Here is a 144,179-nt window from a genome sequence, read left to right as displayed (position 1 = left end):
AAAATTATCAAAATATTTTCAACTTATAAAACAGGTGATGATTTCGTCCTGACCAATCGGCGGTCAACCTCGAGGAGACCGATCCAACAATACAGGACATGTTATGGTAAATAAGTTTTTTCGCAAACACATCCTCTCATAACCCGATAGGAACTGCAAATCCGACACGACCGGAAAGAATTCAGGCGCAGGACCAACGGCTTTACGTGCTTTCCGAGGCATGGAAGTGTACATAGTTCCAACTTCCAGAATCTCAGCTGTTACCGAGAATTTTTCAATAGAAAAATCCAATAACTTTTTATCAGCCCAAACAAGGGCGGTGGTCCTGGGGATAGATATGGCCTCGTTGGTCTAATGGTGGGACAGTTATCTAGAACCAAAAAGAAGGGAGACAACCTCTAACATTTTTTTATGAATTAGTATAAAAAGCATCAACATCAAAGAATCAACTGATCATCTCATTATTCTAACGATTAGCTTATTAGGCTGAAGTTCGCGGGATCATGGGGTCAAACTATGGATGATGATCAATAATAAAAAATATATCAGATATTAATCCCGAAGCCAATAAGTTATATAGTAGTATTAGGTATATTTCCATGCCTCGGAAAGCACTTAAACATACCCTCCTCCATTCCACTGTCCATTGTAAAAAAAGGATTTGACATCATCCATGTTATTTCAACGACCTCCGGTATGTCTCAAGTCGGTAGCGGTATGCCGCAGCGCTTCCTGCATTACTGAAACTCACCAAATTTCTACACCTGCGCTAGATTTGCAATTGGATTTATGAATGTTATTCTTTTCATTTACTTTCGTTTTAATAGTTTATGTGCAGATTATTATTTATTTATTGTTTAACACTTATCTATGCATCCTATAAATGTACTCATATTCTAGGTAAAGTGGTAGTGCTGTTTGTTTTATAGACAATATGCTGTTTCAAGGTCACCTGGATAAGTCTGTTAATCTTTGAAATAAAGTACCAATAGGATTTTGTGTTAAATTGTATATTCGTTAAACATAGAAAATCACATTAAACAGCATGAAGTATTATAAAGAGGCAAAACCGCCTCAACCAATTACCTCACAGATTTACTGTTCTTATATTATCATACATCAAGTTTTGAAAGTAAGTAAACCGACTGTTGTAAGAGCTCATCAGTTACCAATGCTTCCTGTATTGCCGCACGCTCCGCCCAATTTCTTCAACGACCGACACTTCCTACATAAAATTTATATTATAAGCCTTACACCATCTTACCAACATCATCTAGCGGCTACATTTCTAACAGAAATAAATATTTGATATTCATCAGAACTACACGAATCGTTTTCTTGCAGATATAGAAATATTTTAATGACAGTTATTTTCTGTACCAAATGAAACAAGTAAAAGGGACATAGTTACGTAAACAATTAGTTTCGGCGCATCTTTGTGACCCAGTTTACGGCTTATTATACAGCATATGGAACGGATTGGGTCAGCGGCGCCTGAGCGCCTACGCAACTTATGTCATACGCACACGTAACGTACGTGCCGTGTGAGCCCTCTCAATAGCAGGCAATACTGCTAACATGTAATTACTTAACAGAATAGGGCTTCGTTTCAATCGGTTACATGTGAGAATGAACACGCAACAAAGCGATACCTAGAGATAGACTACAAAAGTAATAAATTGTATCAATTGGTTGACTATGTGTATTACAATATCAGTTCAATGAAAAAACATACATCATAACTTCAAGAAAGTTATTATAACTAAATTAAAATAAGTAATTTAAGCAAATTAAATTAAGCTATTTACGCAATAAGTATCTACTTATTTGGTTAACGTTAAAAATAACGAAGCGCAACTGAACTCCTTAAAATTAAATACCTAATTTGTTACGAATTTAAATTTTCTGTACATTGTATACAATATGTGTTCCTTGATTGGACTAAAATGTAATTTTTCATGTCCTGCGAGCGGACAGACACAGGTGCTCGCAGCCTATTTATACGCAGACATCAGTATGCAGGCGCGTTGCCAATTACAGTGGAGACCTACTTTCTTACCTTCGAACTTTTACTTCCTGCGGGCCAGGCAAGGCGGCCGGTCGCACCACGCAACGAATTACGAAAGTGGCGCGAAATGCTCGGCGGCCGACATTCGCAGGCTTGCGCCACCTTCAGGAAGTGCTGAGTGCCGTTGCGAAGGGGTTACGTAGCTGTTGCCTGCGCCTGCTGCGCTCCCGCCTTCGCTTTACGAGCCCTACTATATTCAAAGTATCATCTCTAACTTTTAATAAGTACTCAATCAAAAGACAAACAAAGTAATTTGTCTAAACGATTTTTGCTTCAATTCTCAAATATATAGTAAGTAGTAGTAAGTAATTGTTTTCTCAAGTTTCATAAATGTGACTGATTAGTGAAAATAATGAACGTGCTTTAAAAAAAATCTAATTTTAATTTGAACTAAATTATCAAATTTTGCAATAGTTCCGTACTTCGTACTTCATATTTCGAATTATTATGCATTTAATTTAATCGGAAGTATTGGCTTACTAAGTCTAAATTTACATTCGTATCAACTTACATCCTTTAGGAATCTTCATATTTAGTAAGACAACATATAAACATTTAGTATGTTTATTAACAATTAAAAAACATATTAAACGTAATGTCAGTTATATCAAATGTGCCACTGCAACCGTTACACAAGCATAGTCGTGAGCATTGCTGACAAAATCGGGAGAATCGTGCAAAAAAGTTCTAGGGCGAGAAAATTCACATCGATATATTCCGTTAATCGAGTTCATTCGTTGAGTATATAACCTCATCTTCTAACACGTAATATGCTCAACGGTGCGCACCCGATCTCGCACGACCGGTCCAAAATGTAGGTCATCTCTTTTTGTTCCACTACATATTCCGTAATTAGAGAGAGAGGGTGAGGGTACCTATACAGTTCACATAGATATTGCATTAAGTATTATGCTACATGTAAATTAGTCTATCTATTGCACAAAGCGATTGGAATTAATTGGAATTTGATAATTGGTGCTAAAGTAGTATTACGATGATTTACAGCACCTAGTTGATTAGTGGTGTTCAAAAAAGTATTTATAACATAGAATGCTTATTACTCTATCCACAATCACGTGCATTGAATAAATGCAGTATATGCATAATCAAATATTGACATAGTGGAAAAGAGACCCACAACATTAAATCTTTATTAACACATACATATATATACTGTGATATTATGTCTGTTTTTTTTTAATTGTCACAAAATTGTTGTTTATGTTTATGATTAAAATAAATTAAGTTTACATTATATAACCCGTTACACCTAATTTATATTTTTCCGACATTGTAATATTAGCACGTAGGTACAGTTAAATACGTCGATAGGACATTCAATAGCAAGATCAGACGGGCGAATCTCGCGAGTCGCCAAGATGGCGGCACGCGGAAGTGTGTGCGACTTCCGCGTCGCCCTGCGCCCGCGCTCGTGCACACCGATCGTGACTACTATATGCATTATTAACTAACTCTTACACATTATAAAACCTACACTACGACAGGACTTCATTTAATGGTATCGAATAAAAACCATACAAACACGACGGACATTATTAGATTGGATCTTTTTTGCAAGGAATTAATAAGTTTGATATTTAAATGTTAACACCTTTTTTTCGTTGGATTCATAGTAAGAAATATTCGAAATATCATTTATAAAACCTCTTTTTAAAAACTTAGCTCATTGATGATATTTGAAATAAAATATTAAAAGAGACGTAATAAAGCTGTTATATTAGAGAAAGATAAAGCAATGATAAAAACTTTTACATTGTGACCAAATTTTGAAAATTACCTCTGTAATATATACACCCAGACACTGTCTTAGTACTGATACTTTTTAACAAAACAAAATCTTAACGTTTATAATATGTACATCGAATGTATCTACGACATAACAAGGTGCATATGCTGAATCGCGCCGGCTAAATCGGTTAATAGTGCTTTCATGACTGGAAATTACTCAAAATAATGCGGGCAACATCCTTATTATGCTTCTTGAGAGCTAGGTACAATATGTGAGGTGTACAGGAATAGGTTTTACAGGGAGCAACACTCTGCAAGAATACTTACATGTAGGTACAGGTAAGGTAAAAGATATTTAGTAATAGAATTTTCTTATGAATGGCCACATTAAATAACTTACAAATTATCTAATAGTAAATGAACAAAAAATGAAGAATATACGGTTATATAATTAGACAGAAACCGACTTGTCTTTTATAGTTTTTATAACGCATAATAACTTTGGCTGAAAAAGTTAATAAAGGCATACTCTTGTACCAATATTGTGTCACATCTATAATCTTTGCTTCACAAACGGTTGCTTTCCCAAACCTTTTAAACAGGCTATTGTAACACCAATATATAAGGGTGGGGATGGGGACGATGTCGATAACTACAGGCCGATCTCTGTAATTTCCGTACTAGCTAAAATTTTTGAAAAACTCATTAACAATCGCTTAAAACAATATCTCACTAATAATAATCTGTTGTCTTCAAACCAATATGGCTTTAGAAATAGCATTTCCACTGAAGACGCAGTTCTAGCATTAACGAATGAAATAAGCAATCAATTGGATTCTGGTAACAAATGCGCTGGAGTGTTCCTTGACTTGGCTAAAGCTTTCGACACCGTGTCCATTCCCATCCTTCTTGAAAAGTTATATAATTTTGGTATAAGAGGATTGCCCCACGCACTACTCTCGGATTACTTAACCGACCGTCAGCAACTACTAAAGTTGAATGAGTATGTGAGCCAACCCTCAAGTGTCAGTTATGGTGTCCCACAGGGAAGCGTATTAGGACCTACCCTGTTCCTAATTTATGTAAACGATCTCTGTAATTATAACGTTGAAAACTGCAAAATTTACACGTACGCTGATGATACAGCCCTCATCTTTAATGCTAAATCTTGGGACGAGTTACATTCTATAGCTGAGTCGGGAATTCATCGAATTTCTTGCTGGTTAAGGTCTAATCTGTTAACATTAAATATAAATAAAACTAAATATGTAACCTTTTCCATCCGCAAAACTACACAACCTGACTCCCACTTTAATCTAAAAGTTCATAACTGTAATTATCCTGATTTAAACACTTGCTTTTGTGATAACATATCGAAAACAGATAAGATAAAATATCTTGGTGTAATTATTGACCAGCATCTCACCTGGAGACCTCATATTGAGAGCGTCGTTGACAAGATAAGAAAAATTACTTGGGTTTTCAAAAAACTTAGACACGTTGCGAGCGAGGCCACTCTTATTACCACCTACAAAGCACTAGCCCAATCTATATTGAGCTACTGTATCCCTGTATGGGGAGGTGCGGCTAAAACGCATTTAATAATTTTAGAAAGAGCGCAGAGGTCTCTCATAAAAGTAATGTTTTTCAAACCGTACCTTTTTCCAACTTTTGATTTACACAATCAGTACAAATTACTGACTACTCGTCAAATATATATTTTAAATTGTATACTTAAAATTCATCATCATTTACCTTTTGTTCCCTCTCAAACCCAAAACCGTAGGCGTAAATCTGTTTGTCCTATCCCAACTAGTAAAACCAAATTTAAGAAAATGCAATACAATTATCAATCGTCATATCTTTATAATAAACTAAACAGTAGACTTGACTTCTACAGACTGACAAAGACCAAAGTAAAGCGTGTTCTAACTGAAACATTACTCACGTATAATTATGATGAAACTGAAAAATTGATAATCAATCTAAACCTTTCGCAATTATAATAAAATTTATACATGTTTAAGCGCACGCACGCACACACACACAGACACACACACACACACATACACATACACACACACACACACACTTTTCTAGTTGTAACAAAGTCATTGTTGACTTTCTAGTTGTCCTGGTGGATGAGCGGGGCACCCAGTAATACGGGTTTGCACCTAGTACAGGGGCCCTTGCAACTTGTTTGTAATGTAATCCTTAAGTCAATAAAGTTTATTTTATTTATTTATTTTATAATAATATTCGATTTACAAATATAGTGTAAGCTCATTGTGTCATTGTAGCATACCTTACCTTGACCGAAATTTGATTTGTGATTTATAATTTGACGCACAACGGATTCCAATGTTGTTTAATCTACCTTAATAGCGCCAAGCGACGATTGCTAAGATTGCTTTAGTTATTTATTACATTACATTGACTAAAGTTGGCACGGAATTGAAATAGCTATAAAATACCGATTTCCTCTTCGTTGTATCCTTAATTAATTAAATACAATCGAATTCTAATAAGTTAACCTTCATAATATTTATACTAAAGACATCGTGGTTAGGGTATTGACACAAAGAAAACTAAGTAGTCGTAATAACTTTATCGAACGAAACGACTATATTTTGTATTTGCAAATATTGAAGCGAAATATTATATCCGAGTAGAAGGATAAAGATAACGATTATCTTTATTTTAATAACTAAAACCCAGACTATCATAAAAGCAAATCAAACCGACTTTTATCAATGTCTCTCACACTCTTACATTCAGCACACAGACAGTAGAAATGTATTTGATACGTTTTTGTGATATACATGGTGTGCGTTAGAGCAGACGGGTGTCAGTTAGGGTTGACATACTCTACCAACAACTATCGTTTGGTAATATTTTATCTTTGAAAACATTAGCATAAGAATGGTAAAAATTGTATAGACGTATTTAATTGTTCCCTCAATATATAATCTGAAACCTAACAACATCCTTATTCATAAAATAACGTTCATAAGTTTCAGTTTCAAAATACAACATGAGTATTCCGAATGATGTCGACTAAAACCGTATTATTTTTATTTTCCTTCAATAATCAAATATACATCCCTAGCATCGACAAGTCGCGACGCGCCCGGACATTCCGCCCACAATTACTGACAATTGTGCCAATTGAACACACCGCCACCCTTCCGCTTTCGAACTATCGTCATCATCCACTAACATCTGTCGTTCAACAACAAACTCAACAAGTACTGTCATTTTAGTTTCATTTCTTTAATTAAACACCTAATTAGAGTTGTCTCACTTACTAGAGACATTTCTAATCATTAGTTACAATTTGAACTTGTATTGGGAATAAAATTAAATTCTAAAAAAACTTCATATTAAATAGTACTTAAATTTAAACATTTAATAATTAACTATAATAATAGTAATCCTAGATTGGCGTAGTACATACTAAACCATTTATAGCTTAGAAATCAGTCTTACACCATAATTTGGAACCCTGGCCCTTAAATTAAAAGAAATGTACAAAATAAATTATAATACATTCAAATTCAACACATTAGACGTAGGCATATACCAAAAAAGTTAATCAAAAATATAGATTTATACAATCAAACCATTGCGTAACAAATACTAATAAAGCACAAACAACATTGTTAAAATTATTCGAACTGTCCATCACAAATTAAGCTCATCTAGCACACGCACGCGCACGAAGAGCCGCACACAAGTAAAACTTGATTTCTTTTCGCAATTGAAACAATTGGTCGCGGTCACCGTCTCGTCACCCTTCCGCTTTGGACATGTCATCTCATCGTATCACATATATATATTCCTATATATATACTCTCTTTATTACAAGAATTTAAATTGACGTACTTAACCAATTTTATCGGAACGTCTTTCATATTTACTCTTTAAGGTTAACGTTAACGTAAAAATGTATCAATTTTAGCTAGCACTAGATAATATTCAACTTTATTTTAGTTGAATATCAAGAGGTTATATGCAAGACCGTCTATGTATGTAACACCGACATTAATTTTATGCTACTTCACACAGCTGTGTCCAAGTTTGAAAGGTAAAATAGCTAGCCAGAGCCAGTTGAAAGCCCATTAACAATGTAATATTCATAAAAAAATGCTGCAAAGCTAATCTTGAGCAGATATTTTGGAGTTTCTTCTACCGCAATGATCCAATAGTTTATGTGACAAATTTGATCAGACACATAAATGATGTTTTTGGTCACAGCCGAATACGAGATAAATTATTAATTTTATCACAAATTTGGCCCATGTAAACTCAGTGCTTGGCCAATACTGGACATATTTTTCTAGGGCGTATGCTATATATACTCTTCTAAAGAGAATAAGGTCATATGTATATGTTAACATAAATGAAATAAATACTATATAAAATATATTATGTTTACAAATGTACAATAGCTAAATATTAACATTATCAAATGTATTATAATTTTCGTAGTTACTACAATAATCCATCTAAAGTGATAAATTAAATTTACAAAAATATATAAATTACTCTAATGTACAAAGCAATATGTTGCATATTCTTGTTTATAAGTTTGCTTTACTGTAAAAAGTATTTCAGATTTTAATACGTTACAGTATGTATTTCGTCATGACGATATTTTATGCAACACGAAACGTGAGTAAAAATTGTCCATAAACTCTTAAATATTAATTATCCGCTTTCGCATACATCATTCAACATTATGTTATGACTTATAGGTATTTATTCTGCACGTGTATCGCAATAATCGTTCACACGATTATAAACAACTTATATATATAATACAAAGGTGCACACTAAAAATCATCAATACATTAAAATTATTAAACTGAATTTTATTTTATTTCGCGAATCTAATAAATTACATCATCTTAATAGTAGGACATTTTGCAAACCCGTCGGGGTACATACCACCCACTCATCAATTACTGTGCCGACAAACAAAAAGACTGCATTGTTGTGTGATAGTTTGAAGTCTGAGTGCACTAGTGTTATTACAGGCACAAGGGACACGAAGGACCCGTGGTTAGTAACGCATTGACGTGGCAAGTAATGAAATATTTCTTAGTGTCGATTTCTATGAGTAGATATGTGGCCTTACCAACTAGTCCATTTGCTTGTCTGCCTTTGATTTATTTATAAATATTTTATAAAATATCAGCTGATGATAGAATATACAGGTTATTATTAAAAATCCTTTATAAATATTCTTGATAAAATATTGTGTTGAACTGTTCTTAAATAAATTACTAACATTACTGTATTATTTCCTTGAAACATAAAGTTCTATTTATGTTTCATCACCCATACGTAGACAGGTCAGAGGGTATTTAAAATAATCTAGCTAATAATCTAAGCTATAGAATTTAACATGATTTTCAATATGGCAAATTAAAGTTACACTATACAAGATTTATATTACTCATTCACAGGGCATTAATCTTCTAATGAGCTAATGGGAAAAGCTATAATTCCTATATCACAGCATTTAAATCGCAAAGTGCAGTGACGTCAAGCACTCGCAACAATTTCCGGGACAGCTGGTCGCGTACGAAGATAACGCTTATCAGCGCTGACAGCGGCCTGGATGATCGACATATCGTCCTGTTTGTGGAAGTGCTCATTATCAGTTTTATTATTAATACACATAAATCATTTATTTTACTCACGGGGAAATTTTGTACCGATAACTTATTGATATACAAAATATTAATAAGGCAATATAATTTATAGTACATATATAATTAACATACGAATGTTTTGTCATGACTCGTAATTCACGTTTGATTGTAATTGGATAAGAATTCCAGATAATAATTTAAATAAATTAAAACATCCTAAAAATAGACAATATGACCTGCTACAATAGACAAACTGACTTGAAATAAATGTGTTTTGAAAAACTAATGTCAAGAGTTCATAATTAAAATGTAGAGCTACTCCTCATGTACATTAAAAGGTATTATGGTTAAATTACACATATGATATTTCTTATTTATTTTGTAATGGTTGCAAATAACAAAAGTAAATATATAAAAATATTACATTATTTAAAACATTATGTTTATATGTATACGGTAAAAATTGACAATATCAATTGCTGAATCTGAATCACTTGAGCATCTGCGAAATCTTTTACATATTAATATTTGACATAGTACCTAATATTGTCTTTTTTAACTACAACACAAGACAGTGGGGTTTCCAGAATTTTCATATGGGAGGACATGACACCATTGTTTAAGCAAAGTAAACTATAAAACCTCACACAATTTCATTTTGCTTTAGGTAATGTAATGTTTGCTAAACATTTCTTTACAATAATAATTATCAAGTTCACGTCAAGATTTGTCACGGAAGAGCTCGAATACTTTTTGAGGTACGGTGTTCAACTCCCCTGAATCCGCTACTGTCACTAGAAATCCTCCAACTAAAAGAGATTGCTTAAGGATTTATAAAATGCGTATGATAAACATTCGTTAGCACGATCACAGTTTTTTTCTTTCTTTATTAGCAACGTAGAAATCACATTGTTTTAGTCTCAGGGCAGAAGAGAGCGACATTAGTATCGCGTGTTGCAGTCGACGCCCCTGATTTCTATATTCAAAGCGCGTGACCAATTTCATAAGGACCAATAATGTAATATCTTTAGTCTTAAGATATCAAATTATTGACGACTTCCGTTTACGTATACAGGATATCGATAATCTTGAAGTTTAAGATAATTCTTATCGTATTAAAAGATTATTTTATTCAAATATTTTTCGATACAATACCAATTTAAATTATTTTAGTAGGTATTGTTTTTTTATTATAGCATCTTAATAAATTGGTTCCGTATATAGCAGTACGATAATTTTGATTTTTTGACAGAAAGTATCGAATATGAGATTCACCGTCAGAAAATAATTTAAAATTACAAACCATACAAAGTTGACAAGAGATAATTTTTTATTTGGGAATAATTTTTGTGCATTCTCATATTAGTTAACATCAACTCATCTATTATATACTACCACGAAACATACAAAGCTTTACTCTGTATTGTTGTGTTTTAGTTCGAAGTGTGAGTGAGCCTGTGTATTTACAGACACGATATAGAATATATTATAATCTTAGTTCCCATGATTGCCGACGCATTGACCCATCAGATGGCCTATTTACACGTCGGCCATTGTAAGGCAGTTTTAAATTTAAAAAAATGTAAACAAAAATAAAATTAAAAGATTTATACACACTTCTAGAGTATTTTTTATGCTTGTGATAGCGTATCAAAAATTTTATTGATATCGTATATTCCATTTCCTTGATTGTTTTATCTTTAGATTACAAAGAAATAGAGGATGAAAAAGTAACTAATAAGCAAGCATTACTTGACATAATTTCACACTCGCTGATTTACATCCGCTAGGCAAATACGGAAAGAGCCTAAATTATGTTTTCCTTGTATATGTGAACTGGGAAACCTTCGGTAAGGATATTTCTGTTCTTCTTCCTAAAACATAACATAATCTTTTGAACATTTAACAAATTTAAATTTCAATATACTTAGTTATTGATATTCGAATATGTATGGTTTAATAATTTGAAGTTCAGAGTTTAAAATATAAAAGTCACGTCTAGTCATACGCGATAACACGATATTACTATAACGAAGCCTATTTATTAATAATGCATTATTGTTAGTTGACATAGAATAAATAGAAAGACTACACAGGTGTAGCCGTAGTTTAACAGGTGATTCCGAGTCGGAGTCACTTTCGCTTAGCATCCAATTTGAGGACGTGTTCGATCCTTAATATGTTTACAAAGCGAATAACATAAAACATAAGTAAAAATTCAATTTTATATTATCATACACACACTAACATTATAATTAAATATATAATTAATAGATCATACATCTATAAATTAAATTGATAGAATTGTGATAGAAAACAGACAGAGATTCGGTGAGTTATTATCAATGCTGGTTAGGTACGATTAACAGATTCGGGTAATACTGATTCTACCGTGACTATTTGTGTATTAATTATATTTTATTTATCATTAGATGTAAATAAAACTAAATTAAGTATTAATAACAACGGGCAGTTCTATTAAAAAGACCACGAGTGAAAATAAAACAACCATACTAAATTAAAAAATAAGGTATTTCCATAAAATAAGGGGAAAAGTTGGCTAGATACAGATGGAAAAAAGGTGATAAAGACACAATAAACCTTGTACCGCTCATATGTGTTGTTTAAATAACTTCACATCACACCAATTTCTGAGTCACAGGTTCATTTTACGTGGCTGTTGCGAAATTAATGACACTTAACCCAACTGATCATACATTACACCTTGTTATAGCATACGAAAGTTTATCTTACGAATACATGTATTTGCGCTAATTTGTTGTTTTTATTCTTCGATCGTACTGATAAAAACACATTTCAGTATTGTGATAAAAAAAATGAAACTGCCTTTCATTTATTAAGGATAAAAACAATTAAATAAAAAAATACTATTATTGATATTGTCATTATCGAATTTTCAATGTTCATCAAATCAGTAATGATATTATATAATTTTTAAGGTATCAGTTACACTTAATGTATACTGTAAATATGTAAGTATAAAAAATATGACGCACAAAACTAACAACACTAGCAATAAAAAGTTGATACTGTATCTGTGCAAGCTAAGTCCGGGAAATAAACAGGTTTTTGTTATTGAGACACAGTTTGTATCCTGTCTCTTAAGGAAGCTTAAGATGAGTCGTAACAAATAACTCGTAATAATAAAATAGGTTCGAAGTGCTGTTAATTGTGTGAACCACTATGTCCGGCTTGATTCCATTCATATAATCGGCTTGCAGTTTTTTCTAATCTTCATGATGCAATCACAGATTAACTCAAATCGAATTTTGTCCGTACTTTTCCTTATGCCAAAGGATTTAAATGATTTTTAATTACAAAATATTATTCAAAATAATGGTTTGAAGAAAGTTTTAGTCCTACATCATTATTTTCGAATATAAAATTTTGTAATGTTGAGTTAAAATTGATAAGAAATTTTCTTTCGTAAGTGAACAAAATTTAATGTATATATATATATTCCTTTTTCTATGGTAGAAAATCGATGTATAATACGATAAACTGATGACGCACACCAGTTCCGAGTATTTATAATATTATATAACACGTTGTGTTATCTTTACCTATTACATAAGGAGATTTATCGGTATATTTAAGTTCGGTCTATGGTGAAAAAATATTACAATTTAGGTCTAACATGATTCTTGATTGCGTAATAACGTAAAACGTAGTTGTTAAGATTCTTATTATGTTCAACATTTAAGCCCGTCCCCGTTTCTAGAAAGCAGAAACCTTGGCATAGGCCTTGTCTATGGAAACTAAGTAACGATAAGGAAATGTTTGGCATTGTTTCAGTGGATTGTTACCGGTGCGTGGAGACTTAAAATCGAGGAAACGGATGCTCCAACGTATATATTTTTAAACATTACTCATGCTAAATGTATGCCGTCTATTGTGTATATTGTAATATTATATGTATTCGCGTAGGTATGTTCTTTTCTATATTTTTCCAAATATAATAAAATACTTAATAACTTTAACTTCTGTTAACTTATTTATATTTTTCATAAAACCAAAAGTACAAGTGAAAAACAAGGAAAAGTTTGTTTTTTGATTTTTTGCTATGTCAATGTTATAAAGAAAAATAAATTTTCGTTTACTATAGAGTCAAATTTGTTGTGTCAAATTTACATGTGTTTATCTTAACAAAAATTTATACTCTTAGTATTAAATGACACTAACACAACAATTTGCCTGAGAAGATTTTACAACATTTGCAAAAATGCAATACACGTGCAACAAGAACAAGTTGGGATTACAAAATAAATAAATTATAATTTATTATGAAACAATTATTGCTGTAACTGAGTTAATCTTTATTTATTTACAAATTCCTTCCATATTATCAACAATGGCGTCTGCATTCTGCGAACACGTAATACTGTTATCGCAAGGAGGTTCGAGCTTCATATTCGTCTTAATTTTATATAAAGGAAGTACATATTTTTTGTGTTTTAATGCTGGTAATAAAAAAATATGAGTTGTATATTATCCATAAATTAATCTATCATTAATAACATATAATTAGTCGCTATGCGGATCTTAAACAAGATCGCGATTTCAAACCATTGCATTTTAAGTGTAATGTTTATAATTAATCTTATGTTCGGCAGGGAAGGAAAACATCCTGAGGAAATCTGCATGTTGGCTAAATTCCGCTATATCACCCGCCTCATTTCTCAAGTATAAGCTAGTGAATGTCTTACTTCCATAATTGTCAGTGCTGTACTGAATGTTTATTTATTAATTAATAAAAAACTACTGCTTAAATTTCTTGTAGCCTTTGTTGTCCAATTTTAAATTATATGCGTGCTGGCTTGTGTTTCTCTGTCGACAAAAAAGTCTCTAAATTTGCTAACCCTCAAACCTTCCACCATAGGCTCAAGTCTACTCAGCGTGATGTAAATCCACTACTGCGCAGCATAGAGAAATAATCTCCTAACCTTTTTAGAAGTGGTGCAATAAATTGGCATATTTGTATAACGATCTGATCGAATTTAAGTGATAAGAAATATAATAAGTTAGGTCAAATGGCATAATTTCGTTGTGAAACCAACAACAAGTTTGGTTTAGTTTAGTTTATTCCTGTTAATTAACGATTAAAAATACTTCTAAAGATCTTTTGCAGAAAGTTTAATATTATTTAGTTTTTAAACAATTTATTTACAATTTAAATATTGTTATAATTAGAGTTTCTTGAAGGTACGTGTTAATTTTGCCTTCGTATTAGCATTTGATAATGTATTATTATAAAAAACATACAATTTTGCTATATTCTACAAACGTAACCTACAGTAACTCTTTTCCTGTAACAACTGGTAAGCTTTTATTTTTACATACTCTACCTAAGATTTGATCTATTATTTACATAATTTGCAGTAAAATATAAATAAATAAAATATTCATATAGCAACGAATTACAATAATGAAGTATCGAGTTAAGATATCACAGTAGAGTAATTCACTATATACCAGATAATCCCGGAGACAGCTCTGGTGTTATATTACAGTGACCACAGCGCAATAAAAACAAAGAGACTGTCCTCAATCGTGCGTGTCCTGCCTCTGAGGTTCAGGGCTGCCAAAAGTATATCAAAATCTCAGTTTAACTTATACCTTATAAATCATTAAGATGTATTTATTTATAGAGTGTAGTAATTAGAATATGACGTATAATGGATATTTCGTAAATTGTATGATAGTACTAAATTATTACTATCAATCTCAATTACAAAAGGTTAAAATCGAGATTGCAATAACGGAATAAGTTATGGCAACTTAATGTCTTGAAAACGATTGGTTTTATCATTGACTAAAGTTTGACTGATTACGTTTCAGTGTTAATTCTGCAGAAAAGCAACCATTATTGATATAAAATTACGTAGGGTACACTGCAGTACTGACCAATAGTTCTCGAGATATAAAATAATATTATAATAATAATATATGAAACTGGAATGGTAACAAAATGTTTCCTCATTTCTGAGGTCTTAACAACTAGTCTCATTAACCTAATACATAACATTAAGGTAACCTACACCTTTAATGTTTTTTAAATGGGTATAAATGTTGATTGAATTTCTTTACATTCTTTTTCTTAATTAATAATATCTATATTTATAAGTAGATACAGAAATAGGAATTAAGTACGGAAAAGGATTATTTCTAACATTTTATTAATTCATGACCTTAATCAGTACACTTGCTATGCTACAAGCTTCCATATTTTATTATCCGTGTTGTTTCTTATTATTGTGAATACGAATGATTTCACTAGCAAATACGCCTGCCATCCTACAAACGAGATCATAGAGATCGGTATAAAATGTATTTTTTGTACCGAGCATATGATAACATATAACATAAACAATATGTAATAAATAACAGATAAAAATTATCTTACAATAATATCTCTGAAATAACAAGACTATATAGTTTGCAGCCCTGCAGTTTCTTAACCCGTTGCGTGGCTGGCGGTGGGCGGGGTAAGGGCAGGAAGCCGCAGGACATCCGACACGTACAGGAAGCGAAACCAGTTCCAGAGCCTTTGTCCCTCAACCTCCCGCCCCATCCCGCTCCAGTCAGACCACATTCCTTCACAACCTCCGTGCGCTCGCGCACCGCGTCCCACTCAAACGTTAATCATATCATGTATAAAATGACATATCGAATCTCAAAACTAAACTGTAATATTTTTTAGATGCCGAACATAAGCTTAAAATAAATTAAACTCAGAAAAATTAACAGCCTGTTAATTAATGTCCCACAATTGAACAAAGGTCTCGCTTTTTTTGGGAAGAAGATACAACCACCAAACGATTCAAATTTCAATTGATTCAGGCAGGTTTTTCAACCATGTTTTCTTTCATTGAGCTGAAGATCAATTATACATATAAATTATGCACATGAAAAAACACAGTGCTTGCCCGAATATGAACCTACGACCTTTGTTTTATGATTCACATTTTTGAACCACTGAACTAACTCAGTATTATAACTTATTTAAATATGCTTCATCTGTCTGCTTAAAGTTGTCTCTATATAAACGTTATATAACTATCAATACACTGTCAAAAATGTAATTAACATCGATCTATGGCGCGACACATTCGTCCTCACTGTTATTGTTTGATACCAGCACACGTATTCAATACAGTCGTGTTAACACAATCGGAAGTTGTTACCTTATCGGTATTGAATGCAAAGTTTGTAAATAAAAAGAGTGTAGCTATTAATTTTTGCCATAATATAGATGTTGTCTCGTTGATTGACTCAGTGTTTTCGGATAATTCTACAATTACAATAATAAGCATGATAATTATGTATTTTTTTACAGAATACTTAATCGGATTAACGTAATATGGATGTTAAGTTAATAGTGGAATGTTATATGGATTTAGCCTTAGGTTACTTACTTGTTTTTTTACATTAAAATATATGATGCAGTAATTCTCGGGATTTTATTTCGTAAAAAAATAACTTAACATTTTTACTCTATAAACTGTGTTCTAACTAAATTAGTCTGTGAGATAAATTCAATTTTTATTAAACTTCTAATGATACCAATTTATGTATCGGAAAACAGAATTATTCACGCTCAAGACTTACGCATATACTGCCACCAACAACTGCTCAGACAAAATAACGTGTTTCTAAATATATTCGGAGCAGTTTTCTCTATAAATAAAATGGATACCGTCGTCAAATATATGATTAACTCCGCCGATGTCTACACGATGCGGAAAAACGTCGGTACCCAAAATACCCGCTGTATATTTCCGACTCGTGTCCCGCTTGACTTGTGGAAATGATGTCTAAAGACGGTCGGCGCGCGCGCAACTTCCGGAACGCGATAAACATGGCGGCGGTGAGCCAACATGGCGAAGTTTCCGGTCATGCTGATTCACATATGATGGCAGTAGATTCTGGCTTGCTCATAACATTTCTGTTCCGTGATTCAGCTTTTTACGCAATACGTAGTTATCCACGAATCGAAACGGTTTGGAATTCACTGTCTGGCATAAACTCAAGGTTTCGTTGTTGATTTGAAATATCCAAGTCTGTGAGTTTCATAGACACACAGTACCGATTTGTTACCTTCTATTAATTACTAAGGAAAAACAAGATTGTAAAATAAATCTTGTTATGTTATAGGTTGTAATAAACATGTCTTCGAAAAGAACAGATTAAAGAAAGACGTAAATAAAAAATCTTGTATAAGGATTATATATTCAACACACAAAAAATATTAATTTATTATTTCTAATATGCTTTACTTTAATAATAACTGTATATAAATAATATACATCGTACTTGTCCAAACAAAATTATTGATAATTTGAGTAGGTATTTATACTTATTTGAATAAATTTTACACTATTAAAAAGGAAACATGACATTTCTAAAAGTGTTATTCTCATATTTATTATGTTTTTATTTGAACTATGGAATTAAATAAGAATTAGCAACAAAAATAATACATTTGAAATTAATTCGAAAAACAGTATTTAAAAAATATATAGTATAATAGACGATACTAAATACAATACGATATTAAGATTCTTTCACATGATTATGCGGTGATCTCACTTTGACTTCAAACTCACTAATACGTGCTGATCGTATTCTCGACCTACCAGATTCATATATTTTTAGATAAAACAACTTTTTACCTTTTATCACGTGTCTAGTCAACGCGCATGACGCAGGATAGGCGGGGCAAAGTTTAGAATTATACAGTACTAGATTTACTATCTTTGTACGATAACACATTCAAATTACTTACCCGTTGCCAAGCTAGAGAATCTAATGTAAAAATAATTCTGGACTCTGGTAACACACAATATAAACTACAGAAATGTATCCCAATTTAATTTAATTTCCGATTTGATCAAATCTCGATCCTATACAAATATAATTTAACCAATTAAATAATTGATTTAAGGACTACATTTAATAGATTAATATTTCTAGCGTATTGTAATTCGACTCTTCAATTTATACAAAATATAATTCAAATCTCTTTCCGAGAGTCCTACGCATGCATAAGTATGAATGTCATTTGGCACTAGATTAATGTTAATAGTGATAGAGGCGAAGGTAGCGGCAAGGTTGTCGCACCGGCCGTGGCAGTGAACTTGCTTTCTTTAGCCCGTCGCGTCGCGCCAGCGCCTCACCTCGCCACCTCGCCTCACAGCTACTATAAACCGTTTCATTATGACCATTTAAATAGCAGGTCTAAACTCTTAACTCAAATTCTGTTTTAATCGTTGAAAATATTTTTATTTTAAGATTCTGTTTTTATGGTACGGTATACAAATATGGATATTCATAATTTTTTCTATAATTCTAATTTTAAAAAAAAAGTATAAAAAAATATGGAAAATGTTTTTTGGGTTAGGTGTTTGTTTCTTTTCTTTTTTTATTTCGATACAATTTAAAATATTGTTTTTCTTTAATAATATTAATCTTAAATAAATTTATGTGATTTATTGATATTTATATGTTGTTTAACCTGATTCAACAGTTTCAGTTTCATATTATGTACGTATAATTTAACACAAAAACAACTTCAGTGGTTAAATTATTTCACCCATCAACAAATATAGAGATTATTAAGATACTTACTTTACTTAAATAGAGAAACCTAAACACCGATTTGTATGTTTCTAGCATATAAAATTATCTTCCCCAATTTTTTTTTTCCCGAATGAATTTTCGAAAGCGCTTTACCGTTTAACCTATATCAATAAACGTAAACCTAAACGCTACGTTTCATATTTCATCCCAACTTCACTCTCTTGGGTAATTAATTTTCAAAAATGCTTTGCCAGCCATCTTATAATCATAAACAGAAGTCTTAATACCGATTTTCATATTACTAACTAATTAATCAACTCACATACAAACTTTTAACCTAAGTTTCACCCTCATAGGTGATGAATTTTCAATAACCTGTCTTAAACTCATTAACGTAAACTTAAATACCAATTCTATAATAATTTTAACATCAGAAACTTCTATACAAAACTTCAGCTACCCATTTATTCCCCTTAGAAGATGGATTTTGAAAAATCCTCTCTCAATAGCTCTTAATCCGATCGAAGCTATCGGTCTAGACTGTATCGTCAGTAATTTTATAATTTTATTTAGAATATAAAAGTAGCTGCGCTTTGCTAATTCACCTGCATTAAATTTAGACCATTGACATGACCAAAATTCATGTTCTTGTATAAATTATATTGTTGCATATAAATGTGATTTACATTTCTTTTAAATAACTTCAAGAAATGTCTTTAGAAAAGTCAGACAATCTATTACGGTATAGTCACAGCAACTGTGAGAAAAATTAACGGCAGCTTAGTAATTCATAATGCACTATTAATTATATTTAAGTCTCATAATAGTAATGTTTAAAAGTAAACCTTTGCAAAATTTAATCTGACGAGATAAAATTTCGCACAATACAAATATTCTGATACTGAGATAAAAAATTGGAAATTCATAACTGGATTGGTTGTAGTGTTTAAGTAACAAAATATTTGTAATACAATTGTTATCGTGTTTTTGAATATTGATTGTCGTTGAAATTATTTAAATGGATTCGTAATTTCTTACCGACAACTCTTATACTTAAGAAAAATCTGGGTTTTTCTATATACTTACCTAATATTTTGGTTGGTATATCCCTCCGAGTACAGGCTTGGATTTACATTTGAGCCTAAAACCTTCACCGAAATGATAAGCTCTAAAATAAATATAAAAATTTGATAATCATCGCGATGAATAATTGAAGACAGATAAACAGGCTTATTCATACTCGTATTTTATTATTATTATTACTGGTGTAATTGAGTTCCCACTCTATTCTCTAATTTAGCTATAAATTTATGTCAATTTAAACAGTCTTAAACGTTTGATACTCTAATTAAATACTTGATTTACTCACTCTTTATTTATTACAATGGCAATCAGGGTCATATCATAGCATTTGCATTTATCAATAAATAGTAAACAACAACTTTCCTCTTAAATAATATCAATAACATAAGCAACGGCACTTCAGTCGCAACTAAGTAAGCTCACGATTCCGAGAATTAATCAACGATTAGTCTTAAGAAATGTCGGCGAACAGCTTTGAGGGCCAAGCTTTAGTCGTCCGCAATCCCACTTCCGCGTAGCTCATCCCGCTACGACCTAGGCCTCCCGTTATCAGCGAGCCCGTTACGTGACGCGCTGACCCGGATCCGATGCAACGTACTAAACGCTGAGAAAAACGCTAACTGTCACTCAAGTCGTGTTTCACACCGTGCTATATGAAATGGTGGCAGGGGGAAGACATTAAATGTCTGCTTATTATATTTTGCTTACTTTACTTCTAACATAATACCACCTAATCTTCGAAGTTATAGTTCTATACAACATAAATTAAAAATAACATTTTTTTACAAGTCACTCTTCAAATTTAATAATTTAATAGCAATTATAAGTCATCCGAAGCAAAAGTGTAAAACATATTGATTTGCCGTTGATATGTCTTACGGTCAAAATGCTTAAAGACATATTTGATACGTTCCTGCTAAGAGCAAACATCAATATATGCTAGAAATGTAGAGAACTACATTAATAAACGGTATAATTTATAACAATACTGGGTACAGTAATTAAAAGTACAAGTAGAGTGCAAGTCGGCCCGTTAAGGCGTGGTGACACTTATCTATCGGGCTGGAAGACGGGCAGCATTCCGTGAAGTCGCGGTCATGCACAGTCCCTGATCTATCTGGGTGAGTGGAACGGGTAATTACATACATTCATTGTAGGAAATATACTGTAATCACATAATGGTAAGACGGCAAAAAATAAAATGTTAAATGTAAAATAAAATGATATGTCCTGAGAATAACTATTTGTGATAAACTCTTATCTGACTATTGAGACTGTTATAATAAGGATAAAGAATTCTTTATTTTTGAATTATGAAATAAAGACGTATAATTTGCCATCTAATGATTAGTCACCCACAGATATATCCAATGGCAAATATATTAACTAATATCAACTACGACATTGTATCCCTTATGCCTATCACTACACTGGCTAACTCACCTTGCAAGCTGTAACACGGTGTCGGTGGAATAATTAATTAATTAGCGAGCTCGCACAAAGTCAACAACAAACAACACGAAATGCAAAAATAAAGATTTATTACAATGACGTCAGTAGATATAAAATAATTACATATGAATACAGTACATTATAATAAAGCTGTCTTTGATTTAAAAATGTGAACGTTCTTTTTATACTAGAATATACATATGTATATAGCAATGTTACAACATTCCAACTAAACTCGAATAAGATGTAATACAACGTATAACTATAACTTGTGTGTAAAAAAAATAAATAAATAAATAAAAATATCTAAAGTTGTCTTCATCGTGATACCTACATTTTATATTATTTTTAACAAAACGATATCATGCAGTAAAAATCATAATCCATAATACACGTTTCTCAGTAGTCACTAGATAACAACTAATTTTGTCTGCACTGAAGAACGGGATATTGTTCACGTGATTACGCGGATTACATAAAATGTTTATACACTCTCATATCATAATGACTTTAGGAAATTGAAACGGAAGAGATATCGTTTTATCTGTGAATTATTTAAATAAATTGGTAATTGCAATTAATACTTGATAATCGCGACTTTATGCTTTATAACATAAACCTTCAATTCTGTTTTACTGACAAATAATTCACTAATACACATATTTTTATATTATTACCTACAATAATTTAGGAAAACCATTAGTAATTATGTTTTGATATTTATTTTAAAGAAGTATATAATATACCGTACAAGTGCATTCGGTGTCGCCGAAATGCGATAACAAAGTGAAAAAAACGTACCCCTTTTTTTATATGTTTATAAGCGATATTTTAAACTTAAGCCACTTAAGTTAGGAATAAAAAAAAATATTTCATATTTATAATAAAATATGAAACAGAGTTTTCATGCGCTTAATTTGTGTTTATAATACATCTTGTGCTTGGCGGTGAAGGAAAACATCGTGAGGAAACCTGCATGTATCTAATTTCAACGATATTCTCCCATGTGTATCCACCAACCCGCATTGGAGTAGCGTGGTGGAATATGACTCCAAACCTTCTCCTCGAAGAGATAGGAGGCTTTATCCCAGTAGTTGGAAATTCACAGGCTGTTACTGTTGTTCTATAAGACAATCAATAAGACATCAACATTAATAGTTTATCAGATCAGTCTTTAGCTATTTGCTTTCTTCTATGTCTCCTGTAAGATGACACAGTTTTCTTTTTTTTTTCGTATCTAGGGACTAATATTTTACTAACACCGTATTTATTACATCCTTCCTATTTAATAAAGATATACATGGCAATATTCTATTTTACTATAACCTCCTACCGTAGAATACAATATTATTCAACAATCCTTAATTAAAAATACATAACTATACCTAATGGACCGTGCCAACACTTGCATTACTATTTTCAAAATTAATCGTCATTACATAGTATAAAACAAAGTCGCTTACCGCTATCTGTCCCTATGTATGCTTAGGTCTTTAAAATTACACAACGGATTTTGATGCGGTTTTTTTTAATAGATAGATTGATTCAAGAGGAAGGTTTTATGTTTAATACATGCACAATATAGTAGAGAAACACTGATAATAATGTTTGTCGTAAATAAACACATTTATTGCGCTACCATTGCAAATTCTGGTTCAACCCTACGAGATAGATCAAAATAATGTACTACAGTATTGTACACCTTAAAAAGGTCCGCTATAGTATATGTCTATCTCTTAAAGATAACCCACAATAACTATTATCCTTTACTTTTTACGAAAAATAATGACTTATTTTCAAAGCGATTTTAAGCAATACAGCATTAATCCTTATCCAATCAAGTACCTTATACATTGTGCATTTAATATAGATCAATATGGCTCTTTACAGCATGTAATTTAAATGAATATTTTCGAATATATTACATATTTAAAACGCAGAGACAGTGGTTCGTATTGTCTTACGACTGAAAAACTGTGACCGTTGTAAGATATTCTGTAGTATATTTAGTGGGAGCATTGCACCCGTGCTAAGCTGGGGCGGGACGCTAGTATTACATAATTGGGAACTAAATATTGAATATTCTACGGAAGCGTTAATGCGAATTGTTACTACCGCATTATCAGATTACTTTCGGAACACCAGAACAAGTCGCCATCGGGCGTCGGCGTATTGTCGCGCCAGGAAGTTCGCCCACGCTTTTATATCTACTGTGTGGAACAGCAGTCCACGCGGATATTTGGCAGACTTTTACATACCAATGTGTCTCGTGTACTCTTTTATGTTTGTATTTGTATAGTGACGTCTTCGCCTGTCTGGCTCTTTATGAGTATACACATGATCTGTTCAACAAAATTAAATATGTAGTATTAAGACGAATATATAATCTAGTATTGGTATTATTATTTTAATTGTCATCTTTTAAATGGCAGTTTTGTTAAATATTATTAATAGCCAGAAAACCTGTATGTTTACACACACGTTTTACCGAGCCGACATTCTCTTGGTCGTAAACTGGTCGACAAAAAGTATGCATATATTTGAATTTAATTTTGCGAACAGGAAATACCGAGACGCCTCAACACGCGGACAATCAGATGAACAAAAAAGACAAAAGATGCTATTAGTATATAAATATTTATACATTTGTGAACGTACATACATAAGTATTAAGTTTTTCTTACTTTATCCTTAACGAGGAAATCGTTAATATGTTTCAATAGAAAAAAGGGCGCAAAAAATATAAATAACAAAAGAATATCAACTGACTTTACACAAGCAAAGGCCCGTAATTAAATAGACTTATTATTAAGAGTACAGGTAATCAATAAACTTGCACGTCATTCAAAAATAAAGCGAAAAGGAGTCCATAAAAATGAACAATCGTTAGAGTCAATCGTCACAGACAGCATGGAACGAAGAGCCGGGGAGGTGACGTGACAATGACTTCGGTCAGCTAGGGAAATTATTAATTGGTTACAGACATGACAAAGAAGCGGAAATATAAAACTTCTGCAACGGACTCCCGCGGCGTGAGGCGCTTTACCTGACTCTTGCCCTGCCATTGTGTCTTGTTTCAAAAGAAGGTATTTACTTTTGATACCCTATGGGAAATTGCACAAAGATGACAGTAAACCTTTGAAGCGCCATGAACCATCACATTATCAAAGCCTTCATCAAACTAATACACAGCATAAGCAGACTCAAAGCAAAGGCTCTACTTAAAATCCTTTTATTAATTTCATGATAAAATTGTGAAAGAAATAATCCAAGATAAAGAACAGTTACGTACGGGATACTAAATACTATTGTTGTCAACATAATACTCTTTAATATGAACGATAATACTAGTAGTATAAAGATAATGGGACAGCTATGTATTATAAAAGAGAATACACTTTAGATAAGGTTTTAACATTCTTATTTTACGAAATGGTAATAAATATTAAAAAATAAATTTGATTTTAATTATGAAGACAATTTATCTAAATATAAATGATTTTTATCTATTACTGGTATCTTATTTGCAACAGATTTAAAGAAATGTTTCTAACGCTATCAGTTCGCACAATGTTGCTTAGCGCCAGTTGTGATAACTTTATGAATAATCAATGATATTGTGAATTTACACGTCTTTGTTCCCGGATTGGTGCAAACTAAAGTGGACGTCCGGATTCGTCGAAATACGTTGTCAACTAGCCGCTCTATATCTCACGGACGATTGTCAAACAAATCCGAAGAATATTCTTAGAAAGGACTACGCGGCGTTTTAAACCCTCGTTTTTTTGTACCTTTAAAGATAATAAATGATGCACTTGGAAAAAAAAGAATCCGACCTGTTCACAAGATAACGATCGAGAATGATTTTTATGGAAATGTTCTCCGGAATTATAACGATCACGAATCCTTTGGGATGAGGTGAAGCGAGCAGACAATATGTCGGCAAAAGCAGACCCATAAAGATTTGAAATAAGCGTGGATCTGATTGGGTAACTGTTATTATTAACTCTTAGAATATTTTTAACGAAATGTATTACATGTAAAGTAACATCTTTTTCAAGTAAAAATAATAATACTGTAACAACCTTAAAACACTGAATCCTACTGAATTAAAAAATACATATCATGATAAAAATGAAATATATACAATAACATGACTTCGTTAACTGTAAAATACGTTATTTTCTAATAATACATAGCGATAACTAAATGTTTTTTCAATAAAATAAGCCTAAGAAACAGAATAATGTCTAGGATTTCGCTTTTGAAAAGGTTATTTTAAGCCTCTTTATATTTCACATAAAAGTAGCGCCGGCGCGAAGCACATAGATGACAATGTGCGCAAGAACTACGAGGCACCATTTCATTGGTAAGCTTTTGTGTTACAAAATAATGAAGTACTCAAAGCACTTGAACCTTTTATTTCCTCTTTTCGTGGTTCTTAAATGTAAATGCTTATATCCTATTAAATCTTATTTAGTGGTTTTCTCCGAAGATTTTATAATGAAGAAACATAAATAAAATTAAGCCTTCTTATTATTTTTTATTTTATTTATTTATTTTCGGGAAACAAACAGTACAATAGAACAGTAATATGAAAAACCAATAAAATAATACATAAACCAATCAAGTTTCCACTAATATCTATTACAAATTAGAAGCAGAAAGTAATAAGGACTAGAATAGTTATTTAAAGATATAAAAAAATAATTACAAAAACAAAAATCAATTAATATTAGTAATTAAAACATTCAAAAAAATAAATATTAATTACATAAGACAAAATTAACATTCATTGATTTAACAATTCATTAATGTTCTTTTTATAACTTAAAAGGGGACATGAAAATATATATATAGTACTAATTTTTTTTGTTATACATGTTACATGACCGATGGATAAAGCTATTTTGGGCATATTTCGTTTTAGTACAGGGCAAATCGAAATGAGCCTATTTTCGCTTACAAAATTTAGGTAAAAAACTAATAATATGATATATTTACGAAGATTATTGAATAATAATACAAGTATGTAATATTTTCTTCTATTAATAAATAAACTTAATATTTATTTTCGTAAATATCATTTAATATCTTTATTATTTTTCAGATGATAAAATTTTAAAAATTAGCAGTAATATTAATACTTAATTTATTACGTTTGCTAATATAACCATTAAAAGTTTGATTTACGGTATTATAAACAAAAACAAATTGTAGGTATATTCGTATAAACTTCAAGTAGTTACTTAGATTGTTTAAAAGGTGTTTCAAACTTAACTTATTTATAGTTTTCTGATTTTTAGATATGATAATGTTTTTCACTAAATCAAACAAAATATAAAAAGTGCATATATTCTTTATAAAAAGTGCATTCCCTCCACAAATAGATAGGAGCTCAAAAAGTGAGTCTCGTAGCGCTACGGGTACAAAGCACAATGGCCACCTCGCACCGAGGCTGAATCTGTAAAGGAACCACTGTTTACCACTTCGTTTCCCATTCAATCTATTGTTCGGAAGTGAAGAACTCCATACTGGATATATAATGTTTCCCTTTGTGTGAAAGTTAATATTTTAGCCCGAATGAAATTCATTCTATTGTACTCCACAAACGTTACCTGCACTCAATAGAATCAGTGTGCGGATTGCACACTTATTATGAGAAGAGCTTTATCAATAGTCGAAATATCCATGAAAGATCAGTGTACCCAATGCAAAGTAGGTATGCATTGCAGAAGTTTATAAGTGGGCTGGCCGTTGTAATTGATTAAAGCAAAAAATACACCCACTACTACGAGACTTATACAAAGCGAATGCTTCTTGGAACTGACTCATCAAATAATAGATAAAGAAAAAGATCAATATTCACTAACTGTTTTGTGGTAACATATTCAAATAACTACCTTTACATAATTATATTTATAAAAAGAGTTCTTAAGTAATATAGAATCAATGAAAAGACACGAAGTAATTATTAGTGTATATTAATATTTTACTTATAACGAGTTAGCTAGGCGCACCGTGTAATGACATACGAAGTGGATGGATGGAGCTCGTCGTCGACCTTGAATGACGCTAGAGCGTTTTCCTACTTTACTTCCTGCTCGATGCCGTCTTACCATGTCTTGACTCAAGCGCCAGTGCTTAGGCAAAGATCACACTTTGTACCTATATATTAAACATAACTCGTATATACTTATTATCGTTTCATTAACCAGATATTGTATGTAGACAAATACGTCACATTCTTAAGAATTTAAAGTGTACTTTAATTTAATACAAACAGATTACAACAATAATATTGAAACATTTACATATTTGCAAATAACTTAAGAATATTTAATCATCATAATTTAAGACCTTAGTAAACGTTATAAAAATTAGATAAACTTTAATCATATTAATTGCAAAAAATAATAATTAAAATAATAAAACCATGTGCTTCAAGCTCAGTGTCACAAAATTTTACGTAATGAGGAACACGACAAAAACCACGGAAATTGTCACGCAATTTGTCATTATTCTTGTGTAGGTACGCCAAATATTAAACGCAAGGTGAACGAAGACTTGCAACTAGTGTTGCATATCGACAAACAATCGATAGTCTATCGATTGTTAGTCAAACGATAGTCGGTATTGTCACGTGTCAATAATATCGATAGCCCCCCATAAGCATTACTATCGCTACTATCGATAATATTGCAAAAATCAATACTTTTAACCTAAACTATCGATAGTATTGATCAAAACTATACTCTCGATAGTACTATCGATATGCTGAATAATTTCCTATGTCAACTATCGATAGTTCTGCAACACAGCTTCCGCTATATATTAACAACGCTATATATTTTTGATGAGTTGCATATTTTTTATATATCAGTACACATATACACAGAATGTAAAGTAAAAATAAAAATCATAAACGTAAATCTTTCTAATTTTAAACTAAATTTGTTTATACAATCACTGTATAATTTAAACAACTAAACGGGTCTGAATAAAATTGCGGAATTCTCTGTTGATAGGTACATTTCACGGAATAAAACACTTAGGTACTATTTTTATCTAGGGATCTGTATAAAAGGTCAACATAGCGAAGGCGATCTATCTGCACTTAGGAGGTATTTGTTTATATAATTTGCTTATTTCGTTACGAGCAATGGAATAGCATACTTTATTATATAAACCATTCATGTATGTAATATATTTTAATGTATTGGAAGCGAGGGGCAAAGAAGGTTCAATTTTAAGATGATATCTTTACAACTTTATTTCGAATTAAACAATTGTTATTCAGATCGAAGTGAATATTTGACTTTTATATATTATTGAAGTTTCATAAAATGGATATAAATAAGCACATGTGAATAATCATGCAAAAAAATACGCTAAACAGTTATAGACGCTAAAGATATGAATATAATATGGTGTAATCTCAGTAATGGCCGCGTTTATCCTCCATTTCCCGGTTAGACTCTTATTTAACCCGAATGCATTTGCTTTGTGCCGACTCTCATATCTTTGCTGGAAAAATGTATACTTCCTGAGTATAAGCAACGTATAATGTATACTAGCAACATTGAGGTGGCAGGCAGGAACAATGTATCAACGTTGGTATAGCAATAGACAATGTTCGAATCGCTCCGCGCCCTCGCAATCTTCCTAATGAGTGAACCCTTTCACACTTAGGACAAAGCTGGGGTTTTACGGGTGATGTGACATGTATTCACGATGTCACTCTTTGTCATATCTGGACAAAATGTGTTTCACTCTTTATAGAAGCAAAAGTTTTTAAGTAATTACTTTACTACTTTTCTAAGTTTTTTTTAATGTCATGTAATATTTTAAAATTTCCATCTTTTACGAAATTGTTTTAGTAAGTACAGTCTCTCTCTATCACTTCCGGTGTTGGAGCTGTATAGTAATAAACTAAGTGATTAAGACAGATATATTTTATCGCAAAACAGCAGTACTTAGTATTGGTGTATTTCGGTTTAAAAGATAAGTGAGCCGATGTAGTTACAGACACAAGGAATATAACAATTTAGTTCCCTTGTTTGGTGGAGCATTCATGTTGTGAGGAATCATTAATGTTTTTACAGTACAAATGTCTCTGGAGAGTAATGGCATCGGGTGGCCCATTTGCTAGTCAGTCTACAATCTAATTAATTATAATTTATTATACATCCATTACCATCGAATTTTAAAACGAATAAGCCAATACCTTCAGAAGCAACTTTAGAATGTAATTATTGGTATAAATAATTAGATCGATAACATTATAAATAAACCAACCAACCTTATTTTTCTTTTTTCAATCCAAACTAATCAAACCTAAATTATTAATTTTGCTTAGTAAACAATAAGACCACATTTCGTTTTGCATCACTTTTATATTTATATTTTGTCATAACTTTAACGTACGTAAAGTGTGAAATAGGTATAAATAACCTTTGTCACTCTCAATGAGTATATTAATTGTTAATAAATTGTAGTGATTATAAAGTAGGTAGGTTTAGATAAAATAACCAAATTTTGAGACCAACCGGAAATAACACTTAAAATATTAAAAAAACACATGTTGTTGGCTTGCATCACGTTACTCGTAATGAGTAGTCTCGTCTAATCATTCCTAATTTACATTTAGTTGCTTTGTCTATTACCGCGTAACTTGAACAGTATTAATGACGAAAAAGAAAAAATGAAACGAGTTACTTTTTTATGACTGAAATGGACAAAACAAAGATCTTGAACTACTATACTTATAGAATATAAAGATTTTTTTTTAAATAATCATTAAATAATATATGATGGAATGGATATAATGAGTTTACATTTAGATATTCTTATTAAGGTTACCATTATTTCCCTACGGGATTCGATTCGGTGTTTATATATGTATGTCTGTATGTTTTTATATACTCGCGTCTATATGCGCAAATTACATATTTTGTGTTCCTAAAATATAGAAACATATTTTACGAACTCGCCTCGCATAATTGAGGACAAGAATGATATCGACTACAAATTTCATCTAAAGGAATACCTCATTTGGTGTCCCTGTGGTTTTTTGATAGACGTTTTACCTTTAAAATGTTTTTCTCACAAATAACAAAATAATATATAAAAATACCTACATCTAATATCCGTATGAAAATGTCTATTACTATTTTTGACTCAATATGTAACAAACATTATTCAATGTAATGAATTAAACAAAAGAAATAAGTTAAACTCACGGTTCAATATAATTGTAAAATTAACCGAATAAATCAGCCTGACATAATAGTTGCATCACTACCAATATTGCTGTAATAATAAGGATGTTAATATTGCGTGTGCGCAATGCGCGGGGTGTGTTGAATAGGAAGCCGCGATAGAATAAAAGAGATAGCTATACATTTTTTACGTTTGTTGAAGAGAGAGAGTGCGATGTCATAGGGTTAATCGACAAGACGAGACCAAATAACTGCCCCCGGCCCCGCAAGTTTATACAACATTGCGAGCATTGATTCTGACATAATAAATGTTGATATGCTTTCTTTCTTTCTTATAACAGGCATTTAACAGAGTAACTGCGTTACAAAATACACTTACAATTTACTTCAATTTACGGAATTGAATTGTTATGCTAGCAACGATTTTTTTTGCATCAGTATTGTTAATAGTCCGAATAATTTTATTACAAAAGTACAAAAATAAATATGTATTTAGTATGTATAAAAAATGTAAATAATATTTTATTGATATAAATATTAAACGATTGTTTATTTAATCAATGTATAAAAAACATTAAATACATTTAATACAACTTTGTTTTAGATAAAATCTAATTATATCGTTCGAGAAAGAAATAAAAACCCTGCTCTTGCAAGGGTAAGGCGTGGTTCGAAATGATTTTACACCTGTGTAACTTATAATGTAGGGTTGATCTGTCTCTCACGGCTTTCTATAGACAGGTGTAAAAAAATTAATACCTGGACTTATTTAAGTATATAACATTAAAACTTTAGACTAAAATTTTACAATGCTAACATCTAGACACGCGGAAGCGTGTCAGCCAAGTTCAAGAAACAGAACTGGCGAGCAGCACCGTGTGTAATATTACACGAACCATTTGGAGCCACTTTTGACCTCCTCATAACTCAAAAACTATTTGACATAAACGTGTCAAATTTGGCTCATATATTGAGACTCGCGAGATACATATGTGTTCCAAGTACATATGAGAACTAGCCAAGACAGACCTTAGGCTACAATATATTATCCTAAGTTATAAGAAGAAATGATGTTTTATGTAGTTATAAATAAATTTCAGGAAGGACCATTGAACTTGGCACCCATTTAGATCTCACTACTTTTGTCGTTGAATTCAACAACCAAGGTATATATCATAATATTGGACTTGGCTCTCATTTTTACATTTATGTTTTTGATGGGATTAACCTATCATTACAAAGAAAATATGAACTGCTATTTTATGTATACTTAATTTTATTATTAGATATGAATAGGTTTTTTTTAAATGGTTCTTCTGTGTCTAATTTAAATAAAATTATTTAAATTACTAGCAGTGTAACCTATGAGTTATTCCATCGGAAAAGCCTGACAAATTCTTTTCTTACTGCTCGCCTAGGTCCTATAAGGTATTTTTGTCCAAAATTTCATCCCGTAGGATCTACCGATTTAGGCGTTGTATTGGCAGTCATATTAAAATTTTACTAAGTAGAACTTAAATTGGTATAATAAATAAACTATACTATTAGGTACTAAAATTAAAGAATAAATAAAAAAATATACATATGTATATTTTGTATTTGAAACTTATAATAATTGAATATATAAATTAAAAAAAATATGTATGTACTGTAATATTATCAATGATATCGTTTATAAAATTAGCAAATATTTATAATTTCTTTGAACTAAAAATGTTCCCATTTTGTAAGACAAATAATAAGTATGTATTACTTATTTGTAGTATTTTCTGTTTATACATGTATCCCTTTAACACGATTGATAAATAATGAAACAATTATGTACTAGTTTAGCAATCAGAACGCGTGTTACACAATTTACTGGTATCGAGGAAGTTTACTGAATCAGCTTCAAAATCCATACAAGTGCAACTCTCGCTGTCACTTCGAGAACACAAACATGCGTAACTGCATTAATTGCATTATACAAGTGCTGACGTCGTGGCTTACGACGGCCTTTGCAATATATTCTTATATTACTGCATTCGAAAACACGTAATAGTTAAACAATAGATTAAGATTTATTTTCTCTATATCGATGTAAGAAAAGATTAATAACTTGTCTCTAATGCGACATGTGTATCGGATTTAAAAGTGTCCCTAACCCTTTCATAAAAATCAATTAGTGACGTTTGTATCTAATCCACAGTTGATAGCGACAGATGTGTACGACGGAGGGTATAGCAGTGAAAATTCATAGGTCTCCCTCAGAGAGTGCAATTGGACCCTTCCAAATTGTGCAAACTGCTGGCTTTGAGTCGCATCTGTCCACTTGCTTCCTACAAATAGTGCTGAATTATAACATCGATATCGACTAATGGGTAGGATTGAAATAAAAAAAGCATTCTTGTTAAACGAATCGTTTAAAAATTGTAACGAAACAATACATAATGTTAATAGTACTATTGATAAGTATTTCTTGAATCCAATAAACTTTTTATGCGAACATGTATGACATTTTTATTCAACGATAAAAAGAATCGATCAAAGTGCGATCACTTCCTGAAATCAGCCGTTTTGCAAACACCAGCGGAACTGGCATTGTTTCATACCAAGAACAGTATGCGTTGGATACATTACAACAGAGTTTATACTTCCTGTTGCCAATGAAAATGTAAACAAGCTGATAGAATTGTATGTTTAAATTACTGAGGATAACCGTGTTACTCTTCTCCTACTAAGCAAACAATTAGGAAAATAATACAAATAAAGTTTTGTAATCAATGACTTATTTCCACATTATTACAATACATGAAATATCGATATTATAAACAAAAACAAAACAGTCCTATCCGACTAATAATGTAATCGGACGCTGCACTATGTCCCTCGCCGAGATAAGTCGCCCCAACATTCAAACAAGTGGCTTACTCACACAGACGCATAATAAGGAAGTACAATGGAGATTAAAAAGACTTGACGCACACACGGCGTTAATGTAATAATATTCGTGTAGAGGTAGATGAATATAAATAATAAACTGTACGCACACAAAGATAGAATTTAAATAAAGCATCTCGCGCATTGTACCAGGAAGTAGCAGCTCCGTTACTCACACATAGATATAGAAGCGTACATTACGCTGTGGCGCTGGCGCACACTCATGTGTCAGCTACGCGTGGGAGCGCGCGCACATGGCCCGATTGGGACATACCAAGCGAGCCCCTTGACGATACACTTTTTACGAGGCGCATATAATGTCACAAAGTCACCAATGATTTATTTAAAACAATTTACTTTCTTAATATATGAAATAAATTGAAAATCAGAACTATTTTATTTACAGGTTAAATATTTAGTTCTTTTATTGAGGTCATTTCATTGTCAGTTACATGACAAAGAAAGGAGAATAATATAGATGATTGATATTTACTTATTATTATGTTAATTTAGATAGCTATTCGCCAGCGTTTTTGATTTAATATAATATATATACCTTCGTATGTAAAATCCAACCAACATCCTGATAGTTTAAAATTTTGAGTTACCTAATACGATGAATAAGCATGTGCCCTCTCCCAGTGTGGGTGCATTCCCGACACGATTTTTTTTATCATGTTGATCCCAAATCACCGAAGGGGTCGCTTTGTCATGTGACACTCGAACGCACAGAAACTCGGCTGGGGGTTACTCGTCAGAATCGAGGAATAATTGTTCATTCTCGTTTTGCTTTAGAAATAAGGTGAAAATAATGGAACTAGCTCAGAACTTAGACTTTTGTTTAATCACAGATTGTATTACCTATATTCTTGCTTGATCTTCTTTGAATACCTACAGTGTAGTATATAAGGTGCAAAACAAAGCTTTAGAGGTCAGACAACGCCAGCTAGTTACGACGAAAGTAGTGACTATACAATTTGTCAAAGGTGTAATAAACAGTACCACTGAATAAAGATCACCTAGTAAAAACTAGCTAATCACTATTCAATTCACAATAAATTACTTAGTTCTTAATCAACATTTCGCAACTACAGCAACGTAGTATTGCTTACCAAGCTGCTAGTTCGCAGGCAGAAAGTGGCGCAACTTTTCGGTGTGACATCATTGCCTAGTTTTGAGTGGCGCTAAATTATGTAACGGCAGAACAACAGCTAAATCGGGGTCGCGGTCTACTAGCAATCATTCGGAAGTGCGTCTTAAAAGAACAGGCTTGTGTTGCCAATCTTTAAAAAAATAATTTAACCTTTTTCTGTTTGTAGTTTTTGTGTCCATAGTCAAGAAACAATTTATATTGCACACATTTAAAAAAATAATCATTTTTTTCGATAACATTAAACTTGAAAATTAAAATTATTTAACTTTATCTATTCTTATTCATTAAATGAAAATAAACAAATTAACAAAACAAGGAATGTAAAGTCACAAATATCTAATATTATGCTCTGTAGAAACCCTCGTGATTCGGGTCAGCACACAGGAAATACTGGCATTACCATACGACTGCAATTTCAAATGTCGGGCATCCGGTCTAGACTTCCGCTAAGTTTATGTAGATTTCCTAGTTTTTCATTATACGGGTGGATACATTTTCATTAATTGAGTCATCTATAAATATTTATAGCCGGATTTCTATATCAATATTCCTAACATACTTTAAGTTGACTTTGCGGTTAAGGAATGCATAATTTGATAATGTTTAGTGGCAGTATCTTACCAGAAAATAATATAGAAGGTTACGAGCCGTATTGACTCCGTACGGGTTCGAAACAATGGCCTTAGATATGACTTAATTTTGATGGTAACCATAATCTTACACCATCCAAATCAATGTTATTGTGATTGGTAGTAGTTCGTTATCAATAAGCGCGCCTTTTCAGTCATGAGTGACGTCTAGGCAGTAAACGTCTCGAGTTTTTTTAATGCTTTATTTAGGTCCCATTTTTATTATTCAGAATATTTTTACTGCATAATCTTAACTATTGCAAGACGCAATTAATGCAACATAAAACTTATTAAATCTTACTTTAAAAATATCCTATAATAAATTCTATTTACATTTTAGAGAATTATATATGTAATATGACAAGAATCCATTAAAATTCGACAAACATTAATTATAATGATAATTGCTCTTGGACAAGAACAGATAGACAGTCACTTCCGGGAATCTTTATTTTATACTCACAAATCTATGTTATTTCAATTAAAATTCTCATGTCACAAAAAAAAACAGGTTTACCCCTTACAAAGTGAAATAGTAATCGATTTATTTTCTTACTACCTACTAGTCCGTTAATACCAATGATCTATTTATTGACTTAAATTCTAACAGACTAAATAGATACCTGTAGATTAGTAACAAATTGCAGAAATTAAATATATACAAACGACAGTAAAAGCAGCTATCCGAAGAGGGTCCAACTTCCGCAATGTCGGTTCCTTTTCCGTGACGTGGACATTACCGGAAGTTAAACAGAGATTAGTTCTGCGACCCTCCTGGTTCCGGTAACCCAGCCTCCCGTTAATTTCCTTTACTCGCTTGTACTTATTTCCGCGTTATTCTATTTACATTTTTTACTTATTACTTTTATAAATAAAATTAATTACTATTTTTTTGCTATATATATAACTTAGATTAATTTTTAGGTTCACGAATTTTATTACGTTATTCGCAATGTCCGAATTGTTTTGTTTGCTACTTATAATAAAATTATGAATTACTAATATTTAAAAAATGGAAACATTATAAATAAATGTACTATAGCTGTTAGCCAAACCTAAATGCTCACGCAATGAACTTATTTCGGGCACTTCCGCATGTGTTGAGATCTGGCCCCAACCGCTCGTCGCATTCCAAACGAGGCACCTTATACTACTCCTAACAAATTAATACTATATTATTGACAATATTAAAAATGTGTTTATAGTACAGTCGCTCAAAACATTATATGTATATGTTTTATATATATATTTTTTTAACTTATGCCTAGATAATTTTCTAAATGTATTTTTTTTTATTTTGATGTAATATTGTATCTACCGTTGGTTGTCCTAATGAAAATAAATAAACATAATCCGTGATATTTTTAGTGTTTAGGCACTATTAAATCATAACACTAATAAAAACCTAATATTTACACTGAAATCTTGCATTTATTGAAAATGATGTAACTAAACTTCGGAAGTTAATGTTTACGTAAGTGTCAATTCGTTATCGCAACAAAGTTCGACAAAGAAAGTACCCGCGAGATCTACGGTCACGGTCACGATGAGAGCACACTAACGGCCAAACATCCTTATGTTTTATTCTCCATATTACTCCACATGAACTTACTCGACACGAGAAAGCCTATCCACTTTTACCTATAGGAATAGTGTACGTACGAAAGAGATGAAAAACTGGGCGCTCGGTGGGCGAAGGGAGCAACAGGTAAAGATACCGAGGCCACTTCCGCCTTGACTGCCGAATATTTTTGTACGAACCGGTAGTAAGAAGGCAGGCAGGGCATACATATTAATAAAGTATTATATACTATGCAAGATATATTCTACATAAACATCAAATCATCTTTGTTTTTAAAAATCTAAATTTTTAACAAAGAACAATTCTTAACTTTGTCTAAATATAACTTACTTGTCTTAATTTCTTGGTGTCGTCCCGGCATAATAACATAAGTCATAAACATATCGTAATTTAATAGTGTTTAAATATATTATTTTGTGTTCATCACCATGTATTACGTCTATACTCACGGAAAGTAAGTAATATCCAATTTTCGGTCAACAATTTGTGTCGTTTCTAAGGTACTGCACAAACAAGGAAATATTACAATATTATTAAAAACTAGCACGCTGACGTAATCTTACCACACAACTAGCACTTCCGCATGCCCTAGGTATACAGTTTCCCCGTAAATTACAATTAAAACATACTGTTTAAAGGAGTTATCTGCAACTATTTATCATATAAGATCAACCTTATGAACTAGGTTCGCATAAACTTAGTTGCATTTTATACGCAGTTAAAAATGGGACTCTATGCTCAAACAAGTTTCCGAAGTTTTATCTCATTCTCCACTATATTATATGAGTCGAGGCGGTGTGGGGACGGAGGGGAGCGGCGGACGCGCGTCCGTCCGCCCGCGCCGCCACCGCATCGTCAGTCCGCGTCGAAGAGTTGCCCGCGACGCTTGTCTGCGAGCTTGATCCCTCAGATACGCTGCTGGTTTACGGCGTGCCGTAACACGACACGTTTGGAGGGACCGCCGCTGCTACGCGTGTGCCTGATGCTCTGTGAACACTGGATACTGTGCTTCTAGTGCTGTGACAATGCGAATGTGCTGATTTTACAAGTTTACGTCTTCGCCTAAAAGGATTTTTGACGACACCGCCAGTTCCGGATCAGCTCAGCCGGTGAGTAGCGGTGCTTATCGCGAGCGGCAAGCCGCGCTATCTCGAACTCACGCATTTCCGACCCCGCCCGATAAAACCAACTGTGACTACTATAGATACAGAATTCAACAGGTCTTTAAAAAAGTTATTCTTAAAAAAAACTTATTAAGAAGTTTACACCACAAAATTGAACATTATACCTACAAAACTATGCTACTATAAACATATCTTATTTCTCATTGAGTAAGAAGTTTCTTATACAATAATGCAATCATCAATGGTTGGGTGATAGTTCCTTATCATTATGTAACAATAGTATCCCCTTTTAGTTTAGAAAAAATACCACAAACAGGTGTCAACCCTAATGATTCAGTAATAGGGTTGACACAAACCAAATATTATAATTATACATAGTAAATATAATTTTCTTTTATGTTATAAACTAATTGAGACTTGTTAACAATGGCCATTTGCACTTCCTTAATGTTTACAATTTGTACAGTCGTACAAGCACGCACATTCACAATTTTATAAATACAGTGATACTTGTTCTTATTCATAGATTAATTTCAGAGATTCAGTAGTAGGAGTAAGATGTTTTCGTATCAGATATATTTTCAAAATTATAAAAATGTAATAATTATCATCTATTTATTTTTCCACTGTAATGAAGGATTTCATTGAAAGAGATTTTAAGTTAATTTAACTTTTTCTAGTTATAACTTATATTTTACGAAACTATTAATATATACCGAGAATATTATATCGGTATGAGCTATGTATAAATATACCGTTTACTTAATTTTTAAGAAGCAGAAGTATAAAAATGAGTTTTGGTTAAATATATAATACTAAGCAGCGCCCCCTGTCGTTGAGTAGTCATTTACTTATAATTACACAATATCGAAAAAACATCTCGTAAGCAAATCGACATTTTGAATATCAGTATTGATTATGGATTTTTGTCGTTACAGAACATCGTGATGAAAGTAGTTAGCCTTCAACTGCCGTCAGGGCCCAGCATGGAGCGGTTACCGCTACCATTTAGCCCGACGGAACTTCTTTGGCGTTACCCATTACCTTGGGCGCCACCTCCACCTTCACCGCTCGGTGATACAAAGGCTCAACTACCAGCCGGTCTTCCTCCAGAACCAAGATTATGGACCCGTGAAGATGTAGCCGTTTTTTTAAAATGGTGCGAAAGGGAGTTCGATCTGCCTAATTTCGATATGGATCTTTTCCAGATGAATGGTAAATAAAAGAAATTACATAAATGTTATAAAAAAAGCTTTTGACTAAGTTTCAATTATTAATCAATATAAATTTTTCTTTTACAGGCAAAGCTCTTTGTCTTCTAACTAAAACAGACCTGGGAGAACGTTGTCCAGGTGCTGGAGATGTATTACACAATGTACTTCAAATGTTGGTACGCGACGCAGCTCTGCTCGGTAGAGTACCATCCTCGCCAGTGACACCAACTGCGCGCGCTGCGCCATACCCACCATCACCACATTCACACCCTCCAACCCCTACTTGGGCAGTTGACGGATTCCACCATTTTCATAGCGCCGCTGCTGCAGCAGCACAGCCAAACTCTGTGACATTAAGTCCAGCACCCTCAGTTGACAGTTCTGGTAGCCCCCAAAGAGGAGAGGCTATGAACTACGCCCCTGCATATGCTCAACCAGTATCTGTAACAGCTCAAGCTGTGAGTTCTGGAAGTAATCACTCCGATTCCGACGAAGAAGCCCAGTTTTCTGCACCACGGTCACCAAAAGAAACTGCTCTAACAAGCCCTGCACCACAAACCCATGTGGTGCCACAACATTCACACTACAGAACTCAGCATAGGGAATTCTTTCCAAATGATATGCCTGAATCTAATACAAGTAAGTAATTAAAACTTAAACTTTAAAATTTTTTAAACCATATTTATAGAATTTTGTAATTAATTTTTATTCACCTTTCAGATGGAAGATTACTGTGGGATTTCTTACAACAACTTTTAAATGACCCAACACAAAGATACACAAATTATATTGCGTGGAAAAACAGAGAAACAGGCGTTTTTAAAATTGTTGATCCTGCTGGATTGGCTAAGCTTTGGGGTATTCAGAAAAATCATTTGTCAATGAATTATGACAAAATGTCTCGTGCACTGCGATATTATTATCGTGTGAATATTTTACGAAAAGTACAAGGCGAACGACATTGTTACCAGTAAGTTTCTTATTGATACAATTAAATTGTACAATAAATTCTAATAAAATAAAAAAAAACATTTGTTGGTTTTAATATTTATAGTATTAAAATTACTTCTTAATTTCCACAGATTTCTAAGGAACCCAACTGAATTGAAAAATATTAAAAATATTTCTCTTCTAAGACAACAAATGAGTCCAACTCGGGTTCCACAACAACCTCCCGTAAAAACAGAAATGAAAGAGGAACGCTGTGAAGAGGACAATGTTGATGAAGATATGCCGACTGACTTAAGTATGACGGCATCCGAGCCCTGGCGGAAGCGAGCGCGTTCCGACCCCGCCCCCGCACCTCACGATAAACATCGTATCAGTGCACTCATCGGCGATAATATGATGTTGAAGCGAGAATCAGAGTATAACACTGAACATTATGCTCTTAATTTAAAAAGTGAAAAATGTGAACAATGATTTTCAAGGACATGTGACGCAGAACACTAATAGTGTGATTTATATTTTAATTGTGAAAATTACTCCAGCAGTTATATATCAAGTCATGTAATTCTCAGATATATCGGTCTTCCTTTAAAGAATATAAGTGGAATTATCAAAATAAAAATATATTTAAACACTGAAAGTGCTTTGATCAATTGATATGATTGCTGGAGTTTAGACAGGGTATGGACCTAAAACGATGCCTTTGTGCCAAGTGATTTTTATCTAATAGTGTCAATTACATAACTAGTTAGAAAAAAGGGACAAGAGTTTATTTGTGTTGAAGTCATAGAGACTATATTAATGTTTTGTGCAATGGACAATTTGTAACAGCTGACTGAATCTTGCAGTTATAAAAAAAAGTTGCCAAAATCTGCAGCAGCTCTGCGCCTAACCTGCGGCTCGCAGTGAATTTGCATTTTTGTAAATTTAATTAGTTACATGTATGTTTATTTTTGTTTTTTTTTTTTTGCTAGATTGCTGAAAATTTAAGAGTCAACATAGAATATCACACGAAATATTATTGTCTTCCATTGTTTTACTTTTTTGGCAAAAATCAATTGTAGCATGTGAAACATATTATTAAAGCTACCACACCTTTATACCTGTATTAAAATTGGTAACTTTTATTTACATAGATTTTTTCATGTACACTTGTTCTATAAATTATGTTAATAATATAAATGTTGAAAAGACAATAATTTAACTAACCTACCTAAACAATGCCTTGAAAAATCAATCTAAAATTCCACTGTGATAAAAAGTATGAAGTGGTAGTCTTATAGAATATGCTAGGGCTTTTACTCAATGATTTCCAGCTACAATTTTCTGTGATCTCTTATAACAATATAGGTAAATAATGTAATAGAGCGTAAAAAATATCGTGTTTGTAAATATTAGTTTAAATAAGTTAGATTTTAAGTGAACCAAAAGAGTGTATGTATGGTTTGTCAAACAAAATGTGGAGCTTTATCAAAGTACCTAGGTATCAGTAAGAATAGTTATGATCGAGTTTGTATTTTTACAATAATTTCTATTTGGCGTTAGCCGCAATTTCCAACTTGTACACAATACAAATAAATATAATCTAAAATATTGTGTCAGATTATAACTTAAAATAAATGGAAGTAATGTTATTGTAATTTGTTTTCTTTTTTTTTTTACATTCTACCTTTCAATATTCAAATGCACATGGTCCTGTTGACGTACTAAAATGTTCATCTAACAATACTTAATATTCAAATAATAATAGATTATATTTATAATAACAGTAACATCACGTGAATGCCCAACTACTGGACATAGACCAACATAAAAATAATTATCGTGTATTAGTGATCAAACTAAAACACTTGAACCCTGTCATTATTGCTGTAAGCTACAAGAAACCTATCCTATCTCTATAAAGTGAGTTTGTTTAACTTTCTCGAGTTACTCCACCGACCATCACATTTTGTAAACGTGTTGTTAGAAAAGGACATAAGCTCCCTGGCACGTACTGGCGCGGGCGGAAACTAGTAAATAATTAACATTACAATTAAAGGAAAAGCGTGCAAAATTCATTATTTTTTATTATAAGATTATAAAAAAGCGACCAATATATTACATATGCACACATACATCCTTATGGAATAAAAAGGAAATCGGAACTATGTGGTATTTTAATTTAACACCTACATCTGCTAAATAAGGAATTATTGGAATATATAAGAAAACTGGGTTTACGTTCTATCGCAATTCGAATCTTTGAATTTTTTAGAAGAAACAAAGAAAATGTGCGTGATCGAATTAGATGCGTTGTATTTTATAACCAATAACGATGAGGCAACGTCACACGTCTCTCAAATCTTTTGTGAGACGTGTCTCGCTTTCATAAATACGCTTCTAGAAGTATAGTCTGTACCACTGCTTGGCTAAGGTGTAGGTGCAGGTACATGGTCCCCATTGAGAGTTTGAAGCTTAATAAATAAAAAAGCAATAGGCACGATGAATTATCAAGACAAATTATGCACAATTGCACATCATCATCTCGGCTCTATAACAACAGCACCTACTAAGTAATAGATTTTAATTCATAAAATAAATACATGGTATTATCTTTAAGGTATTCTTAAAGTGTATTCATATTTTAACTATAATTTAACACCCTTGTTTCTGAAATAAATATAATAATGATTACGTTTTTAAATATCCTAACGCACTTTCTTCGCTCGCCCGCCAAGGAACACGCAGCACTGCAACATCATGCGATATTGCTTTTTTTTCACCTTTACTAATCTCTTTACTAGTTACGATTAACGGCACAATAATCCCACTCCTCTGCAGTACTCTCATGGTAATATGAAGATATGCAGTTTATTTCAAGTTTCCTCACAAATTTTTCCTTCATCTTCGGGCATGATAATAATATTAGGTCCTTACATTTGAAATTAGCGTTTTGTCGTACTACGTCATTGATCTGAAATATCTCCCCTTTGGTTAAGAATTCCAAATTCAAATTTATAAATTTATTTAGCTGGTTTATTTGAGTTTTGAAAACAGTTATTCATTTGTTTTTTCCTTTTCTTTGGCATCGTTTATTACCGCACAATGGAAAACATGAAATATCGATATATTTACGAGTTCTACCGTGGCACCAGTGCTGCAGAAACAGGTCGAAGGATTAATGATGTGTACGGCGCTGGTGAAAACACGGTACGACTTTGCTTTCAACGTTTTCGTTCTGGAAATTTCGACCTTCAGAACCAACCCTGTGGACGGCCGGAGACCAAAGTGGAAAATGAAGAATATAAAGGCTATTGTGGTAGCGAACCCATCACAAAGCACTTCAGAGATAGCTGTAGGTTTCGGGGTAAGTGATAAAAAAAAAACTTGAACGATAAGTACCTCATGAATTGAGTGAATCGAACTTGCAAACACGCGTCAAATGCTCTATTACTTTGCTCAACCGACACAATAATGAAAGGATTTGGAAAAGTGGATATTGTACGATAATTGGAAGCGCTCGTCGCAATGGCTGAACTCTGGAGACCCAGCCAAATCCTGACCTAAACGAAAATTAACTTAGAAAAAGTTACTTGTGAGTGTTTAGTGTACTAGCACCGGTGTCGTTCACTACAGCTTTCTAAAATCTGGTCATACGATTACGGCAGATATCTATTGTCAGCAACTGCAAACCATGAAGGAAGAACTAGCTGCTAAACAACCAAGATTTTATTTTATTTTATTAGGAAAGCAAACAGTGACATTAAAAAATATTAAATGACAAATATATATAACAAATCACCATTTAGATGCTCTCGCATATAAACATGATGTTAAATTATAAAAAATATATGCCACGCTGGTTTATTTACTAGGTCGATAGATACAAAATAATCAAGATAAAAAAAGATACATTATGAGGAAAAAAGAAAAACGAAAATTAGAGCTGCTCATCAAACCAGTTCATGGTCATGGCGCTTAAGTGCTGGTACAGTCATTTTGAACAAGTCAAAATCGGGGATTTCATTCAATGTATTTATAAAATTGGTTGAACGAATACTGAATGAGTTTTGTCTATATTTAGTCAAAGAATGAGGCGGGTAAAGATAGCTATAAGGATGTCTTACACATGATCTTGTTGGTACTTTCAAATTTATTGTATGTAGCAAGTAAGAGGAGTCTAGTTGACCCTGCGCAATCTTCAATAAGAGACCCACATCTGCGATTTTACGTCTTACATATAAAGGTAGGATATGATGTCTCTTACAACTTAATTGATACGAAGGGTCGTTAATATTACATTTTATATTGATGTGCTTCAAAAACTTGCGTTGAATAGACTCTAACCTGTTTTCATGCACATGATATTGCGGGTTCCATATTTGAGAACAATACTCGAGGGTACTGCGCACGTATGAACAGTATAGGATCTTAAGAACTCTCACTTCTCTAAACAGCGAGCTTTGCCGAAGAATAAAACCCATTGCCTTGTTGGCTTTTTTGGCTATTTCATCAACGTGTTTTGCGTATGTCAATTTTTTGTCATGTATAACACCTAGGTCACGTATCTCTTCGACAGACTTAAGATGTTGTCCTTTTAATAAATAGTGTATTCTATATTTATCGTTTTGCGAGAGAAAGTAATTGCATAACATTTTTCCACATTAATTTCGAGTTTGTTTAAGTGACAATATTGCTGGAATCTATCAAGGTCCTCCCGTAGAGAACGACAGTCGTTGATATTACTAATATTTTTAAAAAAAATCATGTCGTCAGCGTAAAGAAGAAATTTTAGAGTTTTGGAAACAAGTATAAAAGTCATTGATAAAAATGTTAAACAGCAAAGGGCCGAGAAGGGATCCCTGAGGAACTCCAGATGGTACCAAGTGCCGGCATATAAGAGCTTTTGTAATAATAGGTGGTCAATACGGTCAAAAAATTTGCTAAAATCGGTGAATATAGCGTCGACTTGCTCACCAGTCCATGCTTTTTGTAGTGAAATCAACGAAAGTTAATAAATTGGATGTCGTAAAACGCTTTTTGAGGAATCCATGCTGTTCTTGAATAAATGCATGTGCAATACGACTGCAGACTTGAGTATAAACAATTTTTTCCAGAATCTTTGCAAAGATGCATAGTTTCGATATGGGCCTGTAGTTTCTAATATCGTTTTTACTCCCACGTTTGAAGATAGGCGAAATATGAGCCGATTTCCAAGCTGCAGGAATTGTACCCTCCGTAACGGAACACGAATATAATATTGTAAGTGGAATAGTAATGACCCTAGAACAGTTAATCAAGAAAACTGGAGGAAGTCCATCCGGGCCAACTCCTTTTTTTAAATCCAATAATTCAAGCATTTTAGCTATTGTGTCTGGAACTATTTCTATGTCAGAAATTACGGTATTGGCAAATTCGTTTTGGGATAATAAAATACTATTGGAAGCATTCGAATTTGTGGAAGGAAGAAACGTGGTTTGAAAATAGTTAGCAAATAAGCGACAGATATCATCACCCGTACTAGCTTTTTCCGTAAGATAAAACATGGATGAAGGGGTGCAGTTAGATCCTGTTTTATTAGATTTGATAAGAGACCAAAATAAATTAGGGTTTTTTGTTATTGACTCTTCGCAATTTTTGTTATATGCAGTATAGCACGTCTCTTGCAGTAATTTAGCTCTGTGGCGAAGTATTGAGAACGACTCATAATCAGTTAAATTACCGTATATGCGAAATTTATTCATAAATTTAAATTTCTCCCTAAGAAGCTTCTTTAGAGAAATACTGAACCACGGTGGGAAATTAGTAGATAGCACTTTTTTTTTGGTGTGTGTAGGTCAATAGCAACGTTAACGTAGGAGTAGAAATTCTGAACAGCTTCGTCCAGTGTACCACCAAGCAAACATGTTTCCCAGTCCACGTTATTTAAATAAGATCTTATTTTCTCAGTCTCCTGATTCAAAGAAATACTTTTACATTTACACTCTAGGTTTAGGTTTAAGTGGGTAAAACGCTGCACTTTTTAAAGTGACGATTAGAGATTTGTGATGTGCATCCTCCGGACTAGCGGTTCAGTACAGGCATCGATAACCAAGTCCTTGTTACTCAGTACCAAGTCAAGGATCTTATTGTTCCGGTTATGGTGAAGGTTTAACTGTTGAAGGTTACATTCCGAGAGTGTATCAAAGTAATAAAATTGAGATGGACCAAACAATCCCGAGTACTCCAAACGATCATTAGATCCTGATCTCCAATGCACGTTGCCGAAGTTAAAATCTCCCAGGATCAAGAACAAGTCATCAGGGTGTGAGTTTACTATTTGAGAAAGCTTGTCAGTAAAGTTAGTTACTTGTGAGTTAAAAGAGAAGCCGAGGTTTTCTGTGCAGAGATATACAGTACAAACGTGAAGGTTGAGACGATATTAAGTCTGTCCCTGAAAGTTACTGAGACCCATATATCCTCAGCGGATGAACACCAATCTGTATGAGACACCGCACTAAGCTCACGGCGCAAAGCCAACAGCACACCACCCCCATATCTTTCCCGCGTAGACTCATCATACCTATCCCTTCGTCACACCACATAACGGCTATCGAAAAGCTCCGCATCATGCATACCATCGAGTAGCCAGCATAAGAATTTAATAATAAGTTTCTTTTAAAAAGATGTGTTTTAGTGCGCAGTCCTCTAGTATTTTGGTAGTATATATTAAAATTATGGTACGCCATTATAAATATAAAAAAGTACACAACTAATACGAACCCGAATAACGATGAAGTGATAAAGTTTTAAATATGAACATTTTAAGTATTTGTGCATTACAAATAAACGTTTTAATAATATAAGATAAATAATATTCTTAAAAATGTAGTTATATAAAAACTTAAAATCAAGAATAAATGTTTGCAAATATGAATTCAGACGCTCAATCATGCAGACAAATATGACATTCATAGATAGAATAGCATGGAGATGTTTTTGATATTAGTTGAGATCAACAACAGTGAATTTCAGATGTCATGTTTACTATTTATCTCGTTGGAAAAAAAAGAATTTACGCATTGTTACATGGGACTCGCCGACGCTGAGTGAGACGGAATACCAGCGGCATCTACACTGTCTCGTTGGAGGCAACACGGGACCGCTTACACATGTAACCGTAACGCTCCAACGGTTGGGTACCTATGTGGACCTCCAAGCTAGAGGAGTTCCCGACCGAGAGACCCGAGGTCTTCCTCCCACCTGCGAATTAGAGGTTGTGGTTGGTGCCCTGATTCGCCCCAACTCCGTGATTCCTGGAAGGACTCCTCTTGACCTGGCTTCAACCTGGTACCAGTACACTTCTAATTAATCCTTACCAGTATATATGCCGGTATTGTACATGTGTAGTGATTCGAGCCCTCTTAACTTGAATAGAAGGCAATCCAAGGCAGCAGCATTTAAATATATGTAACTATTAACAAATTCAAAAACAAATAATTAATTATAGATTTTACAAATACATTTACAAATGTACTAATGATTAATAATTAAAGTAAAAAATGTGTATTAAGTTACAAGATTGTTTATAAATTTAAAAAAATTGTCTATACTAAACAATTATCCATTATTTTATTATTGTAATATTAAAATGAAACTAAATTGGTGTAAGCTGTTCTTATACAGATTTTTCTGCATGAAACACATAAATAAACTTTAAAATCAGAATTTATCATATTCAATTTTGTATTATTTATTTGCATATCAATAGTCCACTATTGATAGACTATCAATAGACTATTGATAGTTAAGGTGTTAGAGATAGTATTGATAGTCTATCAATAGTATTGTAACATTGACACGTGACATACTATAGATATACTATCGATAGTACCAATAGGTTCAATAGCTCCCCATGAGCAATACTATCCATAGTATTATTTTTAACCTAAACAATCGATAGTCCAACACTCAATACTATCAATAGTATCAATAGTATCACTGCTACCAATAATATTGCTTACAGAGAACTAGCGATACTATCAATAGTATTGCCGTAATCAATAGTATTGCTCATGCAGAGCTATCGATAGTATCTATAGTATTGATCAAAATAATACTATCGATATCCTGAACAGTTTTCGAGGCCAACTATCGATAGTTCTGCAACGCTGATTTATTTGGTTGCACCAATAAAGACAATGTATAAGCAATGCATACACAGTAGCACTGGACACCAGTTTTATGATATATTGTTAAATACTGTACCATTCCACACTTTTATGTCTGGCTATGTAGCACTAAATATAACCAAAATCATTTTCTATGTTTGTAACTTTGTTTTGCTGCTATTTGTAGATAAGATATTTTAACACTTTTCAATATAATATTATGTTACATAATTATGACAGATTAAATCATTTAAGTTCTATTAAATGTTCATAGTAATATAATCTTTTTAATTTTAAATTTGGTTAAATAAAAATCATGACAATCTAAATATGTGTAATTAATCACATTTACTCATGCTTAAATACTAATAACAGCTATGATTTATATGGATGTTATTTATAAGGATTTCAACTATTTTGAGGTTGACTCTGAAAAAATATTATATCATCTGCAATTACTGTTGATGCTGTTCTTACTTGTCCATCGTCTAATTTTATTTCGCCATACGATAATTTACCAGTGACATAAACCCTCTGACCTTTTTTTAAATACTTGTAAACAGTGTCACGAAGCCCAGGCCGGAAAACACTCACTCTGTGCCAGTCTGTTCGTTGTAATATATCACCTGACTCATATTTATAGCTGAAATGAGTTGCGAGTGGAAAATTTATGACTGGATGTTCTTCAGATCCACGTTTCTGAGGATCAGCTCCAACTCTCCCCAATAATGTGACTTGATTGATAGCTAAAAAATTTATTTTAGTGAATATAACAAATATATATTATGAAATTTACATAGATTATACATTCATAAGCAATTTGAAAAACTCACTCTTTTCCGTATTCTGAGCTTCACATTGTGCTGTTGTCGTATGTAATTGTTGGGTTAAAACTATTCGACGAGCAGACGATGACACCTTTAAGAAAATGTCTAATATGAACTAAATAAAACAGGTTGGAAGACAACAAATAACGACATACGATAAATATTTTTTTAGCCGGCGTCATTATAGGTTATACGAATGCCACTTACTCTAAGAAGACACTGCATTTTAGATTTCTTTTAATTGTTGTTTTATATCTAAAAACAAGTAAATAATAATATCTACTGTTATTTATATAATGCTTAAATACTCAGTGGTTTTTATGTCACAAGTCATAAACAAAATTATACAGGTATGTAAAAAAAGCCGCGTAAATTGCAAAATTGCAAATTAAAGGCTGTCTTCTACAGAGTACAGACTAATCAGAAATTACCATAGAGTATATCAGTATACTAAAACACAGTACACAGTAACGATATGAACACAAAGCAATACTGCCACATGGAAATAGAGTATATCCCCAGATTGCTATACGAAATCGGTAAGTCCCCAATTTGGTATAGTTTGATGACAAAATGTCCTAATAAAAAAAAGACCTAACATAAACTAATATGATCGATAGTCTAGATTTGTCTAGGAATAAGCCATACAATAAAAAAATAAATAAAAATAGAAATCATAACATTTCTCCCTGAAGGCATTAAAAGTGTCAAAATCCATGACTACTACTGCTATAAAGACAGCTAACAGAAATGCTTAATCTGATATATGTTACGTTTAGAAGTTGCAATTTGAAGTATTAAAGTCAATCACTGTAGTTTCTTGAATGAATTCTAGGCATACGATAAGATAAATGTTCAACAAATTATTTTTGAATATGGAAGGCTGTCTTAACAAACACATTATTATATCGAAAAAATAAAATGAGTATGTGTTATAATTGTTAATTTATTTACCTTTACCTCACGTCTAATTATTAAACCGACAAGAAGGTATTCCGCAGCATTACTTACTTTTGTAAAGGATATAGTAAGATCTAACTATATAATTTGCAAAAGTAAACACACAATAAACATATTTTTGTTGTAAAGATTCCTTTAAATTCGTATTGTAATATATATTTTTAAAAGAAACAACACATTACAAAATATCATTTTATTTAGGATTTTATGATAGAGTTGCCATAAGCTTAACAAATTAAATACATACAGGAGTACCAACATGCAGAATAATGTAGCGGTTTCGTTCGTTCGTTGACAGATGCTGTTAAATAAAATTGAAATAGGTACATAAGTAGATATATATACATATATAGATTTCGTCTTTATTTCAACTACCACCATACCCAATCCAGAAGAAGTTGTTGCCTGTGAAGGATGCCTTCAGCTGCGAATGCAAAGTCTGAAAAACCAGCTTCTTCGGAAGCTGCGGATAATTCACCAATACGACAGATTATGACTATTCTTGAACATAAAATTCGCAACTTGGAAAAAAGAAAGGTGAGTACATTGTACAATGCTCTCGGCATCAACAAACGCTTTGTATGTTATTTTTATCTGTTAGTCTTGTTTGTATCAAATAATTAATAGCAATTTACAATACCACCGAAAATGTATTTCAAATAAATATATGTCGTAAATCATATGCTAGTGAAATTAAATTGTATGTAAATACTGATGCGGTATTATTCCGTTGACGCCATTTTTACACATGTGCTCTGTTAATTTTGCTTCTGCCATGACGCTCATAAAACTTTAGCATAAATAAAAGAGTTTCTCTGGATTTACAAATATATTATTAGATTTCGTAATAAGTTGATGTCTATTCTATTCGTCTAATTTTATTATTTATGCAGTTACACCTTACTCCTATAAATGACAATATTTTTCTCGTCGTAGTAAATATCAATAATAAGTTATGTTTTACTTATAAATTAATCTTTTTTTTTTATACTTGATAGACATAAATTTAGTATAGAAATATGAAATAATTATTTTATTAAACCTTATATATGGCTACTATAAGCCATGTTTAGTGTAAATTTTTGCAAAATAGATTTTAGATTTATTTTAGTTGTATCAGTTATATATTCCTGTTTAATTGTGCTGCCATGTAAAATTATGTTACAGCGGTATATAATATATAAAAAGTATATCAAAATACTTCTTTTCTTTACAGAGCAAGCTGACATCATACCGTGACTTGCAAAAGGCTGGTAAAGAGCTTAATGGTGATCAAAAAGTTGCCGTTGCTAAGTATGATGAAGTCATTCAGACATTGGAATTTGCTCGTGATCTTTCAAAGCAGGTGACTTCGATTGCTCTTTCTGCTGAGCGTGAAGCGAAGAAGCAGGCAAAAAAGGTAAGATAAAAGAAACTAACTGAAGAATATGCAATAATAAACAAATACTATAAGGATACTCAAAAAATATTTATACTATGAAAAGTATTAGTGATACTACTTTAGTAATATACTAACTACACAGCTATTAAAAGTATTAGTAATGTTAACATATTTTTTTATAGAATTTTATAATTTAAAATAGTAATAAAGACAAGTAAATATTAATATATAATAGACGCTTTATTGTATCTTTCTAGGATGCATGGGTACGTTATACTGCAGACACTAATAAGATACGTGAAGTCCTACTGATTCTAGACTGTCTCATGCAAATGGGTAATGGTGAAGCAAGAGATGACTTTTTAAATGGTACTAATGGTGCTGCAAAGCTCACAGAAGAAGATTTAAAAATTTTAGATGATCTGTAAGTAACATTCCTATTACTAGATATTATATTTAAAAGACATGGGTTTTAGAAGGAAAAAAAATTATTTAGAACTGATATAAAGTTTATTTTAATATATTAAAAAGTAACCTATTCATATTATATATTTTAGGTATCCAGAAATAACTCCTAAGCATGAATTGAATGAAGAAGGACAACCAGGCTTTCATGCTTACACAATTAAAGCCGCTGAGCATTTGTATGCTATTATTGATGGTAAACCAAAAGAAATTTTAGGAACAACATACACCCATATCAAGGAAATCATAAATACTGTTCACGACTGTGGTTACTTTGATAAATCTGGAGAAATCATAGTTCCTGAGGCTGAAGATTGCCAAAATGTAATTTCAGAAGAAATTAATGATCATTCCCCTGAGTTAGAAGAGACTGAAACTACTGTTCCAGTTTATGGTCCACCAGTTGCCATTCCTGCTCCACCAGCTCCTGCTGTTGTGCCTGCACCTGGTTACCCTCTTCGGCCTCTGCCTCCAATTACATTGCAAGAAGTTGAACATGCATACTTTTCTCAGCAATATCCTCAACAAAGACCTATCTCTGAAGTTATAGGATCTCAAAACTTTTTCTTTCTCCAGGAATCTGAAATTGATAGCCCTGTAGGAACCCCACAGCCACCTATCTTGAATCAACCTTCTCCTCCCGCACCAATCCCAACCCAGACATTTACTAATCAACACTATGTCCAAATACCAGGTGGGCGTGTCCCTGAGCCAGGATCAATCCCTATGCCACCTCAGCCACATTTTCTTCCACACCCAGATCATACTGCTTATCAAGGAGTGCCACTTCCTGCACCAATGGGGCATACACAACCCCCTCATGTGCCTCCTCAAAATGCCCTACCACAGCCTATGCAGCATAATCCACAACCTGTCCCACAAGCTGTTCATATTGAGCAACAATCTCCAGTTCTTGTTGAAGAACAAAAAATGATGATTCCCAGTGAAGATAAAATTGAAGAAGAATCAAAAGAATGTAGAAGCCCTGAGCGAGAAGAGGGTGATCGCAAAACTCAAGGTCAAGGCGATGGACAAAACAGATTTAGAAGATACCGTGGAAGTGGAAGGGGATCATCAAATGGTTTTCGCGGGCGTGGATCTTTCCAGAACAGACAGAACAATGATGGCTATCATGGAAGACATGGAAATGATTACCCTAACAGATTGAATAAAGAAGGATACCAAAACCGACAGTATAATGATGGTTATCAAAACAGGCACGGAAAAGAGGGTTATCAAAACAGAAATTCAAATGATGGCTATTATGGTAATGGCGATACTGGTGATGGCCTTCAAAACGAAAATGGCGGACGCGATAGATACAATGATAACTCTCAGAACTATCAAGGTGGGTTTAAAAGTCGCGGCAGAGGAGGCCCTCGCGGCGGAACACGTGGTGCCCCCCGTGCCCCGCGACCCCACCAATACAATCGTAAACCAGAAAATGTGGAATAGCAGAAATAATATATCAAATAAATAACGGACTAAATCATTCGTGGAAGGCAAATTTCACCGGCAACAACGCGCTGTGGTAACAACAAACAAGAAATTATGGTAAAAAAATAAATAAAAAAAATAATAAAAAAAAAAAGTAAAATAATAAAACTTGAAACTGAATAAAAAATAAGTTACTTGAATTTAGATGTATGATATATGCGATTATTGTAAGTTACGTTAATTCTAGATTCTTGTATAGATTGTGTCACGCAAGTGACTAAAGTGACGCGACGGAGAGCCCGTGCTACTCTGCCGTCGTTGTTCAGTACCTCGTCCTCGTGATAAATTATGTACTGGAGATGTGCACACAATGACAAATAGCCATTTAATTGGGATCTTTTCCAAATCTCATTGACCTTTATATTTTAAATATGGTTCATTAAAATTTGGTAATTATATATGTTAAAGATAAAATATTGTTTTTTTCGTTTAACTTAACTATATATAATTATTTATTTATTTTTAAAATCAATATGCAAAAAACAACATACAGCTATGTTGATTTTTGCTCTTGGCTCTTAAAATACTGAGCAGATGTCTATTTTATCAAACAGTCATGAGCTTTTATATTTTTTTGTGTAATTTTGCTACATCCAATATGCAATTTTTTTTAAATTGTTTTTAATCTATTTAAATGACTACTATAATATATAAACGGCGACAAATTAAAATGGAAATCGTACAAATTTCAATAAATGTCGCTGTCATGTGATTGTTTTCCAGATTCCTTCCTATTATTTAACATTGTTCTCAATAGAGGCTGTGTGCAAGCAAATTAAAAGTATTCTATGATTACTACTTGTTTAATTTTATTATAAATTCTCTGTAATTACATCTATAACTAATCCTAAGCGTAGTCCAACCATTGAAGGCTTTATTTGCGAATTCGCACTTCGTAGTCACTAACAGCAGTGCTATATTATGGTTTTATAAGTAGTTAGCTGTAGTACAAATCATTCGATCGAATTAGAATTCCTTATTTCGTTTGTCCACCCTTAAAAACTTTCTATTTTTTTTCCCGCATTAGTACAATAATTTATAGAAAAACATGAACATCGATTATTAGTGAACATGGTTATTATATTAGTAAAAGACTAGTAAAATTGACTGATTAAATCTCATTGAATTAGATTAGATGTAGTATAATATTTGACAGTAGGTCAGTAGGTTGTTAGAGTAAGGGCTAAGCCGGACAGTTGTAATAATAAGTATATAGTGTCAGTATTACCTAAACCAGCCTCAAAAACTGTGATATTAGAACACCTACCTAAAATAAGAGGATAAAATGACATAAAATTATAAAAATACTATGTGCCCCGCCCTGGCCTTACACCAGGTGTACTCTTTTTTTTAAATATTTCTTAGTCAGTAGAGTATTTAACTATAATTTTTTACCGACTTCAAAAAAGGAGGTTATTGGTTTTGTGTAATTAATTGTTTTCGACGTACTTGGGGTAAGAAATCGGAAAAACAATCAAAAGTGAATTCCGATTATCCAATACGTTAAGGGTGGATAGATGAAACGTGAATAAAGCAATTTGAATAGCTGTCAGCTGTCTGTAAATTAACGCAACCCAATTGTTTAATCGACACGACAAGTGCGAGAAAGTGGCCACACTTCGTATTCTATAAATATCAATAAATCATAGTCATAGTAAAATTTTGACAGACCTCTTAACAGTAGCGATTTTCGTCTTTTTATCATAATTATTAAGTGCCAGTGGAGAAGATAGAAAATAAATTATTTTTGTATTAAGCTTATATCATTGCAGATTATTCCGTTAGCGCTGTTTATCGGCGTCAGTTGCATTTTATATTCATTTGATAATCGTTTGGATAGCGGCTTCAATCTATCGCTAACGTTCAGTTTATGAAGGGACTTTGTGTATGCGCATCACTTCATGCGCAGTTCATAAAATGTCGGAAGAACATTGATGAATGTGTCCAATCTTTTGTCGTGTATAACGCATTATCATTTTTCGTTTTTCACGATGTCATATTGAACAGACCTTCTGGTCTGCGGAGAAGTCAATCGGCGCAGATACACATCATCGAGCACACACGACATCGAGCCGTCTGATATAACTTTGTAAATTCGACTCGCTATAATATATCGTTATATTATATAATACAATATAATTAAAATAATAATAAGTGTACAGAAATAAGAATAACAATATCTAAAATATATGCGTTGTGAATACGTGTATATGGGTTTAATTATGTACACACGCCGCTACGAGTCACCTGTCTGGTACAACACATCACGATCATATCGTCGGTCAGACGTCGGTGACGCAACTTCCAATAATTTTTCCCTATCAAAATACGCTAAACATAGCTAAAGAAATTACCACTTAAAAAACATTGGATAGGAAGGGGAAAGGGTTTATGTATCCAAAAGTGTGCTAGGAAACTGAGCATTTTAAGTATTCTGTACATAAACAGTAGGCATATACATGTTTAGTGTCTATGTCATTAGGCTCTCGAGTGTTAGTTTATTGTATGTATAGGTCTACTCACTCACGAAGACGCGCTCCTCTACCTTTAATCATCGGAGTGACCAAAGATTATGTTAAATCTGTGTATTTTGTCCACTGCAGGTAATATTGCTAATCAATATATAATAATAACTCTGTAATGCGATTACTTATTTGCGATATTTTTATATCAAATTAAATAATAGATATAATAGAAAAGGATATAAGTATATGATGCAAAATAAAAAACTTGAATCGATAAAATTGCCATTTATTATGTTGTTGTGTAATAAGAAAGTGTTTAAATAAAACAAAATAAATAAAGTTTTTCTTAACTTTACTATCAGAACCTAATTTTTTTACAATATTATCCATGTGTAAAATTACGCATTTTTATCGGCGCTTTATTTATTAAACCTTTACAACCCAATGCAATTAAACAAAATATTATCTAATAATGTACTTATTTCAAATATAGAAAGTATAATATCGTCAGTTTTGTTCATATATAAATTAGGGCAATTAAAACTTAAAATTAAAGATCACTTTTAAATCAGTATTTTTTTTAAAACATTCAAGGCCGCTTTAGGAATGTGGTATTTTAATGACCTCCTTGAATAAATGTTATATATACAAAAAGTTTGTATATGGAAGAAGTTTGTAGTTCAATGATTGAAATGATATTCTAGTTTCAATTGAGAAAAACAAATAACCATACAACTTACTGTTTGTGAACGGCTAAGGGATACATGTGGCGTAACCAGTTATCTTAGTCACCAAAAAGGATATAAATTCGTTAATATCGATAAAAAGCGTATTGTATAGGTATTTTATAATTGGCTAAATTTAATAGAAAATTAAGAAAGAAAATTACTTAGGAAATTAATAATCCTTCAATTTCCAAAAACAAAAGACAGTTTTGATCCATTACAAAAAACATTTGTTCCCGATCGGCATTGCACATAATGACAATTTATCTAATTTATTTACATAAAAATATTTATGGGACTTTCTAATAATATCGTCACTTCTTTACATTTTTCGAAATACGTATTTTAAGAAGGCCTTTCTGTTTTCAAGACTGAAGATGACCTTTGAATTGTAACTTATCCTCACCTTCTTTATCACTTCCTTTAAGTATATTTAATATATTTATGACAAATTTTATTTTCATTTATTACATTATTTAAGTTTATTACATTTTAAGAAAAATACTATAATGGGCGTTTATAAGTTATGGTCACCTTTGCTTATAAAATAAAATTAACTTAAATTACAAAAAATAATTTTTGTTTCTAAAAATATTACTCATAAATGTATTTATAACCTCTGCTGTCCCAAGCTGAGACAAGACATACAATTTATATGTATGTATAATCTAGATTCTAGAATTAAAATAAATGAAAAAATCACAAACCATACAGAAACCCGACGGCACTACATTGGTATACTATTTTTGCATCATATTTATAAGCAAAAATGGCACCACACCTAACTATTAAAAACTGATACTAAGTAACAGCCAATCAAAATTAGTCGATAGTTTGGAATTTAAAAAACAAATTATTATTAATACGTGATGTTTATTTGCTAAAAGATACGTTATTTGAACAAAGATTATTAAATGCTTAAATGTAAAGAGTAATAAAAAAATATAAAAAAATTACATACATACAGCACATATTTCACAGGTATAAAAAGTAAATAAGAATTGTCCTTGTGGCGTGTTTTGTACACTTTTGGCGCATGTTATGAACGTTAAATCATTTGTCTTGACATTGCGTGTCGCATCTTGCGCTCCCAAGACTCCGCTTCGGCCCAAGAGTGCCGAACGTCCCGGAACAACTGAAAAGTTTTATTTCAACATTATCAAATCTAAAATTGCCTAAAAGTAAAATTAAAATGACTTTGACTACAATATTACAATTAACTTCCTGCTCAAACGAAAATCACTCATTTGAGCATTTTTACTCGACATCGTTATAAATTACCAATTTCTATGATTGATTATTTGTTATTATTATTTTATATGTTAAACACAAGAGACTTATTATATCTTTACTATTACCTGTATTTAATTTTTTTATTGCACAGAAACACCTGAAAAAAATCCTTTTTTTGAATATAAGTAACCTACCTGTGATAGCCACACTTCGTCGGCTAGTAATTCATTTAGAATAACCGTAGTATCTTTGCTGGGGTTCTGCATCCTTTTTTCTGCTACTCGCTTACTACATTCGGCATACATTAAATACTTTTGATGTGATATTCTTGAATACAATTGCACACGCCCGCAACAAGGCGTACATACAAGGAATTCCTGAAAAATTGGAATATTGTTATAAACTATATGTCTCTAATTAGTTTTATACTTTTTGCCTAATATAAATACATATATTTTAAATAAAGTGTGTACAGAATTTATGTATGCCGCCGATTTTTTTTGGAAAATCTTACAAAGTTTTAGTGTATGATAAAACTCCTCCAAATTAAATTATGTTGTGTTTGAATCCCGAAAGTTTATCACATGACCGCAGACAAAATATATCTAGCAAACATTTTCGACATTTTTCATATATTTTTTTCTGTAATGTAGTACGCGGATACATCTTCCTAATCTAAATTTAGCAATTTAGAAAGCGACCGTAAAGGGGCCATTCCTTTATTACGTAAGACGATTTAGGGGGGAGGGGGGTCGACCATGTCTTATGTTTTCTTACAAGGAAGGGAAGGAGTTTCGATAGTTCTTACGTAAGATAAAAAAAATTAAAATTATTACGCGGGAAATCGCGCGATTGCTGAGGTTCGCTCGGATGCGTACCTTTAGAATATTTGAAATTACAAATAAACACATTTCAAAAAGTTGTTACTTTGAAAAATAAACAGTAAAATTAAACAAACCTGTATTCATTTTTTTCTTTAGATTCTTACGTAATAAATATTAAACAAGGAGAGAGGAGGTCGGCCGGTTCTTAGTTATTTGTATATTAGAGAGGGAGGGAGTCAAAAACTAGTGAAAATAGTCTTACGTAATAAATGAATGGTCCCAAAGAGTTAAAGTATCATCCTCTTATGTCTACTGGATTTTTCTCGGTGGACATTTGTTTCAAACTCAGATATTTTCAAAATATTATGAAATCAAGTAGCACTGCATAAATTGTGCGATTAGCGCTCTTATCATATTCCTATTAACATTTATTTCCTATGGACATAGGCTAAATGAAAAATTTAAGAAATATATTATAATGAAATATGCTACAGTGAAAGTTTAAGCCCCAATTTTTATGAAAAAGTAGAGGAACCGGGAAAAAGCGCGACATACCTTTTCGTAGGCGAGTCTCGCGTCGGGCTGCACGGGCTCGAGCGTGGCGGGGTTGTAGGGCTGGCCGTAGAGCAGCAGGCGCGCCACGGCGGGGCGCGCGCAGGCGCGACACACGCCCGAGCCGGCCGCCACGCTGAGGCCGGGCCACGTGGCCACGGCCGCGTCCAGCGCGCGCGCGCCGCTCGAGCCCGCGCCGCCGCCCGCCGCGCCCGACACGCGCGTGCGCATCGTCTCCGTCACCTCGTCCACGGTCTTCACGTTCGATAGGAAGTATTCGTCTGGAAAAGTTGCGATCCCATTCGCTATCAAGAGCACATCGATACTAAGCTTTACGTCTTATCGAATGTCATGGATTTACAACGTTCACTAGAAGGTAGCCTAGCACGTAGCTAGTAACTAAATTGACTCATTTTCTTATGTATAACATGTAGCTAAAAATTCTATTGTGGTAATTTATTTTTCATGTAGACGCCGATTCTTTTCTATTGCAAAAGTATGACTGGGGTAATGATGTTCAAATTACCTTGTTCTTGAAATATTTCCGTTAAGAAGTTGGGATCCAATGCGTGCGATATTAATGTCTGTATATAAACTTCAAAATTCTCTTGATACATTTGAGTTTCTAACATCCTCTTTTCTATAAAATTACAATCGTCAAGCGGAAGCTCACTTCTTACTAATTCGACTATTGTTTCTAAATGAGATTGTGATCGAACTTTAACAGGAACTTGGGTGTAAAGTTTTTTATTTTCAGGATTCCATGCAGCATACTGAAACATTATTTAAAAAAAAAGATAAATATTTCAAACATATATATCATATTGCTTTACCTTGACATTAAAAATACAAAGGATAAAATGTATGTCCTATCGGATATTGAGACTGCACTATATACATACTAAATAACGTCCTACTTGGTCGTGGTGACTATATTCGGTCAGGACATATAGATTATAGAACCATATTGCTTACCACGAAAATACACACTCTAAATTATCATATACACAATCGATTCAGTCATGATCAATGTCTAAAACAGAAACAAAAACTATATAAAATTAGTAACGTTCACTGCACTACTGCTAGAAATAGTTTATATTAAGTGTCATTGATGCTGACTATGTTGGTTATATAAAATATCATCCTGTTAAATTTTTAACGAAAGAAAGAAAAACTAACAAAAACTTAACAAACCCCGTATTTTTTAATTGTTTTGCGAGCTGAAGAAACTTTTTATTAGGTTATGGTAATGTCTTATGCAACAGGATGGTACAGACAATTATAATCCAATACACTACTATATTACACACACATTTAATTTTAGATTGTGAAAGGATTTCTAAAATAAAATAACTTTTTTTGCATTCCACCCGCAATGGCCCAGTGGATAATCGATGTTATAATGCAACTTATTCTTTTAAAAGCTCACTATTTTTTCATGCAGAAACAAGGCACTACAAATTATTGGAATGATACAGGTTTTGTCTACTTAATATGCAAGACCGATACACAAAAAAAAGCTTTAGGGATTTTTATTTGGAAATATATATTTTTTCAAGTAGAATATATAAAAACTATCGTCGTTCTTACCGTTGATATATTTCGGTATAACACTTTTCCGTTTTCTTCAAAAGGCTCGTACTTTTGCAGTAGAGTTTTTCCGTCCACTCTCCATATTGCCGGCCACATCTCGTTTAATTCACTCTTTATCGCAACAAATTCTCCAGACTGTTAAATTTAAAGAATTCTTAATAAGGCAGAAAAATCATGAGAAATCATTAGTACTAATACAATTACTAACACTTTTTATGAATGAAATTGGATTTGAATAATATTCTTACCAAGAGTTTACTATCAAATATTAATTGAAAGAAATCGCAATCGCAATACTCTTCGACATACTAACATGCATAAAAATCTAGATCTAGGTGCATATAAATTGAACCTCGAAACCTTTTAAAATAGACGACATAAATAGCTGTTTTCGGCGAACAATATTAGCGTACATATAAAATGAATATAAAACATTACTGCATCTAAGTGATATTTGTATTTTAAAAATAGATTATATTTTAACAAAAAAAAAAGAAAAGAATTATATAGACAAAAAAATTGGTGCCTAAAACATTCATACTGATATTTAAATATCAAATTAAAAATGTTTTGAGTGTGTACACTAGTATACAAAAACTTAACACCTATTAAAACGGTACAAAAACCTGATAGGGCATTTCTTCAATGGGTCTATTATTATCTATTTGTCCTGAGCTCGATATTTGCTGATGCGATTTTATATGGTGTAATTTCCTGTTTGAGTTAGCGTCATTGTCTGCTGGCCCGTATGTACCATAAGCCAATCCCGTTGTGTGCGCAGTAACTAAAACATTAAAAACGATTAACAGGGTTTCATTGAAACAAATCAACAAAACATATATATGCAGTTCACATTACCTTTTGTTCAGAAGATAAATTATAATTATTTAAAAAATGAGTACACTTTTTAAAAAAGTTGGAAATGAAAATAAAAGGATTGGAACGGTTGGGAAAAGGATAGCCAAATGATATTCACCAACGCGATAACATGTACACGTAATACGTCTATATATATAAGATGCAAACCATCCTAAAAAACTGATTGCAATGAAGAAATGTTACAATATGTAAATATGAACATGTTATCCCTATTTGGCGAAGTGAGGGGTGCTACCAGGAATAATTACAAACTAAAATTATTTAACACATATCAGTAATATACTCGCGTTTATTTTATGTCTTCTATTATACAAAAGTATTTACATAAAATATTGAGAATTGTGCATAAACAAATAACAATTAAATAGAAATACAAAAACTTATGTTCAGGGCATGGCCTCCTAATACATTCCTCGCACTAACTTATAGCTGTCAATGTATTATTATTATGCATTTCATCATCTTATAATATAAAATCACTTTCGGCTAACATCAAAGTATATGAATACACTATCATAAGTACCAACTAAAATCAAATACTGTAAAATACAATACATCATTAGGTATATACAACAGACACCACTGGTATCAATCCCATAAAAAAATATACCACAATTTTGGAATTATTAATGGTAGCACCCCTTCAATAGCGAGTATGACAAGAGTCACAAATTCTACAATTTACAATAAAATGGCACTAATAATGTGTCATCAACAATAAAGTCGGTGAAATCTTGTTACAGACTAACCCTAAAATATTGACCTCTACTAGATAGGTACATCACATTTTCATCATAGAAATTATTTACAGTAAATAATAATAGATTTCATCTAATAAAAATTTACATATCACAGTTAAAATGTAACAAGTTTTCACTGTACACTGCCTCAGGGGCAGCTAGCTTGCTCCTGTCATACAAGCTTCAGGGCTAGCTCTTCACCATCGCGCTCTACTTCTCAAGTGGAAATCTAATAAATTGAACGCACCTTCGTCGGGCTGGTGTTGGTAATAATATTGCTGCTGCGGCGCGGGCTGCAGCGACGCCACGGGCGGCGGCGCAGGCGCTCGTGGCTTCTTGGGCGCGGCCGGCTGAGGCGCCACGACCGCCGACGGCGTGGGCTTGCTCATCGTCGTCGTCGTGCGACCTTTCTTGCCCTTGTCGTTCAGAGGCGTACTGGGCACGTTCAGCACCGGCTTGTTCAGCCTTCGGGCTTCCTCGTCCGCGTCGTAGGTGGCCTCCTCCGACCCGTCGTATTTTCTTTTTCTTTCTTTGTTGAGATTATAATAGCGGGGATCGTCTAACTCTACATTTTTCGCTTGCGAGCCGAGAATATTCGAGGGCACACCGTGTAATTGGTTAGCGCCTAACAAACCTGTCGTGCTCATATTCGCCGCGGAACTCATGACGGGGTTGCTCAGTGACATACCTGTGTTTAGTGCATTATTGGAAGCCATTGCGCCGTTGGCGCTTTGTTGAGTAGTGTTCGCCTCACACTGACTCTTATTATGGTCGTTAGTATACGATTTGTTCGTGTTACTGTTCGTCGTTCGCGACCAAGTCGATTTCCTGGCGCCTCTGCCGGCCGGCGGGGGAGATGTATCCCGCTCTCCTTGTAAAAATTTCAAATAAGAAGCCATGAAACCTGAACCGGGGCCCGTGACTGGAACATTGAACTTTTTTTCCATTATTTTTGAAGTAGCGTCTTGGGAAGTGCTGTTAATGTTCTGCTGCTGTGAAGAGGGTGCTACCGACGATGCAGTATTTGCCCGTTGTTCTGCAAGGAAACCAAGTTCTTCTTCTATATTAGGTACTACCACCTTAGGCTGTTCCTCCTCACGAGTTTCTGGTGTCGAAAAAGATGATGAGGAAGCCGAAGGTGGAGTCTCGCTAAACGATGATAATGGTGTTAACTCCACCGAGGATTGGAAATCAGGATGAGGACCTAGATGGAAAGGGGGAAAATAAGTAAGTGCATGTCCATGTTGCATCGCTAGAGCTTGATGTTGGTTTGCAAAATTTGAAGCATGCAGTGGAGCTTGAGATCCAAATGCAGACGTGCCAGGGAACATTTTAGGGGGTGGTGGTGGGAGATTCCATCTTTCAAAATCAAAATAACCATTTTGTTGTTGGTTACTAGTAGAACTATGTGCCGGGGGTGGAATCCTATTTGCTAAATAATCAGCCATTACAACATTTGAGATTTCATTCATATTTGTTTGAGGAGCTTTTTCTACACTTTTTCGCCGAGTAACAACTTTACTAGTCACTGGTACACTTGATAGTGGTGTTTGACTTTTGGAAGCTTTAACTTCTTGTAATTGACAACTCTGTTGTAAAGTTTGTAAGTTTTTAACTATACTCATAGGGTCACCACGACAGCTGGAAAGATCTTGCAAAGCTACATTACTACCATCAATATAGGGGTGTTGGTGTTTATCAGATAAACTTCTATCTGAGGAACTTTGAGATTGAGACGTTGACTTTTCACTGTGAGTATTGCTTTCAGATAAACTATTATTGTAATTACTAGAACTGGTATTACTACTATTACCATTACTATTGTATTTTCTGTTTGTTTGTCTTTCATTGTCCCAACAACTTTGGCTGGAATTTTGATTTTGATTACGCTCATATCTATTTTCACTATAAGATTTACTTTGTTCTATACCTAATGCTCTGGTAATAACAGAAGGGTAGGCCACTTGACTATTTTGTGAAGGGGGTCGGGAAGAAACAGAGGCATCAAGTGGTGACCTTGGTGCAGTATTAACTTTACTATAATGATCTCCATGTTGCTGTGGCGAATTTATAGAATTCATAGGACTATGATACATAGGATATGCAGGACTAGAACCATGCCCCAATGGAGACGTTTGAGGGGCTGTTTGTAAAGGACTTTGCCTTCTAGTAACTACAACACTACAATCTGGACCATTTTGGGAACTGCTGCTTGAATAGCCAGTATCTGTACTAGAGCTACTCTTTGCTCGAACATGATACTCTGACTCAACATTGTTACCACTTTGATAATGCCTAAAACTTGAACTCTGTGTGGATGAATACTGAGTAGAACCAATTCTATTAGGCTTGGAAGAGCTTCCACTACTTCCACTATAGTTCATTCTCCCAGGAGCATCCATTATAGAGTAACTTATAGGGCTGGATTGGGGTTGAAGTTTATCACTTGAATCACAATTTTTTCTTTGTTCACTACCTAGTTCTGGATATATTTTACTTTGTGCTTTTGTTTGTATTAATGGTGGCTTAGATGTGGGAGAAACAAAACCACTACTATTACCAGTGGAGCTACGAGGATTCTTTTCATTAGTAGCACCTTTAGGAGATTGGGAACTATATATCGAGGCAGAGGGTCTTGAGGGTGCTGTGGAGGAAGGACGGTAATCTTTACTAGGTGTGGAGGCAGAGGTTACTGATGGAGTTGACACAATACACGATTGCTGAGAGTGAGAAGAGTTACTTGCAGAACTTGAATAGGACTTACTTCCAGCATAATCCTGCTGTGATGATAGTTGACCACTTTTTGCACCACTTGTACTGTATGAATTATCAGTCTGATTTCCAAAAGATGAAGGTGATTGAAAAAATGTTGATGATGATGAGGAAGATGCTGGTTGTTTAGATGCAGTAGCAGGTGAACCAGACCTATTGGTTTGTTTACCAGTACTAGAAATTTGAGAGTTGAGGTGATTGTTAAGAGTTTGCGCAGCAGCAAAGTGAGCATTAAAATTTTCATATGTCGCTGATGCCTTTGTAGTTGCAGGACTTGGAGATGAAGGCACAACACTTTCATGAGGTAGAATTCCAAATGGACTGGGAAGTTGATTTGTTCCTTGCCAACTTAATCCTGTTGCTGTTGTACTACCAGGAGTTGACGGTTGATCAAAAAACGTAGAACCTTGTGCAGCTAAAGTTTGATGTGAATAATTTTCTCTTAATGAAGATATTTCAGTTTCCACTGAAGACTGTTTTGATGCTACTGCTGCTTGAGCTTGTGCAATCACTTGACGATGTTGAGCCTGAAGTGATGAACTATAATGTGCTGGTTTTGGATTTGCATGATGAAACAAAGGTGAGAATACTGCATCATATCCCACAGCAGGCGGTGAGAGAAATCCACCAGGATTAAAGGGAGAAGCAGTTGATGACCCTAGTTGGCCTGCTAATGATGCCGTTGTGTGAGCTGCTTGAAGAAGTAACTGGCTTGTTGTAGAAGGCACAGACTGACTGCCCAATCCAGTACCACCACTTGCTAGATGATGATGAAAGTCCCCACTTGCAGCACCAGCTTGTACTCCTGCTAGCCGATTGTACGAAGCATATGCTGACCATGGTCCTACTGGATCCATTACCACCTTCGTGTTGCTTTGTGTTGTGTTAATTTATGTAATTTATTAATAAAAGTCCACACTTTCATCCATAATTTGATGTACACATAAACATATATTATTTATAACCACTAAATTGGAGCACTTGAAGTCATACTGAGTAAGTTAAATATTCTTCATATGCAGATAACACTCCTGAAAAGAAAAAAAAAAAACATTAACATTTGACTAAGTCTTTATTAAATAGTGTCTTATTAGACGTATTTATACTAATGAGAACCAGTAAATTACACGATAAACCTTTTGAATAAGTATTATATTGCATTTATTGGCAAACGAAAACTATTAAAACTATTTTTTATATAAACATTTAACGAAATAAAAATAATACGCCGCTCCATAGACATGATAGCGTCAATGTGTTTGAAGAATACAGAAAGTTTACACTTAGATCTGTAAATGAATACAAGGTGTATTGGAAACTAACATACCATCGCATTAGTTTGGAATAACCATTTATCAATGTGGTTTCAAAGGACGCTCACACGACAGATAACATCATAAATATGGCCTCGACTCTTCGAGTGCTCGTTGAGACGGGTTTTGTCTATTGTGAAATTAAAGACTACTTAAACTGTATTATGTATTACACCCAACTGATCACTGAATAATATACACTTTGTAACGAGTCTTCTTTTCTTTGTTTAAGAGTAATATTGTTTCAACGAAGCTACTACTTTATTTACAAGTACAAATACGACAACGTTTCGCCTTTCACATTAATCGCCGCCATTTTACTTGTCGAATGTCGAACGAACGATCGCACAACAAGCGACCTAGCGCCATCTACATGATATTGTATAAATTGAATTATAATAAAAAATAATTATGTTTTTTAAATTAGTAAATAAATCTCATTTTTATTAATTTTTTATTTTTAAAAAATATAAAATAATTAAGTTTTATTTTTAAAATAATAAGTTAAAAAATATATTTAACCCATTAATTAATAAATTTATGGCAAGGAAAACTGACTTAGGTCTCGGGTATGTACTATGTAATAAAATTTGGATATTGAGAATATGGAATTCTATTTCATTGAATTAGACGTCTTCATATTTAAATAAATAATACAAAACATTTATTGTTAAAATAATATTCAGTTTGTGTTGCCTGCAAAGGAGTTGCCGGTTTCCCCTAATATAAAGTGTAATTAATTTATAAGACTGTAACAAGTATAATAATATAAAATAATAAATTTATAATAAGACAATCTAATGTCTAATATGTGTGGCAATATCTCTTTAAATTATTTAGTAAAAAAATATTTAGTTTTAGGTACTTTTTGCATGCCACCTATTATACATTGATGATACTAAAGATAAATATAGATATTTTCTCCCACGACGGCGCACTCTGCACGTTAAATTTTGTTATTGACGAGCATTAGTAATTTTAAATTCTGTATGAATGACATGAGAGCGAGACGCTCGTAGTTCGTACTTATAGTTGTGTTAGATTAGACGACACGCCAATAAATAAGACGACGAGAGACCAATAAAAAGCTTTATAAAATAGGTTTTTCTAAATCCTTTGCCTTTTTCAGTGAATAGATCTATACAAACTTTTGTTCAATTTGTTCCTACTTAATGAAATGAATTGAATAAAAACGTTTATTTAGATTGTTATGTGGTTATAAAAATATTAATATTTATGAATTGCCGGCATTTATTGTCTATTAGTGATAGATGGCAAGAGAGCGCATAAAATTCCACAAGGTCCAAAATACAGTAGCTCAATGTTCATAATGAACTCAACTTTTTCAGGACATAAAGACTGAATTTGAAGACAAAAGGAGGGTTATGATTTCAGCAAGCTACGTATCTGTTCCCACTTACCTGCTAATACTTAATATGTATTATAATAAACGTTTCGATTATTCGCTATTTATAATATGAAATGAGAGGGCAAAAATGGGCTTTTTTTAATTTGTATAAACAACAAATGTGTTTATTTGTATAAACTCGTGCACGTATTCTCTATCTATTAACTATTCATATAAATGTATATATAAATATCACCTATTAAGTTAGATAACTTATATATTTCAATTTAAAACAAATATATAGTTACGTGAATAGCCGTGGTGTTGTAAGAATTTCGGAGTTCTAATATATTCTTAGTTCATACTTTTCAGAGAGCGATTTTATCAATAGTAGTATTTTTTTACAAACTTTGAAGTAAGTTTTCGTGGATATATAAAATGTACCTAATCTTGGTTAGGAGTTTTTTATTCCAATAAGTATATACTTTTACATGCAATAATCAAATTTGCAGTAAGATTATTATTTGATTATTCTAATAGAAATAAAAATCCAAAATAAAGTTTTAAATTATCGTAAAAGTTCATCAGGATATGTATGATAAGTTTTGGGAGTTGATAAAAACAAAAACCAGATTTATATGTTTATTATGTTTATGTTACCTAATACGGGCAATGTTATATTCTTTGGTACTGATGCAAATTGCAAATAAAATGAATATCACAACGAACAATTAATTAAGCTAAAAACTTTAAGATTCCACTACATCATAAACGATTCCTTTATAATTCCAGAAGTAGGTTCATAAAATATGGATCATTAAACATCGAATTATGTGAAAGATAAAGCAATAGGCAAGTATCTCTAGATTGTATATGTAAGGTTTTGACATAGAAACATTATTCATATGTCCGTGGCAAGGTCTTTAAAGTTGGTTCTATTTGAATATAGGTAATTTCATAGCAAGTTTTTCCTTATTTTGTTCGATAAAACAAAATATAATTTAAGGCAATAATTTATCCTTATTTTATGGAACAGGTGGCAAATCAAAGTAGTTGTTTATAAATATTTCGGTGTTTTTTGTTTTGACATTACCCCTTTAAGTGCTTTAATACAACCTTTACAGTGCATACTTGTAGATATATTATTTTTAAATTGGTATATTGTATACATGGCCGCCACATAATTCGATATCTATGATTCAAATGTAACATGCAGACAATTTTATCAATTCTAAGAAATTTTAAAACTAAGGCTTACGATTTTGGTTCTTTTATGGTAGGCAGACATTAATATCATACATACTATACGTACTCATAATAAATTAATATCTACATTATACATATATTGTGTAGCCCTATGTCTATATGCTTGCGAAAGTAAAGAGGCAATTATGATCTTGTTTAATGGTTTTTGAAGCTGTTGTATTTCTTAAAATGTTTAGAAATGTAACATCAAAGTCACATATTAGTTGTTTTCTGTTGCTTTCTTTTATTTAATTGAACAGTTCCTGTTTTTTACCCAGAATAAATGCAGGTCATAGTGATTGTTTTTTTTATCTAACAATATAAAGATGGTTGCTCATTCCTAAAGAATTTGTAAAACACGAATAAACACGAAAGAGGCGAATACTTGTTCATACTATATGAGAATACTAAAACGAAAAATAAGAAGGGCTAATAAGGGGCTTTACACATACTTTACACAATATAAATAAAATTATAGTTATATTAGTGTTTCCTACAATAGCACAATTGGTACTAATCGATATGATTTTCACATTTCGTGTGACTACATTAATGGAATATAATTTTATTGTTGTCATAATTTGGCACAAAATGAACGTATTGAAACGCAAAAAGACGGCATATTATACAACGCACATGTTTACAACCGTGCTGGACGGCTTTATAAATAACAATAAAATACAGCTAGTAAGAATAAATTTAAGATGATATCGGTTTAATTTTTTATGTTTTAATCTATAAAATAAAACAGGTTTATAGTTCAGTTACACTTTTAACTAAAACGCATGTTAATAAAATAAATAAACGGTAATTTTGTTCATGTTACTACAAATACATAATCGTACTTTAATTTCAAGTCTCATAAAACACATTATTAATTATTTATTTTATTTACTATGTTATTTTATTTTCTAACAGTTATGGTACAAAAGTCTGGATGTTATTAATTTTACTAAGATCGTGTTATTGCAAGGAATTTATTAGTTATATAATAAATAAAATTTAAAGAAATATCTCAAGTAATTGAACGCTTCTATATATTTTTTATATGGAAATATTTTAACATGTTTTATTTATTAATTTAACTGGTTTTAATTTGAAAATAATGAAGTACATATTATATTATTATTACTTATAAATGTTGTAATGACATCTGTAATGACAAAGAAATATTACATTAAACGGCAAAGGTACCAATTTATTAAAATAAATCGAGATATTGATAATACGGTAAAATTTCACTCAGTCTAATCTATTATTATAATAAAACATAAAACAAACGTTGAACAATTTTATAAAGAAACTGAGAATATGTTGTGTACATTAATATTTTCTTTATAAAATTGTATTCGTTTGTTACAAATGGATAATTTTTAATCACCATTTTGGACAGTTTATGTTGAAATACAGCTCTAAGTACTACATTATGACACTTAATTTGGTGAAACTTTTAATTTTTTTTACAAATATGTTGCAGATTTTTTTCCATTTTGCGGTGTCGAGTATTTTCAACTTACTGAGTCCTGCACTATAGTCTTAAATCTCTATCGATAACAAAGTAACCTTGGCTATCCATTTATGGAAAGTTCATTTTTCGGCAAATTTGTCGAATACTTAGTAAATGCTTCTAAATTTTTCTTATATCTTGAACAAATTATGTTCTGTGTAACTTTGTGCGGATACATTATAGAGTGCTTCGTCTATTAAATATATTTTTTCATAATGTAAGTACAAATAACAACAAGAAATGAGAAAAATATAACGAACTGTAAATATTAAAAATAAAAAGACTAAGATAAAAAATGAGATTCTAAATTTTTTTTTATAAAAGCCTCCTTTAGCTAAAAACTTCATTCTAATAATAATCTTTAACATTAATAATCTCAAATAAACGAAGATATTCAGTTAAATTGGGAGTAAAATCTTAAAAGTGAATTTGAGATTGATTGTTATGATACAACTAAATATATTTATTAATATCGATTTTTTGCATCATACTGATAAAAATATATATATGAAAACATTTTTAAATAAAAGCTTTTATTTATTCTGTGTACTAATACCAATACTAGATTGCATTGTTACTAGCACCAAATATGTAAGTAAAAAAACTGTAGAATCACTTAGGGAGCGTAAAAGTTTCATGGATAAACTATCAAGGTTAGCCTTGTAATATTAAAAAGTTAATTTGAAATAAGATAAATTATTTTTGTAGCTGGCGTTAAAACAATTATCACACGGTTCATAGTTTTTAGTTTCAAAATAAGATTACACTTTTGCGATAATATGCGCTTGTTAATTAGTATTACGATATTCAAACGTTTTTATTTTTATATTGAGATAGACATGATAAATCACTACAAAAACAAAATATATTCATGAATGGTTTATAGGTATATCCTAATTTGGCGGTATAATGTTATATGATTTTTTTATTGACTTAATAATTGCACTGTACGTTACTCATTAGTAAGTTTTGTCCAGTAATCTGTAACTTTATTGATTTTATATTTAATTTGTAAGTTGTTTGATGGCATTATGAATTATGAAAACGTTTTATATATATGTCAACCATTTTCGTATGTTTATTATATTTTAACGAATAAGGACTAGCTATTAATATAAAGTAAAGTTATTATATAGTCGGTAGTTTAGAGTTTTTATTTTTAACATCATGGCTAGGTGAAGATATTATTTATCTAAAATGTCATGAGATCAGATAATTTCTGTGTCTTTGAAGAATGTTTTATCACAGTAAACTATTTTTCGAGATTGTTGATTTCAATCTAGCACGTCTAAATTGCTAATCATGGCAGTTCATTTTTGTAGTAGCACTACATAAAATAAAATTCGTTTTGGAAAAAAGAAAACCAAATCGAATGATAAAAACAAAACAGGACTTACTATATCCTTGATTCAAATCTTAAAATTTAAAACTAAATATAAAGAGACGTTTGCGTCGTCAATCTTTGGATTCACTGGCAAGTAAAAACTTAACAATAATAAAATATAATAAAAAATGTATATAAAAACGACCCAAATAACTAAAATAAATTCATAAGATTAGAGTGTCTTACAACAAATTATTCAAATTAATCCTATGAGTATTTTATTCCGCTTATGCACTATATATTTTTATAATATATTTTCTCATCTCTACCATTCCCAAAAATATTGAAATAATGATCTCTTTACTACTAACATTGAAAATATTAATGTTTACGTTATACTTTGACAAAATCACAAATATAATCTTTATCTGAAATACGAAAATATAATAAATCTGAAAGGAATTAAATGCCTTGAGTGAGAGAATTTTCTAGAACTATATCGAATTCATCCAAAGGTTCGAGTATTTGTCTGAGAAACGTAAGTAGACCGCGCTTACGCAAGAAACTCTGTTCTTCGTACATTTCTGCAGTGACGCGCGTCATAGACATTGGCACTAACATCCTGTGGAGCCAGTGTTCTCTGTGAAGAATTTTTTTTTTTTGAATAAAGCAGTATTTAAAGACATTATTATACCAAAATATATTAACAAATATGAAAAAAGATATTTTGTATAATGTATATTCATGTTATTTAAGAAAATACGATAATTCATAATAGTACTACCTAACTATGCATTTTACCTCAAACTAAGGCAAATAAACAGTTGGAATTTTCCATCTTTGCCGAGTGATCGTCCCACAGAGTTTATTTCATCCATGAGATGGCAGTAGCATCTCCATATAGCTCTATGTTCCTGATCTTGTCTGCAATTGTAGGCCACGCCGCAACCCTTATTAGATTGTACGTTTGATTCGTCACAGAGGCTCATCTTGAATTCGTCTTTTACCCTTGCTGTAACAAAATGTTTATAACAAATTACCTATCGCATATATAGTTTCGATAGTCAAGTTTTAAATCATCAAAAACCATTATAATAAAAGATAAACAACAGATTTTTATGATATGTAAAGTTAATTTATAAATATACGATAAAGACATTCTTACTAAAGTAGTCCCAAATAAAAAGGTTTTTGCCAAAAAGCCGAGCAGACTTGAAGCCGCATAAGAAGGCCTGCTCCAAGCATTTAACTAAGCCATTTTCTCCGCATAGTAGCACACTCAGTGAATTCGCGTCTTTTTCGCGCTTAGATTGATAGTGCCATTTTACAATTGCATTCACACAATCGCCTGTAAGAAAAACGTTTATTTATTATTGTACAAGTGCCTTCAAAGTTAGTTTTAGCTAAGTTTTTTTCGCCACAAAATCGTTGTGGTTAACCCAACACAAAAATCAAGAGTCATAAAAATAATGGCGACGGTATTACGAGGTTCAACTCTGCTTTTGTGATTGCTAAACAGTTAACATTAATAAAATCTGTTAGCTATGTTTAAGAGAAGCACTATATTTAAAGTACGTATAAGCTGGTAAAACAATAAGCTAGTGTATTGATATTTAATATTAAAATAAAAAATAATAATAATTTGATGTCGAATTTACATAAAAAAGTCCGATAGCAACAAGTTTCTTGTGTTATTGAGAAGTGTTTTAGGGGAAAGTGCGATGGATAGGCACAGTGTACGCGGGGAGGTCATCTATCATGTGCTGTATGGTGGAGGTGGAGAGGTGCGTGGTGGGCGACAGAGCGTGCGGCGCGGGCGCGGGTGTGCGCGGGGAGCGCTCACCTATCATGTGCTGTATGGTGGAGGTGGAGAGGTGCGTGGTGGGCGACAGAGCGTGCGGCGCGGGCGCGGGTGTGCGCGGGGAGCGCTCTCGCGTGCGCGCCGCCACCAACACGCGCTCCGTCGAGCCGTCGTCCACGCCTGTACCCAGCCAGCGATTACACGGGAACCTGAATAACAAGGCAATAAAGGTTTTGACAGATTTTACAAAATAATAGCAGAAGATTGTTTTATTAAAATATACCATGATTAATTATGCATTTTGATTCCGGAAGAGAAAATTAAAGCCATCCCATCATATGACGTCGGTGTTGTGCACCTCGAGAAAATTTGTTAAGCATAACACTCGAGCTCTAAAGCATGTTAGCACTTCACCACCAAGAAAAAGCATTCCTGAAGAGGGTGTCGGGCGGACGTAAAGCAATAAAGGTCTACTGAATCATTTATTGAGCGGTTGTACAATGGCTAAACCAAAATCAAATGTAATTAATCATATAAACATAATCTTCACCTAGTTTAACTTAACGTGACTTGCCACTTGACTGAAAAGCCACTTTTATAGGATTCTTTCACTTACGTGTATGTATGACCTGTAACTTCATTCCTCACATATATTTGATCCAGAAGCCATCTTGGAGATAAACCAGAATTATCGTGACCAATGCGTAAAGTTGAGAGTATACCTAAATTTTTGTGCTGCAAATAAAATATTTTTAAACTTAATTTGTCCCACAAGAAATATAGACTAGTTCACAATCTATGCGCCACGCACAAGTACATTTTCTAAGACATGTCCTTAGAGTCTTTTATAAAATTGGCTTACTCATGCCTCAAACTAGTAAACCTCACTGCGAAGAATTGCTGTTTGGTGGTAAAATGAGTGACAACTCGGTGGTACCCGGAACGGACCTACAAAGCTCTAGCTGGCACTGGTATATATTCTTTAGGTGAACCGTCGTAAGTTTGTCACTCTTCACATTCCCGCAGACATCAGGAGGACATATTAAATAATTTAATACATGATTGATATTCATGTAATCTGATACCTTTTTTTTAATCACAAAGTACAGAGTGTCGGAAAGCTCAATCAATCAAATAAATATAATTTAAACTTACATGAAATACGAACTCATTGGTATTTCTTGGTATAGGGATTTTAGGCGTCGATTCACCATTAGCACCGGATATAGAGAGCCAGCAATTAGCAGTAGTTTGACTTGCTTTACGAGACGGTACAATCAGCACTCGATATGGCAACTCTGTACGTAAAACAAATACAATTTCATTAAAAATAATATTTTTAATAAAACACCAATTAATATAAACTAGTATGTGTATTAATTGGATTCATTAAATTGTTGTTGGAAGTTGGAATTTGTAAAATTATATTGCAAAGTATTGGAGATCAAAATACTTACTAGTAGTAGGATAAGTGTTGGTAAAGCAATGGTAATCGACAGCGTTAAGCGTCAGTAGGTGGTATAAAAATTGTTCCCTTTCTTCTTCACATCGCAAAAATGCTGTTCTTTTGTACTGCGACCGCAGTAAAGTAGTATCAGATAACAGTTCTCGGAGATGCTTCGATAACAATTTCTTCTCAAGCGAAAGTCTTACCCAGGCTCGTGCGTAGCCTATTTCTGTTTTTATGTCTGTCATTGCTTGTACATTCCTATAATAAAAAATTAGAGATGAAACACCTAAATTGAAAACACATCTATTTTTATAAACGTTCCTGGGCCATTTTTAAACATAAAGTTAAGACAAAGGAGTACAGATCTATTCACATACCAAGGCTCCCTTCTCCACGTTAAATGATGATTGGAGTGCATTAGTATGACTGAGTGACGTTCGTGCTTACAATATGTCTTAAACTGTTTGAGACGACTAAGTGTAAAGAGAGCAAAAAAATAATTTATTTAAAAAAGTTTATTTTATTAATAATAAACAATTTAACCTGGAGGAGCGCGCCTCAGCTAGTGAATAGAGCTAAGGTAAATTTGTATATATTTATCATTTCGTTTGACTAACGAATTCAATTATCACTTATTTAAATTGGTCTATTTTATTGTTATTACACTATATTATTTTCTGAAATGGATAAGGTAGATTAAGTTTTATATTTTCTAATAAAAAATATTTAATATCAGTTAAATATGTGGGTAGAGAGCTAAGGTTGTATCGTTAGTTATTTTTATCATAACATTTGTATTTCGGGATCTTCTGACTGGCCCTAAAGTATCTAAATTTTTCTATGACATACTATTTTGTGAATGAACCATAAATATAAGTCGATGTTATAGTAAAAAATATGCAAAAATAGATTAATAAACCTCATATCAAAGGTGAGATTTTCTGGAAGTGGTCTCAGAGGGTTCGGTACTTGAGAAGACTTTCTCTCCAAAGTGCCGGAGTTACTGAGCCGATCGCGAGAGCTATCTCTCGACCCACCGCGAGAGCTGTCCCGCGATCTACTGCCACTTGTGCTTTGCTGAGCTTCTACTTCTGCACCCACAGATGATAAATCTGGAATATTTTTAAATATAACATTTATTTATATTTTTTCATAATTTTTCAGTTCTTTGTTTTGGTTTGAATTTTTCATTTGCTTAATTTATGTTTATCGGGTTGTGCTCGGCAGTGATGGAAAATATTGTGAGGAATCCAGTGCAAGATCGGATGAATAAACCTTCACTTTGGCCTCTTCACTTCACTTCCCTTTGAAGTGGAGGTCTATACCAAAAAGTGGGCTGTTACTAAATTTAGTTTAAATATTAATTGAAAGTCAGTACATATATACTCACAATCCAGTCGCTTCCGTAACACACACCAGGCCAAAGCTGCATGTTTTAAATTAAAAAAATATAGTAAATAACGATGATTCACTGTCGTATATATAACGAAGGCGTATCATTATATTTGTTTATTGTAGTTTTTTTATACGTTTTTATATGATTAACTTTATAAAATTTAATATTTCTTACTCTATTGTGTGTATGTTTATGAAATACAATTCAAATTGCATATTCCTGCATGAAAACCAGTGAACACTATTTTTAGTCATGGACTAAATTAATGCACTCCTGGCAGATTACGGCATAGGTGCCCAATCTCAAGGGAAACTAGTCAATTGCGGAGGACATATTGTATTGCACATGTGTCATGTGGGCACTCTCATAATCCGATGGACTGTTATATACAACACGACTGAAAATAGTCTGGTTTCTACAAAGGTCTTACATACTTCCTTAAAAACTTTAAACATTGCCAGCTATCAAGCTCCGGGTTACCAATACTCAGAACTTCTCGACAAAAAAAACCCGTAAATTTATATAAGGCAATTCGAGCAACGATTCTCCTGAATTGTGTGGATTTATACTATATGATATAAAATTCTGCTTAAGAAAAATATTTTGAAGAGAAATAAAAGTAAGAATACTTTAGACATACCGGGAGTAAGATAGTTCGGGTCAATAGGTTTAGTTGAATTGCTGCATTGCTCCAACTCTTGGTAGTTAGTGAGATGCATCCACAATGCCGATTTTCCCATCTTATGTTGTAGACCATGCGACCACAATCTCTCCAGAAGGTCACACAGGGACGCTATCATCGTACTTTCTTCTACTCCTGTTATAGAAACTTCGCAACCCAAGCCTAAATCGCTTTCTTCGGTACCCATCTTTTCGAGAAGCATCCTTTTAGTTTTACTTTTGCATTCCTGAAAAATAAACGTCTTATCTACTAAAAATTATCTCTGCTTGCGATTTATATTTATGTATTAAATGAGGAGTCTCAAACTAGTATCGTTTTATGTTTTGCCATAAATAATCCTCTAGGTTCTATTCGATGTAATTTACCTAAAACTACAAATCCGTAAACAGCAGAGATTTATTGTAGAAATTATAATATAATATTCACACGTAACATATTCATATTTATTTCAATTTCTGCGTTTAATTATTTTATATATAGTTGACTTTTTATTTCACGAAAATTAACTTGGAGTATCAATTTTTAAAATATGCATACAGACATGCCCTTATATTGATTAAACAATAATAGCACAACCTTTACTTATAGTTTTTAACGTTTAGAAGTATTTCTTTGATCTTATTAATTTTAACAATAGTTGAACTTTCGGTTTTACCCGCGCGAAATTTATATAACTTTATCTATAGCACACAAACCATCACGCCCCATTTAACCCACTCTAGAGGTGACTTTAAAAAAATAGCCTATGTCCGTCCCCGGGACTCAAAATATCTCCATACTATTTCATATATGTATTTCAGTTCAGCGGTGAAAGTGTGAAGAGGTAACAGACTGAGTTACTTTCATATTTATAATATTAGTATAGATGTTTTTATACCTTTAGTAGTTTCTCGACGAAAGTTCTATTATTTTGTGCTATAGCAGCTGGGGTAACCTCAGTCGATAATCGTCTACCAATATCCCCAAGCAATAATTCCGGTGGACAGTCTTTCACCTGCCATTTCGCATTCTTAATACGCTTCAAACTATTAGTTCTGCAACATAAAAGTATTTATCAGATCATTTAAAAAAGTAATAAAAATACATGTCAATTTTAAATTCCGATTCTATATTTACAGAAGCTAATAAAGCTTGAAGCAAAGTATTTAATTTTACGATACACAACCAACAAACAAATAGTATTTGTCAGTGTGTGCAAGTCTAATATTGAGTTAATAGTAAAGGAAATATTTTGATATTTTTTTACTATCTTTATGCTGTTCTTTACAAGACATAAGTCAAATAAAAAAAAGATAGTTAATGGAAAACTTGTATGAGTTATTTAAAATACAAACATATTGATTTTAATAACTTTATTTTTATATATTAATGATTTTCTACATAAATATTTATAACTCTATTTGAGTTTACATTTTTAACAGCTGCCTATTGTGTGAGATTTTTAAATATGAGAACCGATTATTATAAATTAATATTAATTTTAACTGACAGGAAAAAACAAAAAATAAATCATTAAAATTACTTATAATAATAATTGCACAGATAAATAAGTACCAATTGCTATCGTTTTATAAACATCGTATTATTAACAAAGCATGCTCAAATACAAAACAATCAAATAAATTCAATCTTTTTATATACCTAAGATAATACAATAATTCGTTTTATTACATGTATACATTTCATAATATTTACAAAATATGAGCTACCATAACAGAATGAGCAAAACATTCACAAGTACAATAACATAACATGCAAATGAAATCGCACAGAAGATTTACAAAAATATGCATTTATATAAAACCTCTAACTAAAACAACCATGCATAATGTATCACAACACTTGGGAGCAATTTTATAATATATTATCTGTAGAAGACCAACTAATTACTTTTTGGTCATAAGGTAATCAAATGATTTGATTTTTCTACATAAAGTGACTGTATAAGTTCTGCTTGGATTTCTGGCGAGATTAATAAAAATTGTACAGATATTACTTATACCGTTTTTCATAGATTTTTATCTTTAGTCATCCTTTGTAGAAAAATGTGTCTTGGTATTGGTACCTTTAAAGTATTAACCTGGAATTTATAAATTATAATGATATACTTATAGTTATTAAAATACCAACATCCTCTTCGAGCTTCCGAATAAAACACAATATAAAGAGAACTAAAGCAAACGATACCACTTAGTGATTTTTTATTGGGAATGGCATAATAATATCACACATACTAAAAATGGAGTATTTTATAGATGATATATTAGGTTAAAAGAATAGCCTGTTTTATGAATTTCTTCGCGTCAAATATTGAACGATGATGGTACTTTACCAAAACTTTCACGAAAGTCCCACAACAAATATATAAAATAATCCCATACACGTAAGACAAACGCACGTACTAACAAAAAACAAACATTTATTTATTTGTTGTTCTCTTCGTCACGCATGTTTTATCTACTCTATGATTACAAAATTCTTCTAATTATTTTTTAAAATTGAGTAACGACTACAAAACATGCCACATTCTTCATGTACTACACACGTTGTTTCAAACTTAAGAGGGTGCCGGTACTTTTAATAATTCTGTAGAATAAATAATTTTATTGAATTGTATTAAATATAAAATAAACCTGTTTTAACATGCGTAAAATTTTAATACAATAACACGTAATAGTTAAACAATTTAAGACTGACAGAACTTAACTAAGATAATTAATAATTAAACGAACTTACCTGTAAGTGAAGTTCTATCATAATTATACTCGTGCTTCGTCCTCGAGATTAGTAACGTGTGCGTATTATTGAACAAAATGTAGTAACGCGTAGGTGACACCACTTCATCACTATAGTTTAGAAAAAAACAATGCCACTACCAAAGTGGCAACACTAAAACAAAAAAGTAAATAAAGTATGTCCCTACCCCACTCAAGTCAGCCCACCTGCGTTGAGCTTTTAGTAGGCAGCCTCAATTAGTTTAAAGCTTATTGGATATTTCCTCCATCAATTATTGCGGGCTATTTAGGGAGGGTGGGTGTTACTAATCTCTTCGGACGAAGCACTTCGTATAATTATGATAGAACTTTACTTACAGGTAAGTTCATTTAATCATTAATTATACTCGAGCTTCGTCCTCGAGATTAGTAACGTGTGAGTATTTTTGAACAAAATGTAGATGTTGAGAGTAAGTGGAGGGAATATCTTAAATAATAAGGATAATGTCATAGATCATTAATATTTATTTCACCTCAAGAAAAAATAATACATAAACTTAAGAAAATCACAAAAGAAAAAACAACATTGTAATTTTGGATTCATATACCTAGCATACTTAATCAAACAGAACACAATGTTCGTGCTAGTGCCATGTTATCTTCATTTTGAATAACAGGTCCATTATAAAATCGGGCAAAGGTAGTGGAATTGCCGCTCCATCCAGCAGTTTGCCTAATAACACCTAGACTGATTCCTAATTTATGGGCAATGGATGTCGAAGCATGCCTTGTGCTATGAGAAGAAAATACAGACACGTCAATTCCACTAACTTTTAAAGTATAGGGCTTACGAACTCTCATAAAAAGTTGTGTTGATTGCCGCAGGTCTTTAGTTTTATTTACATATGCTACAAGGGTCTTTGCTGGACATCTCTCTGGTCGCTCGCCAAAGAAAGGTAAATATAGAATCGGATGCTTTCCGCTTACTTTGAATGTTTTAATTAGTTCCGTGATCTTAATAATTATTTGATCTTTTAAGATAATGACTTGATCGGTTTTGGATAGCGTTTGCACCCTGTGAGCGGTTACAAGAGCAAGCAGAACAAGCAACATTTTTTTGAAAGTTGTTCAAGTGTTAAGCTTTCATTAGGAAACAAGATGATTTATAACCAGGCTTGCATCCCATGTAGCCCTATACCGTGGTAGCGGTGGTCTTAGCTTATATACGCCCTTACAATATCTTACAAGTCTATCATCATTGGATATATTACCAACAATCAAGGAAAGCGCAGCCCTATGGCTATTAATTGTCCCATACTGACCGCCTTCGTTAAATATATTTGTAAGGAATTCTATAACAATCGGAATTGATGGGTCATACATGTTAATTGAGTTTTTAAAACAAAAATTATACCAAGGATTAAGGCAGACATCATACTACTTTACAGTGTTTCCCGACAAGGAGGCGAGAACGATGTCTAAGGCGGATTCTGGGACGCATCGCTGTAGCAGCGCCGCCCGGATAATATTCCGACCGCCAGGGGTAGTGTCCTTGAATGTTCTGGTTGCTAGAATTAGGAATGATAACATAATTAGTTCTTAGTTTTATTACATCCGAAGAGAGAAGTTGCGTAAATAGAGGGTACCAAGGTTGAGTAGGCCAATCAGGCACCACTACAATTCTTTTAGCTTTATCTGATATTATTTTCCTTAGTGTTTTAAGAATAACTGCTACTTGTGAAAAAGCATAAAATAGGTATTTGGACCAGTCTAACGTGAAATGCAAAGGCTTCAGGATCTCTGTGCCAAGAAGCATAAATATTACATTTCTTTTTAAAACTACTGGCAAATAAATCAATTTCGGGGACTTGAAAGTTATCTTACTTTTTGAAAGCCTGTGGCAGATCATTCCCATTCAACATCAGGGTGTGTTCGTCTGGAGTCCCTATCAGCAACTACATTGTCTGATGATCTTATATATGACGCTACGATAAATATTTTGCGAGCTTCGAACCACTGCCATATATCTTTTGCGATTATGTTCAGGTGGGGATATTGAACACCATCCATGCGATTTATATAACTTACAGCAGTGGTGTTGTCAATAGGCATTAAAATTTGACAGTTACAATATTTTTTTGCAAATATTTTTAGAGCGAAATAAGCAGCTAAAAGTTTTAGTTCATTAATATGCAATAGTAACTCTCTTTTCAGACGTTGAGGCGTCAGAGAATATCTCTAAGACATAGTTATCATTCCTAATTCTATGTACAGAATCATCGATAATCGCTAAAAATAAATCATGACCGTAACAAGCTCATGACAGGTTTAATCAGTTTTGTAAAAATGAATGGCGCTGTAGATACCGAAGGGCAGAACGTTAAATTCGTACAATTTATCATCTATAATAAAGCGGAGATATTTTCGTGAACCTGGGTGTATATTAACAAGAAAATATGCATCTTTCAAATCCAGCGTCGCGATATAACACTCATTAGAAATGAGTTTTAGGATAGTACGTATGTCCTCCAATTTAAAATGTTCCGTATTGATAATTTTTTCAAATATAGGACAAATCTCATTTTGCCATTCGGTTTCGGTACCAAGAATACACGTGATACGAACTGATCAGAACAAGGTTCACACTGAGATATTGCTCCAATAGATAAAAGGTTACGTAAGGTATCAACCAAGTGGGCATCTTTCAGAATCTGTAAATGTGTTTGGCTTTGGCAAACATGGTTGATGGACTGGTTGATTAAACTTTATTTGGTAACCGTTTATCCATGATAAGATAGACTGATCACGTGTTACTATAGGGACCACTGTTTACAAAAATGTTAAAGTCTGCCAGCGTAACGTACCGGATCTACGGGCGGCGGGACAAGGGCGCGTTGTGCATGGCATGCAGCTGGTGACGCGGCGGTGGACCCGTCGATTGCCTGCTAGCCGGGGTCTACACCATCCAGTTTAAATTTTTTGTAGATGAAGCTGCAAGTTTCAGTTTCTTGGGTGCATTCGGCTTAAGATCCGAAATAGATTTTGAAACAGCCTTTGCTGTTTTAAGAGTCTCTGCTAAGTCGTTACCAAATAGGTATTTGTCAATTTTTGTTAATGATAATTGGTCTTTGAGTTCTTTTTTAACAGAATAAAGTGCAAAGTTACGCCTTGCCTCCGATTCGGTATGTTGGATGTCGCAGAATATTCTACCAACGTCCATGAGATCCTTTATCAAGGCGTTATTTATGTCTTTGGCACTCAATTGATCCAAAATATTTTGCCCAAGGATGAAATGGCAGCCGCCATTTGTTTTTGTCTTGATTCAATGGCTCTGTCTCTTTTGACCACCTGTTCCGTTAGAGCCGCCTTAATTTCAGCATTTAGCTGTGGTGCCGCTATATTTTTACAATTTTCAGGTACTAGATACTTCTTAAGAAGATCTTTATAAGTCTCTCTGCTTAACCCAGACGTAGCAATGTGTGTAAATCTGGATGCTACGTCCTTGTTAATGTCTGGGCCATATCCAATTGTAACGGACGAATCCGCTCCCAATATGTCCAGTATTTCGGTGTTAACGACGCCACTTGGTTGTGTCATTTTCTGAATTGTCGTTTATCTCAATGAGCGGAATTTCGCTATTTTGGGCCATATGCTGTTCTATGTCAATATTTGCAATTGTCTCCTGGCCTGTAAGGAGACGACGGTGGTTAATCTAATGTCGTAAAAACATTATATTACATTGTTATATTTAGAGTAAAAAATCATCTAAACATTTTTATTATTACGTGGAGGGTAGGTGTAGAATTGCAGCGAAATGTTCCCACAGAACACTGACGTAAATTGAGATTAAGCTTAGATACGATTTACATTTGGTAAGATAGTTCCTCAGACTACTCTGATGCATAATTACAAGCTTGGCGTTTATCGCCATTGCAATGTAAATGCGACGAATTAGTCCCTCAGACTACTCTGATGCTTATTAACAAATTTAGCGCTTATGGCCGTTACAATACAAATGCGATGAGCTAGTCCCACAGACTACTCTGATGCTTATTTACAAATTTGGCCGTTGCGTGGACAATTCTAATACATTCAAACCGATTATTATAAAATAGTTAAAGTACTTACCCAGACAGGGTTTGGCCAGGATACTCTCGATGAACAAGAAGATGGACTTGCAGCTGGACACGACGACGATGATGACGAACTTAATGAAACATTATTGTTTTTAACGACGTGAGCGTTTCACTTCCTTTTCCAGTTTTCGCATTTTTTTTGCTAATAGTATAGAATTTACTATACTATTATGGCTTACACGTTTCGGCATGATTTTTGCCTAATTTGTGTGCGAATAAGCGAAGTGGTTGAGCACTAAAATGCGAATGAAGCTGCCTACTAAAAGCTCAGCGGGCTGACTTGAGTGGGGTAGGAACATACTTTATTTACTTTTTTGTTTTAGTGTTGCCACTTTGGTAGTGGCATTGTTTTTTTTCTAAACTATAGTGATGAAGTGGTGTCACCTATGCGTTACTACATTTTGTTCAATAATACACACACGTTACTAATCTCGAGGACGAAGCACGAGTATAATTAAATTTAACAATAAATTAATATGCTCTGAGCAAACTTACTGAGATGAGATTCATAATTTGCGTGAATTTATTTATTTAACCACCATCAAATTAACTACTTAATTTAGAAATATTTATCACTTAAGAATATTAGTTTACATCTATTATGTAATTATTAATGCTTAAAACGAGTATTAAACAAAATTGTACTAGAAGGCAAGGAAGACATATTTTTTTAAAATATTTAATGAGGATTTATAAAATAAAAAAATATTATATTACTTTTCTCGCCTTTTATACATAAAAATTCCACGATATTTAAAAATACATATACAAGAAGTATGCAAGTATTTCGCCTACCGCGAGTCTACGACTATAAAAGTAGCATCAATGTTAAATTAAAAAATAATGAGACAAAAATACATATACTATCACAAAACACAATCGCATGCTTCCCAAAGTAAGCAGGCATTTATCAAAAAAAATACAGATTTTCTGTAAGTTCTGTGGTTTTCGTTTTTTTCGCCGATCACGATACTGTTGTACGCATTATACACTAAAACATTAATCTTTCAAGGCTACCAAGTCTTTTAAGTCTTGCTAAATCAGAGACGGTGAAGCACAAAATCATCAATGTGCCAAACTGATTATTTAGATTTTTTACATACATCAATAATATTTGAGTGTGCGCGAGATACTTAGTATTGATGTATTCCAGTTTGAGCCAGTTTAACTGTAGACATAACATCATAGCTTAAACGCGCTGTTAGTGATATAAGGAATCGTTAATATATCTATGGGCTGTGACCACTAACCACGAGGTAGCCAATTTGCGTGTAAGCCTACCAATATGTATTAAAAAGGGTACTAGTTCGCTTCCTAGCTTCAACGTGTGCATAATGTGTTGTGTACGTCTTCAGTGTTGGCACAGTGCACGTTGGCGAATTCGTACGCGTAAGCAAACGAATTCAGACATGCTGTACTTATCATATTTAATATTTGTTTTATTAATGTAATTTTCTAATAATATATACCTATACTAAAGTATAATATAATTTTTAGAATGAAAAAAATTGAATAACTAAATTTTATCTATGGCAAGAAGATGTATTTTTAATATTCGTTAGAAATCTATTGATCTGAAACTTATTTTAAACGCACTCTTAGACCACCCGCCAGTTAAAAGGAAAAGACGCGCAAAGACGAGCGGATCCGCCAGCACGTGCCGGTTGTGTGCGCCCCGCTCGCAGTCCAAACGGGTACCAACATATCGTGTATTTCTAACGTGCACGAACCGTGCCGGCACTGACGCACACTTACGATTGAGATATATGTTACTATACGGTTTTAAGAAGAATATTAAGAGAGGTTAAAAGTATTTCTTTTTATGGAAATAATATCCAAAATATAAAAAATAACCGATTTTAAATAATTAATCAGTATATACCTATTCTATTTGTATTAGTAAAATTATAGTGTAAATAATATGTTCTTGTTTTACATGCATTAAATAGTGCTACATTGCTATTCACGATAATATCACTATAGCCATAAATAAAATAAACGATGCTCATCTACATCTATAACGACTCAGTCGAGCATTTTAAAAGCGTCTTCACGATCAACCCATACACGGGCCTCCAGGGATCGGACAAGAAACTTAAAATTAGGCACACAAAAATAGAAGCGGCTCGACATCAACAGCACCGTCACAAAACGTTCGCAACAATACCGTAAAAACGTTGTCATCTCTAACGGTGTCCTCGCTACGCGGAGTATATAATTTATGGTAAAATATTTATTCAATCCATAGTTCTGGCTCATATAGTATTATTATTTTATAAATTCAGTTCAGGCTCAACCCGCACTCATCGCTCTATAGAACGGTGGCCGAGGAGGAGCGTCGGCCCGTTAGAGACGGCCACGTCTCGGCGGCGGTCGGCGGGCGGCTAGCGCGCGCACCTGCGGTCGGCCGGCGGCGGCGGCGCCAGCGCGGCGGCGTCGAGGCGCGCGGGGAAGGCGCGGTAGTAGGCGGCGCGGTGCGGCAGGCGCTCGCCCGGCGCGCCCACCTCCACGTCGCACGCGTCCGCGCCGCCCGCCGCGCCGCTGCCCGCCCACACGCTGTAGCCGCGCGTCGCCAGCCCGCCCTCGCCCAGTCGCTCCCTGCAACAGTGTGATGCCAACTTGGGGGGTGTTCCCCTCTAATTTAGGGGGGATCATGATTAAGAAAAGTATAAAAACTAAAAATTTTGTATTAAAATGATATGAGGAAGTAGCATGAAAAATATATGCAAGTAAACGTTAAGAAAAACTAAATTTGAGGAAAGAAAAGTTAAGAAATAAGAAGTAAGATTTTTTGTAATTTCCTGTTTTTGCAATTTTATTTGAAATTTACTCCCAAACAGGATTTAAAATAAAAACATTAGCGGTTTTTAATCGATATTTAAACTTATTTAGAGAAATTTGAAGTTGGTCCTAGGGGGACAATCCGTAGAGTTGGCATCACTGCTGCAACAGTGTGCGGCGCCCTCTCGCCGACTGCTCCTCGGTATCTCGCGAGTTGATCGCGACGCGAGGTAGTCGTTTGGTATTCGTAGTGAATAAAGACTAAAACTTCCCCTTCTCTAGTAGTCTACGTCGTTATCCATTTGCATACAACTTATTTGAATATTATTCCTTAAATAAAATTGATCGGTATCCCAAAATGACCATATCACAGAGTAATTGTTACTTTTTAATGTTAACCTTTGAAATCCAGCGTTAGTAATAACATTTTCGAACTCCTCTTTAAAACTCAAAAATGCAATCATACCACATCCACAGTATCGTACTCACCTCACTGCGCGAATCCTATGTTCGAAGACCTGCAAGTTAGCGTCATACTCGCCCCAATTTGCCATGATTTTATTATCTATGAGTGTAGCAAACATTTGTGTTTCAAGAAAACGCGATAAAAACGGCCTGTGCCGTTGCGGTTGATCAGAGAGGAAGGACGCTTTGTCGAAGTTAACCATTGACTCACGGGAAGACAGCCATGAATCACGATCCTGTCATAACAGAAAAATATGTATTTTTAAAATAAGAATTGCTTTATACGGAAATAAGATAGCTTCGATCTACTGAACCTACTAGATTAGGAATAAAAAATAAATAAAAACATATATATGGATGTATAAAAACCTCAGAAATTTATACGATTTTAAATTAATTTGATTGTATTAGTAAAACATTATTAATTTTGCAATACTTGTAAATATATACCATGTGTTATTATTTGCTAAATAGTAAGTTTACGTAAGATGCGCCATAACACCTACTTACATTTTATGTTTAATTATCTCTTTGATTGATTTTTCTGGAAGAGATTCCGAATTAGACATAAAACCAAACGTCGCACTCCAGTCTATATGTTTAATTTGTAACCGTATTTCCATAAGTTCCATATTTAAAAAATAATATAGGATTTATCATATCTAATAATAATATATAAGAAAGAAGTCAAATGAAACTTACCTGATCAGGCATAATTACAAAATTTTCATACATCAGGAATATGTGAACAAATCTGTTCAGAAATGTTTCTCTGATGGCAATATTAAACCGAATATCTTCATTATACTGTTCTTCGTCATTCAGTATTTTCTTCTTAGTTGTAGGCATAACCGTATCAGCGTCCACGTCATCTATAAACAATCCTGTAAATTAATTTGGTATATTTCATTATAAGTCCGATTTTTTCAATGAAACACTGCTTACAGTTTACAACAATACTAGAACATACATTGATACTCTTTTTGGAAAATAATTATAATTTATAAATATTATCAATTCGGGTTTTCTTAATAATTCGAATGGATTTACTTGACCAAACCAGTCTTCTTGATGAATAGATATGAAAACGCAAATGTATTTAACTGAGGCGAGAATGCTATGATAGATATTGTGTAACGTTTGATGAATATAAATGAGTAAGTTAAAATGGCTCCCCTTCAGAAAATCTATCTAGTGGAATAGTGTTGTATTTTAAATAAAGTCAATAATACCGGCACGTTTGACGATGATGTCGACCATGCGCTGCAGCCGGTAGAGCGGGCGCGGCGCGCGGCGCGGGGACGCGGGCGGCGACGCGTTGAGCGGCCGGCTCTCCTCCCACTCCAGCACGTCGTGGAACGAATGCTTGCGCCGCAGCCCGTCTGCGCAGCGACACGCGCGATTACAGACCCTCTCACTCGCTCACTCAGAATTTTGCTTATCGGTAGTCATTGGTGAATGAGTGGTACCCACCCAGGTGAGAAATTAACAGAAATTATATGATATATACCAATGTCCTAGGGATGTTTTCGTGAGAATTTAATCACGGCGTTTTTGTACAGCTACATTTAAAAAAATATTATACTCTTATTGTTTATAAAAAATGTATGTAATTAACCTGAGGGTAATGTACAACTACTGCTCATTCCGTCATTCATATGCTTGTATGACGTCCCATTTAATGGTACTCCTAGTTTTGTCGGTTCAGTTTCTGGTCTAATTATCTGGAAAAACAACATGGTACATTTTTATATTAAAATTTAATTTATTTTTTACTCACTAAACGTTATTGCAAATCAAATATGACAATGTGAAATAGGGATTCCGAAGTAATTCTGATAACAATTTCGCTGCCATTCGAAATGTAATTTTTAGCGAAATATTCAATATTCAAGATTTCGATCTTGCTTGCTTGAATGATATCGCGTCAATTCAATGTCAAACTTTTTTATGTTGCTTTACTGGTCTTGAGTCTCTAATAATAATTTACGCAACAAGATTTTTGTTTATAGCTTTCTATAAAATAAATAAAATATTGTTTATTATATACCTGATGTTTATCAAGAACATGATTTAGTTCCTCAATGAAAGGTGTCCTGTGAGGGAATATGGGGAGTTCCTCAGGTAGTTGTATATCAGGCTTGTCAATGTCAACAAGACAAAGTGCCGCTTCTGACCCAATTGCAATATTTCTTGGACCATTACTTCCAATGGTGATAGCTGAGCTGTCTGCATGGAGACCTGTGCATAGAAATTAAGTGTTTTTAAGGTATTAGATCTCTTACATTTTAGAATATATTTAATAAAGCTAATCGCTTTAGTGACACAAAAATTAAAAATATGAACAACAAAACGAACTATCTTATAGATAACATTATTAAAAGAAAGAGAAATTGCCTTTGAGTTGGATCCAGTGCGGTATTTAACCTGAATGAAAGAGATAATTTGGTATATTTTTAAAGCCTATCTGACCAAACCTTAAAATTACTTTTACCAGTTTACTTTTCTACCACCACAGGGGACATTGGGGTGCTTGTACCTACCTATGGTGCCATTATACCATTGGTAGAAAATATTTGCTGGCTTTTACGAAATCCAGTGTTTGGGAACGAGTGGCTTTCAAAAGTCTATTATAGTAGCAGCCTGAAAATATTCTGCGGCTGGGCTACAGCCTCCTGTGCATTTGAACAGAAGATTTTCGAGCTTTTCCTCTACGTTACTCCAAAGCGGTGGATACATGTGTGATGGATTACCATCCGATACATGCTGATTTATTCACGATGTTTTGTATTAATACCAAGCACGAAGTGAATTATAAACACAAATTAAGACTTGAAAATTCACTAGTTCTTGCTTGCCTCTTGCATCTCGCGTTGGTTTAACACCATACTGCATATTAAATTAAATATATATTTACAATAAATAATATTCTTTTACGTACCCATTACGAAAGGGACGGGCGCATCAAGGAAATGATAAAGAGGAGATGGCAGTATCGGCACGTAGACGTGCGCCCACGAGAACGGAACCAACAGAGACACAATGCACTCTGCAACTAGCATGAGTTTGTTGAAATCTAAAAACAAAATTAAGAATTTTACACATTATAAAATTATGTTTCTATAACTTTAGTAACATATTAAAAAAAGGGGCAGGGTTAAAAATGTGCTTAACCATTTATCTTAGGGTTTTATGGACCATGTTTAATAATAAATAATTGGCTCATGGCTCATACTCTTATTAGATTAAATCTTAATTATTAATTGGATGTATATAGTTATAGGTGACTCACCTCAAGTTACTACAATAAACTTAGTATGATCTTAAAATAAACTATTAATATTTACACAATATTTTGATCAAAATCGTATTTTCTTGTCTAAAATATTCTATGATTTTAATGTTTTGTTTTATTATTGTTATATATGTAACTCCAAAGACTTGTTGTCTGTGTCTTTCTATTATATTCTATTTATAAAGTAAATTGTAATTTTAAAGAATGTTGAATTACTTACCACTAGATCTTAACAGAACTTGATGTTCTAATAGCACACATGTAAATAACTGGACAACACATTCAACACCCAAAGTGGAAAACATTACACGTAGAGGATAATCTAACAGGGGTAACTCCTCGGGTGGGTTTGGCATTCTTATCACCTGAAAATATACAACAGTTATAAATAACAGTCTCCTTGTCTTCGTTTTGGTGATTTATTTCTAACATTTTACTGTTCCTTAATGTTTCAGTTAAATTGTCTAATAATTTTAGAAAAAAATTTACACCTGTCTATTCATTTTCAATCTTAAATATTTGCTATATCTTAAAAATAATGATGAGATATAGATAGCGATAGTTTTAATCTTTCTAAATTGGTTAAGAGATCATGCACAATAGAAAGACATGTTATTCCAAAAAAAAAAAAATACCAAAAAGAATATTATTTTATTAGTAAGTAGTAAGTAAATTTGTTTGCAGTTAATACTTATTTTATGGATGGAATAAAATAATTCTACTATGTTGATTTTAGTCAAAATTGATTGTTTGAAACATTCACATTTATATTGTATAATTTTCTTAATCTTAAGTATGGCAATAAATTGATAACAAATACTATAAAAATATTACATGAAGATAAAATAATTGATATGAATGACAATAATTCATAAATTTAATCAATTTAATCTTATCATATTTAAATTTAAAAATATAAGCATACAAAAACACTACCATAGCTTTAATTTAATTTTACTTACAACTGGGATTGGATCGAGATGTGGTTCGGAAGGAGGAACATAAAGACGTAAAGCTTGACCCGGTGATGGCACTGGAACTTCATATAACAGGTTGTAGACATAGGATTCAGGACTGAGTCCTGGCCCCGGTTGTCTAGGTAGTGACCTATAATTATTAAAGTATGAAATTTAGACATCATAAAAGCATTTTGAATATTTTGAATGTTGTATTTCAAATGTTAGGAATATATGATTGAAATTAATTTTTGATTGATAATAATTAATTATATTGTAAAGAAAAATGAATTGTTCAAATTTTTATATTTCATATTATACTTTTATAAATGATATATAGATCATAAGGAAATAGGCATAGATAAATAAAAAAAAATACCATCAGTATGAAATAAAAATATTAAGTTTAAATATTATATCATAAGACCATACCTAAATAAATTCTCTAAGAATAATTGTGCAACCCTAATATAAGGGTATTGGCATATAAGTGCTATACTTTTGGCTACATAGAGTTTATCTTTGGTTATGTCATAATATGTAAGTGCAGCTCCGGAGTGTGGGGCCAACTTAAAGGATCTTGGTAATGATCTAGAACTCTCTTTGCCAGATCCCTTTCTATGCCCTGGAGGAGTTTGTCCACTAGATAGTTCAGTGATGTACATAGTCTGTAAAATAGTAGTTTTTGTATAAGATTTATTATACATGGTAATTATTAATACAATTATAAAGACAGATTTATTGTAGACTTGTCATATCAGATAGATTCAGCTTTTATTATTTCTAATAGCTACCTTACTAACATACTAGTATCAATATGGTTAACTTGGTAAATGTAAGATTTAGGAATATTTATATATGATTTTTGTTAATTTATTTATAATATTTCAGTTAGTAGGGGCAAGTTAAAATTTTACTTACCTGTAATGTATGCATTGCACTGCATATGTTCCTGTTTCTAACTTCTTCATAAAAAATAAGACTGAATCCATAATATCTTGATGCATTTTCTCTAGTCACAACAAAACTATGAAACTTTGGCTCTAAAGAATGTTTTTGAGTCCTAAATTGAAGGCTTGCAGGGAAACAAAGCTGTAAAAATACAGTTTTTAATATAGTGTAGTTAATCTACAAAAAATGAGGGATAAATGCCATGTTAATAGAAGTGTTGAATGAGAGTAATATGGGGGGTGTAATGATGGAGTAACTATGTCAAAAATTAAATAAATTGAGTTTTAAAATAATACTATTTTCATATTATCAAAACTCACCATACAAACTGCATGTTCATCAAATTTATTATTATGAACATTATCTGGATAATGGGCTAGAACCTTTCCTTTGTATGAGCGATCGAGAGGAGATATATGTAAATTGTCACCTAAAATTATGTTCGCAGTTATGATTAAATAAATAAACAATAAAATAATCTGAAACCTAATAACAAAGTAAAATATTTATTTACCACATAACCTGTCTGTTTCTAGTCCTGAATCAAAATCGAGCCCACATATGACAAAATAATCTGCAAATCGACATCCCACGGACAAATCCGAGACAGACATATTCATATCGACCCGTTATTTATTTATTATTTGAGACACTTTCTCTTCCAGATACAATTTCTCACACTTCGCCACACCATTGTTTACCCGTAAGTGCTGTAAAATTTTAATATCGTAACATAGATCTTATGACTTTTGATCAATCGATATTTGCTTTAAGTAAATAAAGAAAAAATGTTAAATAAACATAATGTATTATAAAATTCCATACAAATTCACTGTGGCACTTAAATAAAATTGTGCATTTGACAGACACTAAAAATAGTGATGTAAATCGATATCGAAACGATGAATATAGATTATGACATAAGGCGGGACATTCACCTTATTTTAATAATCGATTATTGTGGTTCGGTTCTATGTTAAACAAAAAAATAATTTTCTTGTGGTCTTCTAATTAAATGTTTTTGATAATTTAATGATATGACTCTCCAGTTAGTCAGTAAAGAAAAGATTTATAAATGGTTGTAGCATGTACATATTAGATTATGAACACGGTTTGCACTTTCATCTTTTTAATAAATTACATACATGCATTAAATCATGATATTCGTTTTGGCATATAGGTCACTTTTTGTGGCATAGTAGGTGGCGCAATTTTGGCATGGTGCTTTTTGTAGTGTTTGCTAGCCATAACGAATAATTGATGAGATGCTGATGTAAGCATCTTATAAATTGTTCATTATGGCTACGAAGCAAGTCAATACTACTATAACTAAGCTGAGTGGATCGAGCGAATGGCACAGCACACATAGAGAGGTTCTCTAAAACACAGAGTCATAGTGACTACACACAGTGCTACACAGTGTGCTGTGTAGAGGAGTGTTTTATGTTATTATTAATATTTTCTATATTCACCAGGTAGGCATATGGCTCCACTCCACCTGATGGAAAACGGTAATGGTGGTGAGTCCAAACGCAAAGACAACCCGTACAGATAGGTAGAATAAACTGCACTAGTCACCCTCGCCATGCCGGCCCGTAAGATGCCTCTTCACGCCTCATTTGAAGGAACAGGATACTAGTGGAGGAAACACGTGTGCTGGTAGAGAATTCCATTTTTGAGGTATGACAAAAATAAGTGTTGCCGAATTTCTTCGTGCGCGATGGAATTGATATCACAGTTAGATGGTGACATCGCGAGCTAGCACGTGTAGACTTGTAAAGGAAATGAGAACCAGGAATTAGAGAGAATAGTTCCTTGGAGCACTCACCGTGATACAGTCGATGGTAAGCGCTCAGCGCCGTTATCTCTCGATGCAAACGTAAAGGTTCGAGGGTGTTCGTGAACTTTACGTTGCCAATAATGCGGACCGCAAATGATCCAAGGACTTCATTAAGTACTTAGCGGAGCCATCACAAAGATGCGAGCAATTTTTAAACGCAAGACTGCACCTGCGATTTGTACAACAGTAGCAGTTGTTGTGCCATATAAAAACGTCGCACCTTGTTCAGAATCCCAAGTGAGGCTGTTTTGATAATGGCCTCGATATAATCTCTTGGATTTGGCTCGATTGGGCTTCGATGCAATGGGCAAAATGAGCTCAACCATTAGCGTGCGAAACATTGACGCGAAAGTCGGGGAAACTTAAATTTATTTTAAGTCAATTGAAACCTAAATATATATAAATATATACCAAGATGATTAATTAGTGATACTGATAAAATTTTAGCAAAATTTTAATATAAAAGTATTTTATTTTTCCTTTTGATAATAATAAAATATGTATAGTAGGTGTCTAATCCCAGTGTTATATTCATATAAAATATGCCGTATAATAATTGATCCAGCCGTGTTTGTTTATTTTGACCAAACGTGTACTAGAGGCTTTAGATATAAATTATTATCTGTTATTTCTTATTCTGAATTCTGATGACATACATACCTATTATCTATCAACTATTTCTGTTTAATCTTCGTTTGAATGTCAGTCAGTGGGTGTTCACTTACATTTACGTTTATTAAATTATATTGTTAGTTTTAACAAATGTGTATAAAATATATTTTTTCTAGTGTATAATAATTCTTTTTAAATATTGTGTTAATTTTTAGTATTCATTGTTCCCATCAACTGTGATATATTTTTTAATTCAACGAGAATAACGTAAGGTAATTTTTTAGAATTTTTTATTAAGTGGAATAACGGAAAATTGTTTTGTATTTATATACAGTTAATTAATAATATCTTTATTTTAAACACCGTTCGCATATTTGCGCATACTTATCCTCAGCCTATTTGTATTAATTTCTTTCCGAAAAAATGTAGTAACTTATTTTTGTGACAATTATTCACTCGATTAGACATCTCAAATGTTTCCTAATACTGTGATTGATTAAAGTACTATTTTGTTTCAGAATGCTTAGAGGAAGAGTGCAACATTTACTTCATTGCATACTATTTATATCATTTATATTCTTATTTTTGGTCTTTGCTGGTGCTATCAATTTAGACAACAAAGAGAAGCCTTATATCGATCCTTGGGAAACCTACGGCGTTTATGGAGCTATTATTTTGTACACTTTGAGGCTTCTTACATTTCTAACAATACCTCAAGTTTTATGTAATTTTGGAGGATTAACATTATTTAATGCATTCCCTGGGAAAATTAAATTGAAAGGATCTCCTTTGCTTGCTCCTTTTATTTGCATAAGGGTTGTGACTAGAGGTGATTTCCCTAAGCTTGTAAGGGACAATGTCTCCAGAAATATGAATATGTGTATAGATGTTGGTATGGAGAACTTTATGATTGAAGTTGTGACTGATAAAGCTTTAAACTTGCCTAAACACAGAAGAGTAAGAGAAGTTGTGGTGCCACCCGAGTATAAAACAAAAACAGGTGCCTTGTTTAAGTCAAGAGCACTTCAGTATTGTTTGGAAGATAATGTTAATATATTGGCTGGGACTGACTGGATTGTACATTTAGATGAAGAGACTCTATTGACGGACAATTCTGTTCGTGGTATATTAAACTTTGTGCTAGATGGTCAACATCAATTTGGCCAAGGTTTGATTACTTATGCGAATGAGCATATTGTGAATTGGTTAACAACACTTGCGGACAGTTTCCGGGTAGCTGATGATATGGGAAAACTGAGATTTCAATTCTATTTATTTCACAAACCACTTTTCAGTTGGAAAGGCTCATATGTGGTTACTCAAGTAAGTAAAAACTTGTTAAAAAAGTACAAGACTGTATATTGTTATATAAACAATATAAATTGAGTATTCAATCAAACATTATATATTATAATGTCTTAATCAAATAACATAATTATTTTAGGTCAGTGCTGAGAAGAAAGTTTCATTTGATAATGGTCTTGATGGTTCTGTCGCAGAAGATTGTTACTTTGCTATGAAAGCGTATGTGGAAGGATATACATTTAATTTTGTTGAAGGAGAAATGTGGGAGAAATCTCCTTTTACTCTATGGGATTTTATGCAGCAAAGAAAAAGGTGGATTCAAGGTATACTATTAGTCGTTCATTCTCAAGAAATACCTGTTTTTAATAAAATTTTCTTAGCAATATCATGTTACTCATGGGTAACACTGCCTTTATCAACTAGCAATATTTTACTTGCAGCCCTTTGTCCTATACCATGTCCACAATTATTAGATCTTATATGTGGTTTTATAGGAGCAGTCAATATTTACATGTATATATTTGGTGTTATTAAATCATTTCCAATTCATAGATTTGGCCCTTTTAAATTTTTTCTGTTTGTTGGAGGAGCGTTAGCTACAATTCCCTTCAACATAGTCATAGAGAATATTGCTGTCATATGGGGTGTGTTAGGTAAAAAGCACAAATTTTATATTGTAAATAAAGAGGTAAAGATACCAGTTACAGTATGATTCTTATAGTATTTGATTGTTGGTTTCATACAGTTATAAAAAAAACAAAGCACAAATAACTTAAGATTTGTTTGATAATATAATGCTTAGAGATCAATGCATGTTGATATAATTATTTGTTTTTTTATTTATATCAGTGATTGTAATTTTTTACACATGAACAAGTATTTAGTCACCTGTCCTATATTACCAAAGACTTAAAATTTTGATTTAGAAGTAAGTTTTAGTTTTGTCAATTTTCATTACATAATTGAGTTTGTTATTTATTTTTAGTCTGTATAACTTTCGATTAGAAATAAAAACTTTTCTTAATGAACAATATATTTTGTATTTTTATAAACAACATATTTTTTTAGTAGATACTGTTGTTATTGTTGCATGTTTTAGTACTATTTTTAGTTTGTATTCAGTTTTAAGTTAGTAGATCTACAGATGGAAAGACATTCATTAAAATTCTAGTATACAAATGCATGTGATTATGAGGAAATAATAAGATATAAGTCGGCACAAAAACATGGTAACTACCCATACCCACAACAGACTGTTAGAGGAGAATAATGTAAGAATTATAGTGTAGAGTATTGTTTGTATGAATATTTATTATGTAAAATATTTAAACATGGGCACACATTAAGATTTATTAAAATACTTAAATAACGAAAATATTTGTAAGTTATATGTCCATTGTTTTGTTCTATACAATGTACTTAAATATACAACTAAATTTATGTAGACTCAGGATTTTGAGATTTTATTAGTTTAGTGAATTTACTAATAATCTAGTAGTTCCATTTGAAACATTTTAATTAATTGGAATGTTTCCGGTAAGATAAATAATATTTGATTCGAAAAATTTTCAAAATATTTAGTTCTTACTGTTAGTGTAAAAGGTTTTATGTAAAATTTAAGTTACAATTTAAAATTTCATCAATAACTGTCTGTAGACATTATAAATTTTATGATTTAGAAGTTAAGTTAATTAGTTACCATGGAAAAAGCAGAGGGAAATATTGAATAATATATTAATAAAACACAAGGAAAATATCAGTTTTTATGGTTTGTTGTAAAGTACGCATAATTTTACATACAACCTTTTCCAACTAAGAGTCACATGTGGAAAGTTATTATTATCAATTCTATTATCATCAACACATCAGCCTTGCTTGAATTTGTAGACACAATTTATATGATTCAAATATAAAACCTGAAGCATTTTAATTTAAAAAAAACTAATAATTTTCGTGTAGCTCAGGTACCGGAAACCAATTTGTAATAAAAATTAAAACTACTATATAAAAATTCGCGCGATGCTGACGTTATGGCTTCGTCTCTACTATATTATTTTAAAATATAATGCGTTGAATATAGTTATGACACAATCTATCTATTTTTATTGTACAGAAATTTGTAAATTTTTGTTTAAAATGTTAACCATTCAATATGTAAGTCACAAAACATTCGATTTTTACAAGTTTCATATATAAAACCTGTTTATGGTATTTTGTAAATGATCTCTAAAAAAAAAACAAGCTAAAAAGACATTGTTGATACCTTAATACCGTTTTGTAATTACGACCTGAAGGAATGTTCAAAATTTAAATTTAAGTAGCTTAGTAAAAGTATTACGTTTAGTATACGTTCTTGTTTTTCATGTAAATTATGATGTAAAGAAAATTTTGTGTGAAACGTAAAATTGTCCTCAGTATTGTACTTCGTTTACTTAGATATAAAAAATATCAATCACTATTATCAGTTTAAAAAATAGCGTTGTTATTATCTTCTTAAACATATTTAAGAAGACTAGTCATAAATGTAATTAAGTATGATAGTTATTAAAATAATATTACGTATGTTTAATATATAATTGTCAAATTTTTCGTCGCATGTAAGAGTCAAATCGTCGTTTACAAGGTGTCAATCGGTGCCTTGCGCTCCCTTAGGGACGATTCACATCAAATGCGTCGCATCGAATCGCGCGCGTGGTAATGGAAATTGAATTGTCTGCACAATATTTAAAGTCCATTTCTCGATTCGATGCGACGCGTTCGATGTGAATCGTACCTTATTATAACAATTAACTGCCACATACTGACACGTCCCCAATTAAAAGAATTACACAATTATGTGATTATAGCAAGCATTTGAGAAACTGAATTTGAGTTGGTATATTTAGTGAATTTTATTTTATAATTGGAAAATAGTATTATCATTGATATATGTGTAGAATTAGTTTATCAAAGTTTTTATAATTATCATACGCATTTGTCGTTTGACAGTATCACGCAAAAACGTCAAATTCAATTATGTTTATAGATTTAATGAATAAAACAAAACAATAACCTTTAAATATTAAAGTGATTGTGAATCCCAAGAACGAACAAACCAAATCTTCCACATCAAATTATTCATTATATCGCATATCTAAGTAATAATTGTGGTTTACTGGATTTCCAATAATCATATTATTGATAAGATAACCCATTCTCGCATGCATGGTTTTAACTGATAATTCGCACCTCATTCTTACGGATATACTTATATTGAATTAAAAGTGATTTCAGATTGAGTACATTTGTGTTTTTTTTCTCACTTTTAAATTACTTATAGTATTAAGCAGATATTTAATAAAACATAAATAAACATAAAATAAAAGTATCTTTGTTGGTTGTAATAAAACGTTATCAAGATTGTAACGTGGTGGTTTTGCAGGTGGACGAGCAAATGGGCCACCTGATGGTGAGTGGTCACCACCGTTCACAGACATTAGCACTGTATGAAATATTAAACATTCCTTATATGGTTAATGCGTCACCAACCTTGTGAGCTAAGGTTCATTGTGCCTGTAGTAACATACCGCACTAACCCTTCAAACTGGAACATAACAATACTACATATCGCTGTGAAGTGGTATAATATTTGATGAGTGGGTGGTACCTACCCAAACGGGCTTGCATATGACCCTTCATTTTATAAACGTGAGATCAAGATATAAAATAAGGTCGATTCTTTTTCTATGGGTAATATTTTTAATGAAATACACTACTTATCCCTTAATATATATATATATATATATATAAACTCTTACTATAATTAATTTAAACAAATATGCAAAAAACACATCCTCTTAATGTTTTTTTTTCCACAGCTAATAATAAGAAGTCATTATTATTTACAGTGAAATATTTAGTAACACAATACGAAGAGAACCTTGGGCTTATTTTTGCAGATTATTTTTTCTAATATTTTTAAAGATTTTTATGTATTTCATCCACACCAATCGCGCTGTAATCCCTCTATCACACCCACCTGTCTATAAATCAGTGCGAGACGTGACGCGCTGGATGGACCTGTGACATTTTTCGCGAACACAGAGCACGCAGTGTGAGATTTCCGCACTGCATATTTATCGCCCAATCGAGCAAGATCAACGAACTCTTCAACAATTCGAAATTTAAATACAAGAAAATAGACTTAGAATTTTGTATTTAATTAATAAAATACGAAGAGGTACGTAACTGAAAGTTGATCAAATTATTCAAGTACGTAGTTCTGGTCCTGTCGGATTTGTCCATCTTATATTTATTATAATTATAAGGTTTTGTACGCTATAATATGTCCTGCGTAGTTGTCTAGTCTCACTTGAGATTGGACGCCGTGGACGAAATCGTTGAGAAGAACAACATAATTATCATATTTATATTAATTAAATGCAATTATATTTCAGTAAAAGTGCATATAATTTTTGCCTCAGAATCACCATTCGTAATATATTTAATCAAACATAGAAATCATTGATGATTTATATAGATAGCCCTATATATAGCCTATGCTCCGTATTTAAGAGCTAGATATTAAGAAGAAAAACAAGAGGTAGAAAAATTAGTCACTCTTACCACAAACTGGGGAAAAATCGGTGCAGTTTTTTTTATATATATCCCTGAATGTTGTGAATACCTATTACTCAACATGAGTCATGACTGGCATAATAGCATACTTACATAACAAACGCAGGAATTTTTAAAAATATATTTTCATGATTTGTTTTTAATGATGCGTTATTCCAATAGTTAATAAATTATACACGAGCTTGTAATACTTAGTATGTACCAAATATTAATAACATATACTGTACTTATATCACAAATTATTATCTAGACAACGAAAAAAAATACCTGTCATTTTATATGACTTCATCCAAAATGTATAGTTGTTTTATAATTTCGTTCGAAATAAATATTTCTGAATTTCGACTAGCGACTCGCGAATAACTTATACCAACATTTGCTCATTATTAAATTAGACTTTAATATAATTTCCTCCGCGACTGTTATTCTGAAGATTTTTCCTTAAAGGTCGAGTTAATAAGTAAACAATATTATTATGCGCAGCGATGTCACGTTAGAAATATTTTTTCTGTAATATGTTTTGTCCTGATGATATTTTTAATTTGTAGACAAAATTACTTTCAATAATGTTTTTAGAAACATCAAAAGGTTTTAGTAAGGGTGATCAATACTAGGCAAGCGTTGCCTAGAGTTTTCCGATAATTTCGTAAATAATGGCATAATAAAACAATTTGTTAGCGTTTATTGATTAGGTATATATCGATAGTCTAGGGCTTTACCTTTTGTTCCTTGATGGTTATATTCCTAACTGTCATGTATGTATACAATATTTAAAAGCTTCAACTTCGGTTCAGTGGAACTCAATCGGAGTGAACGAAATATTTACTGATTTTATTGCGAGATTTTTTGTTGTATGGTTGCGAACAAGTGGTTACCTAAGTGACCACCTTCACTCATAGATACTTTAAAAAAAAATCAATCCTTTATTTGCTAATATTCTGCCACCACCGTATCTTAAATGTTATGTCCCTTGTATGTAGCTTAAAATCATAATGGCTCACTCAATATTGAAACCATAACACTATAATACAAATAATTGTTGTCTGGTGGTGCAATAAATAGTAAGAGGGTGATACCCACCAAGACCAGTGGCGTAGCAATCGTAGGGCCAGATGGTGCAGTGCACCAGGGCCCCGGAGCTCAGAGGGCCCTCTAACCAAAGCTTTGAAAAGAGCTGGTCAGCCAACTCGCCAGCTCCTGAAGCTAGAAAATCTCGACCCTGCTCACAAGATTTTTTTTTTTCCTATCTATATTTTTGAAGGGCAATATAAGTTAAAGAGTGGGTGGAAAGAAGGTCCCATAATTTTTCTATGCACCGGGGCCCTTGCCCACCTAGCTACGCCACTGACCAAGACGAATCTTTATTAATCCCTACCACAAAGTAATGACTTACAAGAAGTTTATTTTTAATAATACTATCTAAAATAGAGCATGTTAAGTTCGTGTAACAAATATCGACTTAGGTTAAATAATCTAATAAAACGACTTATAACGACATACCATGAAGCTAGATACTGTTCATGTGATTATTTAAACTAATGCAGCTGGAGGATAAAAAATTCGAATACGATGAGTTACTGTCAACCTTTGTATTTCTTTAAAACAAGTTGACCTGTCCTTGCTAGGCAAGGGTAGATTAAGTTATTATTTGTGTTATGTTATTATAATTCGTATATTTATCCTTTGAATGAGGAATACAGAAAATCTTGTCTTATTTGGACTAGAAACCGTTGACCTTTGGGTACGTAGGACAATCATAAAAGTTGTATTACAATTAGATGAATGGTATAAGCATGCAAACAATTTGCAAATTTTTTGATGAAGATATGTGGCTTTACTCAGAGAATGTTTATGTATCTAATGCGTTAAAACATAAGCTATAATATTGAAAAATTAAGCTTCATGACTCACTATGTTTTGTACCTATCGACAAATTTTAATCTTCTTTATCAGTGACTCAGTTGCTTCATGCTATTTAAAGCTAATATATGATATAAACTGATATCTCTGTTAAAATGAGTAATAATACTATAATTTTATTCGCATCTGTCAATGCTTAGTAATCATAAGAGCAATCGTATCAGTACTCTTTAGCACATTCATATCGATAATAATATCTGTAGTGTAAATATTTATTTGATTAAGGAAATAAACGATAGATTTACATAATGCTTTGTTTATATAACAGCCTGATAATTTTCCACGAATATAAAAATTATTTCAACTTTTTTAGGACGTTTTCCTTCATCACTGAACTGTACTGCAGCCCGTACACCTGACTTGGTGGGACTTCACCATTGATTTAATGTAGGTGCGCACGGAGCGGCGCTAATAATTCGAAAATATATGTGTGATCCTGAACTTAAATAATAATTCAGAAGGCTAGTAAGTAAAATTACTTGCTGTTAAAGTGACTAAAATAGCTAATAATGTCGTATTATCACGAAGGAAAAAATACGTATGTATTAAAAAAAAAAGGATTTAAAAAAGTTGTGTCGCTTCCGTGGCGTAAAGTCCGTAGGGACGATATATATTGTTATAAACTGCATTGAATGAAACACTTAAGCGCTATGAAATTCCCGGCGCTAACGATGATTTGGTCCCGAATTACTATTCTTTATAAGTGATCAGGCACTGCATGTTAATGTAATAACTTGATAAGATGACATCAGATAATCAGAACAAATTGATAACACAAAACATAAACTTTCTTGTCTATGGCACATTAAAAATTTCAATGCTCTACTCGCACATAATATTCAAGTAAAATTATAAAGTTATCTTATTAAATACATTAAGACGAATCCATAGACAATTAGGTCTTTGCTATATTTACTACATATTTTATTTATTGAATTATTGAAATATTATTTCATTGAATGAAATTGAATAGTTTTTTTTAAGTAAATAAATTTTTCAAGCTGCCACCAATTATAGATTAGGTATACCGAAAAGAATCGGTATGAAACTTAATAAGTACTTAGGTATATATTTTTTTCATATGCTTGAGATAACATTTAAATATCCTTATTGAAAATCACTGAATACTCCAATAAGCAACTCCAAACTTCTTATATAATCTTCCGCAGAATAATATCGTTTACATTTTTTAGCAGGAGATTGATAAGTGTTCATTAAAGAAACGAACACCCTGGCCCTTGACGGATTTGTTAACTTTGCGTAGGTTGCGAAAACTTGGTGTTAAAGTTTGTCTTTACGACTCGTGTTTATATATTATGATGTTTATAATTTTTTGATATCAACATTTTTAAACAATTCTGTGGCAAATAACCTAATTTAAACAATACTAAATTACTTAAATTTGGCTTGACACGCTACCGCTTGTCTAGTACCCGGTTAATTTTATGTCAATTATTTTCTATAGTATTAACATTTTCATAAGTAGTCGGAAATTTAAATATATAAGTTCATTTGATATAATATTCCTATTAAACTTTGTGATTTAGACCTTTACGATTCAGTAAGGAATCACTAATTGTAATAAAAATAATGATTCATAAAAAAGGTATAATCACAACTATGTATATATAGGCACCTACGTATATATACATCTATGTACACTGTACATGTAGGTACGTTTGTGTAGTAAGTATGTAAGTGAATTATTCAAAAAGGTTTACATCGCAAGGTAAATGTTTATGTGAATACATAGTAATTTCCAAACTCTTATAAAAACTGATCAATCATTATAGAACAAAATAAATGTTTAGATTTTTACCATTAACACTTTTTACAAGATTCATCAAAAGAAACCTTTAGAATTTTTATTTTAACCTTAGCGAGACTGAATGCAAAAAAATGTAATTACAATTCTCAATAAGCGAGTAACGTCTATACCGATTCTTTGCTTTAAAACGATTAACAATTTTTTACCCGTCAGTAGACAAAAGCTGATTCGGATGGACACAGTGTAGATATATGTAATAAATTTAAATGTCTACTTATTACGACCTAAAACATACATACAAGTTACCAAAATTATGAGCACGAATGGCAAAATACAGGTTTTTTATGTAGTATGGAATTACTTTTTGAAACGTGGTTAATGAAATACATTTAAAAAATATAATGTAATAGTTTTTGTTTTTATCAAAACCAGCCTGTGTTTTTTTTGAACATTTTGTATTCGGCCTTTGCACACTTCAATTTTAATCATGTGTTTAAAGAAGTGTATTTAAGAACGTTAGGTACAGATAACCTTGTCGACTCAACTAGTAAAGATAGCGACACAGAGGTGAAAAAATGCGACGCTGAAATCTGTAATCGAGGAAAATTGATTTTATTTTCTTAATCTAAACCAATAATTCAATTGTAATGTTTCGAGTGCATAATCTTTAATAAATTATTATTTATTTATTTAATATTTTGGAAACAATATTGTAAAAAATATAGGTAAGTAAATTTAAAATAACATTCACTTAAACAAAAACAGTTCAAAATTTTAAATAAAACATGATATATTTTACAGATTATAGAAAACATGAACACATAGTTATTAATGAAATATAATTAATTATTATTAATGTAAAATTAAGTCATGATTTCATGTTGTATAACAAATTATTTTAATTTTGCGTAAAATAGTACGTTTCTAAAACAAATGTTTTGTTAAATTCCTATACTAAAATTAATTCAATTTAATATATTCGATTGTATCTCATCGCTTCATCGGGTTGGATGGAACTAATTTAATATTAAAAGCAAATGCTTTTAATATTAAATTAGTTAGTAGTAGGCTAGTAGACTCTTACAGGCACTTTCAAATCGTTACTTTACAAATATAAAGTCATCACGTTATTTGTATTTAGATTCTGCCAAGAAACACCTTATTGTTACTTAAATACAATTGAATTATATATACCTACATGATGACATCCTACATGAATATCAACGAATGTTAAAATTAATTTTACCTCACACATTCACTATTTGGGAAAGTTAAATAAAAGCTTGTACCAAAAATGTTTTAGGTGCAAACACTGTTCTCTTTTAAAGAAATAGTTTAGCTGGATTAAAGAGTCTTGCACTCATTTCATCATGACCTTTTTCTATTGTTAGTATGATACTTGACTATTTATAAGATATACGAGTATTTTACAGATGTATTTGAATTATTTTTATGATATATTTCAAGTTTTATTATCTAATGAACATTTTAAGTAAACATAATTCGCATTTTGATTTTACAACAAAAATTAAATACCAACTATTCTATTTTTATGTTTGTGTTTTGGTACTATTTAGTTAACTAAATAAGATAACTTTTTGAGAGAACACATATAACTGCATAATGTTATTAAAATTAGCCTTACAGAGTTTTGCTGTACTTGTAGGTAAAAGGAAAACCATGTCTAACATTTTATAATAGAGGTACTCGTAGAAAGTTGAAAGTCTCGTAGCTCTAAAGCTAAAAGACTTTTTGAAAAATAATGAGATAGAATTATAAGAATTAGAATTCCGTTACGTTGACGTTAAGTTTATTTCATCAATTTTCATTTTTAGTAACTGACTCGTTTCATTTTTTAAGAGATGGGAGCTTAACGGCTTATAAGCTGACATACAATCATAATTTAAAATTATTTGCGTACTTCTTGAATGTATTTCGTTACCTAAATATGAGGGAGACTTGAGATAAGATAGATACGATATTGAAAAATGATGTTAACATAAGATAGTGAACAATATTACAATATTAAATTTACTTCACAAAATTGGATACTGTATATTTTTAACACGTGGGAAACGAAAATAGTAATAATAAAAAAACGAGTGTATTTTTAGTTTTTCATTTTTTTAAAGATATTTTTTTAAGAATAATCATGTCAGTATGACAACTTAGAATCGCATAATTATAACAATACTAAATTTTATTGATGAACAACGCATTGAATTTTTGCGTAGTTTAAAAGATCGGAGCGTACAGACGACGCGACGTTAGTATCAACACATTGATAATAATACTATATTATACTCATTTTAAAAATTTTGATAAAAATAAAATAATTAAATTTTCAATAAAAAATATTTTTTTCTTCCACCGATTTACATATTTCTAATTATTGACTATAGAAATCACATTACAACAATTAAAGCACTCGGTATTATTAAATTGACATTTTAATACTCCATAGAGTTGCTAGGCTGCAAAAACTTTAAAGAAACGATTTTGATCCTATCTATTACGTCAGCTTTATTCTAATTGACTAATTATTAACTTTTTTCCATCACCGACATTCTTTGTATTGTAATCGCGGTCATTACATATTTTAAAAAAAATTAAGTACTTGTACTTAAGTTTTTTTGGCTGTGATTATACTTATCAAACTAAATGTTTATCAAACTAATAGTTTCAAGTACCCATACTTTGTAATTGGAACAGTCGTTTTGGAGAAAATAAAAACATATTTCAGACTACGCAATGAAAAACAGTGAGGCGTGAAATAAAGTATTATTTCGATCCATTACCATTGCATGGTAGGTCAGCGGAAAATAGGCGGATGGAGCATGCCACAATACTGCAAGTTCAATTTTACATATGCGATACCTTGAAATTAATAATTTAGGGGATATTTTGATTTTTTTAATATTTAGATATATTAATTTTATATCGTAACTAACGTTATCAATGCTAGGTGAGGATAAGATTATGTTTTTAAAACGAAAAATTGATCATAAGAATATAAATTGTAATTAACGATACATTGTTCTATTGTAGTTTGTGTTTGTGTAGACCAAATTTTATTATATACCAAAAGCAAAATAAATCATTTATTAGTATATTATAAAATAATAGAAATCTTATTCTAATTGTGGATAGTGAGCGATATTTTTTCATGTATTTTAATAAAAAGTACCTCGTCGTTACATTTTTGAAAAACACAATGTACTAATTTACTTGCTCATCTCTGAAGCTGAAATTCAAAATTATAATAAAAACTAAAGGTAATCCGCAAGAACGGGACGTCACGAGATCTAGGCTCTGCTTTATCACGAGTTGCAACATAACGAAGAAAAAAAGTCATCAACCCATTTGCGCCCATTTGATGAATTCTGTGTTTGTGAAAAATTTTTAGCTGTAGGTATAAATTTTTTCAAATTTTTGTTATATGAGGAACCAATCGATTCGATATTGTATTATTTTTCACTACTTGCTTGTCACATGTGGTATGCGTAGTTATAAAAACATATGTAGTCAAAAAATGTAATAGAAAATATTCACTTAAGCTCACAGTAGACAAATACCTAGTTTTTTCAATACTTAATGTCTCCGATTTAATTATTAGTAACTAAAACAAGTAATGAAAACAAGTAATCTATTAAAGTAATTAATTTTAATAAAACCAACATAGGAACTACCCACTTATAATGTTTTAAAATCAAAATATACTTTATTTAATTAGACTTTTACAAGCACTTTTGAATCGTTAAATGTAAAACTGCCATTGGTTCGGAACTTTGATTCTACTAAGAAGAACTGGCAAATATTCAGTAAGTACCTTCTTACACTTTTCCATTATTACCTACAAACGACTGCCTTTTACGGTTTTATGATACTACGTCGTGGTTTTTTTATTCTAAAATTGTATAATTGTATAACTGCACTGTCACCTTTAAATTGCACTGTAGATTACAGAGATCTCGAATTTCGTGTTAAGTAAGTATTATGATTTAATCCGAAATGGTAATCTTGTAGAAACAAAGTAGTAGTCAAAGTCAAGTCAAGATTTTCAAATGAAAATCTTCGACAGTGGTACGTAAGTCAATTTTTTTTCTATAATAATTTACATAAATGTACCTTTGTACAAGATAGGAAGAATATTTTCTACGAAGCCTGTTATCTATTAAAACAATCACAAGGCCATTACGGTAAGTGCAGGTAGGTACTATCGAAGCCAATCTATTAAAACTTTGTGGACAAGCAGAGGTTTAGATTGATTGAAGAGCTTATTTTATTTGTTAAGCGTCTCATGGGGAGTTATAAGACAATTATTCGATGATATATCTTTTGCATGCTTTTTACTTTAAGAATAGGCAAAACATTAGTATTTTGGATTGTAGTTTTGATCTTTTTTTTAAATAATTTTTTCCTTGCTTTTAGTTTAATATAGTCATCTTTATTAGAGTCGTTAATGTTATCTCAAAATAATTGTATTCTATTAATTTCTATCAATATATTTTATGCTTATTTAAAGTTTACAAATTCGCCATTACTACAAATTTCTTGTATTGACTGCATCTATTAAAATTCAAATTTCAAGTGGACCTATAAGTTATATAAGAGATATATTATATATTGAAAAATAAATATATAATACACTGCCCTTTATTATTCAATCTTCGACCTTTAAATTTAATTAAATAAATCAAAAAAATGTCGGTTAAACGACGGTAAACTATCAAATCGCGATAATTGTCTTTTCTTGAATTTTTAAGAATAACATTTTCAGGGTTTCAATTTGAGTATAGGTATAGTATAGAGCCATCCGTAAAATATCGTCGGTAAGTTGCTGTACTAGAGGCTTGCGGCGGCGTTAAAAATAAAAAAAAAAACTCTTATCCCTCCGTAACGGATGTCTATGTAATGAAGGTATACCACTACATAGACATCCGTTGCAGAGGGGTAAGAGGAGATTTACGAATATCCACCCTCGAGAATAGGTGCGGAGGTGTAAATTTGTATTTTATACTTAATATTTATATCTATAACTATATGTATTATTACAGACGCTCCGTAACTTACAAACTCAACAAGGCTTGCGATCGAATTAAACAGCGTCCCCTCTGTTTTAGTTAGCTGCTCGAAAATCGCAGTGTATTGTTTGGGACAGTTACGTCTTTTCGAATAAAGGTTTTTACTGTATCATCTCTGTAATAAACGAACAATTACACATACATACATACATACATTTCTTCGTTTTCCTTATTTTCGTATAGCAAAAACTGCGCGAAATTACTATCGTGTAGCTGTCGTTTAGTGGTTGTCTTAGTTCTTTCTTACATTTGCCTCATTTTAGTTAAAATATACTCCGCACCTTAATAAAAATCTGTGTTTATTTTTGTTTGTTAAGTATGCACCCTTTTAGCTTTAAGAATTGTAAGTAGGAACGATATCTGATGAAGATTCCTTTTTCAACATGGACATTTGGTTCTCATCAATATTTTTTTCTTCTACGATTATTTACTTGTTTTGATAGACTATATATATTTTATCGTCTCTTTTAAGCTGTTTATACTGGATTTCCGTCTTGTACCATTTACATAGATATATTTCAAGATAATTATATATTTGAGGTTAATATTTGTTTCCTCACCTTCTCAACACCTTGCTTTTACTTATTAACCAAACCATCCGATTATTTAAATTCCAATGCATATTTCAATGTCTCTATAACTTTTCCTGTGTTTCAAAAGATCGTCATAGGGATCATCAAAGTGTGACTAGGTCTAGGTGACTTCAGATTGTCGGGACGTCACAGTCGAATAAAAATCGCCACGAGCAGAATGCCATAGAATAGGATGATTTGGAAGAAACGAAAATAAGCAAGGCGAATCTAATTATCTTAACTGCAAATTCTTCAGAGCTCCATCTATTCACCAACCCATTAATATGAGGCCCTAATTGCAGCTTAGGATCTATAGTGATACCAAGAAATTTTGATGTAAAAATCGATATCGTCGGACTCACTGATCTTGTGAATGTCTAAGGAAATAAGTGCTTTGCAAATTTCAATATCCCGGAATTTACCTTCGGCATCGTGGTATCATACGACGTTAATATACGAGGTGATTTTCCTCGGTCACCAAAAGTCAATTTGGATGCGAAAAAAGAGCCTAAAAGATCAGCTTTCTCCTTCGCGGCACAGGCCAACGAATCATCACCTCTTGACAGAAATGGAAAAGAAGGTTGACAGAAATTTCCTAAGTCAGTCTTAATGTGAGACCAGAACGCAAATGTTGCTGAAGGAAGGTGCATCAATCTTATCAATTTCGATAATGTCTTCCGACTACGTCTAGACGTAATGAGAGAGTTGTATTCCTTTCTAAATTCCTGGTATTTATCGTGGTATTGGTCTTTGTAATTCGTAAGCAGAAACAAACAAATTAAGGTGAAACTTGTCACCGATGGGCGTTGCTGAGAACGGATTAAATAGTTTCATATTCCGAAGACCTACATTAGAGTCAATGTCTGTATCAACCGGCTAAAAGCGAATCCATACCATAGAATCAAGGCCGCAGAATCTGCATTCCATGAGTAGAATGCAAAGAAGGACCGCATTCTATTTCATTCTGCTGACTTATTGTGACAATCAACAGCAGTGCAAAAGTGAGCCGGTGTGAAGTGCGTAACCAGCAGTGTACAAAATTAGTATCTACAGAAACCTGGTATCCGCCCGAATGGGAGGTCAGCATTTGGTATTGGCGTTGTCGAGGTGATCAGATGTGTAAGATTATATGCTAAAACGAAGTCAAGGACATATATAATTGTAGTGTTATCGGATACCTCTATATTGTTACAGGGCCTATTACACTGGTCTTCTGGTTCGTGCACGTTGCTATGTTTACTTTAGACGCAACGGTGATATTTATTTTGCTTAAGTAAGCTTGTGTAAGTTCTTTCGAGTTTTAGTGATAAAAAGAGGGGTTTAATGTCGGGGACGTTGGGGTTGATAGACTTCTGCAGGCGGAAATTGGCTCAAGATCCTGGTTCTGTAGAATCAAAACTCGGATTTTATAGGGGGAAGGGTTTAGGAGTTCCATCGTATTTACCTCGTGTCAGTTCTCCAGCCTCCAGGTCTGGTCCTTGCCGGTCATAGAGTGAGAAGCGCCACCATTCTCTACTCTCGTGTGTGTGTATGTGGCACGTATAGTGTATATTTATTGGTTTTATTCATGTTTTCAATAAATAATCTTTAGCTTTGATATTTCACGTCTGCTGGGTGTCTCGTGACGATCACATCTTTTTTATTGACCCTTGTGTTCATGGTGGTACATACTACATTTATATGAAGAGAATAATGACACGATTATTTGATTTACTAAATTGAATAGTTAAAAAACATTTGACGAGGATAAACGCTCGATTATTTTAATGCTGCCTGCTACCTTGAGACAGTTTGTCGCGTCATAATATCATAAGAATGGATTTTTATGAATATTATGGATAGTACAAATCCAATTAAGATTTAGAAATATATTTAGCTATTAATTTAAGATATTAAGTAAACGTAAATGTAATTGCAGACAACAGTGCTGACGATTGCTAGTTAAATTATGTAATCGCAATATGCGAAAAAAACAAGCTAAATATAAAAATATTCAAAGCAGTGTACGAAACAAGTTATTCTTTAAAGGGATTATGAGGAAGCCCTAAGCGTGCGTTCGTGACCTGTGTGTCGTCGAACGTATAGCGCATGCTTCATGTTGTCTATAAGTTAACTTCACTTAATTTAATAATATAGCTTGCAGTAAAGGTAATCTTTTACCAAGGGCAAATTATGACAGTATTCGGTATTGGCACGAAGAGATTGGGTCGAGTGCTAGTCGTGATATAGTGACTATTAGAAATGAGTGACGTTGATTGTAATGGTGTGGACAGTGATCAGAACGAAGATGAAGGGTATATAATAAATGTACATATTATTGTAGACGCTAAGGGATGACATGCTCTTTAATGCCTTAGATTAATTTAATGCCATTTTGTGTGAAATAGATACATTTATAATAAATAAAGGCATAAATTATAATTTAAATAAAAGTTACAATTTTAGGTTTGGGTTTAATATTTTATGATAATTTTAAAAATAGGCATACAAATATTAAACATTTTAATTTCTATAAGTATATGTTTCATATTGTCAAATTATCGCGACAGTTAGTACCGCATAAATAATTTTAATCTTATCATCGGTTAGTTGTAATAGAAGTACTTATATAATAATTCAGATTACGTGAATATTCATGCTCATTTCAATTGTACAATGTGTTTCTTAAAAGTAAAGAAATAACACAAATTTATAGCATAAAAAATGTAATCCCTTTAATATATGAAGAACATTCACGAAATATGATTTGATATAGCACGTTAAGTGCAACGGTAAATTTAAATTGGATCTTTTCTATTTGTAGATTGGCCATTGACCCAAAACTGGGATGCCGGGTTCATTTTCGTAGTGACGTCATACGAGAAACGTGAGTTATGTACCAGTCTCGTCCTCTGGCGTCACAGTGCTTGTGACGCCATTCAATGTTAAGATCACATTGTCACGGTTTATAAAGTGCAACCAGTGCAAAGCTTATCTGTTTAGCTTGTTATCGTTTTGTTTGGTGAAGTATATTAACTGATAAAATGAGGAAAATTTCGCGCCCCTGCTACTCGTCGAACGTTTAATTTTCCTTTCTAAACATTACTAAAATTTTAACGAAACTTACAAGTTTCAGTTATGAGAAATTATATTTTATACAGGTTTAATGCATGGGCGTAAAATTGCTATAATTCTTATTCTTAGCGAAAGGTTTAATATTTATGAAACACCGCAGTCCGTAGAATACGCACATATACACACCTACACGACTATAAAACATCCTGCTAATTACCTCGTTGCTTTCTGATTACGTCATTTCTTATATCTTATTTCATTTATTGTAAATAAAATTACATTTCATAGCCCTGTTCCTAAAATAAAATTAAAGAGCAATAAAACGTTACCGTATTCGTTTCCAGACATTCGCTACATTGCAACAATGCTACATGAGAATGATCTCATTACCTCGTAATTCCCTCAATATACCTTATTTAGTTGTTTTCGTTTCCAATTTGAGCGATGTTTGTGTAGATAAGTAGACTTTAGACGAGCTATGTAAAGGCGCTCGTTAACACTTTATAGTCGTACTTTTACGTTCTTTGCAACAGTGACAAGTTTTATTGGCCATTCCCCGTGAGTGACAACAAGCGGAATTGAATTGAGATACGCTGCTCCTTACTTCTTTATGGAAGGAGGCAAAAAAATAGATTTTAATAATGTATCTTTTAAAAATCTCTACTATGGTTTTATTTCTGTATATTGCTAAAATTTTAAAGTTTAAACGTAAGTAAGGACTCGGTACTCCTTACTATGTAAGGAGCCATACTTTGGATGTTTTCCTCATAATTAGTTATGTATAAAAAACAATGTTAGGTACAATATTTTCTTGTACAGTAAGAACAAAAGGTCACCTGATATTATAGAAAAGAAATATTCGAATGAAAATGATATGCATTTCTCGTATAATTGGAGTGGTATTGAAGCACTTAATTATTTCATTAAAATTTATTATCGTTCGTTGAAATATGATCATGTAGGTATATACATTATACAGTTTAAATAAAACCTTATTTTTATATTATTTTAATTAAAATGTATATATTAACATTAAAAAAAACACTCAAATTATGAGCGTTATATTAATGTATGTTTTTTTTTCTTTTCAGGTAAGTAATATTGTAGTGTTAATATAACAGTGATATTATTGACAAAAAACTGTTTTCGAAATAGTTTGTTAATATTGTATAATTCCAGGTAATATTTTAGGAAAAATAAATGAAATTATTTTGTCGTTTAAACAAACAGTGATATCGGTTAAGTAATAATGCCAGTACAATACGATAATTATTACTTGTCTATGGTGATGACATCATCAAGGTGAGATTAGGAAAATTTATTTCATAAGTGTTATCTGCTATTCGTCTATCGCATGGAAATATCGAATGAAAGAAAAATCAATTCAAAAGAATTCTACGTTTGTCACATTGCTCCATTTGTCATCGTTCCCGATGGATATTCCTTTGTTGTTACTCCTACATATGTAACTGTTATATACGAAAGTAAGTATATGAACCTGATAATACTAAAGCGTATAAATATATAATGCATAGATGTATGTAAGATTACTCATAATTCAAACCACGTTCCGCTTTCAATCAAAGACTTCAAGTAAACATTTACCTCAAGGGAGATCTACTACAGGTAAGATAGTCTTATTGATTTATATTAAACGAGTGGAAGTGAAATAGCAATAGATTGTTGAAATAAAAATAACTTACTTAATAATTTTACTTCTTGTGTAATTTAGTGACAACTAAATCATTTTTATAAAGTCATGTGTATTGTATATTTAATGTCAATTTTTTACCCTTATTTAGGCTATATCGTATTTCCTAATTGTGTTAGTTTTTAAAAGGGTTGTTTTATTTATTTAAAACCCCTAGACAAATTCTAGTGTGTTGTCCCAGAAGTGTGAAAAATTTAACGAGGGTCAAATTACGTTTGCGTCACACATTATCATGGAATATTTACATTTTTTAATGACCGCAACTTTGACCACACTCGTTGGATTTTACAACATTTAAATTACAAAAACATCTTCGTGTTAATTTTTACGCTACTAATGTACGTCGGAAGAAAAAGGAACATATATTTATCACCATAGTATTGTTAATACTGTTAGATTATAATCTATATCGCGAGATTGTAACCGTCGGAAGAATGTGGTCGGTGATTCAACTACAAAAAAACGTATACATTTTCGATAGTTTATAATTTTTCAGTTAGATTAGGTAAGAGTTTTTGTAATTTAACTTTAATTATCTTGGGTAGATTATAATCTACCGAAAAGTAATGCCTCAAATTGTAAGCAGTAAGTTTCGATTCAAAATCTTTCGAATGTTCACAATTTTACGAAATAGATTATAATCTAACGGTAATTATAATTATACGGTGACATATATAAATCATTTTGATGATTTGTATTATATATTATGAAAAGATAAATACTCTATTAATTTTAAAATATTGTGTTATATTTTTATTTCAAGAAAAATAATCTGAAAAACGACGGTTTAAATTAAATTGCTTGATGTCGTTTGATTCAATAGTGATCCATTGTGCTATCAGTGTACATTGACGTTTAGTTTCTTGAAAAGGTCTTCTAATTCAACAAGCCCTTTAAGGTAAATCAGTTAACTGCCTAAATCAATACCAAATATATTTGACTTCAATGCCATCGGTAGAGGGGTTTATTGTAAGCCAAATTTATATCGTAAAGTCGTGTTTACATCTTTATTCAAAATGCCATCTTTCATATTTTATTTAAGTTTATAAAATATGAATGTTTCTTGTACCTCTGTTTATTGATTTTACGCAGATGATTTTAGAAGGTAACAGACTGAGCTTTTCTGAATTTAATTTATACGGAGGAAAAAAATACTAAACTTGATAAAATAAATTCTACCTAGCTATTAATTAAATTTTAGGTAGATCTATAACCATGCGCTTATTATCATAACAAAGTGGATTCGTTTAAAGTAATTTTAATTTATAATGAACCGTAATTTGTGGATGAAATTGGAATCTTTTAGAATCTATTACGAGCTGTTCTATTCTTAAAATATAATTGCTCAAGTTTCTTTTAAATTAAATAAATAAATGAAAGGTAAAACGTTTCGTTTTCTTTCGTAACAAAAACTAAATAAACATAAAATATATACAACGTATAAGCGAACTTGCTCGTCTTTATATAATTTACGTAGGAGTATAAAAATGAGTATTTGTGTGACGAGTCACACGAATACGTAGATTGAAAGAATTATTTATTATCAAAACGTTCGGGGCTTACATTCCAAGTCCAATGTGTTTTTTCGCAATGTCCTTGAAGTTAATTATGACATAATTTATTTATTAGAAACAAACTTTGGTTATAGTTTTTAGTGTAGAATTGTATGATTTTATCTACAACGTGCAAGATTCTACGAGATCTTAACAGCTTAGGTATGTGGAGTTTTAAAAGCCACAAACCACTGATATACTGTACATTCAACTGGTATTGTAATCAGTGGAGCTGTTACAGATATTTTTGAAGTCACCATGAATCTTAAGAATAACTAGAACTTTTCATTTCTAAATATTTACTTAAGCTGTATACTTATTTTGTGTATGTCTCAAACAAATTTACCAATAACCTTCACCTTATATTTATTTATGGGTGACACGAGGAAATCCTATTGATTCGTACTACTGATTCCGAAAGCATCAACAATAAGTTAAGTGATATAAATTCATACATTGTACTTATTGATTTAGATGTGGAAGCGGCAACCGACGTTTTCTACAATAGAGTCTTGAAAAATGTAACTAACGATAATAATTAACTAATAAATTGCGACCAAATATCTTATTAAAATAGTTAGGCAGACACTTAAATTTTACAAAAAATGCTGGAATTATTAGTAATGTTTTTTAGGAGATAATATGTAAATAACTTTATTGTTTGAAAATATGATTTGATGTTATTTTTATATATTTCTTATTTCTTTACTTTGTAGTCCTCCTTTTAGACCTGTCTTAAGTGAAAAGCAATACGTTTTCATCAATAAAAAGTCGACGTCTTTAATCTTATTCAATTTTTTCAGCACTTGACATTTGTTATGAAACATAGCTGTCAGATAGACGTATATCGAATACACAAAGGCAATCGATAAAATACACCACTTCTTGCTTATTAATAAACTTGCAGAAGTCGATATACATGACGATCTACAACGTTCGTTAACTGCTTATCGCCGTTAACGCAGTTAAATAGCTACCATTAAATGTTTTTGGTAGTCCTTCATCAAGAGTACCTCAAGGCTCAAGGAGTACGTCATTTAAATCTTTATTATAAATAATAATATTTGTGATAATTTTAAACGTTCGGATATTTTATCAATCAAATATTCTCAAATAATGTAATTAATTATGCAACGACCTGCCTGTTTTCCATAAAAAAATCCTTTAAAATTCGATTACAATCTAAATAAAACAAGGGTGTGCGCCTCGACCACAAGTTTTTGTTTAATTACCATGTCGATCATATTGTGAGTATATCTGATGCTGGGATTTATTATTAGTGTGTAAGGATTTTCACTTCTAATTCAAGTTTACTTATTATCCAGTATGCTTTACCTGTTTGGGATACAATGTAATTTTCTTAAACATATTTTACTTTAAACCAGTGATTCCCAAAGTGGTCCAGGTGGACCCCCGGGGATCCACGGGAGACTTGCTGGGGGTCTACGTAGGCTTGAATAAAAAATGAGGGTCCATAAGATGCTAATGGGGATCCACGAAAATGTATCTGCTTTTGATAGTAAAGTGTAAGCATAGTTTTTATAAGGGCCTACGTACATTGTTTTAAGTACCTAACTAAGCAGATAATAATTTAATAAGGCAAGCGACTGTTACTTGTCCAAACTTGCGTATTCGATATTACGTACAATTTCGTGACAGGACTTGCGAAGCGCTATCCGTCCGACAATGCTTAATGCTTGTTCAGATATGAACTTGATCACCACTATAAATACTTGAAACCAAAGGTATCTACTTTTTTTTTTTCTTCTTTATCAGTTTGAGAGAATCACTAACAAATTTATAGATTTTAATTGCTGAAATACTACGTAGGGTTACTAAGGAGAATTAAAAGCACCAATATTAAATAAATTGTTTCTCACAAACTGTGGTTACGGACACATGCCAATAGGTGGTCTACGAGAAAAATAAGTTTGGGAACTACTACTTTAAATCATCGTTTGAAAAAAACATGATCTTTTCTTTTTAAGTTATTGAATAACTATATTAATTCCTTTTTCTTACTTCGAAATATGATGCTCGCAATATTTTTTTACAGATCTTGCATAAATTATCATAATGAATTTAATCATCTTGATTTATGATGCTTATTAAAATGCTTATTTTCCTATATTAAATAAATTGATTTGTTGTTACAATCGAATCTTCAGTACAATCGTGATAATAATTTTTACTTCAAAACTTCGGTGTCACTGATTAGACAGACTTCACCGGCTAGTGAAGCTCGAGAGCGAAACAACGCTTAAAGTATGTGGCAGAATGTGAAGAATTCTAAAGGCAGTAAGCAGTGGGTGAGGGACGAAGCGCAGGGGCGCGGCCGCCCGCCCAAAGCTCGCGCCAGTCGCCTTCAGCCTCGTGGGCGCTCAGCTCGACTTGTCGGAGCGCGCGGTTTATTAACGCAAACATCGCTATTTATGTTTCGCTCTGGGTTTCAAATATTTAAATTTATCCGCTTGTAGATTATTGTATTTTTTTAATATAAACTAAAATTCGAGTGAGTGACTCAGTGACGGGTCGCTTGTTTATACCACCATGTGCGGCGGTGACCACGCGGCCGCCGCCGCCGGGTGATCATCGGTATATTCACGTGCCGTCATCTCTTGCACTGGTAAGTAATGTTTACAAATTTATACAAAACTTAAAGTAAGTATAGTAACCTTTCACTGCAAGCAGAATAAATATTTTAAAATGGACTTTGTAACTTTTATAATCGTTAAATTATATTTAGGATGTGTTACTAAAAAAGTTTGCATACAGTATATAAATTAAATATGAAGAATATTACTTTAAAGTAATATTAAACTGCAAAATTTCATAACTTTTCTTACTTTTTCAATGTTGAAAAAGTTGCCTATAAAGTTGTTGAAAGACACTTAAGTAGTCTTGTTTGAGGTAAGTTATATCGCAAGTTTAATCCAATACCGTCACTATCATAAAAAAGCAAATTTTACAGGAGAGCTATTTAAAGATTTTAAGAAAACTGTCTTTGATATAAAAATTTTAATAGTTACTTTACTCGATAATATGTATTTTTAATTTGTAACGACTATTATTCTTAATGAAGGGGGGGGGGGGGTTACAAATATTTTTTGTATTTTTATTTAATCGTTGGTTATTAATTTTTTTTAATTATAACACTTTGTGACACTTTACTGTTTTATAATAAATTCTATATTCATTATAGTGTCATTTTATTCTCATAAGTGTATGGAAATACAAAAATAATAATAATTTATATTTTTCACCTAGCCGATCATTATTCTTTGGTTTGGTTGAATTGCGAAAATAAAGTAGCGAAAACGAAAAATAAACGAAAAAACAATACTTCTATTGGCAAGTGGTCACCGATAATATCTGCTTGGTTTACTACTTACCTACTCATAAAATACGTAAAAATTATTCAGAATTCAAACTGTAAATATATAAAAAAAATAGAAATTTTGTATATTATAATAGAATTGTTTTAGTCCACTTAAAAATCATTAAACATAATAATAACGAAACATATATTTTTGCTAGCAGATGAGTTCTATGGCATAAGTCTATAACATAAGCAATTAATCGCTATTTATCTTAACGTACCACTATTGTTGTAATTATGAGATCCTTTAACTATCTTAATAATAAATCAGTCTTAATGATATTATATAGAAATTAAGAAAACAATCAGCATGATTGCTATTGCATGACATGAATACTCATTCAAACAGTGCTGTTACAAAACTTGTTTCCATAAAAGAATGGGATTAAATTTTTATCAATGAAAGATTTTAAATAACTTTTCTTCCGAGCATTCAACTAAATTGTGGACCTTATACAGCTTTTGACGGTCAAAATTATGTCTGCTTCTAGAACGCCCGTAGGCGTGATGATCATTCTGGACAATGCAGCTAATAATCGTTTTGAGCATAAGAGTTTTTGTGATAGACGTTAAGTTCGTCGTTAAGTTCTTTGTCAAAGTTTATTATCTTTATATCAGTTAATCGAACTGTGCACATTCTTTATTTTTATTCAATTTCCCACTACCAGATTCTGGCCAAATCTCAGTTTGTATAAGGGTCATGTATTGTTCACGTATAGATCGGCGAGGTCTTCAAGAATTTTTAAACTTATTTTATGACCGAGTTTTTTTTTTTTTATGTCATAGGTGGCAAACTAGCAGGAGGCTCACCTGATGGAAAGTGACTACCACCGCCCATGGACATCTGCAACACCGGGGGGCTTGCAGGTGCGTTGCCGGCCTTTCAGAAAAGAGTACGCTCTTTTCTTGAAGGTTCCCAAGTCGTATCGCTTCGGAAAAACCGTCGGCGAAAGCTGGATCCACAGAGTGGTTGTGCGAGGCAGAAAATGTCTTAAAAATCGCGCTGTTGTGGATTTTCGGACATCTAGGTGGTGCGGGTGATATTTGGAATTTTGACGAGATGTCCGAAAGTGAAATTCAGCAGCCGGGATTAATCCGAACAATTCCTCGGAACATTCCCCGTGATAAATTCTGTAGAAGATGCAGAGCGATCCAACATCTCTACGCAAAGCCAAAGGATCAAGCAGATCGGAAAGGGCTTGATCGTCGATAATTCGAGCCGCTCTACGTTGGATACGGTCAAATGGAAGGAGCTGGTACTGGGGAGCACCCGCCCAGAAGTGAGAGCAGTATTCCATGTGAGGCCGAATTTGCGCCTTGTATAGTCTTAGACGATGGGCCGACGTGAAATACTGTCCTGCCTTGCTGAGCACACCGAGCTTTTTGATGCCAATTTGGCTTTGCCTTCCAATTGACCGCGGAACTGAACGAGGCTCGAAACATCGACGCCAAGTATTCCGATACTAGCTGTGGCGGCTAACGTTTTGGTGTTTTTTTAGCTGTTAACGCGCAAACTTGCGTCTTTTTGGAGTTGAAATGGACTAAGTTTAGCCGACCCTAGTTCGATACTTTGTTTAACGAAGACTCGATTTCAGACACAAGTTTGTTCCGGTTTTCTTCGACGTTTTCCCGAGAAATATTAACACGGCCGGTGTATGAGGTGTCTACGGTGCTGTCGTCTGCATAGCAGTGAATGTTACTGATTTGCAACAAGTCATTGATATGCAGAAGAAACAGAGTGGGTGATAGAACGCAGCCTTGTGGAACACCAGCATTGACGAATTTTAAGTCGGAGCATGCACCGTCGACAACGACCTAGATGCTCCGATCTGCCAAAAAACTGGTAATCCAATTGAGTAATTTCCCGGGAAGCCCATAGGAAGGAAGCTTCGGAAGAAGCGCTTTGTGCCACACGCGATCGAAGGCCTTGGCTATGTCCAGACTGGCTGCTAATGCCTCCCCCTTGCTCTCAACTGCTTCCGCCCACCTATGAGTAAAGTAAACTAGAAGATCACCGGCTGAGCGACCCCGACGGAAACCGTACTGGCGGTCGCTAATCAGCTGGTACTCCTCTAGTACCGCAGGAGCTGGCAGTTTATAATGGACTCCATTACCTTGGAGAACAAGGAGGTGATGGCTATAGGCCTATAATTGGACGGGTCTGAGCGGTTGCCCTTTTCAGGGATCGGATGCACCAAAGCAGTCTTCCAGGGGTTCAGGACGACGCCTAATGCGTAGGATTGTCGGAAAAGACGCGTTAAAACCGGCGCCAACTCGGGAGCACAAGTCCGTAGCACGATTGGAGGGATGCCATCGGGTCCACTCGACTTATGAATATCCAAGGAAAGAAGTGCTTTACGAACTGCACTTTGCCGGAATTTAACCTCCGGCATCGTGGTATCACACCGCGGGATTGTTGGTGGTGACTTTCCTCGGTCATCCAGAGTCGAGTTCACCGCGAAGAGAGAGCCTAAAAGATCAGCTTTCTCCTTCGCTGTATAGGCCAATGACTCACCGTCCTTGTGCAGAGATGGTAAGGAAGGCTGACAGAAATTCCGTAAGACAGCCTTGGCGAGAGACCAGAACGCACGTGTTCCTGAAGGGAGGCGCACCAGTCTCTCGCCAATTCTGCCAATGTACTCCGTCTTCGCCTTAGCAATCACGTTTTTGAAGGACCTGTAGGCAGAGTTATATTCCTTTCTGAATGCGCTGGTATTTACATCACGAGACACCGATGCGCCAGCCCAGTCTTGATAACGTTCCCATTTTCGGCGTGAAGCCGTTTTGCAGAAACGACCAAACCAGGGCTGGGACTTGCCACCGACGGGGACCGCAGAATATGGAATGAATAGTTCCATACCCTGAAGCACCACATCGGCGACAGAGTCAGCAACAACGCTCGGATCATCCGGCGAGAAACAAACCTGCCCCCATGGGTAGGATGCAAAGAAGGACCGCATCGCATCCCAATCTGCTGACTTGTAGTGCCACACTCGGTGGCAGCCCACGAAACGAGGTCGTGAGTACCGCGCAACCGGCACTGTACTTCGGACGAGACAGTGGTCCGACGAGCCCAGAGGGGGATCGACGATAACCTGGTAGCCATCCGGATGGGAAGTCAGCAGAAGGTCCAACAGGGAAGGTGTATGATCCTCCACGTCTGGTATTCGCGTTGGCGAGGGGACTAGTTGTGTCAAATCATATGCTAAAGCGAAGTCGAGAACAGATCTACCCGCGTGATCGGTAGTGCGCCATCCAAACCATTCGGCATGATAGGCATTAAAATCGCCAAGAATTACGATCTCTGCGGATGGGATCTGCTGCAGCATGGAATCTGTAGCCATTTGGACGTGCTCAACCAGTCGGTCGGTTTCGGTATTACCGCTATGGGACCTATAAAGGCACGCGTAGATTCGCGGATGGTCGTCGCAGTCTACACGCAGCCAGATAATTGATAGGTCCTGCCCTTCAAGGCTGCCGAGGCGTCGAGAGCAGATATCATCTCTGATGTAAACGCACACCCCAGCTCGTGGTACAAAGGAATGTTCCAATTTGTACCCGGGGTAAGAGAGAAAAGTCGTTTCGGCAGGAGAGGATATCTGGGTCTCGGTAAGAAAGAGCAAGGCCGGCTTCGCCGTCTCAAGGTAAAAGTGAACGGCGTTCAAGTTGGACTTGAGTCCCCTTATGTTGCAGAAGTCCACGGTGAGGGTGGCAGGGGTTGCCTTATGATGCCTGCTCCGCTTGCCCCGAACAGTGGCGAGCGCAAAATTGCCCCCCCCCAGAATTCGGAGGGCAGCCTGGGCATCCCTGCTCAGGTGGTGTACGTCCTGAGCATGGATGCCCAGAGAGGGATTCTCCACCGCAGTCGCTGATGCTACCCTCCTGGGGTAATAAAACCAAAATCTGCACAACCATTATGTTTTGGGGGGGAGGGGGATCGGGCCTCCGGGACTCTCACATACCGGACGAAACGCAGTAGCGTAGCTACCACTTTACGCCGATTTTAAGTGAGAGAGTGGTACTTCCCCGGGCGTGCCGGCCCATTCGGCTGCAACCCGAAAGTATGCAGTGTGGCACTACCACTACTGTAGTTGTCATTAGTTTTCATTTTGAGGATGCCCATTTATTAAAAACTAATGAGTTATACTCTTAATATGAATGTTACTGACAGCATGCATATACTCTTACATCAAAAACATGTTTTGATTTTTCTGCTGACCAAAACAGTTGTCAGAATAAACTACTATTTCTAGGTTTTGCATAACATGTATAGATTCCGATTTATTTTCCAAATACAATATAATATATGAGCCTATATCATTAGCTCCTCGAAGTTCGTCAAATTTACTCCAAACGAAACATTAACAATGATCTCTTTCGCGATCACAAGCTGTGAAGTAGTAAATATTCAATTTGGACTTGTAACAGAATAAAACATCAGTTTTGCACATAGGAAGAGGCAAAACCTAAGTTAAAGAAATCAAAGTTAATTAAATATTTCATAATTTGGGACAAGTCATAAAGTCATTAAACATAATGAAACATTCATTGTAGATAATTTTATAACACAAAATGTTTGTAATAATTTAAAAAACAAACAGTGACACTTTTGGAATCGCAGTATACAAACAATATTTAATTAATGGTAACAGAAAACTGGCCTTAAACAAAAAATGCCGTTTTATTACTTTTGTCAATCCTAAGATTCCCGAAGCATGAGAATCGAAATCTGACAGTAAACTTAAAATGACGGTTTAACACTCAAAATAATTGTATTTTATAAACAACGACACGTACTTATCCGTTTACTGTCGTTGTAGGAATAGATGGAGGAGAGGAGTTCGTTTAGTGTCGATCCGCAACTACTGCTTTCTTGATCAACTGCTGCGAATTAAGACACAAGACTTTTAACGTATTTTCATATAACATGATAAATTTTATTTCAATGTGGCTACAAGGTTGTTGAAATATTTCAAAATTTTATGAACAGATGTGTGGTCAAACTTCTGGGAATATTCGTTAGAGTTCACGAATCTATACTGTCTTTTCTAATGATTACAGGACAAGCAAACATTTTTTATAATATTGCAACTAAGGCCTAAGCTTATTTGTGATTGTAATTACACAGAAACAAAATAAAATTGTTTAGTAGTAGAATAATCGGCAGATGTTATTTTGATATATTAATATATGAAAATTCTATAGAAAGTTGATTAATAAATTAAAATTAACGGCTTCGTATTCTGATAATTAATTGATCATCGAAATACAAACGTCTAATCTTAGCAGACATGTATTATTTATATCTATATGAAATTTTCCAATCATTCTGACATATATCTAAAGAATACGACACAATAAAAGCATTTTCTTAATATAAGTTCTATACTACTGCCAGGCTGAAAAATATATTTATCGTTTAAGCTTAGAAAGCTTCAACTAAGATTTATAGTATTTCTTTGTTATGAACTCTTTCAAATACTTTGGAATAAGTTCAGATTACACTTTAGAAATCTTATATATCACAGAATCGAGACTTATTGCTTACATTACGAAAGAATAACGATAGATTTCAACTTTCAGAAATTCTATAATTTGATTATAACAATAAAATTAGTTTTTATATCGTTCATTTCATTGTAAAAAGCCAGCCGATATGTATTTAATGAATACGTTTAATTATCTGATACGATCAAACTTGTATTATGATTAAATTAAACTACATTACGATTGTATCGATTCAACCGTCACTTTAACAACTTACTCGTGCAAAAGTTGAAACTGGAATATCAGTTTTGAGTAATTTAATGTAATAAATTTTAACGTTACCCGTTCTGATCGACTGCTTGCTGGACACGTGTTACGTGAGGATTCCGAAACAGATCCGAACGAACTTCCAAAAGATTCCGAACATAGATCATATAAGCATTCATTTTGAGTTAAATACCAGAGACTTGTCAACATTATATTTGTAAATTATTGTGCCAATAAGTCTTCAAGAATGTATTGTATAGGAAATCAATTCTCTATTACCGAGTGACAAATAAGTATACTTGTAGTTTATTGTGTTTCTCCAATTACATTATATTATCTACTGAACTATATGCGGGATTCGTGGCGTTTGGATGATATTATCTCCATGCGAGTCTATCTGTAACGGCTGTCATGAAAGACGAATGCACAAAGACTTTAATAACTACAATATCTACGTATGTACTAAGACGTGTCTATGTCATCGTAGGTATGGCGATCGGATATCGTCTACATTGAACAATAAGCAAATCGCGTCGGACGTTTACAATGTAAATCGGTTATATGCGATTACGCATTAAATGAAATGGGAAGATCCTGAACCGTACTAAAGTTTAATATAAGAAAGCGATTTAATAGGGTCGTTATCTTCTGACTAAAAACACGTTTAATAGCCGTAAATACATAGCTTATTCTAGTTTAGAATATATAGTATAGGGAAGATACACTGGTTTAACATTTATCTACAATAATACCTTTGTTACTATTAAATAGATACTGTTTTATTATTGCTATATAATAAACATTTTAAATGATACAATCTATTGATATTTAGAACAACATGTTTTATTTAAATGAAAGTAAACCAATGGGAAAATTTAAGTTTTAAGCAGCGGCGTTTATATGCATATACCTAGGTATACAAGTAATGTTCCGCCGTTAGATATTAAAGTGAAATAATTTTTCATTATCTAAAAAACATAGTTACAATATTTTAGAGTGATTAGATTACAAACTCGTACATATTTTATTTATGTATTAGCAAAATCGAAACATATTATTATAATGATTCTGAAATTGTACTTGTACCTTACAAGGTAGCTAAAAGCGCATTTTCAAAGTAAATGCATTATAATCATGCTGATAAAGTCATATAACATAATGAGAAAACAATATATGGAACAAAGGATAAAAAGAACGGTTTTACTCACGACATTACGTAAAATACTTGATGTAAATTTTGCTCAATGATACATGTTATATTTTTTTTGTTATATTAAAACATAAAGACATATGAGCCGTTTGTTGTTAAGTGGCTACATCCTGGCTCTTGAGCCGTATATCAGGGAAGAGTGAGATTGACTTTCAGCGCCTCTCGGGTTTAACCATGTTGTCGTTATTAGAGCTTGCATGCATAACTACCTCATGAATCATTATCATCTAATCTAGTAAAAAAACTATCAAAACCTGACCGGTGCAGTTCTGTAATTTAATAAACTCAATCGTACAAAATTTCATGTTTCGCTTGAAATTAAAAGTAGCGTTTAGTTGCCCTTTGATACCTGGTGTTTTAATTGACTGCGCTTTTCGCTCTACTTCGAGTCCGTAGCTTTGGCTCGAGTGGTTAATCTACTCAAATACGTAGGCGCTATAAGAAGTATATTCCTTCAGCTGACCATTCACCGTAAACTATGGGATCTAAGATGTTAATATCCTTTGTGCCTGTAATTGCTCTGGTTCACTCACCCTTCAAACCGGAATACATCAATACAAAGTGCTTATACATGTTTGTCGACAGGATAACTGATGGATAGGTATTTAACCAGGCTCATACAAGCCTTATCGATGGTAGGTTATATACGTTGTTAATTTTTTATACATTTTGTAATTAGTTAGTGACTCTGTTCGCAAATGCATATGAAATTCGACCCGGGAGGTCCACGTTACAAACTTTTCAGATGGAATAAACAAAAATAAAAGTCTGAACTTCAGCAGGGGAATAGCTAAAATTACTTCTAATTTACTATTCGCTGTTTGTGCTATTTCTTAAATGGACAAATTTTATAAACATATAAAGACAATTTTACGTTCCATCCTCAAACTATCCATCCCTAGATTTTATGAATTATGTAAAATGGACTTAAGGTTATTTTAAATATCTTAATCACATTCTAATCACATAATAATTATTGGTAAAATAAAAACGGCCAAGTTTATATAATCATTTGTTATCCAGAAATGTATACACATTTGTGTAAAAAACATGTTCATCCAACTTTAAGTATCTTGGGAGTTAAATGTCATATAATGGACTTTGAAACTTGAACAAAAAATATAGCTTTCTAGACAAGGGTACAAATGTTTGTAATATTAAATAATATACATATACTTTATTGACATCATTCCAATTATATCAAGAAGTCTCCTTGATGAATCATTAGATTTCGTACACAGCAGCAAATCTCAAGGAATGAAGGAATGTTCAACTAAAAGATTATTATAGTGAACAACTGTATGCAAGCCCAGGTGCATATTCTCATGGTCTGACGGAACGGCAATCGGACGGGATCGAAGAAAGATCGGGCGTAGGACAAACGACTTTAGCTGGATTCAAAGACACCCAAGTGTAACACTACCCATTTGCCAACTAATCGTGAAATTTCTTTACATTTTCTTGACATTTCTTGCCATATATTCGACAAAATAAAATTTTAAAATTATGTTCTCGCGTTCTACTTACAGTTTAAGTAACTGGGTCCAACAAGATGAAATATTGCACAGGAATTCTTATTGAATGTAGGTAAGCAATAGAATACATTTTTAAAACATTATCTTCTAATGCGATTAAATGGTGTAAAAGTTTTTATGGCAATTAGTATTACGGTTTCTTTAAAGAACTTAAATATAGTTTTCAAGATGTTGAATTTTAGTATGAAAATTTGTTTGGTATTTCGTAATTTTTTTAAATTACAAATATGGAATTCGGTTTCTACGTTTTTGTTTATGAGTAAGAGATAGTTGTATCAGCATTTTTGAAATTTCATCGCCTATGGGAATGAAATTGGGGATAAAAAGATGTTTTAAAATTAGCATTTTTTAATGTTAGAAAAACGGTAATAGGTGTTGAAGGGTTGCTTGTAAGAAAAAAAAAACGTTGATGACCACCGTGTTTTAAAAATAATTTTTATACTTGTAAATTTTTTGTAATTTATTATTAAAGATCGCTTATTTCTTGTGTTTAGTTTCTGTGTTAGGGTTGAGCGTATTTGTTGCAGTCTAGCATTACAAGACGGTAACAAATCTCATCCGTGTTTATTCCTTGAACTTGAATAATTTGACTTTGTAAAAGCTGTAGTGAACGACACCGGCGCTAGTCCATCAAACACTCACAAGTAACTTTTAAGTAAATATCCACTTTTTATCACAAGTAATGATTCGATTTAAAATCTCTTCATTATCATGTCGGTTGAGCAAAGTAACACAGCAACCGACGCGTGATTGGAACTTCGATTCACTCAATTCATGAGGATTAACACAGTTTTATCACTTACCTCGAAGCTTGCAGCTTTCTCTGAAGTGCTTTGTGATGGATCCGCTTCCAAAATAGCCTTTAATACTTCATTTTCCACTTTGGTCTCCGGCCATCCACGTGGTTTGGTTCTAAAAGTCGAAATTTCCAGAACGAAAACGTTAAAACCATAAACGTACCGTGCTTCTTTTGCTACACCAGCGCCGTAGAAATAATGAATCCATTCTCTTTCTCTCCTTCGGCTGTTTCTGCAGCTGCAGTTGTTTATTGGCCCCAGTCAAGGTAAAACTCATACTCGTAAATATACCGATATTTAATGTTTTCCATTGTGTGTGTGAAAAAAATGATGAGGAAAAAACAAATGAATGACTGTTTTCAAAATTAAAATGTACCAGCTAAATGAATTTATAAATTTGAATTTGGAATTCTTAATCAAAGAAGAGAGCTGTTGACAGACACCCCATGAATTTCAGGTTGGTTATTCTGAACTAAATTTTTATCCATTTTATGTGATTGGCCTAGGTTATACGATTTCTGAGACATTATATTCTGTTTTGCCACAGAAATACTTTCACCCTGTAATTGGGCAGTTAGTTTATTATAGATAATTAAGTATCGGTTTTTAATTAAGTTTGCATGTTATATAACTTAATCTGAATTCTACAAATTCTTATTTATCTTTTTAATCTTGGCAAATATTTGATTTTAGTCTCATTCAATCTTGAAATGTGTTATTTGCAGTACCTTCCGTAACATTTTTTTAAATAAGATTAGTTTTAATGATAAGCTGTATATAGCACCATTTACGTCAATATAAATGTTTTATTGTAACAGAATGTTGTATTAAAATAGAACTGTTTATTTTGTATTAACTGAGCCATTGAAAATCCTTTAGTCACGGAGTCTCAGTAATCTTTTACTATGGTTAAAATCTAATATCCTACCACGAGAAAATGCAATAATGGATGCTCCTCTATGCATCGGAAAGGGGTAAATCGAAAAGCAATAACCTACTGCATATTCAATTCTGTCGGCAACTATATATCAGCCGGAAAGTTTAAAAAATTTATCGAAAACATATCGTTTGCGACTTACTTTAATTTTATACTTCGTGATATATAATTTACTATGAAATACTCCATGCTTATTATTTTTAATTTTGTAAAAATGAATGCCTTCCAGGGAAAAAGAGGTAACAAAAAAAAATCAATATGCGATGGATTCCATAAGAGACGAGATTTTATATCGATTAGTTATTTGGCAATAATAGCCTTTACATGCTCAATTTATTTATAAACAATAATTATTAGGAAGTAAACGAATAATTATTATAACTTGCCTTTTATATATATAAATATTGAACAACATCACATACATTACTCTGATCCCAATGTAAGTAGCTAAAGCACTTGTGTTGTTGAAAATCAGAAGCAATGACGGTACCACAAACACCCAGACCCTAGACAACATAGAAAACTAATTAACTTTTTCTACATCGACTCGGCCGGGAATCGAACCCGGGATCTCGGAGTAGCGTACCCATGAAAACCGGTGTACACACTACTCGACCACGGAGGTCGTCATCCTTGCTTTTTAAATGAAAATGTATTACAGTTATTAAATGAGGCGTAAAATACGTGTTGTTTAGACTTAAACAGATAAAGGGTTCGTATTTATACTATGGATCTGAAATTTTGGTTGATCGTTTAATTACGATGACAATTTATGGTAAGCATGACCTGAATCTCGTCAAGAATCAAGTTGAAGGAACTCCTTAACGATTAACACTGTCAGTAAATTTCACTGGAAAAATATTGAATTTTGACAGACCGTGCTCAAGTGTCTCAATGACATTTTTTTATTTACTTTAAAATAATATTTATATAGCTATCACATATATCACATATATCACATATATGAGCCGAGATGGCCCAGTGGTTAGAACGCGTGCATCTTAACCGATGATTTCGGGTTCAAACCCAGGCAGGCACCACTGAATTTTCATGTGCTTAATTTGTGTTTATAATTCATCTCGTGCTCGGCGGTGAAGGAAAACATCGTGAGGAAACCTCCATGTGTCTAATTTCAACGAAATTCTGCCACATGTGTATTCCACCAACCCGCATTGGAGCAGCGTGGTGGAATATGCTCCATACCTTCTTCTCAACGGGAGAGGAGGCCTTAGCCCAGCAGTGGGAAATTTACAGGCTGATTATGTTATTATATATGTAATATTTATATTGCTATAATGATCATGAAATCAAATCGATTTATGTTACTTGGTCGGTCTTTGTCCTCTGCTAGATGTAAGCCTGTAAATTATACTATTAACCACAAACTCGGCGTTTACTTTTCTAAGTTGTCAGTAAAATATTCGGTTGTGGCAATTTTTCTGCAATATTCATATTAGTTTTGGTTACAATAAGGTTAATTGTTTCAATATATTTTCAATAGTTTAATCTTATTATAGGTACAATTATATTCATATAAAAATGTATGTAACATGTTACCGAGGAAATAAAAATTGGATGTCTAAGCTTGTTTCGACGTTGTGGAAATTCAAGGTGATAGTTATTTTACAGTTTAAATTTCTCATTACGAGCCTCACATGTTCACATTTGCTCCAACTTTTTATAGTATCTGACATGTGTGTTCGTTTTTCTTTAATTTTATAAACAACACAATAAATAAGGTTTTAATAGCTTCTATTCGTCTGTGATGTTTCCTACGCATTATTTGTGATTTAATCGTCGTATTTTTACTCCTTATACTGTTTTATTTTGTCTAGAGTAATAGTGTATATCCCTGTGCCTTTATCGAAAAATCTTTCTTTTCAAGTAAAGCCCTAAAAATAAGCTAAAAATAATTATTTTTATTTAACTTGCCGTAGTATTTTTTTCTAATAATAATAAATAAATAGAATTTATATATATAGTGTATTTTATATTAACAAAAGGCAAGATCTAATTTTGTTAAAAATATCATATTCTATATACACAGTAGAAGCGCAAACATATTTGTATAATTTTAACGGCTTTTGGGTACTTGATACGAACACGGGAATGCTTTTGAATTTCTCTCCTATAAATCATACTACCTCTCACATAATATTCTTAATTACGTTTAGAATATAATGACATTGTTATTAGTTTCAGTAGGTTTATTTTACTCCAGCGTGGACGTAATTAGTCGGTACTCGAAATTACCTTTGCGGTGATGATAATGATAAATAATAATTATTAAGCTAAAGAGAGTGTAGGGCGGTGCTTTATGGATTGATTTATATATATTCAAACGTTTATTTTTAACGTGATACTTTGGTTTTGTCTTAGTAATACCATTGGTTAAATTTATATTACAATCAAGAAGTATTTTTGTTTCCTTGTTTATTTTTTTATTACATCAATAAATAATAATTTGAATTTTATGGGAGTTTTTGTTATTATTAATAACAGGAAGGTAGACGGTCGACCGGTTCTGTTAATCGGAACACAGAAATACAAAGTATTGATGTTTGGCGGTAAATAACTGATGAGTGGGTGATACCTATTCCCTCAAATGAGCTCGCATACATTTCTAACACTAGTTAATAATGACAGCATAGAGTTTCTTAGTGAACGTAGTTTATCTATTATGTGTCTATGTTATTATGGAAGTGAAATAATCTTTAGTATAGAAGTTTTTACTTAATAATTAAGATAACTTACAGTTATTACTGAGTTTCATAAAATGAATGATACCTTAATTTCCAATCTTAAAATCATATCTTATATCAACAATATGAAATGTAAATTTTAAAGATTTTTTATATAAAAAAAAAATCTTTGAAACTTCTGTCGGTTGGGTTATCATAATAGTTTCAGAGAATTTAAAAGACGTTTGATATAATGACTATGGTATGGGTGCTAGCCGTAATATTGACTGAGCGAATACATTTTTTAAATATTAACATTTGTACATGAATCGTAACCCAGCGAAGCTTACGACGGATAACTTCATATAAGTTGATTTGAAAATGAACGTTAAACATTTTCATCTTTAGAATTACCAAAATTTTATAAAATAGTTTTTATTTTACTAAATATTTATTATTGAATGAGAGTAATCTAATTTAATTTTGTTATAAAAGTAGGATTTGACTCAATTAGTTGATAAGTGTGTATTTATAGTCTGTGCCTGAATATTAAGTTTTTTAAAATTTATTTCTTATGCTTAATCTTTTATTTTTTTCTATCGGTATACGGTTTTAGCACAGTAATGTATTATAGTATGTGCGACGTCATAACCAATAATGTTATATTGGGGATGGAATGAGTTCTCACTCTTATTCGTCATTGGACAGCCAATAACGAATAAGAGAGATATATCATTGTATTTAACTAACATGACTGTATTTTTAAATGTTGAAAATGAGTAACTACTGATTTACTTGCCGGTTCTTCTCGGTAGAATATACATTCCGAATCGGTGGTAGCTTCACTTAAGATAGTTTGTTAAATGACGATTCAAAAGTGCTTGTAAAAGCCTACTTGAATAAATATATTTTGATTTGATTGTTCTCTTGGCATTCCTCTTTTTAAATTCTTCATAATGTTCAGGATTACATAATTTAGCTTCTTCCGGTACCATTTTGGCAACAAATAGCATAACTTTACCCACTGAAAAACTAATATGACATTTTGGAACATTTCGAATATATTCAATTACTTAATACTTGTTTTTTTAAAATACTGTAAATAATCTCAATAATATATTTAGTATAATAAATATGAAATTAAAACTACACGTTAAACGTGGACTATGCGTATTAGGGAGGTAATTCGTCATATTTTAGGGAAGGAAAATAATTCTATATTTTTATAACCATTTATAAAATATGAATATGGAATATTTAAGTGTTTTATAAAATAAATGAGTGAATTTTCGAACTAAAATGACCTACTACTATCTACACGACAGTCAAGGTCAATTGCTTTATCAATTACTAAATTATATTAGTATATTTACAATTTCAATCCGTTATTAATTAATTCTATTCGTCGAAATATAATTTACCCACAGCAAATTTGATTGATTAAATACAAGACAGAATTTGACATTGAAATAATTAAATATTTATAACAAATAGAAGCTTTTAAATATAGTGTCAAAATATGAGCATAACATTACAACCAAGCGATCATTTGTAAAACCAGGGCTACACCTGTGCGACCAGGCAAAGGATGTTTATTGATACTGCTGTTGCTCGTATATTTAGTTGATGGCTATAATAGTATGTATTAATAATAATAATTAAGAAGAACTGGGACGTGATTACGCTGCACGTATTACATACAATGTTTTCAAAACTACTTGATAACACTGGAAAACAATAATAATTTAGATTCGATAATCTAGACCGGCAGTAATAATTTAACGCTTATAAAAATCAATATACAATACACAAACGAAAATTCACAAAAGCACGGACATAAAAGTCTGTAAAGAAATAAATAAATATATTAAATAAAAAGACAAAGTGACTAAGTGATTTTATGGTAGTAGTTGGTTTAAGCTAAGAGTATTACATTCGAACTAACATCGAAAATTGATAAAAACCATAAATATCTTTGGAAGGCTAAAAGCAAATATTATGAATTGAACATGTATAGAATATGAATTCTGTCTGAAACACGAAAAACAGTAGAGAATTACTTAAGAGACTTATAGATAAAACGAAGCGGTCCGTGTAACTACGGAACTGTAAAATAAAGAGATGTGCCGGTTGTAGACGCCAATGACTACTACCTTAACTGGATAGTATAAATAGCTTGGCGCTTTTGTTAACGTCGGTCTATGTGAGACAAGCATCTAGATGAAAGTTTATGTAGGTAAAGAGGCAGAGCACTGACGTCAATGTTGCTTTATGATTCAATCCGTGTTAAACCGAGCTCGCCCAGCTGAGTGCAGCCCGCTCTAAAAATAATTCTTTAACAATTTCACATACGTCTTAACAGGGCGCCATCGTTACGCAAAACACGCCACGGAACTGATACACATTGTAATAGAACATCAAATAGTATAAATAATTTTAAACATAGCTATGGGTATTTAAATTAGGTATCATTTCATTTAATATATGTTCTACATTATTAAAAATCGAGGATTCATAATATGTTTAAAATGAGTAACTGTTAAAATAAAAAGCTATTTTTATTTTAGCAGTTACTCATTTTATAGTGTATAATAATTCCATCAATTAAGATTAACATATATAAATATTATAAGGTTAACAAAGTGATTCATTCGTGTATTTTATATTGATGTACAAATTGTATTTTCTATCTACATAGATAAAAGACAATTCTTTTACCATCAAAACAAAATATACTGCTGTTTATTCAATAGTTTTATACGTATTCAGTAGAACTCTTGTGAATAAACAAATGTAATACAAAACAATATTGACAAATAGCTCTTTTCTAGTAAAAACATTTCAATTTATAAATTGTATTTAATTCAATATTCTATTACATGCTAGTAATAATTAATTATTTATGATATAATTGGCAACGCCATAGCAAATGTTTCTTTGATACGTTAGAAAGACTTATTTTTCACCTGTAGGTAGCAAAATTAAATTAATAAACGGAAGGAAAGTTTTTTTTTACTCACAATAAAAATAAATGAGACCACAATTTAGAAGGCAGTTTATTTTAATATTCCATTGAATGTGGACGTGTGCCTGAAATAACTCAATTAATTATTACTCCCCCGTCAACCAGTAGGCGAAAAGTTCCTTGACTAAACAATAAATATTTTGTTTTTGTTGATTAAACACGAAACTTTTCTGAGTCAATACTTGAATATTTCTTGAAACGTCTGAGGAGAACGTATTTCCAATTTCACCCGCGTCGATTTCATTCCGTTATACGAGGAATATGCGAGTATATGCCAGTTAAAACTTTTTTATAAGTATAATGGCGTCATAATCGTAAATTGTGATTTACATATCTTCTTAATTTTTAGATTTGCTTTGTATGATAATGTTCAACATGATCGTACCGTAAGCAACGTAAAATATTTCAGGTCAAAATAAAAATAGCTTATAATGTTGTTGATACATTACATATGCATTATGATGTAGAATTGGTAGTCTTTTAGTGAGCTTATGAGGTAAGTGATCCTAAGATTGGAATTGGAATTCTTAATCTGGCCAATAAAACTTTATTAATTTAAAGTGGCAGCGCGTGATGTGTTACATTCTCGTCGCTTGGAAAGCACCTAGAGCCGTTGGTCCTTCGCCACTTTTGCGGTCTTGTTGGATTGTTGTCCCGTCGGATTATAAGAGCGAAGGAAAATACAGTGCACCTGTGTATGTGACCTTGTGTACTATAATTTCCCCTGTACAGACAGCTAGTTTATATGTATATATGCGTGTGTGTTGTTTTTGTCTTATTTTTAATTATTCTTTTTAAAATTATTTTAAAAATGTTAAACCTTTTATGCAGTCACCGGAAGTTGGTATCAAATTCATATATGCATGTCCGATCTATTTACCATAAAAAATTGTATAAATGTCGATACTAATTATTTATATAATGTTATGTAATTTAACTTAATATATTTATAAAATAGCAAACTCATGTTTCTTAGAAGTTACCTGTAGAAATTCATCTCAAGTTATTTTGCAATTCAGCATCTCACCCCCATAAGGTGCTGCTGATACTTCAGTGAAGGCCTCTTTTGAAAATAATTTGATGACGGTTTACACTCTTACCCTTGGTCATAATAATATTTTCTGACAACAGAATAAGTTCTTACTATTTGATTAAATATATAAGGAAATAAAAAATGGAAAAATAATAATAATAATGTAATATCTATGCGTCAAACGATTTAATTCCTTTTTTAATCAAAATAACATTATATATCATTTACCTATCTTTGCCTCTCTGAAGTTGAAACAAGAGGCGGTGTAGTATACTTGTTATTTAGTCCAAAGTAGTGGTAGTTAAAGTAAAAGGTACTTTAGAACGGTGATACCGCTCTCTCGTTATTTGATGCATACTTCGAGTTCATTAGCTCTAAAGAATATTTGAGATAGTGAAAATAACAAAAGAGTAAAATAACAGCTGTGCTGTTAGGATGCCTCCTTGCTTTTTTACTTCCTTACAATTTCTTTTTTAGTGTAGGTAAGCGGATGGAATAGCTGATAGATATAAGTGGTCACCACCACATATATATATTGGTGATGTAAGAAATATTAACCATTTCTTAGATAGCCAATGTGGCCCCAATCTTGGCAGCTAAGATGTTATGTCCCTTGTGCCTGTAGTGACTTTAGATAATTCATCCTTCAAACTGGAACACAGCAATACTAAGTATTGCTGTTTGGCGGTAGAATATCTGATGAGTAGGTGGTATCTACCTTAACGGCACAAAGCTCTACCACTAAGTAAATGTAAAAGTGCAAACCTTACCTACTTTATACAAAAAAAGATAAACAAAAATTAAAACTCATTGATCTCCTACGAAGAATTGATAAGTATTCGTAAAGTGCACATGAGTACAAAATATAATATAATTACAATAAGAAACAATATGACCATTTATTGGTCTAGTAGGTACTATACTGTAGTCGATTCATCAAAGGACAAAATGGAGTTTTATTCGTAAGTTGTACTATTTTTGTTAAACTTTTTTGGAAAAATTTTTCTTACCAGACCCAGGCCTTTTTATTATAAGTCTAGTCGTGTTTGACGGTTCAACTGTTTAGTCAAATTTAACAAATAGATAAATTCTGATAATTTCCTTACAAACATAATTTTATTTAATTTATAAATTTTCGCAACCAACAATAACTTGTATATAAAGCCAGGGTTACCAAATCGATTGAGATATAATTTTGCATACAACTTTGACGCTGATGCTAATATAATCTGGTATATTTTTAGAACATGGAAATTGGTTTAGTAGTTGTTCATTTTCCTTTTTTTTATTATAGTATTATGGTATTGTTATATTATTCTTTATATATTTTTAATGATAATTATTCTACATTCTTTTTTGGACATTTTTGGTTTGTGGAGAGCAAGTAGAATATGTTCACCCTCTCTTCAAGTATTGGGCCGAATTGAGTTTTTAATTATATTTGGATTATATATTATATACATACATCGAGGGTTAACGGGCTATTTATATTAAGCGACATTTTAGAACTTTACAGGAGAGAAGTTTAAAGTTTAATTTTTGGGGAAAAAACCATAAAAAATAAGCTTAGCTAAAATATAAAATCAAATGGAGATAGCCTTGTTCCACTCTGTCCTCTTTGATAAAGTCAATCTTATTTGTATTTTTAATTCACTTTCGATACAAGTTCATTTACATTATACTGCCAATATTTTCTGTAAGATAAAAGACGGCGTTTACCCAGCTGTGGGGTGAAATAGTTAATATATACAAATATTTAATAACTATTTCATAGACTGATAATACCTATATTAGATGTAAAGTACAACTTTAAAGTTTACAACATTATCTCTTTCTGTTCCTATAACCAAGAAGAGTAATTAAATTCGCTTTTGAGGAATATACAATTTTAAACGACCTACGAGACTATAACCGTTTTTAATATGACGTTATAAGCGTTTTTAATATTTTATAATAAATAGGCTCTAGCCCTAGAAGCTTAGGGTGTGCTGGAATTGCTGCGTGTTTATTAACTGTCGTTTAGTTAACTAAAGCTGAGGTATGCCCCAAGAGACTATGAATCTTGATTGCGTAAACTTGTAAATTCTAAGTGTGCCGAAATAATAGATTGAAGTTAATCCACCGTTGGACAAAGCAATTGGGCTTGGACGGTGCTCTATAGCAGGTTGTCAATATTGTTGACCAAGTAATAGGATTAACTTTGCATGATGATGATACAATGTTTTCTCTTAACGCCAAGCTGGAGTAAAATTATAGCACACATATTTAATAGAAAAAGAGTCAGCACTTGCTTATACTTGTATCCACGAATTTGTATAAATTCATATTTTCTATCTATTGGGCTTGTTATCGGCTTGCAATTAATTAACTCGTAAACTTATGAATATTTGGCACTTTAGAGAGCTTAATAAAAGCAGCTAATACAAAATATTCAAACATAAGTAATATTTATTATACTTGTAATGATGAAGCATTTTAGTCCGTTGGTCCTGCGCCTGAACCCTTTCCGGTCGTATTGGATTTGCAGTTCTATCAGATTATTCAGGAATAGAGAATGCATCTGTTTTTAGTCACACAATTTTGCACTATAATATGCCATGCGCAGTTGCACAGTGGCAAGTGGTGAATGGTTGCCGTTGCCGAAATCGGCCAGATGAATAACATTATCATCATAAATTTGTTGATTTATATTTAGACCGTCATTTAAAATTATACCAGTTTGATAATGAAATGATCTTATTGCCTGCTGGAATTTATTCCAGGTATTCAAAATTAATAATAGTACGATTATTGAAATACGAGCAAAATATTCCTGTACAAGACAGTAATACATGACTTTAAACTAACATAAACATTGCTATTTTGTTGTGTATAATATTGTATCACTATTCAAGTTTCTGCAGGGCTTAACTGCAATACCGTCTTCCACCTCGCGTTTGAAATAACCTTACTCGGACCTAATTGAAATGTACTACATTTTAATGCGGGTGATGAATACCTTTTAGGTTCGAGATGAACTATGTTTTAATTAAAACCGACTAATATTAGCAAGTGTACAGAAGATTAAGAACCTTGTATAAATAAGTAATTACTCATATTCCATGTTAATATGTACAAATAAAACTTTCTTCCAATTTTAAGTAGGATACGCTAGAGCAGGATTTACAATGGGGTAACATTGGACCGATCGAATTTCCGGCTGATTTGAGCACTTTTTATATGTTGATCTACAGTCAATAGAAGCAGTTTTATTAGGTCGTATTTCCTGGAGAACAAAATCAATAACGGTTTTCGAATCAGTCGGAAATTCGATCGGTACAACTAACCCTTACGTATTATATATTGCCCGCACAATGTTGTGAGAAATTTTGGATAGTTAAAGTTTATGTAGATAAAAGGATTGTGTTTAGGAAATAAAATTTTAATATCATAATTTTTACATAATCAATGTATCGAATAAAATACCTATGGCCTACCGTTTTCTTCTTTTCCCTGCCCGTGTCCCAATTAATTTGTGGACGGAGTAGCATGTCTTTCTTTTCCAATCTCCTCTATTATTCGTCATCTGATCGTTCACATCCATCTCTCTCAAATCCCTCCTCACACACTCCATACATGTTTTATTAGGTCGCGATCTTCCCCTCCCTCCCTCTACGGTCATGCTCATCACTGTTTTATTAACGTGGCTACGTGAGCACAAAAAATCCACCCTATCGCCGTGTCGTACGCGTAGCACAACACCTTCATCCCGGGAAGGAGAAGTTTGGGTCCAGAGGGCAATTCTACTTAACCGATTTTTTAAGTGTAGCTATCGTCCCATAATCCCTGGGACAAAAATCAGATCGCTATTAATATATAAGATATTCTTTTCATATTTATGTAACGTATCTTCTGTTCGGTTATAATTGATTCACAATGATTAATACAGTTATTTTAGGTTCAATTAATTTGGAAACTTAAATAAACGTGAACGTCATTTATTTTTATTTGCATTCAATCGAATCCAAATAGTTACTTGTGAATAAAATTAGATGCCATTTCATGCTTCAAATTTAAATTTATTATAAACATTTGCATTTAACATGGCACAAAATAAATAAACTTTAAAAAAGTAATCAATTAAATCAAATTATACTTTATTCAAGTTAGCTCTTGAGAGCACTTTGGAATCGTCATTATACATGATGAAATTAAATTAAAAGCTACCAAGTGATTAAGCAATAAATAATTAATGCAATTGTTTCTCTTTGATTAGCAGAGTGGACGTTTCCAGATTCATACCTATTGAATAAGTAGGTTTACTTATGTTGATAAAGTATAAGATTTTTAGTCTAAGATGTTCATTTAGGGTTCGGATTTAAATAATATTATCGTGTGATTTAAATAACATAAAGTGTCGTTTGTATAAACGGGTTCTAATGCAGACTAGTATTTATATTAAATTAGCTGTTGCCGCGGCTTTGCTCGCGTGGAAATTGAATATATTTACAGATTAACTTAAAATATTACGTTAATGTAAGACGTCTTTGTATACCACATTGGTGTGTATTTCACTCCTTTGAGTAGAAAATCCAGAAACAATTAAATACGTATCTATTCATTTTTAACCAGTATCCCAAAAATAAAGTTTCATATTTCTAATTTATAAAAATGACGGATTTCTATACAAACTTTCAAACCTTATTTCACCCCCTTATGGATAGAATTTCCAAAATTCCTTGTGTCTATTCAACTGAAAACTATCCTACTTACCAAATTTCATGACCCTAACTTTTATTGTTTACGCTCGGCGATGATAAATCAGTCAGTCAGGACATGTTATTTTATACTATAGATATGAATAACATTGTTATCATTTTTAAATTGAAATTTAGATTGTGAAGCTGCTTGGTAATATAAACATGCGGGGACATTAAAATAACAAACTCAAATTAAAGAATAATATAATATAAAGAAGATACCTATATGATAATAATAAAAAAACCGACTACACAATACACAATTTAATTAGGTTTAAATGTAAGCAACTTTTATTTCCAATTAAATGTTTTGCTTAGAAATGAAAGCCGTCATCAAAGCAATGGTGCAGCAAGCGTTTTGTCACAAAAGTCAAAAAAATGTCACAAACATCCAAGTAGGCGAAGCCGTGGATATAAGTTAGTCAGTGCTAAGCATTGTTCGTAATGAAATAAATATTTGCCAAAATAAAGTTAAGACATCATCTAATACGGATGCTTCTCGTATTTAAAATAACAGGTGTCAGGTACATTACAGACCCGGGTATTCTCGGAATATTTTATTAAAAATAATCATCAATTTTTTTTAATTTGTCACCCAAGATATAATAAAATAATAATCGCTCTAAAATACAGAAGAAAAAGGTATTAAGTAAACAGCATGAAGTTATCGCACGGCGAGATATTATTATTAATTCGCAAATTTGTGAACATTAAGGGATTAGAAATTACTCAGCGCACTTGCACTTTTCACTTGTCCCTTATTTTGTGAAACGGCGTGCACAAAGGCGTGGTATTTGACAAGGTGGAAGGCGGCATTCCTTTGATTTACTCGGTAGGCTGTAGGCGACAAACCTTTGTTTACTGCAAGGACGTTTGCACTGGTCGATGTCGACGTCGTTGTAAATCTAATATTTTTAATTTTATGTGGTTACTTCAAATGTACTCACACCTACACCGAGTACGTGTCACAAGTCTCAACAAAAAGAATAAAATTAAAAATGTTGATGTAATGATTTCGTTAATTTTAATTTAACTTTAGTTTTCTTTTTTTTTTTAATAAAGTAGTTTGCAAAGTTTGGCGAACGGTCCAATGGGCTAGCTGATGGTAAGCGATGACCATCACCAATAAACATTGGCACTAAATGAAATATTAACCGTTCACTACATTGCCAATGCGCCGCCGAGCGTAGACCTGTGTCTGCGTAGTCTCTAGTGCCTGTAGTTTCAAACTTCAAACCGGAATACAACAAAAATAAGTTTTGCTGTTTGGTCCTCGTACCTACACAGATATTCTACCACCAAGTACCTCCTCAGTACCTACACAGTACACAGTACAGTACAGTTCCTGTACTGTAGCGTACCTACACAGACGCGTCCAGAGGCATAAAGCGCTACAGTTGAAAATTTCAGAATCATTTTTTTTCGAATTAATTTTAATTAAAATCTAGAGACAGTTGTATTATATTGAAATTTATTCTGTTTTTTATTACAACAACATATGTGCCCACATATGACATCTTGCTTATTTTTTATAATTGTAAATAAGTACTATTATTTGTATTGTTCCTTTTAGAATTATTTATAGATATATTGGTGTTCTTTTTTCTCTTAATTTGTTTTCTTAAATAAACAGCATAAATTATTACAATATATCTCTACACGTAGTTACAAAGAATCCAGTTAAATTACAACAGATTCTTTATACATAAAAATACTCCATGTTAAATATGTATTTAGAAAGCACTTTTACTTATAGAAACTTAAGACGTAGGTATTTCAGAAATAATAAACTACATTTATGCAGCCTCTCAATTGATTATCCACTATTCAAACTTAAAATAGTAAACATTGCTGCTTGGCAGTAGAATGATAAGTGATATGGTATCCACCCATGTGACTGCTCAAGATCCACTGAATCCATAATTGCCCATATATTTTTTTCGTCATATAAACAAATATAAAAAAAATATATCTTATAAGTATATCTTTATGACGGAATCTTCAACAAAACAATTAATTATTTATCTGATTTACATTTATATGTATGTGTATAAAACGAAGTTTCGTAATGTTGAAAAATTAAATACTAAGTCTTTAATTAATTATATTTTTTAAGTTAATATACAAATAGAAATGCGTGTGTATACATATACACATATTGGTGTATATTATTTAAAATATTGATATCTAATTAAATATTTTTAAATATCATGTAATTAAACACTTCAGTTTCACAATA

At 32.6% G+C, this 144,179-nt stretch overlaps 6 protein-coding genes across 10 annotated transcripts; 3 read left to right on the top strand and 3 right to left on the bottom strand.

The window, feature by feature from the left end:
- Nucleotides 1–37,956: 37,956 nt before the first annotated feature.
- LOC113397483 (ets DNA-binding protein pokkuri) lies at nucleotides 37,957–42,042 on the top strand. Its single transcript, XM_026635872.2, has 5 exons — nucleotides 37,957–38,225; nucleotides 39,179–39,455; nucleotides 39,542–40,093; nucleotides 40,175–40,424; nucleotides 40,537–42,042. Exons 2-5 carry the CDS (start codon nucleotides 39,188–39,190, stop codon nucleotides 40,874–40,876), a joined length of 1,410 nt encoding a protein of 469 aa, XP_026491657.1. The 5' UTR covers nucleotides 37,957–38,225; nucleotides 39,179–39,187; the 3' UTR covers nucleotides 40,877–42,042.
- A 6,813-nt stretch (nucleotides 42,043–48,855) lies between these two features.
- Nucleotides 48,856–49,739, bottom strand: LOC113397503 (single-stranded DNA-binding protein, mitochondrial). The gene is made up of 3 exons (XM_026635895.2): nucleotides 49,569–49,739; nucleotides 49,368–49,452; nucleotides 48,856–49,280 (listed from the first exon to the last, which is right to left on the bottom strand). The coding sequence occupies exons 1-3, from the start codon at nucleotides 49,584–49,586 to the stop codon at nucleotides 48,943–48,945; spliced, it is 441 nt and encodes a 146-aa protein (XP_026491680.2). The 5' UTR covers nucleotides 49,587–49,739; the 3' UTR covers nucleotides 48,856–48,942.
- An 840-nt stretch (nucleotides 49,740–50,579) lies between these two features.
- LOC113397475 (caprin homolog) lies at nucleotides 50,580–54,459 on the top strand. Its single transcript, XM_026635859.2, has 4 exons — nucleotides 50,580–50,858; nucleotides 51,538–51,720; nucleotides 51,960–52,126; nucleotides 52,260–54,459. The coding sequence occupies exons 1-4, from the start codon at nucleotides 50,736–50,738 to the stop codon at nucleotides 53,620–53,622; spliced, it is 1,836 nt and encodes a 611-aa protein (XP_026491644.2). The 5' UTR covers nucleotides 50,580–50,735; the 3' UTR covers nucleotides 53,623–54,459.
- A 1,940-nt stretch (nucleotides 54,460–56,399) lies between these two features.
- On the bottom strand, nucleotides 56,400–67,106 carry LOC113397459 (mucin-12-like). 3 transcript variants are annotated; one of them, XM_026635811.2, is made up of 9 exons: nucleotides 66,778–67,105; nucleotides 65,443–66,481; nucleotides 62,926–63,732; nucleotides 61,686–61,843; nucleotides 61,057–61,194; nucleotides 59,990–60,236; nucleotides 59,467–59,744; nucleotides 58,282–58,464; nucleotides 56,400–57,989 (listed from the first exon to the last, which is right to left on the bottom strand). In XM_026635811.2, the coding sequence occupies exons 2-9, from the start codon at nucleotides 66,305–66,307 to the stop codon at nucleotides 57,903–57,905; spliced, it is 2,763 nt and encodes a 920-aa protein (XP_026491596.2). In that variant the 5' UTR covers nucleotides 66,308–66,481; nucleotides 66,778–67,105; the 3' UTR covers nucleotides 56,400–57,902. The 3 variants fall into 3 exon arrangements, with proteins under 3 accessions (XP_026491596.2, XP_026491597.2, XP_026491595.2); XM_026635812.2 differs by having other exon boundaries at nucleotides 62,926–63,714; nucleotides 66,778–67,104; XM_026635810.2 differs by having other exon boundaries at nucleotides 62,926–66,481; nucleotides 66,778–67,106.
- Nucleotides 67,107–72,284: 5,178 nt separating this feature from the next.
- On the bottom strand, nucleotides 72,285–93,701 carry LOC113397460 (DENN domain-containing protein 5B). Of its 3 annotated transcripts, XM_026635813.2 has the most exons (24): nucleotides 93,329–93,701; nucleotides 93,135–93,244; nucleotides 92,785–92,955; nucleotides 92,296–92,531; nucleotides 91,870–92,014; nucleotides 91,128–91,272; nucleotides 90,554–90,688; nucleotides 89,663–89,853; nucleotides 89,231–89,336; nucleotides 88,845–88,994; nucleotides 88,315–88,496; nucleotides 87,637–87,848; nucleotides 86,764–86,964; nucleotides 78,394–78,550; nucleotides 77,475–77,742; nucleotides 76,829–76,864; nucleotides 76,358–76,550; nucleotides 75,446–75,696; nucleotides 75,144–75,286; nucleotides 74,605–74,723; nucleotides 74,031–74,197; nucleotides 73,353–73,535; nucleotides 72,989–73,199; nucleotides 72,285–72,827 (listed from the first exon to the last, which is right to left on the bottom strand). In XM_026635813.2, the coding sequence occupies exons 1-24, from the start codon at nucleotides 93,432–93,434 to the stop codon at nucleotides 72,650–72,652; spliced, it is 3,996 nt and encodes a 1,331-aa protein (XP_026491598.2). In that variant the 5' UTR covers nucleotides 93,435–93,701; the 3' UTR covers nucleotides 72,285–72,649. The 3 variants fall into 3 exon arrangements, with proteins under 3 accessions (XP_026491598.2, XP_026491600.2, XP_026491601.2); XM_026635815.2 differs by lacking the exon at nucleotides 76,829–76,864 and having other exon boundaries at nucleotides 93,329–93,700; XM_026635816.2 differs by lacking the exon at nucleotides 86,764–86,964 and having other exon boundaries at nucleotides 93,329–93,700.
- Nucleotides 93,702–95,333: 1,632 nt separating this feature from the next.
- Nucleotides 95,334–99,852, top strand: LOC113397485 (beta-1,4-mannosyltransferase egh). Its single transcript, XM_026635873.2, has 3 exons — nucleotides 95,334–95,538; nucleotides 95,785–96,589; nucleotides 96,711–99,852. Exons 2-3 carry the CDS (start codon nucleotides 95,786–95,788, stop codon nucleotides 97,281–97,283), a joined length of 1,377 nt encoding a protein of 458 aa, XP_026491658.2. The 5' UTR covers nucleotides 95,334–95,538; nucleotide 95,785; the 3' UTR covers nucleotides 97,284–99,852.
- Nucleotides 99,853–144,179: the final 44,327 nt, after the last annotated feature.

The sequence above is a fragment of the Vanessa tameamea genome, chromosome 3, assembly GCF_037043105.1.
Source record: "Vanessa tameamea isolate UH-Manoa-2023 chromosome 3, ilVanTame1 primary haplotype, whole genome shotgun sequence".
In the NCBI taxonomy this organism is placed as follows: Eukaryota; Metazoa; Arthropoda; class Insecta; order Lepidoptera; family Nymphalidae; genus Vanessa; species Vanessa tameamea.
Note: the sequence above shows the minus strand (reverse complement) of the source record. Positions and strands in the feature narration are given on the sequence as shown.

Bases quoted from the DNA above. Each gene is read 5' to 3' on its own strand.
- LOC113397483 (XM_026635872.2), top strand. From the start codon at position 39,188: ATGAAAGTAGTTAGCCTTCAACTGCCGTCAGGGCCCAGCATGGAGCGG. The intron at 39,456-39,541 runs GTAAATAAAAGA...TTTCTTTTACAG, and splicing joins GGATCTTTTCCAGATGAATG to GCAAAGCTCTTTGTCTTCTA. The intron at 40,425-40,536 runs GTAAGTTTCTTA...TAATTTCCACAG, and splicing joins GGCGAACGACATTGTTACCA to ATTTCTAAGGAACCCAACTG.
- LOC113397503 (XM_026635895.2), bottom strand. The intron at 49,281-49,367 runs GTGAGTTTTTCA...TAAATTTTTTAG, and splicing joins AGCTCAGAATACGGAAAAGA to CTATCAATCAAGTCACATTA.
- LOC113397475 (XM_026635859.2), top strand. From the start codon at position 50,736: ATGCCTTCAGCTGCGAATGCAAAGTCTGAAAAACCAGCTTCTTCGGAA. The intron at 50,859-51,537 runs GTGAGTACATTG...TTTTCTTTACAG, and splicing joins GCAACTTGGAAAAAAGAAAG to AGCAAGCTGACATCATACCG. The intron at 52,127-52,259 runs GTAAGTAACATT...TATATATTTTAG, and splicing joins TTAAAAATTTTAGATGATCT to GTATCCAGAAATAACTCCTA.
- LOC113397459 (XM_026635810.2), bottom strand. From the start codon at position 66,307: ATGGATCCAGTAGGACCATGGTCAGCATATGCTTCGTACAATCGGCTA. The intron at 61,844-62,925 runs GTGCGTTCAATT...TTAATGTTTTAG, and splicing joins CCAACACCAGCCCGACGAAG to TTACTGCGCACACAACGGGA. The intron at 59,745-59,989 runs GTAATTTGAACA...CAACTTTTCCAG, and splicing joins GGAAATATTTCAAGAACAAG to ACGAATACTTCCTATCGAAC.
- LOC113397460 (XM_026635813.2), bottom strand. From the start codon at position 93,434: ATGAATATGTCTGTCTCGGATTTGTCCGTGGGATGTCGATTTGCAGAT. The intron at 88,497-88,844 runs GTATTATTGACT...ATTAATTTACAG, and splicing joins CATCATCGTCAAACGTGCCG to GATTGTTTATAGATGACGTG. The intron at 74,724-75,143 runs GTAAGTTTAAAT...TTTTATTTGCAG, and splicing joins CCAATGAGTTCGTATTTCAT to CACAAAAATTTAGGTATACT.
- LOC113397485 (XM_026635873.2), top strand. From the start codon at position 95,786: ATGCTTAGAGGAAGAGTGCAACATTTACTTCATTGCATACTATTTATA. The intron at 96,590-96,710 runs GTAAGTAAAAAC...TAATTATTTTAG, and splicing joins GCTCATATGTGGTTACTCAA to GTCAGTGCTGAGAAGAAAGT.